General features: G+C 38.7%; 5 protein-coding genes across 10 annotated transcripts; 1 reads left to right on the plus strand and 4 right to left on the minus strand.

Moving 5' to 3' along the window:
* Positions 1–21,642: 21,642 nt before the first annotated feature.
* htra3a (HtrA serine peptidase 3a) lies at positions 21,643–34,547 on the minus strand. 2 transcript variants are annotated; one of them, XM_067442671.1, is made up of 10 exons: positions 33,914–34,547; positions 31,629–31,728; positions 28,998–29,220; positions 25,579–25,773; positions 25,442–25,474; positions 24,132–24,246; positions 23,845–23,904; positions 22,886–22,940; positions 22,636–22,731; positions 21,643–22,262 (listed from the first exon to the last, which is right to left on the minus strand). In XM_067442671.1, the coding sequence occupies exons 1-10, from the start codon at positions 34,317–34,319 to the stop codon at positions 22,094–22,096; spliced, it is 1,452 nt and encodes a 483-aa protein (XP_067298772.1). In that variant the 5' UTR covers positions 34,320–34,547; the 3' UTR covers positions 21,643–22,093. The 2 variants fall into 2 exon arrangements, with proteins under 2 accessions (XP_067298772.1, XP_067298773.1); XM_067442672.1 differs by having other exon boundaries at positions 31,629–31,733; positions 33,914–33,962.
* Positions 34,548–44,229: 9,682 nt separating this feature from the next.
* Positions 44,230–47,863, minus strand: LOC137073100 (ras-related protein Rab-33B). Its single transcript, XM_067441267.1, has 2 exons — positions 47,299–47,863; positions 44,230–45,684 (listed from the first exon to the last, which is right to left on the minus strand). Exons 1-2 carry the CDS (start codon positions 47,509–47,511, stop codon positions 45,211–45,213), a joined length of 687 nt encoding a protein of 228 aa, XP_067297368.1. The 5' UTR covers positions 47,512–47,863; the 3' UTR covers positions 44,230–45,210.
* A 133-nt stretch (positions 47,864–47,996) lies between these two features.
* naa15b (N-alpha-acetyltransferase 15, NatA auxiliary subunit b) lies at positions 47,997–73,032 on the minus strand. The gene is made up of 20 exons (XM_067441266.1): positions 72,795–73,032; positions 63,850–63,934; positions 63,418–63,522; positions 62,622–62,779; positions 61,671–61,805; positions 60,250–60,403; positions 59,928–60,047; positions 59,727–59,822; positions 59,536–59,642; positions 59,382–59,454; positions 55,959–56,128; positions 55,613–55,765; positions 55,393–55,521; positions 55,065–55,278; positions 53,730–53,923; positions 53,470–53,578; positions 52,266–52,364; positions 51,970–52,113; positions 51,781–51,878; positions 47,997–48,988 (listed from the first exon to the last, which is right to left on the minus strand). The coding sequence occupies exons 1-20, from the start codon at positions 72,846–72,848 to the stop codon at positions 48,788–48,790; spliced, it is 2,598 nt and encodes an 865-aa protein (XP_067297367.1). The 5' UTR covers positions 72,849–73,032; the 3' UTR covers positions 47,997–48,787.
* A 981-nt stretch (positions 73,033–74,013) lies between these two features.
* clgn (calmegin) lies at positions 74,014–96,690 on the plus strand. Of its 2 annotated transcripts, none has more exons than XM_067441268.1 (15): positions 74,014–74,289; positions 74,743–74,916; positions 75,020–75,093; positions 75,411–75,469; positions 76,878–77,019; positions 77,125–77,206; positions 77,969–78,161; positions 78,466–78,655; positions 79,091–79,204; positions 90,694–90,850; positions 91,333–91,548; positions 91,654–91,770; positions 93,161–93,332; positions 93,414–93,520; positions 95,631–96,690. In XM_067441268.1, exons 2-15 carry the CDS (start codon positions 74,743–74,745, stop codon positions 95,709–95,711), a joined length of 1,878 nt encoding a protein of 625 aa, XP_067297369.1. In that variant the 5' UTR covers positions 74,014–74,289; the 3' UTR covers positions 95,712–96,690. The 2 variants fall into 2 exon arrangements, with proteins under 2 accessions (XP_067297369.1, XP_067297370.1); XM_067441269.1 differs by having other exon boundaries at positions 74,014–74,181.
* On the minus strand, positions 96,406–104,650 carry scoca (short coiled-coil protein a). 4 transcript variants are annotated; one of them, XM_067441270.1, is made up of 4 exons: positions 104,422–104,650; positions 98,419–98,484; positions 98,229–98,309; positions 96,406–98,044 (listed from the first exon to the last, which is right to left on the minus strand). In XM_067441270.1, exons 1-4 carry the CDS (start codon positions 104,483–104,485, stop codon positions 97,902–97,904), a joined length of 354 nt encoding a protein of 117 aa, XP_067297371.1. In that variant the 5' UTR covers positions 104,486–104,650; the 3' UTR covers positions 96,406–97,901. The 4 variants fall into 4 exon arrangements, with proteins under 4 accessions (XP_067297371.1, XP_067297374.1, XP_067297372.1 ...); XM_067441273.1 differs by lacking the exon at positions 104,422–104,650 and adding an exon at positions 99,168–99,253; XM_067441271.1 differs by lacking the exon at positions 104,422–104,650 and adding an exon at positions 99,060–99,218.
* Positions 104,651–121,402: the final 16,752 nt, after the last annotated feature.

Below are 121,402 nucleotides of genomic sequence, written 5' to 3' on the forward strand. Positions count from 1 at the left end.
ATATTTTCATATACGACCCTATATACTACAGTGGACATAAAAAGTTTACACACCCCTGATAAAACATTTTATTTCTCGGAAATTAGTCACTTTGGGTTTAATTTGCACTGTATTTTTTTTACAATAAAGGTCCAAATGTTCTGCTATATCCTTGTTTAATTTTGTATATATAAAAACACTAGCTTTTAATAGGGGCATGTAGACCTTTTATATCCTTTGTATTACTGATATCTGACATATAATAAATAACAGGCCTGTCTTTTAGGTACAAGCCACTTAAATACAAGCTTTTTCCCTCCGCACTGCAGGCTTTAGTAAATAATTCACTAAAAACTCCTATGCTGCAAGTTCAGCTGAGTCTAGAACTGGGCTCATTGCGTGCAGTTCTTGCTGTTCCTCTGTGTGAGGTCGTGTGTAGGTTTCCTCAATCGTCTCAATGTGTAATTGTGTTTTAAAGATGAAATATCAATGATAAGTATTCGTTTAAATGAACTGCATGATTGTTCCCATGCAGTTTGGAAAAGTTTAAGGGAAGGATGGGAAATGTTTTCCTCTGCTCCTCTAAAGGGTTGAACCTGTGTTGTTTATCACGTGTCATATTTCCAGGACACAGACACAAGCTCTAAATTACTTCAAAAGACATGACATATCACAACAGTCAGGTAAAAATATCAGTTCATAAAATGTAAAGAAAGAGGCGATAAATCATTCCATAAATTATTCAGGTTCAGTACGAGACCATTATCTGTATCCTGTCACTAACTGATAGTGTAAGCATCTATATGTTGCATTATGTTTTTCTCAGGAAAACGGTCTTGTTTGCATTTCTTATCTGCTTACTATCTGCTAACTGTGTTGTGGGTTATGATGATTAGCATCTTGTGCTTTGTGTAACTATAGGGGCTAAAAACATGTCCAGATGGTTTATGTTTGAAAGTGGAGGTAGATGGGTATTGTCTCGGAGCACAGGTTTGTAAGAATAAAGTTGATAAAATCACATTGAGTGAAAGTGGACCCAGAGCCAGGCCAGTCTGTAGTGAACCCGAAGGCTGTTGTGAAATGCGCTACTCCTCCACAAAAATCCCATTAATTTTCGAGCCTGTCAAGCGCTCTGGGGTTTGGGGGAGTTCACTGCTGTGGGTAATAGTTCCTGTTTAATTCCTTTGTTAATGGAGCAACATGTTACACTAAAGCGACTGGAATTTCAGTTATGCACTGATCTTGTGTTCCCTTTTAAAGAGCTAGTTCACCCAAAAATGTAAATTACCCCTCAGATAATGCTTTCAGTTAAGAACAACTTCTGCAGTCATATTTATTTTTCTCAAGACAATCAAATGACATTGTGTATAGTGGACTTCAGTAATTCTGTAAATGGCTGTGGTGTATAATGTAATGGACATTGTGATGCAAACAGTGGACATAAAAAGTTTACACACCCCTGTTAAAATATCTTCTTTCTCTGAAATGAGGCAACTTTGGGTTTTATTTGCAGTGATTTAGTCACCCTTTCTTCTTTCAGACAAATACAATCAGAGATATATTTAAAAATGTCATGGTTCATCCAAGGTTTATAATGGCAGTGAATGGGGAGGAGATTTTGAAGCACAAGTGCATCCCTCATGCATGTACTATGATGATACGTTTGTGTAAGAAAATATTTAAAACGTTATAAACTAAAACAACTTGAGAGACAGCTGATTTACACCGAAAGAGTAACCCCTGACTTGACACACGACGTATTGACGTGGAACCGCAGAGGATAGAGCAGTGTGGAGTATTTTTATGATGGATGGATGCACTTTTTTGGGCCTCAAAAATGTATCCGCTATTCACTGCCATTGTAACGCTTAGAAGCACTTTTTAAAATATCTCTGATTGTATTCATCTGAAAGAAGAAAGTCATTCACCTATGGCTTGAGGGTGAGTAAATCATGGGGGAATTTTTATTTTGGGCCGAACTATCCCTTTAATTTAATGGGCTCTCCACTCAAGATTCAACACAATATGACTTATGAGTAGACCATAAAACATAGTGTACATCCCAAAGCCAAGAATTTCATCTGACATAACCATTGACATCATAAGACTTATGATTAGCACTTTATTATTTGTCAAGATTGCAGCACATAAAGATGATATTTAATATAAATGTACCTTTTTTTTCCCAGCAGAAAAGGTACTTTTTCATTTCACATTTTTCTTTAGTTACTTTTACAACCTGCAACAATTATAACAGCAAGCTGCAGTTCATTTTTATTTGCTCCTGATTTAATCTGTGTGACTAAGCCATTCTTACCCTGCCTGTAAACACTAACATCTCTCCTTTTGTTTTTACAAGCCACTTAGCTTCATTTTCCCTTGTTTATAATGAGATTGCACAAGCCCCCCAGTAATGTATTCGTTGCAAAACAGCACCTCTGTAATCAGCACTGGCTCCACAGGCTTATCACAGTCCTCCCCAATACATACAGTCCACAAACAATAAGACAGACACGGCTCACTGGCCTAAAGATTTTGCATAATAAAAGCAAAAAGCACAATAAACATATGATAAAGTAGTCCACGTGAACTGTGCTTATACTATTCCAAATCTTCAAAAACCATATGATGGTTGCAAGAATGAGATCAGTCCAGATTAGATCTGAATTGGATCAATTTCTTTAATAAAGATTCATTACAATCTTCTCCAAATGGTGATCATATGTTTTCACAAGACGTGAAATTTAATACGTCATCTGGACCAGTAGGTCCATCCTAATATTGTTTTTAGAGAATTTTGTAGGTTTTTGCAATCAGGTTTGGTTTACATTAGTTAAAGGTAGGGTAGGCAATTTTCACCCTATAGCAAGTTTTGAAAGCATATCCTTCAGAGCACCTTCTTTAAAACACATGAACACACAGTTTGCGAAGCGAAAGCGTTAAACTACCTCATCTCTCAAAACACATAACAATAATGAACATAAACAGCTTAAAGAGCACTGAAATTAAAGTTTTAGCATAAGTTCTGCGGGGACGACTCAATTACTGCCTCACTTATTGCCTTCCCTCTAATCCAATGATATTCTCATGCTCACTGTATAAAAGCTCTGTACTCGCACATGTTTGACTTTGCAGATGCTGAAGCGACGATTACCCCCATCCTCCCCACCACCACCAGGATGGCCCTGTCCATACCTCCCGGGGGGTCGGCTGCACCCCTGCCCTCGTCTTCAGGCAGAAATTGCAGATCCGATTACCTCGGATTATCACTACGGACGGGGCCTATGCCAAATGACTTAATACATTATCAGCTTGCTGAGCTATTAATAAATGCACTATTGTCGAAATATTAGAGGTGTTAGTGAGGCCAGCAGGGGGTGCTCACCCTGTGGTCTGTGTGGGTCCTAACACCCCAGTATAGTGATGGGGACACTGTACTGTCAAAGAGCGCCGTCTTTTCGGGTGACACTTTAAACCGAGGTCCTAACTCTCTGTGGTCGTTAAAAATCCCAGGATGTCCTTCGATAAAGAGTAGGGGTGTAACCCTGGCCAAATTTGCCCATTGGCCCCTGTCCATCGTGGCCTCCTAATAATCCCCATATACTGATTGGCTTAATCACTCGGTCTCCTCTCCACCATAAGCTGGTGTGTGATGAGCTTTCTGGTGCAATATGGCTGCCGTCGCATCATCCAGGTGGATGCTGCACATTGGTGGTGGTTGAGGAGAGACCCCCTTCTATGTAAAGCGCTTTGAGTGCCTAGAAAAAGCGCTATATAAATGTAACGAATTATTATATTTTTCCTGAGTCTTTCCTGTAGAACTGTACCACAAACTGTACTGAACCTGGACGGACATATTATGGTCCTATGCCTTCTACAGATGATATTAGTGCTGTTAAAATTAGCATTAACGTATATGATTACTTTTTCAGTTTAACATATTAAAAATACCCACACGACACACAGAAAGACACACGTCAGTAGTCAGCGTGTCACACCCGAATCATGTTCGGCAGCGACAGATCTTAAATTCACAGCTGCCTAATTAATAAACCAGTTGCGGTGATGTCTGTCCAGGACCAGCTCTAGCTCTTTGGTTGCCCTAGGCGAGATGGAGTTTTGCTCATTTTTGATGAACGCGCAAGATGAGCACTTGCCTGACCTAACACCTGAACTAACAAACAATAATCAACATTCAATTCAATCTAATAATCAGGTTGATAAGTAATTAAACATGTGGCTGAGGGGGCGCCCTATGATGATCATGTTTAATAAACATTATGTTGTATTTTGCTTGTTCCGATTCTATGCTTAATGGGAAGTAATGGGCGGCACTAGAGCGCATTCGCGCCCCTAACACAATTGTCGCCCTAGGCAACAGCCTAGCTCGCCTATAGCAAACGTCGGCCCTGTGTCTGTCATTAATGTTAATCAAGAAAAAAAACTTTAAAAAACTTTAAAGGTGTCACAAGCTGGCTTTTTTAAAAAAAAAAAATATATATATATATACTGTTGTCTGAGGTCAAGTAATGATGTTTGTGTGTTTTTTACATTCAAAAACATCATAACCAATACGTAATAGGCTATTTTCTACACTGGTTTTGAGGCTCTCTCCTAAACGCACAGTTTTGATGGGTGTGCTGCATTGGAGACTTACGCCCTTACTGAAGTTTACTTACTGAAGTAAACGCCCACGGCTAGAATTGGATAAGATTTGCATATTTAATGAGCCTCTGGTCCCCTGTCAGTTCATGTGATGGAGGGATTGTTTTGAAATCGGCCAGAATAATTTTCTCACAGGGCTCAGTCTCAAAACGTATTTATCAAACAAACACAGAGATTTCTCTCTCATCCACCCATGATTTTTTTTTACTTGGCCCCCCCCAATCGGTGGAAATAAGAGCGAACCCCCCCCCCCCCCCCCCACCCACCCACACACACACACACACACACACACACACACACATGCTCTTCAAACACAACGGAGATCAAGAAATTAATGTTATTTCACTATTTAAGATTCACCGGCCTGCCGACAGGCTTATGTTTTGGTAGCCCGTCTGGAAAACACAAAGCCCCGGGATGTTGAGCTTTGCGACCCCTGGAAGTCTGCAAATCCAATGTCGACCTGTATCTTGTTTACAAACGATTATCTTGCTATCTTCGGCATCTTTATTGCTCTGTAACGCGATCAGTTTAGCTCCACGAGTCGGTGGGCGGGGCTACAGAATCAGCGTACACATAGAGGCGGTGTTGTACCCTTCTAATACGTCATTGATTTGAGAGCCTCGTTTTCTGGGCCTGGTGTCTATAAACGCTTTTCTTTTACTAAGGAAGTTTTCAGCTCTGAAACTGATATGATTTTTAATATGATATTCTTACATTACCATGACCTTTTATATATCAAAGGCTCAAGGGAAAGTTGATTTCTAAATTCATCACCCTTTTAATAAGGATGAATCTATATTTAATGTAATGTTAATTTCTAATGTCTATCAATAATGTTAAAAATAACTTTTATAGAGACATCAGTAGCAGTATTAGTATTCATTCATAAAAACATGCCATTACAAAAAAATATTTAAAATATTCCGTCTTTAAGTTGTTTCTACATTAATTTGGAAATTATTAAAATATCAAATATTAAAAACTCCAATGTTTTAACTACATTAGTTAACATGAACTAAAGATAAACAATACAGCATTTATTAAACTTGGTTAAAAGTACATTTTTACGTTTTCTAATACATTAAAAGTTGTAACATTAATGCACTGTGAACTAACATGAGTATACAATGAACAGTTGTATGGAGGTCAATTGTATTTATTTATGAAAATAAATTGAATGATCCTGAATTAAGGTAATTAAACAATTTTTTTTAAAAATGATGTTTATTATTTGCTTTCATCTTTCTTTATACATGCATTACTCATGAACACACCCACACACACACTGCAGTGGTCTGACTATATTTAGCACTTCACAGCAGTCTGAATGTGGCAGGTGAGAGTGCTGTACCAGTTGACAGGTACTTCTTATCATCCACAAGCACCTGCTGCTCTGAGAGATGGTGTGTCTGTTAAACATAAATAGAAAACAAAGCAAATGCTCTCTTCCTCTTTCTATCCGCTGGCAGACAGTAAAATTAATTGAATGAATGTAAAGAACGTGGTTGGAAAAACATTCTTGGACATGGAGAGGAGATAATGAAGAAACAGAGAAAGACAGACAAAAATACATCAATAAAAAGCATTAGAGATAAAGTATGTGGGGAAAAGAATATATTAAAAAAAGTATAATTTTCTGAAAGGCCTTTAATCTTGGCGAGTGCTATTAGAGAAAATGTGTCTGAAATCTTCAAACACTGCCAATTTTTAGCTCGGGAAAATAAAACACACGCTGTTTGCTCGGTCTCATCATCTCCATCACCTTTGCTATTGCATTTCTCGTAATGGTTTTATATAATATATGTCCAGATCAGCTTAAAAGGTGATTTACCATGGCTTAGATGCTCCATTTGTAATAGTATTTAGTGTGTGTATCCGTGGAGCTTGGATTCGGTAAGTAATTGGCAGACTACAAATGTGCAAAAGCACTCTGCTGTTCCCTCTCCTTTATCAGTCTGTGTGCAAACTCTCCACCGCGGCGGGCTGCACAAATGGCCACATGTGCTTACTTCAGCCTCCAGAAATAGAACTCTGAAGGAGTGAGTGATTAAGTCTGTTCAGCGAGGTTATGAGGAAAATTCTTATTCCTCATAACCTTGTCTTATTCACTAAGCATTTTCACAATTGTGTGTGCAAAATGTGCATTTAAATGGTATATATGCATATCATTTTATATATAATTTGAACAGAAATCATTATTCATCATGTTCATGCATTCCAGGCAACCCGTAATCTGTGTTTTTCCAACTTTCAACCTGTGAAATTGCAATGGAATGGCAGTCAAACCTGTGACTTCCTACCCATGAACTTGCACTAGATCGATGTACTCCCACACTGTAAAAAATTATTTAGATAAAAAGTTACCTAGTTGCCTTAAAATTTTGGGTTCATAGAAATTAACATTTTGAGTTAATACAATGAAATTTTTTTTTTTAGTTTCTACAACCTTTATTAAAATATTAATAAAAGATTTTGTAAGCATATTGGGTAATTGTGTGTGTTTTATTTCTGATGATGCAGTGAAACATGCCAAATAGTGCTATTTTCATGATTTTTCATTTTTTATGTGGTTCAGATAAAATAATATTTTGAGTTTCTATTTATTAAACTAATTTCCTTCATTGTATCAACTCAAAGTTTTAAATTCAATAAACTCACAATTTTAAGGCAACCAAGTTACTTACTTTTTTAAGTTAAACCAACAAAAACCAACCAAAATTTTTTACAGTGCATGGGGTTCTGACATCACATAGCCCGCGAAACAACAATGGCAGCCCCTATGGATACAGTGTTTATGAAAATTGTACACAAGGTATTAATAGTAATAATAATAATATATTTTATTTATAACACACTTTTTATTCCAAAAAAATTCAAAGTGCTACATGGTAAAATGACAAAAATCTATTTTTTTAAAAAAAAGTAAAAACAGTCAACACATAAAAGCTTTTCTGATTAGAAAAGTCTTCAGTTCTGCTTTAAACTGGTCCAGGCTCTGTACTGCTCTCAGCTCACTGGTTCCAGAGCCGCGGTGCAGCCGGGCAGAAAGCTCGATCCCCAGAGTACGGAGTCTGGTGATGGGGACTTGAAGAAGCAGGTGGCCTGATGATCTGAGGGTGCAGGTGGAGGATTTCAGACTGATGAGTTCTTGTAGATATGGTGGTGCATGTCCAGTGATGCATTTGTGTGTACACAGGAGGATTTTGTAGTCGATGAGAGATGAAAAAGGGAGCCAGTGCAGTGAGTGTAGAATGGGATTATTGTGACCATATTTTTGGACTCTCATTAGGACTCTGGCAGCGCTGTTCTGGATGTATTGAAGCATCTGGATATTTCTGCCAGAACTCCCAATGAGGAGTCCATTGAAGTAGTCCAGCCTGGTGGAGACAAGGGCATAGAGACAAGTTTCTCTGCATCTGGAAAGTTTAGAAGGGGACAGAGTTTGGAGATGTTACAAAGGAGGTTTTGTAGATGTGTATAATGTGGTCATTGAAGGTGAGCTGGGGTCAAACTGAACCCCTAGGTTAGTGACTTAGGAGGAGAAAGTGATGACCTGGCCATCAAAGATGAGCTGGGATAAGGAAGAGGAGTGGATCTGATGAGGGGTGCCAACCTGTAGTGCCTTAGTTTTACTGCAGTTCAGCTGGAGGAAGTTACTTCTCATCCATGCCTTTATCTCCTCAAGAAGTGTGGTGAGTCGTAACTGAGCTGTGGAGGGTCTTGGGGCAGTTTTGATATAAAGCTACGTGTCATCAGCATAACAATGAAAGGATGACAAGACCGAGGGGAAGCATGTAGAGGATGAATACGATTGGGCCGAGAACTTACCCCTGCAGAACACCACACGTAACAGAAAGCAATCTGACTCGCATTCTCCCAATATAACACACTCAGTCCTGCCAGAAAGTAGGACTGAAACCACTGCAGTGCTGTTCTCAACAGTCCAACTGTTGTGAAGGCGGTGATGGTGATCCTGAATCAGCTGTCATAAGAAGGTCATTTGTCATCCTGAGCAGAGCTGTTTCAGTGCTTAGGGCCAAGCAAAAGCCTGATAGAAATATCTCAAATAGGTTATTGTTTTGTAGATGGCTGTGGAGTTGAGAGGCGGCTTCCTTCTCTAGAACCTTTGACAGGAAGGAAAGGTTGGAGATCAGCCTATAATTTGCAAGGACCTCCGGGTCTAGGGTTGGTTTCTTGAGTGTTGGACGGATGACAGCAGCTTTAAGGACAAGAGGGACGTGATCAGTTTTGACAAAGATTAACAAACTGGGTGATGATTGGGCTGACAATAGGAATGAACGACTTGAGCGGAACAGTCTGGATGGGATCCAAGGTGCAGGTGGACAGCTTAATTGTTTTGACGGTTTCCTTAACGTGGCTCTGTGACACTCCTCGTGAAGTGTGGAAGGGATAGCAATCTCCCGGGTGAGGGGTTGGAGGACGGGGGAGACAGGGAGGAAGAGCCAGATATTGAAGAGCTGATGTTAGCATGTCGGTCCAAGACGGGCTCTTGTAGAGGACGTTACCGATGCCCCTATAAGCCCTGTACAGTCCGCCATGTTTTGTTTACATCTAGCTACCACAATTTCTTGCGCTCAGGCAGTTTGGTGTGACTTTGCCTGGAATGCTACAAAAGTCGTGACTCAGGGTTTGAAATTGTAAATTATGGGCTCAAAAACCTGCCTGGAATGCAGCATAAATTACAATAAAATATAAAACCAAACTGAAACCACATGTACATAACAATCCCATGTATACTTACATGTGTGTTGCGTCTGTTTATCGGTTTCGGTTTTGTTTGGGTGCGTCTCAGCTCTGTATATCTGTAGTCAGGGCACTGTTCAGGGAGTCACCATTTTAAGGGCGGTCTCAATCACAAAATCCTTCCAGTGCATTGTTTGCTCCCTATAAAGTCCCACAATCCAGTATAAAAACAAGGCAGCATCAATGCTCACTATGCTCCCTCAACATAAGTTCTGAAGTGCAAAACGTGAGCTTACTCAGTGAAGTGTGTGCCAACTCACATAATGCCAACTCATCAAAAATTACTAAATGTTTTTTTTTTTTTGTTGCAAAATATTGAATTATATTTCAGCATAATCTAGCTAACATTTATAACCAATTCATGGCTGAAATGTTGGACGTATATGAAACAGGCAAAATATTATCATAATGTACTTTAAATAACATTAAATCATAATGTCAGAAAGATATCAGTTCTGATGTGGTTCTTCAATACCAGTAGTGATGTTGTACAATGAGGATGTTGAGTCATCAGTGTCCCAAAGTGTAGTGAACCAGAGTCCTTACTGTCCTTGCCAGTGACCGAATTTGTGTATACAATATTTTGATTCGCAACCTAGGGAAGCTATTGAGATGATTGGGTTGTTAGCCTGTTAGTTTTGCAATGTTCCGTGGTTAGTTTCCTTTGTTGAAGGACATTCCACAAGTACGTTGAGTAGATTTTACATCAGTGCGGGACTCCCTTCTCCAACTTTGAGAGTGAGGATGATCAAAACCCGTTAGCGATCAATCGCAGCACACGTCGCACCATCAGCAGAAGTCATGACGAGCCCATTACTATACAAAAGTCAAAGCCCAAAGAGAAGGTGAAGCTAGGCCCACCAGAGACCCAGTGCTAAGAATAGCCTAGTCTGACCAGGTGCTGGCTGTCATTTACACTATGGAGCAGACACCTGCCTTTCCTGTATCAGCCAGGGAGGCCATTTCATAAATTCTGCATTGGACTTCCTGTTTGCCAGCTCCACCATGGTATGTCGACCCCCTGGCTCTACCTTGAACCTCCAAGCCCATCACTCGACCTCGGCCTGTCAACCAGTCGGCTCCACACTGGCTCCCCGCTCCGCCTGGAACTGTTGTCCTTCCGATCCTCCACAGGACTTCCTTGTCCCTCTGGCTTTGCCTTTGTCTGTTGTTGCTCTGCCTTCTCCACGGAATTCCAGGCCATCATATGCACCTCGTCTCCCCCTTTATCTTCCCTAGTTCGGTGCTGTCCCATCTGCCAGATCTGTGTCCTCCTCTTAAACTCCCGCCTTCCGTCCCTCCCTCCTCTATTGGACTTTTGTTGATGTTTTAAGGCACTCCACAATTACTAGACTAGTCTTTTTGATTTGGGATTGGGATTTTAGAATTTTCTCTTTGTTTTAAAGTAATTAATATTTTTATTTGATCAGAAGTGACATTTAAGTCATTTTAAATGTTACAAACTATTTCAATCTCAAACAAAAGCCATCTTATTTAAATGTCTTATCAGCAAAGATTTGTGAAAAGAGAGGGAGAAAGAGCATGAATGAGTAGGAAAGAGAGAGGCGAGGTTGTACCAAAGCACTTTGGTTTGTGTTTTATGCAAATTACTAGCTGTGGACATACACCCCCTCTTTTAGAATAAACCAGAATCATCAACATTACAATGAGAATAAGAACAAATACACAGTATCTGTGTAGCATACACACCTGCTGTGTATTCATGTGAAATTAACAGCGAATAAGGCCCATTGTCTAAAATTTCATCAGAACACCACTGGGTGGCCTCAACTGTTGAAAACGAGTAACATCTGGAAATGGTGGGTAGTATTGAGTAAAAAAGAAAAACAAATCAAAACATGCAGGTATCAGTTTTAAAAGGAAGAAGCAAAAGATTCAGGGGGATAAAAGCTGTTTATATCAGGGGAATCAAACATTTTATTTGCATGATTGTACACCCCACAAGTGTTTAGTTTATCCTTAAACTCGGCTCTCAAATCAGTTTTCACTTCCTGCATTTTGGCCTTTAACAGTAGCCTAATATATAATTTTCTACATGGTTTATTACAGGCCTAAAACACAAATGTAAACTATCTGCAGCCTACATGAAGCCAAAAAGCATACATCAGTCAAAACTAAAAAAAAAACATGTTAATGTCAATTATTACAACTACAAATGACAATTGTAGACCTAAAAGAAGCATTAGTCAGCAATCCTACATATTTAGTATGAGATGTAGCTCATAGACACAAACACAAACTCATACTGTAGCACAGACTTTTTACGATTTAACTACATTACCATAGTTAGTCTTTCCATTCTGATTCTGCTTAGCAACAGCTGTAACTATAATTACTCAACTGTAAATGCCAGATATTAGGATAATTGTCTGTTTTGATTTGCAGATTATTCCAGATTTCTTTAGTTTATTGTCTCCTTGTGTGAGACCTTTGGCACATTCCGATTAAATGACCGACATGCATTACACATGGCAAGTTTCGGATTAATCAAGTATCACGGACAACAAAACGCCATCGCTGGCTAATGGGATTTTTGGGGGGTGACCAGGTCAACTCAGGACAAAAACAGAAATATAATTGATAAGTGGATGACTTTCTCTAACAGATGGGTCATTTACATATTAGTCATCAACCAGTATGATCAGCCAGTAGATTCAGTGTTGATTTTAACACAAAGTTTTAAAAAGAATAACTCATTTACAGTATAAGAATAAATCATTTCAACTGGCGTTTTGGTGAGCATTAAATGTCATGTAATTATATTTTAAATCACAGAGGTAGTTTCAAGCCACATCAAACTTGAAAACAAACATTTACTTTCTAACATAACGTTGATCTTTTTTGTTTCATATAAAGACAAAACCTTTCCAAGAGAATTGGCATTAAATAAACACTGCAGAGTTATCAATTGAAATAACACACACACACAAAAATCCACATGCTACAATACTGTGACTGTAGATGAGCTAGATAAGATGAAATATGTATGCTGGCTCTCAAAAAGGACATTCACTCATATTCAGAGTTTCTGAGAATGATATGCATTTGAACTATGTTTAATTATTATCCAAAAAAATACATTTTATTTATTATCCATAAACCAGATGTTATGACATGAGTATTAGCACAGCATGTGCAGGAAACAGATTATCCGTACTGGTGCTGCGACCGTCGAGCAGATGCCAGTGTGTCTGTGTTTAACTTCTTTTGTCTACTGTGTGTTCCAGAATACTCACTGCTCACTGCATATACACCAATCAAGCATAACATTATGGCCTAATATTGTGTTGGTCCCCCTTTTGCTTCCAAAACAGCCCTGACCCATCGAGGCATGGACTCTACTAGACCCCTGAAGGTGTGCTGTGGCACTAAGATGTTAGCATCAGATCATTTAAGTCCTGTAAGTTGCAAGGTGGGGCCTCCATGGATCAGATTTGTTAGTTCAGCACATCCCAAAGATGCTCAATTGGATTGAGATCTGGGGAAATTGGAGGCCAAGTCAACACCTCAAACTCATTGTGCTCCTCAAACCATTCCTGAACCATTTTTGCGTTGTGGGTGGCAGGGCACATTATTCTGCTGAAAGAGGACACAGCCATTAGGGTATACCGTGGTGGTATGTGTCAAAGTAACATCCACATGGAGGACAGGACCCAAGGTTTCCCAGCAGAACATTGCCCAAAGCATCACACTGTATTCGCTACCTTGCCTTCTTCCCATAGTGCATCTTGGTGCCACGTGTTCCCCAGGTAAGCGTTCACCACTGTTCTTTCCTTGGACCTTTTTGATAAATACTAACAACTGCAGACTGAGAACACCCCACAAGAGCTGCCGCTTTGGAGATGCTCGACCAAGTCATAGCCATCACAATTTGGCCCTTGTCATAATCGCTCAGTTTAATATAAACTTGTCAGTTTAATACAAAACATCTTTTAAATCTTAACAGTATACACAATTTTGCTCATTAAATTGTATCTCCTTTGAGGATCATTTAACTGTAAACAAGACAAAAAATATTGGTTATGAAAATGACATTTGCAGGGTGAAACAAACCTCTGATGGAAAACCAACCTGAGAAGGACAAGTACACTAGAATAAACACAAGAAAGTGGATGCAGGACTGTGCCACGTCTCTCAAAGAGCAGGATTTACCCGATGTCTAAACACACAGCATCATCTAGTGGTCAGTCAACAGTACTGACTGCAAAAACGAAGAAAACAACATGTGGAAGACAAAATATTTATAGGGATTGGCAGCTTGAGTAGATCAGCCACAGCTGGAACCAAGCAGTGTTTATAGGAGAATGAACTAAAAGGTAAACATGGCTGAAATTAAATCTCTCAAATAATCACTTGTTAAAACAAGCAGTAACATCAAACAAGTGCAGGCTACTCAAGCACTATACAGTACAGTTACAAGACAGACATGTAATGTAAAGCATGTGTATGAATTAGCACTCAATAAGGGTCAAAACATCCACTATGCTCTCCTTTATACAGTAGCTGTGTGGCATGAGCTGGTTTTTACAAACTTCTAATATACAGCAATTTAAATATGACTCCTTCATCACCTTAAGGGTTAGTTCACCCAAAAATGAAATTGAGTCTGACTCACCCCAATGTTGTTCCACACCCGTAAGATCTCCATTCGTCTACGGAACACAGTTTTGGATATTTTATATTTTAGTCCGACAGCTTTTCTGCTCCTCCAATGAAAGTGTATGCAGTGTCCATGTCCAGAAAGAGAATAAAAATATCATCAAAGTAGTCCCTATCTGACATTAGTTAGTTAATTAGAATCTCTTGAAGCATCGAAAATACATTTTGGTCCAAAAACAAAAAAACTACGACTTTATTCAGCATTGTCTTCTCTTCCGCGTTTGTTTTCAAACCTCAAATTAAGATTCAAACTGTCATGAATCAGCGGATTGATTCATGATTTGGATTACGTGTCAAACAGCTGAAATTACGTGACATTGGCGATCCGAATCATGAATCAATGGGCTGATTCATGACCGTTTGAATCTTTATTTGAGGATTGAAAACAAACGTGGAAGAGAAAACAATGCTGAATAAAGTCATAGTTTTTGTTATTTTTGGACTAAAATGTATGTTCGATGCTTCGAGAGATTCTATAACGGCATTAGGGTGAGTCATTAATGACATCAATTTAATTTTTGGGTGAACTAACCCTTTAAGCTTTATCCAAGATGGGAAATTGTAGGCAATGGACATGTCAAAAGACCTAATTTTAACTTTTGCCAAGAAAAGTTTATATCATGACAGGAAAGAGCAGGAGGGAGGAGGGGTGTGTGGGATTGGGAAATTTTGTGGTTTGGCCTCAGATTTGTCTTCACATTAAAAACATTTTATGTGTCATAAACACATGTACTACTGCTATGCTATGCCTCTGGTATTAACCTCCGAAGGTCAAAATCAGTCCACTATAGTTTAGATAATACAGCATGCCAAGAACCACTCCTAAAAAATCAACAACAACTACTCTTGAAGTCTCCCAAATCCACAATAATGCCACAATCCCACAGCTCTACCACAACATGAACCAAAATAACTAGACAAAAGTTTGCTGAAGTTCAGATCAAGTCCAAAGTGAAGGTCTTGAAGTTTCAGACTGCCTTGTCACAGCTTTAGTTGTGTACACGAAAAAGTGTGTCAGCAGCCAAAAAGAATACCTCATCATCTTTCTAACTATTCAGGTTCTGATTTGACTCTATTCTCTATTCTCACTAACAAATTGATTACATTAAATGTACACTAACTTAAAAAATATGAGTCTTTAAATGTCTCTTTATGGATGTATTATGTACTATATTATTAAATTGGACATACAATTCAGTCATGTCTGCAACTTGACAAACACATAGTCAGTGCCATTAAGATTAAAATTAAGTTTAAACTTAAAATAAAGTAAAATATCTAGCTTTCGCCAAACCACCTTCCATATTCAACTTACATAGAAAGTGTATCGCCTCTCGCAGTTCAAAACACTGACAGTACGTCCGACGTCAGACATCACGCTAGTTACATTTTCTTCATAAATTGAATATGGAAGACGATCTGACGGAAGCTAGATATTTCACTTTAAGTGTAAGGCCTATCCAATTTTTTTTACTACAAGAACATTTACAAGAACAAAAGGTATCATAAACTGGCTTTAAAAAAATATATATACTATTGTCTGAGGTCAACTAATGACGTTTGTGTAGTTTTTACATTAAAAAAAAATCATAATTACTAAGTAATAGGCTATTTTCTACACTGGTTTTGAGGCTCTCTTCTGAACTGGGTTTTAAAGGGCGTGCCGCACTGGAGACTTGGAAGTAGAAGCCCACGGCAAGGATTGGAGAAGATTTGCATATTTAATGAGCTTCAGCTCCACTATCAGTTCAGCTCACATGAGGGAGAGATTATTTTGAAAGCGGCAACCGGAATGATTCTCTCACAGGGCTCGTAAACATCTTCTAACAAACACAATGATTGAAATATCTCATCCACCTGCGACTGATTGGAATATTATTTCTGTATTACATGGCCCGCACAATCTGTGGATATAAGCGTGAACACATACACGCGCAAGAAAATATTATTTCTGCCAATGGCGAAGGTTTGGGTAGCCCGTCTGGAAAACACACAACCCCGGGACTACTACGTGATTTCAGCAGTTTGGCAGTTTGACGCGAACCGAACTGCTGAAAAACCGTGACATTGGCGACCCGAATCATTGATCGATTCACTGATTCATTAACCGTTTGATTCTTTTTGGAGGCACATGGAGGAGAAGACAATGCTGAATAAAATCGTAGTTTTTGATATTTTTGGACCAAAATGTATTTTCGATGCTTCAAGAGACTAATCAACCAACTGATGTCACATATGGACTACTTTGATGATGTTTTTATTAGCTTTCTGGACAGGGACAGTAAAGTGGGCATTGACGGCATTATGCTCTGGGACTAAAATATTAAATATCTTAAACTGTGTTCTGATGATGAACGAAGGTCTTACGGGTGTGGAACGACATTAGGGCATCAATTTCATTTTTGGGTGAACTAACCCTTTAAGCTTTTTTTCTGAGAAAAGAACAAAGAACGCCACTTAAGTCATTCTTAAAAAGACATGATGTGTTCGGAGTTTTGCCGACCAGATACAGCAAATGTTTAATCTATCAACGAGCTCCGCTTCACGTTGCTCTGGGTGGTTGTAGCGCTATCTATTTGCGTGCATGCTGTGCAGAGGAAGTTTTAAAGACAACCGTTTATCCCGCCTCTCGGATTGAGCCCTGTCAATGGGGAGTTTCCAGACCAAACATCTTAATGTGGGTCTGGCTTGTCAGGCTAGTGCAAAGGGAAAAACATCCAGTATGCTGCCTGTGGGCGAAAATGCCTTGTTAATGTTAAAGGTCAGAGGAGAATAAGCCGACTGATTCAAGTTGATAGAAAAGCAACTTTGACTGAAATAACCACTCGTTACAACTGAGGTATGCAGCAAAGGATATGCAAAGCCACAACATTCTCAACATTGAGGCGGATGGGCTACAAGAGCAGAAGACCCCACCGGGTACCACTCATCTCCACTACAAATAGGAAAAAGAGGCTATAATTTTTGAAGGCGAAAGGGGGTCAAACAAAGTATTAGTATGGTGTTCCTAATAATCCTTTAGGTGAGTGTATATTAATGTAATATATTGCAAAATATACAAATGATTGCTGCTTTCAATATATTGGAAAATATTAATATTAAATCCCATATACAGTGTGGCAAAAAAGTATTTAATCGGCCACCAATTGTGCAAGTTTTCCCAGAGAGCGGCCTGTAATATTCATTATAGGTACACTTTAACTGAGAGACAAAATTAAAAACCTGTTTAAAAACATTGTCTGATTTAAAAAATATATTATTTGCAAATTATGGTGGAAGGTTGCCTACAAATTTCAAGAGATTTCTGGCTCTCACAGACCCGTAACTTCTTTAAGAGGCTCATCTGTCCTCCACTAGTTACCCGTATTAATGGCACCTGTTTGAACTTATTATCAGTATAAAAGACACCTGTCCACAACCTCAAACAGTCAGGTCTCCGAACTCCACTTTGACCAAGACCAAAGAGCTGTCAAAGGACACCAGAAACAAAATTTTCGACCTGCACCAGGCTGGGAAGGCTGAATCTGCAATAGGTAAGCAACTTGGTGTAAAGAAATCATCTGTGGGAGAAATTATTAGAAAATGGAAGAATTACAAGACCACTGATAATCTCCCTCGATCTGGGGCTCCACGCAAGATCTCACCCTGTGTTGGTTAAAATGATCACAAGAACGGTGAGCAAAAATCCCAGAATCACACCGAGGGGAACCTAGTGAATGACCTGCAGAGAGCTGGGACCAAAGTACCCAAGACTACCATCAGTACACACTACACCAGGAACTCAAATCCTGCAGTGCCAATTGTGTCCTCCTGCTTAAGTCAGTACATGTTTGGGCCCGTCTGAAGTTTGCTGGAGAATATTTGGATGATCCAGAAGAAGATTGGGAGAATGTCAGATGAAACCAAAATATAACTTTTTGGTAAAAACTGTGTTTGGAGGAGAAAGAATGCAGAGTTGCACCAGTGAAGCATGGGGGTGGAAACATCAAGCTTTGGGGCTGTTTTTCTGCAAAGAGATCAGGATGACTGATCTGTGTAAAGGAAAAAATAAATGGGGCCATGTATCGTGAGAATTTGAGTAAAAACCTCCTTCCATCAGCAAGGGCATTGAAGATGAAACGTGGCTGGGTCTTTCAGCATGACATTGATTCAAAACACACCGCCTGGGCAACGAAGGAGTGGCTTCGTAAGAAGCATTTCAAGGTCCTGGCGTCTCCAGATCTTAACCCCATATAAAATCTTTGGAGGTAGATGAAAATCTGTGTTGCCCCAAACATCACTGCTCTAGAGAAGATCTGCACAAAGGAATTGGGCCAAACTACCAGCGACTGTGTGTAAAAACCTTGTGGTGACTTACAGAAAACGTTTGACCTCTGTCATTGCCAACAAAGGTGTATATAAAAACTATAGAGATTATCTTTTGTTATTGACCAAATACTTATTTTCCACCATAATTTGCAAATAAATTCTTTAAAAATCAGACAATCTGACAATCTCTCATAGTTGAAGTGTACCTGTGATGAAAATTAAAGGCCTCTCTCATCTTTTTAAGTGAGAGAACTTGCACAATTGGTGGCTGACTAAATACTTTTTTGCCCCACTGTATATTAATATATTGCCTGATGTATTACATGATATTATACTGCAATATATATTTTTGTTTTGTAAGGGTTAGCAATGTTAGAATATTTGTAGATGTTCAGCCAGAAATTCAGACACTGCCATTTGCAACATCATCTTAGCAATAATATTATTGCTGTGACGTGGGCTGTGTCCAAATGACTCTATAAACATAACCATAAAGGACTCCGTAACCGTAACCGTAAAGTGTAATAATATTTGCCAATATTTTCTCTCTAGTAAACAACATATTGACCAAGATACACAAACACTTTGCTTCTAAACGTCCTCAAAACAGAGGAGAGGAACTGGCATGCGAGTCAGAATGCGGACATGTGTTTAAAAGTTCCAGAAAAAGGTTGCCTGTGGACTTGAACTTGCATATAAATTATCTAGTCAAGACATGATGCATCAGATATTAGGCATACTTCCAGTCAGATTTTATATATATATATTTTTTTTTATTTCTTGTTTATTTTTTTATTAAAATAATAGATTTGCCCAATTTTGACAGTTACATGTTCGTAAAAAAAAAAAAAAAAAAAAAATCAGATTCCTATATTAGACAGCAACAATGTGTAACTCTATGCATCTAATATTATTCATTCATTTGTTTTGCACCAACTGATAATGTCTGGAGAAACAAAATCAAATGTGTTATATTTTGTTTGCACTTTTTGTGTAGATGAGATGTGTTTGTTTACACAGACCTGTCACATTCCACCACTGTGCAAATCACACCTACCTGTCTTCAGGACAGTGATGGAGTCACTGCAGGCTTTGCTAGTTGTTTTGGATTGTGCCTTGATGAAATAACATCAAGGCAAAACTGCTTTTGACTGTCTGAGATCACCTTAAAAGGAAAGGTTAGAATGTTTGTTGAGAACATCTAATCCAGCAACATTCTTCAAATTATATTTTGAGAGTGATTGGAAATGGAGTTCTGGATAGCAGCCTGCTATTTCATAACATCTGTCTGTGATGATTTAGGATGGTGACCGCTGACCAAAGAGAAAACAGTTCTAGGAAGTGAAGTATCCACTCATTCTCAACAGAGCCAAGATAAAAGTATTTATTTTCCCTATATTGCATATAATTTCTTTCTATTTCAACAAGCAAAAATATGAAACTGCACTTTTTTCCCCTTTTCAGTCTGCTAACCATGACAGGCAGAACACGTGCTCTAAATGCTGCACATGCTGGAAATATTGAGTAAATAAGCCATACAGAATTTAGTATCGTAGCTGAATGAATCTAGCCTGACAAGCCAGACCCACATCAAGATGTTTGGTCTGGAAACTCACCATTGACAGGGCTCAGTCCAAGGGGCGGGATAAACGGTTGTCTTTCAAATTCCCTTTGCACACAATTGGATAAGACTACAACCAACCAGAGCAACGTGAAGCAGGGCTAGTTGATAGATTAAAATTTTGCCATATCCGGCCAGCAAAACTCCTAATACATCTTCCTTTATTAAGAATGATTTCAGTGCCGTTCTTTGTGCTTTTCTCAAGGAAAAGCTCAACTCCAAGTCTTCCAGAGTCACGGCCAAAGCCGACACGGCCGATTCGAAAGACCCCCGTTCCCAGATTTTTGGTTTACAAGAAGCACGCAGAACCGTCGCAACTCATCATTAAGCCCGCCCACCAACTCTTTACAGTTTTTTCCAGATATGAAGTCTATTGAGAGTTGCTAGACTACACACGGCGCAGATTAGATTTGCTGCCGCTAGGGTGCGTCTAGATGTCTAGAATGAATCAGCAGTTTTGAACAAATCGGTTGAGTCAATGATTCAAATTAGTCATTCAGACTTTTACTTGTCATCAAATATTGGCTTAACTATCTAATCAACGCTCTAATAGATTCAATACCTACCAGATTTTTCAACACAAACAATAAAAATATAAGTAAATTTAAAGACAATACATTTAGCTATTTATTCCTCTGCAGGTAAGTATATTAGATGAGGGCATTGGCATTATTATATCAGTTTGACACTTTTTACTCACCAGCCATTGTGGTTTTCCAAAGTTACTAGCCTCTCAGCATTTTCACTGGCCACAATTTTGCTGTTTAGAAATTACATTTTATATGATTAAAGTTGACTTTGGCATGCTTAAATTACTTGATTTTGAGTCATTTTACTTGATTTAGGAGATTTAAAACCCAAATCAAAGCTACATTGTATATTGGCTCAGCTAATTGTGCAGGTGGGCTAGGGCTGGGCAATATGAGTGTAGGCTAAAATTTAATATGATAGGAGTTATTTTTGTTAGGCTATATAAAAGAACAAATAAGCAAATTACAAAAACAATAGCAAATAAAAAAATGTCAAGATACAGTAGGTTTTTTTTAAAAATATATACATTTAACATCTGTAGTTGTTTGATTAACATTAATGACAGACAAGTATAAGTGGGCTGCTGAATGCATGGACGTAAATTAATATTCTGACACATAGTTATTACCCACCTGTTTACACTTAAGCCATAATTAAGCCATAACTGACTGTGTTCATGCGAGATACTCCACACGATGGACATTTTGACATCCGTGTGTGCGTGTATTCACTATCCAGGCACAAGAAGAACTGATCATGCGTGCGACAGAGAGAGCGCGCATGTGAGAGAGTGCTTCTGTTTAATCATTCAACACGAATCCACTTAGCCTTCACTAAAACTGAATACTCAGTTAATAGATAAAGAACGCCCAGCAGTACTGTTGTTTTTCTAAGACAAGTTTAAAAAAGCTACTTAAGTGCCTTTGAACTAATCCAAGCTTAATCTAAGCCCTTTCTCTGAAACCAGGCCACAATGACATGTAAATGTTAAAACAGCGCTTAAATCAGCGTTGAAAATTAAAAACTATTCAAGAGTAATCAATAAATAATCATTCATCAAAATACATATTTATTGTGCAAATAGTTCGCATTTAATAAACTAATAAACAATCAGCAAAGTGCCTTTACAAAAGCTATGTTCAAAGAATACTGTGACTGGTGTATTTCCTGTAAGTAATTGTATCAAATCAAATGAAAAATTATACAATTTATGTGCTATAAGCATTCAATAGCGTATCTAATTGGCAAAATGCCTCTTTTTTTATTTCTAAATGATATTGATCTTTATTGTGAATATCACGTCAGTCCAGACAGAAAGGCACTGTATTACTTTCGAGTTAGAATGGCATTAATAACAATTAATACATTTATTAAAAATAATGCAAATGCTCTGAAGATCCAGTGGGCATACTAGGCAACTGCATTTGTCCTTTGAAGCCCAGATGCAATGTTAATTGTGCTTTACTTCCTTCACATTTTCATCCAGCTGTATAAACTTGATCTTGTTCTTTAGCTCACTCCTCTGGTTCCTCGTCTGCATTGTCACTGCATAAGGATATGAGGTTCAATGTTAAATAGTAGATCATCATTACCACGCCGAACTTCCAGAAGCAGGGGCATGTCTCCCTGAATCGCCTCTTGTAATTCTCCAGTGTTGACCAATGGATGGCCGTTTAGCTTCACTATAATATCACCTGTTTCAAGCCCACCCCTGTGAAGAGGAGAATGTCACGTGATTAGTTTTTGATAAATAAAAATGCAGTTGGTTGATGTTGCAACAACATATACTGCACGTAACAGCATGCAAAAAATATTACATGCTCAAACTCATTTTAAAATAATCTGGGGTGAAAATAAATAGTTATTGTTTGATTTAAGGCCAATTCACACTGCACCGACAGACGCAGACCAGCGTTGAGTCACCAGATCATCTTCTCAGACATTCTAAATCCGATTCATCGTGTTCAATCAGTGAAAACAAGCTCCGACAGTGGTAACACACTGATCCAATAAAACCCGACGAAGTGTCTGTTACCGTCTCTCGGAGTCTGTTGGTGCAGTGTGAATTGGCCTTTAGACATTACTTCTGAGCTGGGGAATCCGGGACAACTTCATGGACTAAAATTCCTCTGCCAATGTCTGGAAAGTCTGGATTGTGCCATTTTAACTCCTGGACAATGCTGAGGAAAAGAAGAGAAATATAAGAGATCTGAGGGAAAATGGATGCAGCTTTCTCCTTTCAGAAAGCTTACTGATGGTACCTGACACTAATAAACGTGAAGGGTCCTATTTAAAAAAAACAAAAAAACAATGTTGTTGATTGAAATAACATACTTCTCTGTTAAAGTGACCATTTTGATTCCAATAAACCTTTTGGGACCTTTTATATCTGAAAGAGAAATTATTAGTTATTAGTTTTAGATATTTGTACAATTTCATAGTGCATTCAGGTCAAGCCGGAAAGATTGGGTTTACGAGTAAATGTGATTGGGAAATTCAGGACTCTCTTAGAGCCCCGAGTTTCAGAGTTGGGGCATGCCAGTGCGAAAACAGGGCAAAATCCAGGAATGCAGGGCCTGGTATTGATGGTATTGATTTTTCATTTACAGTGAAACTGGTTAAGTTGAACTATTGCCAAATTGTACTATTGCAATAAAATATATAAAGATTCAGTTTACAGTACTTTCAATAGCAATAAAAAGCAAAGAAAGGACAACCTGATGTGTATTCTTTATTCATCATTTTAAGTAAAGTTACAAAATCTTGTAGATTTTTTGTAGAATAGGTACATTGCCATCAATTTTTTGAATGCACCTTCCGTCACAATAATGACTTCCCAACTCATAAATACAGACTTCCCAGGAGGACTTGAAAGCACCATAATATTACTGTAGTACTCCATACTGAGTGTTGTTCACAAACATGAGTTTAGCACAAATATTTGCATTGCAATGTAAAACTGAACAAAATAAGGCCTGTCTTTTTATATGTTAGGTATTTTTGTTAAACACAGAAGCAGAGTTATATTGAGTTGCAGTTAGCTAGCAGGTTACTTAAAGAAATCCATGCATAGCGGTTTTCCAGTATACGTTTGATAATCAATTAACAACCTAATTCAGCATTCCAGATCTACTACTGTATACATCTACTTGAGCTCCTCTCGCAAATTAATTTAATGTAATGATGGACCAGTTACAGTTCTTTTTTTTATAGCTTGCATGTTTGATGTCATCAGGCTGGTAAAATGACTAGCGGCTAGCTAGCAAAGTGAAATTTGCTAACAATTACCTCACCTGAGGCAGTCTTCACAGCCTGAGGCTGCGTGAAGTTTGTCCTGACTACCCTTTGTTTGACTGAAATCAAAGTAAATGACACCAAGGATGTAATGAACAGCCTTTTTCATGCATTGTGTTTGTGTTTTGTAGCCATTTTGTTACAGTTGGCAGAACATAACTTGATAGGTGGGATTCGCAAACACCTAATCTCAGATTAATCCATAGAGTTGAATGAAAATGAACATCTATTTGCAATTAAAATTTCTAAAATGTTCCTTTTGGAATTACCAAACTAATTGCATTACCTTTTTGCTGTTTATCATTGGATTCATCAAGGAATTTATTGATTCGGTCTGATGGTATGGCAAAAGAGATTCCTGCAGTAACTTTTAGTGTGTTTATTCCGATCACCTCGCCGTCCTAACATGACAGAAATATTATGTGAAAAGGTAGCAATATTAAATGTATCTAACCAGTGTCCTCTTAAAGGGATAGTTCATCCAAAAAATTTAATTAGCCCATGATTTATTCACCCTCAAGTCATCCTAGGTGTATATGACTTTCTTCTTTCAGACGAATACAATCGGAGATATTTTAAATAATGTTTTGGCTCTTCAAAGCTTTATAATGGCAGTGAATAGAGGATTCGATTTTGAAGCCTAAAAAAAGTGCATCCATCCATCATAAAATATATCCACACGGCTCCTGGAGGTTAAAGAAGGCCTTCTAAAGCAAAGCAATGTGTTTGTGTGAGAAAAATTTCCATATTTAAAACTTTAAAAAAAACTTTAAAAACTAGCTTACGGCAGACGGTCTAACACAAGACGATTTACACCAAATGAGTAACCACTGATGTGATGTAGGACTAGCGTAAGCTTTGATGCTTCTCATGGTTCAAACAAATAGGGCTGGGCAACAAACGCAAGCTCCTCTTCTCTTGTATTGAAATCCTCCCAAATGTCTTTTTAAAAATGTGTTGTTTTAAACTCTAATTCATGACCGGTGTTTTGTTTTGCTTTATCCACTGCGGTTCCGCGCTCGTCAATATATCATGCGTCAGGTCAGGGGTTACTCTTTCGCCATAAATCGATGCATACTGCTGTCTGTCGGAAGACAGTTATTGAGTTTATAACGTTTTAAATATGGATATTTTTCTCAAACAAATGCATCGCGTCACTTCAGAAGGCATTATTTATTATATATCAGGGCATTATTCAATATATCTCCGACTGTGTTTGTATGGAAAAAGAAAGTCATAGACATAAAGAATGGATTACGGGTAAGAACACTGTCAGAAAAAAAGGTACATTGTTGTCACTGGGCCGGTACCCTAAGGTATAAAACCGAAAAGGTACTAATATGTTAAGGTACTAATACGCACTCTTATATGTACGTTTAAGGTACTAATACATACTCTTAAAGTACTGATTTGTACCTTTTAAGGTACCATAGGGGTGAGTAAGGTACAGAGATGTACCTTTACCCTTTTGTATCTTAGGGTACCACCCCAGTGACAGCACTGTACCTTATTTCTGAGAGTGTAAATCATGGGGTCATTTTCATTTTTAGTTGAACCAACCCTTTAATCTAGACGTAAAACTCCATTCACACTCACCAGATTGACAAGTGGACCTCCTGAGTTTCCATACTTCCCATTGATGATAAAAGAGAGCGAAATAGTCAGTCAATGTCAGGCAAAACATCTATCAAATAATTGTTGTAGCCTGAAAACACCATTCTTTTTTGTCTTACATTGATGATAGCATCGGTCTGGATGTAGTCCATGTCAGAGTCACGGATGCCGAGCTCTTTTCCATCTCTCTGTGTTGTGCTGACGATGCCTGTTGTGACTGTGTTCTGAAGAGCAAATGGGCTGCCAATGGCAACCACAAACTCACCAGGCCTCAGGTCAGAAGACTGACCCAGTGATAACACTGGTAATTTTTTCTAGAGATAAACAGAACAATTCATGCTAATTAAATCAACTGAAATGTGATTCAGCCCATATGTTTTCTATTTGGTCAAAAACACAGATTACCTCAGGAATGAAACACCACTACATTACTCAATATTAACTTGTTGTATATCGCACTTGCACTCATCCTGTTGGTGTGAAAAGCAGCACGGCAGTGATTAGGTGCAAGCCTCGTGCCACAGCTATATCCAAGCCAGCATTTGCCTGGCATTCAATGTTGAAACGTAGTTCAAATGTCAGTTGTTGTTTCATTGGCACATTCTGATGAGTTATTTCCCAGTCAAAATGTGCTACTTACCTTTTTTAAACACTTCATGTTGTCCTACCACATCTGGCAGCTTCAATTTTTTGTGCCTCACGAAGCAGGCTACCAAACTGACTGTTTTAATGTCAGAACACCAACTGGGATGGTGATATCAGTCACTAACTAAGAGGTTCAGTTTGACCCCCACCTCACCTTCAATCACCACATAAAACACATCTACAAAACCTTTTTCCAACTTCTTCGAAACATCTCCAAACTCTGTCCCCTTCTAAATTTTCCAGATGCAGAGAAACTTGTCCATGCCTTTGTCTCCACCAGGCTGGACTACTGCAATGGACTCCTCATTGGGAGTTCTGGCAGAAATATCCAGTTGCTTCAATACATCCAGAACAGCGCTGTCAGAGTCCTAATTAGAGTCCGTAAATATGATCACATAACCATTCTACACTCACTGCACTTGCTCCCTTTTTCATCCCCCGTCGACTACGAAATCCTCCTGCTTACACACAAATGCATCACCGGACATGCACCACCATATCTACAAGAACTCATCAGTCTGAAATCCTCCACCTGCACCCTGAGATCATTAGGGATCAGGCCACCTGCTTCTTCAAGTCCCCATCACCAGACTCCGTACTCTGGGGATCGAGCTTTCTGCCCGGCTGCACCGCGGCTCTGGAACCAGTGAGCTGAGAGCAGTACAGACCCTGGACCAGTTTAAAGCAGAACTGAAGAATTTTCTAATCAGAAAGGCTTTTGTGTTGATTGTTTGTATTATTCTATATTTTTCCCTTTTCCATTGTTGCACTTTGAGATTCTTCGGAATAAAAAGTGCTTTATAAATAAAATCTATGATTATTTTATTATTATATGAACAACAGCACTCATGCTCACATATTATTTCTTAATTGATAACACTACCTGAAAAAACTGGTCCGATTTCATTACTTTCAAAGATCAAATTTGAAAAACGATTCAGAATTGGGTGCAGTGTGGAAAAAGTTGCAGAGCAAGAGATGGGGAAATGACAAACTACTATAAACAGAAAAAAAAACATCAGCAAGCATTCCAGACTCTCTGACATGGGAACATTCTTCAATTTTTGTTCCCAAAGCAGTCTCTAATATGAATAGTTTCTCTTTGATACTCTTAATCAAAAATGGGCTACAGAAATATTGCACTAGACAGTTTACAGCATCTCCGTAATCGGATCCATATGCATCAGAAAACAAAGCACCTCTTACAACACAAAAATTCCCTAAATTCTCATAATTTCCCACACATAAATGTAGGTCAGCATGGGCTAAGGCTATAGTTAACATGTCCAAGTGTGTCTAGATGAGGCTTGCGTGATATAAACCATCTGCCTCTGGAGCCATAAACATGGGATTTATGGGTCAAAGGTGTTGCCATTTATGGATGATTTGTGCTGAGTTTTTATACTTTGCAATGCTATGAAAGATTAACTCTTCTGGACTACTGGCTAATAGGCTTTGTGTCGGGAAATTTCGCCATTAAGAGAAATGTAGTGACAGCAAGAAAGGTTGAGGATTAAACATTTGTTTGCACATTTACTAAATGAAATAAAGGAGACCCGGGAAACACACTAAAATATAAAAAATAAGGGAAAACTAGAAATAACTGTTCTATTGTTCTGAACTGTCACCCCCTTTTTGAGCATGACTTGAAAATATATATATATATAAATATAAATATAAACAAACAAAAAAACAATAAAGGTTCTTAAATGGTTCTTTGGCAGGGTGTATAGTTATATAAAGAACCTTTAATATCCAAAGAACATTTCCATTGCAAAAAAGGTTATTTGTAATACAAAAAGGTTCTTTGGACTAAAAAATGGTTTAAAGAACATTTCACAAAACGGTTCTTTGGGGAACCAAAAATGATTCTTCTATGGCATCACAGGTGAAACCCCATTTTTGGTTCTTTCTGGCACCTTTATTTTTAAGGGTGTAGGTGATCCACCCTTACATTTGCTTATATCTTCTATATGTGAATTGTGTCACTGCTTTGGAGCACACCAGCTTATAGATAATAGCAAATCTGACATATACTAAAAGCCAAAAAACTGATTTCAGGGGACTTCAGGGGGCTTTAAAGTAACATTACCATGGTAACATCCATGGTATATCATTTTCATGGTATATCATTCCATGGTTTATAATTTTCACGATTCATTTCAAATTATAGCTGTGTCTCATTTCAGAAGGCTGCGTCCTCCGGAGGTCGCATTTGAAGGGTGCATACGTCATAAGGCCGTCTCATTTCAAAAAAGTGAGTAGGACACTCCAAATGCGACCTTCGAATGCGTCCTTCTTTCACAGGAATTCGGAGTGTGCATGAGGTGTAGCCTTCCCGGCTGGAGATAACCCACAATTCTTTGCGTCTCCGTTAACAACCGTCATATTTTTTTTTTATCGCCGCCAGATATACATGCGAGCGTAGGTGTGGTGTTTAAATTAAGTAGTTCAAGCTTTTTTTTTTTTCTTTTTTTAGCTCTATTACCTCAAACAGATAGTTGTGGTAAACAGGATTACAACTGTTTAGTGCATTTTAAACATTTAGAACAGTACATTGGTGTCAAGACAAGAAACATTTCATAGTCATTTTTAAGTTTGTAATGAAATAATTTTCATTCATATAACTGCCGTGAGAGCGCAACGAGGCTGAACTTGTTGGCATAGCAACGTGATACTTCCTGCCTGTGTGTCCTACGAAGGACGTCTCGTTTAATTCTGATTGAGGACACTCCGTATGCTGCATCCTACACAGGATGTGTCCTCCGGAGGACGCAGCCTTCGAAATTTAACGAAATGAGACACAGCTTATGTATCATTTATGAGTATTAATAAAATATGTGATGGGAGAAAGCAATAAAGAGCAGCAAGCGTCTTTCAAGCGCCATCTCACCTTTGCATTAATTTTGATAGTGGCGATGTCAGACTTCTTGTCGATGTCTCTGATGGAGGCTTCATAGGTGTGGCCATCGTGTAGCTGCACTTGTAGATGCTGGCGGCCCGTTACTGTTGCACTACTAGCTACCACATGAGCATTGGTCACAATCAGACCTGTCTGCGTCATTATGAATCCAGAACCGCTTGACAAAGGTACATGACGGCCAAAGAGTGGATGGCTGGACACAAACATTGAAAAAAGTGGTCATTGCATGACTAAATGTGAAAATATTACAATTATATTCTATATTGCTTGAAAACAAAAGTTTATATGACAGTAAAACTTGCTGATACATAATAGTTTGATGTAAACTGACAGTAATAGCATTGTTGCGCTGACCTATCACTCTTAAAAATAAAGGTTCTTTGGCGGGTTGTATGTTTCCATGAAGAACTTTAATATCCAAAGATCCTTTCGATTGCACAAAAAGGTTCGTTAGACTATAAAATAGTTCGTAAATATGGTTCTTTAAAGAACCTTTCACAAAACGTTTTTTCAGGGAACCTAAAATTGTTCTGCACTCTTAAAAATAAAGGTTATTAAATGGTTCTTTGGCAGGGTGTATGGTTCCATGAATAACCTTTAATATCCAAGGAACCTTTCCATTGCACAAAAGGTTTTTTTGTAGTCCAAAAAGGTTCTTTAGACTAAAAAATGGTTAAAAAAGTTTCTTTAAAGAACATTTCACAAAATGGATCTTTGGGGAACCAAAAGAATGATTCTTCTATGGCAGTGGTTCTCAAACCTGTCCTGGGGACCCCTCACCACTGCACATTTTGCATGTCTCCCTCATCAGACACCCAATTCAATGCTGTGTCCCAATTCGCCTACTTACACTATACCCTAAAAGTAAGTACTCTTTTTGTGAAGAAAAAGTACATACTTTTGAGTATGTAGCAAAAGAGTATGAAAGCTTTGGGACACACTAATTCGTCATCTTTAACGGACTCTGTCGCTATAGTTACGTGCATCCCGTCACCGTTTAAACTGCTCCGTCAATCATCGTCACAGTTCAAATCCTGCACATTCAGTTTAATCTTCTACCATAACAGAGAAATGTAGCCACACGTTGATCTGCCATTTGTGTGTCTTTAATGCAGAGACTCTCCTCGTGTGTTTGCAGTTTAAATATAATGAGGCATTTAAAAGTTAATGGCCAAACGTGTCATTGCAAAAGTTCATAATGCAGCTGCAGGTGAAATATAATGTGGACAACACTGAATAAATATCTTTTAGTCAGGTTAAATAGTGATAGTTGGTCACTCAAACCGCGTTTGTAGTTCTAATGGAATCCTCGTCCAACTCGCAATGGGTTGTAGGCAAGGGGGTAATCTAGCGCTCCGAAAGCGTTCCACCCCTAGGGGCTGCCATTGCTAACAAGCCATCACCTGCTGTTAGCATCCCATTGACTAACATTCATTTTTGAGTCACTTTGACAGTGAATAACTTTACATCTGAGGCGTTTAAAGACTCCATTTGTCTATTGTTTATTTCTTAAGAAACATGACAATGCATAAAAGGCTCCATTACCTTGTATCTTACACTATCGCCCCGCAGAAGCTGTTTTTGTAAAAATAGGCTTACTATTGCGTCATAACCAAAGCGACTCTGTCGCACAGTTGAGAAATTACCGTATCGACAGGAGGAGACGCTCGCAGGCAATCTTTTACTGTCTATGAGGCAGTCGGGGGGACGTGGAGACAAAGTCTGATAAAGTCAAGGGAGAAGAATGGGGAGAAGCCCATAGTGAGCCAAAAGCAACGGGAGAAAATATTTAAACAACGTGATTCAGATTTCACTTTCCACAACTACTAGAAGACCTACAGCTGTCCGACAGGTTGCTCACGTCACATCTACGTCGTCAAGCTCAGTCTGAGCCTGCGCAGTTCGCTCAGCCATCAGGAAATGAGTGCTCCTTTACTGAGAGTCACTTTCCGCCGTTGAAGTCAATGGGATAGCTCTGTCCATTTCTTTTACTGTCTATGGTTGTAGGCAATATCAGCCGTTAGACTGTGCATCGATCCGCACTTCGAATTCGGAATGGAAATAGTAAACCATCCGGGAATCTTTGGAATACTCTTTTCAAGATTCTACGATTTGGGAAATACTAATTCTATTTTCGAATACTAGCCTATTTAGTATGGATAGTATGCGAATCGGGACAAAGGGCAAGTCTTGCAGTCTCTACTAATGAGCTGATGATTTGAATCAGGTGTGTTAGATGAGGGAGAAATGCAAAATGGTGCACTGGTTGGGGGTTCCCAGGACATGTTTGAGAACCACTGTTCTACGGCATTACTGTGAAAACCCATTCTGGCAGCTTTATTTTTAAGGGTGTATGGCATTGCCGCGAAAACCCCCTTTTCTGTCACCTTTATTTTTAAGGGTGTACATTATGTGACTATGATCTCAACAGACTTAAAGTGATACCAAACCAACTGTGGACTATCAGTGAGGTGAAATTAGTAGATTACTAAATTATTATATTACATAAAAGCTCCTTTTTCCCTTTCTTTAGCCCTAACATTTTTCCCTAACATTACCAAAAAATTATCGGTAGACATAGAAGACCAGAATTGCATTTACTTGAGGAAGAGCTCGACGTGTACCACAGCAGGAGCAATCTTCTCCACAACATCAGCGATGAAGTTAAACTTATACCTTGGGCTGTTCAGATGTGCAGGACCTATACTAGCAGGAAAAAGCATTCATGTCAATGACATAATTTGCCAGATATGAAGACTATATAATACTTGCTTATATAAATCTTATGGTTTTAAATATCCTAGGTATATACATGTAAATGTGCACTAAATCCATATTGTTAAGCAAATCCTTATCAAAGAATTTATATTGTATTGGCAGAATAAGTGGCAACCAAAATTAGTGTAATTAATACACTACCGATCGAATATGTTTTTGAAAGAGGTCTCTTATGCTCACCAAGTAGGCCTATGCATTTATTTGATCAAAAATACAATAAAACAGTAATACAGTGAAATATGTATGCAATTAAAATAAAGGTTTTTGCTGCTTAATATTTTTGTGGAAACCATTTTTTTTTTTTGAAAGTTCAAAAGAACAAGATTTAATTGAAATTAAAATCTTTTATAACAATATCTAAATGTCTCTACCATCACTTTTGATTAATTTAATGCATCCATGCTAAATAAAAGTATTCATTAATTTTTTTCTTGTTTTAATACACTCAAACTTAGTGTATCATATAGTTTCCACAAAAATTATAAGCAGCACAACTTTAAATTATAATAATTCATATAAATAATAATATTAATCATCTAAAGATTTTAACTGTATTTTAATAATAATGCCGTCTTCTTTTAAAAATATTAAATTATTATAACTTAATTATTCCAAACTTTTGACCAGTAGTGTGTTTGTGTTATTACACAGGAATTTCCTCTGAATATACTGTATAGGGCCAGATCTATAGCAGACGGACATATGTATGCTTCGCTAACATAATCTCCTACTTAACTATCAGCAGCCTCCAAAGTGCTGCTCAGAACTAGCCCTTAGGTGAATGTGATTTCACCAAGTACAGCATGTGTCTGGATCATCATCTTTGTTGATCCTGGAAAAGCATCTCAAACAACAAATAGATTTGAGGGTTTGCAGTTTATGTCAAGTTTAGGCTTATAACCAGGGTTAGGTGATTCTACATTGGTGTAATTCATTGTTTCCCTTTGATTTAAGGGATGATTTATGGGTAGGATTAGGTTTAGGGGTAGGGAGGGTGTTTGTTCTAGATGTCCCCATATGCACATAAAAGAATAGACAGAAGACATCCATTGTACTAATTTAGATCACTGCTCATCTGTGACTAGGTGTGTCACATTTAATAATTCCCTCACATTCTGTAGGCTGGACACAGATGTTTTTTGGGTAACATCTATGAGCATTGTTCCATGTTTTAATTCGCACTTCAGTATAAGAGGGTTAACGCTGCATTGTTAATTTTCTCTGATTGAAATAACTAAAGACCACACTCGAACAGTAAGAGGAACTAAGAGCTGTTCGCTACATCTCACTAAACATCCAAAATCACACTTGTTTTCCCTGCTTAGTAGGCATTCCAAGAAGTCTCAATCAGACAAAATCAGACATCACACAGGAAGCCAAAATGAGTGGAGATATAACACCAGTCCTACAGCTGACTTACTATTAGCCTATGATTCACACACAAACAAGTCATTTTTGTTTGTTCCGCTAGTCAATACAATTGTACAAAGTTATTGACATGGATGAAGCATCAGGCAAAAGTTTTCAGTTACTGATGCCATTATGAAAATATTTCCAGGTGCTCCTATCCTTTGTTTTATTACCCTACATTAAAAAAGGTCCAATAACAAGGGTGTTTATACTATTTAGAAATAAGGGTACACTCAGAAAATTGGTACAGAAGCTGTTACTGTAGGTCATTGTATACATTTAGGTAGCTACTAATATGTACCTTTGAGGTAATACTTTATGTACGACGGTGTAGCGTTTAAAAGGGTATTGCCAGTTCTATCTTTTGTACCTTTTTTTCTGTAAGTGTAGAAAAGAGTAGGCTATTATCACGTAATATAATCTCAACATGGCGACCACCATGATAGAGAACCCTATTATATGCCATCATTTAAACTGCAACTTTAAGATAGGAAATACTGTCAAATGAAAGCAGCCATTTAAACTAACAGTTGCATATAAATAAACTTATAGTAGATAAATAGCACGTTAAGTGTCGTGCGTAAAAGAACATAATTGACACTAGCCCAGATACAGTCCAAAGCACCCATTTCATAGTATTTAACAAAAATAGAAACACCAAGAGGAAAAATAAATCACTGAACTTATCAGTGACTGACCTGCGCATGAACCCTTGTGCGTTTGGGTAATCACGGAGAGCCCTCGCTGTTGTGCTTTACGCCCGGCTGCCCTCATCTTGCACACATTGCTGTAGGTTTTTCCGTCGCTGCCACACACTTTGTGAGTTGTCCTACACTGACAAACGCCTTTGGAAAGCCGCTTGCCGGCTAGAAATTTACATTCTAGCCCGTCGCCACACGGAGCATCATCCTTCCGACCGCACGACGCACCTTCGCCCAGGCTGCACACTAGACAGCAGTTGCAGTGGTCGGGCACATACCCGCTCGGACAGCTCGGGGTCGGACATTTACTCACATCACACCTGGATGAACATTTCGTCTTCGGCTCGGCCACGGCGAGGTCCTGCGCCAAGAGCATTGTTGCTGCTAACAGAATGACCAGCATTCCCTCTTCAGGTTTCAGGTACACGGAGAGAAATTCACTCAGTGTATTAAGTTTGTTCAGTAAGTTATTTTAATTCTTTGTGATATTCATTCGAGGCCTATGATGTCCAAAACACAAAAAAGAGCCCCGCTGACTTTTCCATAGAGCACATAACACGCTGATATGAATTTAACGTGAAAATGTAGTTCCATACCCTATTAAAAGTTCAGTGTCAGATGCTCGTTCTGATGTTCCCTGTGCTATACCAATAAAATACAGTGCTGGATAAAACTCCCTGACGGATTCCCTCCCTCCACTTCACTGCTTTTGTATCATGCACACTCTCAAGTGTGAGTGAGGTGTGATGAAGAGGCAGGCATTACTAAATGCAATAATCAGCTAATTCATGTTATCAAATTATGTAAATTTCAAGAAGTGGAAGAAAAATGCTTTCAAGCTTGTACTAGTCTATATAAAATATCAGGATACAAAAAAATATAATCAAGATAATATTTAATAAACAGAACAATAAAAAAAATTAACAGAATTAACTCCACACCACACAGAAAAACAAACGTGTGGAAATGTTTTCTTTAACTGTATTATTTCTTCCTGTAACATTTCTTAGTTGTACAACATGCCTGAGAGCTTATCTCAACCGCTTCATACTTCACTGCTATCATGCCTCCTTGTGGCGTATGCAGAAAAACACATCTACTTAAAGGTGCACTATGTAGTATTTTTGCAGTAAAATATCTAAAAACCACCAGGCCAGTGTTATATATTTTGTTCAGTTGAGTTTACAGTGTATCATAGAAAATATATAGATTCCTCATCATTAGTGCCTGTGCAGATGGGTCGAAGGAGGCATCTACTTAATATATACTATGATCTCACCAGTTTGACCTTATGATATGGAAGTAATAACCAATGGGAAAACTTGATGAGACTCGTTGGCATATGAGGTAAAAAAATAACATAAATACTGTTCCTTTTTTTACAGAAACCGATTGGTTCGTGTTTTAAGACATCAATGTGTCGTCAGGAGCAGCAGGGTTTTTGTGCATATTGTCTAAACATGTTTTTTTGTTTGTTTGTTTTGCTTTCATAGAATATTTACCTATTCACACCATTATATGACTAGCATACAGCAACGGTTGGATTTAAAAATCTTAATTTGTGTTCTACTGAAGAAACAAACACACCTACATGTTGGAGGCACTAGGGCTAAGCAGATAAACATAAAATTAACCCATTAAATGTATCTAATATGATAAACAGAGCTGCGTTACCTCATACTCATGACTGGAAAAGAGGAAATAGCGCCGGCGACCGTGTCCCGTCATAATAAAAGTCCCTTTGCTCGCGAGCCGTGTACTCGGCAAGAATTGCTCCAGTGGCCTTGCTCAGCTCCCCAAATATTTGGTCTTGCTCTGCTTCATACTATAGTAATGTTAATAATCACATTCATGAACATGATTTCTGCCCGAGTCCTAGCCTGATTCTTTTCCACTGGCTGGCTGTGAGGTGAAAACCACATGTCCCAAGTTTCTGCGCTCAAACCTGGTGTCATCAAACTATGCCTTTGTTTTAAATAGGCACCCTCTAGCGGACAGAAAAGTTACATTAAACAGTGTAGCTTTAAAGGGTGGGTGAAACACTCAGTTTCAGTCACTCATGTCAATCTTGAGTACCTATAGAGTAGTATTGCATCCTTCATATCTCCGGAAAGTCTTTAGTTTTATTATACTTATAAAAGAAATATAGGCTGTACCGAGTCTTTCCGGAAAAAAACGAGCAGCTGGAGGCGTATCGTGTGGGCGGAGCTAAAAAATGACGAGCGCGCACAAAGCGGTGACGTCCTTAAGCGAGGAGAAGAAAACGTTACTCTAATAAACCATGGCTATCAATCAGATTCAACTAATACAGATATGATCCAGAATCAGATCCGGAGGCTGAAATAAATTGAACAGGAGAAACAGCAACAGCAGGACGTCCGTCTCTGTGGTATGTACTGTATTTAGTGGCCTGTCAACATTTGTGTGTGTTTACTCGCAGTTTATGAGGACATGATTCGGTTTATGGACTACTGTATGCGACTAAACATTAGCAGTAGCAAGCAAAACGGTTTTGCACGTCAGACTAGTGTAACGTTATACATAGAACAACAATGGAGTAATCATTAGCGCATTTGAATGACGAAGCACGCTTTGTGAGAAAGCTAGGTTTAAGTTTGGGTGGTTTCCCAATAAACAAACTGACACCTATATTGGTCAGCTAAACAAATGTATTTAAACACACGCCATAGATCGCATGCTCCATTGATAAATGAACTAACGTTATACACGATTGTGTTGTTTACTGATGTTTACTTACACGACGATAGCCAACAACACAGACATTTGAAGCAGTTTTACTCACCGCCTGTTTCCAAAGCACGAGTTTGAACCCTTATCGCTAGGACCGCTCCGTCAAAAACTTCTTTGGTAACATTGTTGATGTGGTGAAGTCCTGGGACAGCAGTGACCGTGGAGATCCACTTTTGTGATGCGACTGAAGCGATGTTGTGAAGCTTCTCGTCATTTCTGCGTTCAAATCGGTTCAAATGCAGCGCTGCCTTCCCAGAATGTAATGCGGGCGCGTTAAAGTCGCTTGATGTCATCCATAGGAATAAAGTGGAGCGCGCCGCGGCAGAAGTGTTGCACGGACGAGTGGATCTGCACCTTGAGAGCAGTGTTTATGGGCGTGCATTTCCTCTCTCGCTCTAGTCGCGAGCGCACACCTTTCCGGGAGAAGAGCCCGTGCGGCCCATACAAGGACCTTCCGCTCTGTCGACATCAAGCCGACCCATACTCAGTAAAAAAACTCTCCGAAACTTGTGAGAAACCAGAAGGAGTATTTTTGACACAGAAATAATCCATCAAACGTCCAACTTAGTTTTTGAAACTTTGTCTATGTTTAGGATGGGAATCCAAGTCTTTAACAGTGTAAAAAGCTCAGTATGCATGAAACAGCATTTCATCCCCCCTTTAATCATGAAAAGATGATGGGTTTTAGATTAAACCACGGATTAGGCCATAGTTAAAGTAAGACATGTAATCTTTTTAAACGTGCCAAGAAAAAAAAATTAGCCTACTTATGTGCATCTTGAGACAAAACAACAGCATACAGTCAGTGCAAGTTGCTTTCAGTTAAAACACCTCACACATTCATTTTAGTCCAGGAATAAGCTTGAGCCTTGTCTGTGAAACATTGCTTCACTGAGAGCTTTTAATGTTTTACACAACTGCAAGGATCTACACAGGCAGGCACACATAGGCCTGTCACGATAACAAATTTTACTTGACGATAAATTGGCCAAGAAATGATTGCGATAAACGATAATATTGTCGTTCTGAGACCATTTTCATCTAAAATAATGATAATGGCATAAATATAGCTGCAAGCAGCCATTATCGGGGCCAAGCGCAAAGAAGAAGACAAGACATGCCAGCATGGCTGGAAGTCTCAAGCCAACTGCAACAATGAGCCATTAAGGACCTATTAAGTTGATTTTAGGCAAAATAGCAGTCAAATTTTAAATACAGTCAATAATAATGGTTTAATGGTTTATCACTTTCGACCAATAGGTGTCACTGTTACGAAACTGATGTGGTTTAGTCAGATTGAGATGACAATGACACATGCAAAGTTTGGTGTCAATATGTCAAAGCATTGCAGAGATACAGCCTCAAGAGTAATTTTTGCATCATGGCTCAACTCTGTTGCAGTGGTATATGAAAACTGTTTTGTCTATCAATCCGAAATCCATAAGTATTTGTCAGCATGGTCTGAAGACGATACGGATCAATTTTGGTGAAAATCGGACAAACGGTCTAGGATGAGTTTGAAAAAGTAGATTTTTAACAAATAACAAGATGGAGCACAGATATGTTTGCAAAATATGGCAAAATTGGTATCTATCTTCTCGGCATGAGCCAATGAATGTATTATGACCAGTCTCATTACAATAGGCTAATTTAATCAAAAGTTATTAGCATTTTTGTACATTTTATTACAACTTTTGACCACAAGGTGGCGCTGCCCCGAAACTTTTTGAATATCTTCGGGACATAGAGCGGAAGACACATACCGAGTTTTGTAATGATACACTAGTGCATTCTTAAATTATAGCATTAGCATTTTAAACCGTAATACTGCATTGAAGTCAATGGGAATTTCATGTTTTGTTTTATTATAGCGCCACCAAGAGGCACAATCCCACCAATTTTTTTATGTGTCCTCGTAGTGAGCCCATACATATGTGTGTCAAGTTTGGTGAAAATATCTCATTTTGTTTTGGAGTTATAGACATTTATATGAAAAAACACGTAAAAAAGGACTGACACCTGACTTTGATTGGATTTTACTACCCCTTACTATCAATATTTTGAGATTTGGGCATTAGCGTATAGCTATCGACCTATGTTTCCGAACTTCTGAGGCTGGTTTCGTCTCGATCGGACTAGCGGTTTCGAAGATATCAGCAAATGTTTTTTAAGCACTAAATTACAACTCTGCGCAAACCATATGCCGAAACCTGGCAAGTCTGGTATCGTTGGAGTCGGCAAGGATTCAGGAGACCAAAAAACACACTCCCATCAAAATATGTCAACCACACCCAAAGTTATAAGCGTTTGAAAAAAAAAATTCTCCACTAGGTGGCGCTGTTTCGAAACTTCTCAGGCTACTTCAGGGCATCGTGGTGATGACCCATACCAAGTTTCATAACAATCTGTTCATGCGTTCATAAAATACAGCATTTTTGCACATAATTCAAAATGGCCGACATCCAAAATGGCCGACATGGTAAAATTGGATATCAGTCGACTCGGCATGACGCCCTGAATCTAATGAGACCAATTTTATGATTTTTGGATAAACGGTTCAGAAGTTATAAGCCAAAATAGGCATTTTTCGTATCTCCGGACAGGTAGGTGGCGCTGCGCCGAAACGCTGCATGTTGCTTCAAGTCATGCTTGTGATGACATGTACCAAGGTTGGTTTGAATACGATAAAGCGTTGCGGAGATATAGCCTTTAGTGTGTTTTTGCAACCTCCACGTAAAATTTGTTTGTGCGTTTATTGAAAACGATTGGACGAATCAACTTGAATTCCATAACTTTTTGTCAACATGCTCTGAAGATGATCTGTTTCAATTTTCGTGAAAATCGGAGCAACGGCCTAGGAGGAGTTCGAAAAAGAAGGTTTTTCAGAAAATTCAAAATGGCGGGAAAATTTGCATACCGGAAAATGACATCATAGGGTGAAATCGAATCGGCTTGAGCCAAGGAATCCGATGAAAAAAGAATTTTGTTTCTAGCCCTTAGGGGTCAAAAGTTATAAGCATAAATATGAGTGAAACTTTGGACAGGTGGTGGCGCTAGAGGGATTGAGTTAGAGGCACCAAATTTGCTATAGTGACAGCTCAGACTGGCCTCTATGAGTGTGCCAAATTTCACAACTTTTTACCATACGGTTCTATGGGCTGCCAGAGACTCCTATGGCGGAAAAAGAAGAAGAAGCAGAATAATAATAGGAACACTAACGATTTCAATAGGTGCCTCCGCACCTTCGGTGCTTGGCCCCTAAAAATGCAGGTACACCTATTCAAAGATCAATAAACTTTAATTTCTAAAGACTATTTAACACAAAAAATGGAAAACATTTTAAATAACCACAATAAATGAACAAAACAACCAAAAACAATCAAAGCATGACTCTCGGTCTGTTTAAAAAATGCATTTAAATAAGTACCAAAAACAATAAATAAAATGCATGAAAACTACAACGGATGATTGTGTTTTAGGAGCATATTAGGGGCGGCACGGTTCACAAAACCACAGTTCGGTTCGTATCACGGCTTTAGGGTCACGGTTTTCCGTTCTGTATGGTTCTTGTTGTTGTTTTTTAATTTTAATCCAGAAATGTATTTCAGCATATGATATATTAATTATCCACAATTTAGGATACAGTATTAATTTTTTTTGTTTTGTTATATCATAGCCTAATCATGCACAAACTGAACTTGACCATCTCTGAGGAAATTTATATTTTGATACAGCAAGAGAGAAGACATCGATATACTTTTCATTTATTTGTCAAAAAAAAAGGAGAATGTGTATTGCTATCTCTACAGAACTTATGTGCCTTTTTAGCAGACAAAGATTGAACTGAAGAATTAACTTGTGTTTATAAAACTTCAGTGTAGCTTTAAGCCTCGTTTATACACGACGCATCTGCTCGAGTGCGATTAATTGATTTATCGACTATCGAGACAGGTCACACATCACAGCTACATCACATTCACCCAATACCTAGGATCACGTGATGTTTTGGGAGGTCACATGACTAATCAGGAAGTGATATGTGTTTACTTTGCTAGCTGCAAGAGATTGTCTTTTGTGTTGATTCTAGGCACAGTTGTGTAAGTTGGGCTCCCTTTTCATGCAGGGTGATTCTAGAAGTAGCTTGTCTACTCTTCACGGAGGACACAGGCTTCTGAATGGAGGCTTAGCATTTATGCAGTCACCTCCAGTGTGACCCGAGCTGCTGGGCTGCACTGCAACGGAACATTCACCTTTTTTTGGGCTGTGGGACAGTGGAGCTTACTGAAAAGGAACCAGGCCAGCCACTGTTTGTTTTCTTTATTGTTTCCTGTTGTTTTTTTTTGGTTTGATTATTTGTTTGGTTATGACTTTGCCCTTGGGCCCATCACTCATTTGCCACCTTCATAGTATTATTGTATATCTTTTCATTTTGACTAATTGTGGCCATTAATGTGGGTGCTTCTTTTCCTTAACTATGTTTTTTGCGTAGGATATTCCTGTACAAGGCCGGCTCAACACTGATGCTTTGCCCCTTCCTGTCAGGGGGGACCACACTGGGAGAGGCACTGTATTGGTGTGCTTGTAGCTACAACACGGTGTGATATTTTGTAGTGGCTTCTAAAGATATTAAGTGTTTAGTGCTTGCTGTGTTGCATGTTTTGACTGGTGTGGAGTTGCTGTCTTCTGGTTCTGTCTCTCCAGGGGCCTCCTGAGCAGCGGTTTTGCACTGGCTGATCCGACCTTCCTAAATTGATGAAAACTCCACCAGTCATTTATTGCAGTATTTTTAAGATCCGTTCTTAATAACCTGTTACATCATTTTATACCAAAGTGTAATAAACTGTGACACATTTTCATATCTGCCTCTTGTTGACTGTACCTGTGTGGGTAAAAACTGAGTTAGCCACACTCTATTCACGGAAAGATCACAGCAAATCTAATCTGCCGCGAGTGTCGTCTAGCAACTCTCAATTCACTTCTGAGCTGTAAACGCATAACTCTGGTCGGGCCAATAATATTGTGTATAGAGTTGGTTGGCGGGGCTTAACATAATGACAGCTCTTGCGTGCTTCTAGTAAACACAAGAGGTGCATCTCAATAAGCTCCCTAGTTCAGTAGTCAGGGCAATGATCAGGGAGTCAGCCCATAGATTTGTCCTGATCAGTGCCCTGACTACTGAACTAGGGAGCTGATTGAGACGCAGGGAGGAACTAGCGAACGGCGGTCTTTCGAATCAGCTTTGACCTCGACTCTGGAAGACTTGGAGTTAAAGGGGTACTTTAGCACTGGAAAGATGAATCTGTATTTAAACTGGGTCATTAATGTAGTAGAAATGTGAAATTATTTTTGAATTTGGTGCCTTCTAGACTGAGAAAAGACAAAATGTATTTTTGTCTCATGGGGATTAAAGACCCTTTTCCGACTGCTCCCTTCAGGTTGGTGGAGAGTTCTCCTCAAGTGGAGGAGTTTAAGTATCTTGGGGTCTTGTTCACGAGTGAGGGAAGGATGGAACGGGATATTGACAGACGGATCGATGCAGCATCTGCAGTAATGCGGGCAATGTACCGGTCTGTCATGGTGAAAAAGGAGCTGAGCCGTAAGGCGAGGCTCTCGATTTACCGGTCAATCTACGTTCCTACTCTCACCTATGGTCATGAGCTGTGGGTCAAGACCGAAAGGACAAGATCCCGGATACAGGCGGCTGAAATGAGCTTTCTCCTCAGGGTGGCTGGGCGCTCCCTTAGAGATAGGGTGAGAAGCTCGGTCACTCGGGGGAGCTCAGAGTAGAGCCGTTGCTCCTTCACATCGAGAGGAGCCAGTTGAGGTGGCTCGGGCATCTATTTCGGATGCCTCCTGGACGCCTTCCCAGGGAGGTGTTCCGGGCACGTCCCACCGGGAGGAGGCCCCGGGGAAGACCCAGGACACGCTGGAGGGATTATGTCTCCCGGCTGGCCTGGGAACGCCTCGGGGTTCCCCTGGAGGAGCTGGAGGAAGTGGCTAGGGAGAAGGAAGTCTGGGCGTCTCTGCTTAGACTGTTGCCCCTGCGACCCGGCCCCGGATAAGCGGAAGATAATGGATGGATGGATGGGATTAAAGACTACAATTCCCAGAATGCTTTGCTGCCCTGAGAGGTCATTCCCAAAGCCACTGCTACTGGATTACTGTGACTGGATTACTGTGAGTTAGAGAACAGACACTATAATTAAATACTGAACGTGTCTGTTCAATATAACGATCTAGTTAACGCGTGAGTCTTACAGCACTAACTCAGATTAGGAGTCAGATTACATTTAACATCATAAATAAGCTAATGAGCTTTCCTGATTAGAGTTGAGGAAATCGCGACCACATTCGCGGCATACATGCACAACGCGTGTTCAGTCTGGCGCGTTTTCAGGTCATGCCTTTGGAAGCTTAACTTTCGTAGAAATTAAAGAGAAGTTAAAACACTTACATTGCTCAGCATAGCTCCGTTTAATGCCTGCAGCTGCAAGCTGTGCTGTGAGTGTGATTTCCCATCCCCCATGCGAGGGGGGGGGGGGGTGTAGCACAATCATTTGATTATACCATATACTAATCGCTGAAGTAACGCTTTAAGCTTTTCTCTGAGAAAAGATAGAACGGCACTGAAGTCATTCTTAAGAAGGGAAGATGTTCAGAGTTTTGACGACCGGATACGTAACGGCGAAAGTTTCAATCTGTCAACTAACGTTAGCTCTGCTTCACCTTCGTTGCTCTGGTTGGTTGTAGCGCTATTCAATTGCATGCACGCCGTGCAGAGGGAGTTTGAAAGACAACCGTTTATCCCGCCCCTCGAATTGAGCCCTGTCTATGGTGAGTTTCCAGACGTGTTTGATGTGGGTCTGGCTTGTCAGGCTACTAAATAAATAGCATGTTTGAAACAAATTGCACAAGTTAGTAAAAACCTTTTTTTTATATTTATTTAAATGTTTACATTTAGTACAGTAGCTGTTTCACAAAGACAGTCTCACAGACAAGACTTAAAGAGATGAAAAAAGAACAACGATTGTGTCATCATTTACTCACCCTAATGTTTTTCCAAACCTGTATGAGTTTGTTTCTGCTGTTGAACAGACGATATTTTAAAGAATATTATTTATCAAACAGTTGATGGTAGCCATTGACATCCAGAAGAAAAAAAATGATGTCAACTGCTACCTATAACAGTCTCTTTACCAACATTCTTTAAAATATCCTTTGTGTTAAACAGAAGAAAGAAATTTGGTAACACTATTTTAGGGTTCAGTTATTAACTATTTACTTATTAGCATGCATATTAATACGATAATGGCTGTTTATTAGTACTAAATAAGCACATATTAATGCCTTATTCTGCATGAGCTTATTCTACATCCCTTAATCCTACCCAATACCTAAACTTAAATGCTACAAAAACTACCTTAATAACTATTAATAAGCCTAAATTGGGAGTTTATTGAGGCAAAAGTCGTAGTTAATAGTGAATATGTGTTCCCCATACTAAAGTGTTACCAGAAATTCATACAGGTTTGGAAAAACTGAGTAAAATGACATTTTCCTTTTTGGGTGAACTATCCCTTTAAGAACGTCTCTAACTAAAATGGATGTTTGAGCTGTTTTAACTAAGAGTTGCAATGACATATCTTAAAATACGTCAGTACCATTGTTTTATCTCAAGGTGCACAACAGTTTTTCACCAATGTCCTAGTTGAGCTAAAGTCTAATAAAAGTCTAATCCTGGCTTAATCGAAAACCTGTCTGTGAAACCAGGCAATAAACACAAACATTATTTGCAATCTATACAGTGTACAATGATTAAATTACTATTTGGCAGCTGTTGCACTGCTAACATCCATAGTCCGATAATCAAACCAAACTATACTGTATAGCAAAAAAGAGCAAATTATGCAACCCCCTTCAGTTGTGCTTCCAGCTGCACGGTGGTGTCAATGAATCTTGTGTTCCTGCTTCAATTCCACAATATGTTCTTTTATAATGTCAAAGGATCAAGTAGGAAATGTAAACCTTTCAAATTCGGATAAAATTGTTACACAAATGTTCTTTTCTTGTTTATTGAATCATAAAAACATCTTTGCTGGTAAATATACTTAAATTGTGTTATATACGGTTACATGTATAGTAAGTAGTTAGCATTAAACCCACATATATAGGACAGGATAGCACAGAGCAGCAGGAAGATTTGGTTGTCTGAGACTACACAAACTTTTATACAGCCAAACGATATCTGACCTGTAAAGTAACAACTTGTCCTTTTAGCTCCATTAAGCCTTTTTTGAAATCTCCAGGTTAATAATGAAGTCATTAAGTCTAGCAGCGTTACACTTGACTGAGGAATTCCTTCATGCCTGAGGAATTCCTTCATGAATAGTCTTTCATATAATGGCCAACATAATTCTTGACAAGTTGCTTTGTCTGCAAGAAGTTTAAAGATCATTTCCTCTTTCTGACCACAGACTATTGTCCCCATCATTGGACAGACTGAAATAAGCTTGCCACTCTTGAGTTCCTCTGTCCGTTAGCTGTTAGCAGATGCAGGACCATTTCTTCTTAGTCTCTTGTGCCATTGTGACTTTAGCTGGGATTTGGAAACTCTCAGATCTGCACCGTAACACACCTTCATTCACACTCTGGCTTCTCTGGCACTTCAGACTCTTTGCCAATGTCTCAAAGATGCTGTCCACCTGGTCCCCTTTGCGACCTTTGGCTGAAGTCAGATAAAAAGACATTCCGTGGACTTCGGCCAAATGACGAGCCTGCTCTATTAACACTGATGTAATTGTCGAAGTGACCAGATCAGCCTTGTTGCAAACAAGGGCCCGGGGTATATCTGGACCAAGAGAGTGCTGCCGGCACTCGTCCATCCACAATGGCAGATTCCGGAAACTAATGGGGTTAGTGACATCAAACACAAAAACAATCCCATGCACATTGCGATAGTAGTGCTGTACCATGCTCTTGCGAAAACGCTCCTGACCAGCCGTGTCCCACAGCTGTACCTAAAGTGAGATGGAAAAGGAACAAGATTGTGTACATAATTACATATATTATTATTATGCGTTTTTGCAAACTGATTATATAACGGCACTGCTGCCATGCATGGCATTACAATTGAACTACAGAAACCTTAAAAACTGAAACTTGAGTCTCCACTGGGTCATATCTCTCTGACCTGTTGGTATTTTTGAAGTTCATTAGGTTTATTTTTTATTCAGTCACACCAATGTATTCAGACACATTCAACATTTGATCACATCATCAGAGAAAAACGTCCCCAAAACGTCTCTTCTTTCTTGCTGTATACATACTTTCTAGAACTGTATATGTTTGCTTTGTATCTTTCTAGTGTTTCACTCACTATAGCCCCCTTTTTCTTGTTCACTGGGATTTATCTAACAGTTTAAATATTTTTTCATACATTAAATGATATACGTGGATTTTAGGAAGGGGGTCCCCCTTCGCATTAGCAAGATCACATTAGCAATTTAACCAAAAAATAAATAAAATAAAAACACCAAAGCAAAACATGGTTAGGTCAAAGTGTCTGAATCATTTTGGTACCACATTTTTTATCAATTTTATTGGTATTCTTCACTGTATGAAGAATTTTTGGGTATCATAATATCATAGTTAATTTATTTTGCTATCCTCGCTAACAAATGAACTAGTGTCCTGCACTGACTAGTAAAAATGTATTATCTGGTGTCATTTTTGGTTTGACTGTAACTCTAAGTTACACGCTTGAAATAGAAAAAAGTGCCCCTGTTAAAAACTGAGTAGTATGTATTAACGTAATATTTAATCTTTAAAGCAATTGTTATTTTAAGTTTGTGGCGTGAGCTTCTCTTCTCAAACGTGAAGACTAATTCCTCATTTTGAAGTTAAAACGACACAGTGAAATCATTTTTCATAGCTGTTCTGTGACAGCATCCTACTCCACTTAAAAAAAATAAAGTAGTAAAGATTTACGTCTTGGTTATTTTATCCAATAAACAGATAATCCAAAATATTCTAGTCAATTCACAAATTATAACAATGAGGTGTCAACGTTGTCACAATATGTCCGACTCGTGAACTAGTCTCGAGTCGAACCTTTTCGATGAATCGGTTCCAAAACTGGTTCGTTCTTCGGTTCAAAAACTATTCGCTCATTTGGAGTCAGTGCGCTAGTACAAACACATCCGTGTCATAAGTGTCATAAGAGAAACGATGAAGAGTTGATAATCAGAACATTACATTTATGTAGGTTATTGAGGATTCAATTTATGTTAAAGTTAAAAGGGTGAGGGGAAATACATTTAATTCAAGAACGAATGTTACAAATACAATGTACCGTTTATAACTTCCTATCATTGATTGTAGTCTAGGCTACACGAAAGATTACACTTCACTAAAACTTGCAAAACTTTTCCAACTAAGGAATGTTGAGAGGATAGCCTGCATGAAGGAAAAGAATCGCTACTGACATTCGAGAAGGAAAAAAATGTGGAGGTCTTATTGCACTGCTGCCTAAATAAATTAGCTTTATTTACCCAGCCTACATTCTGTAATCTGCTCCAAAATAAACGTGCTTTAAAAATAAATCTAAAATACAGTAAAACTTAAATTCTTACTTTGACTTTCTCGCCTTCTATCTCAAGAAGTTTCTCACGAAAATCCACCCCGATGGTCGCCTCCGTTCTATTGGGAAACTGTCCGGTGCAGAAGCGGTGTGTCAGACAGGTCTTGCCGACTCCGGCATCTCCGATCACAATGATCTTACAGGTACGATAACAGCGCACCGGGATACCGTTTGATGAGCTAGAGCTCTCCCAGGACGAATCCATCTACGGTTCTCCCAGGGGCGAAAATAAACGTGAAGTTGTTGTTAAAAGTTCAGTGCTCCAGTGAGCACTCCTCACATGCCCATGACTGACGGTTGCTGATTAGAACTTCCCCTTAAAAAAAACAGAGAAACTCGGACTCGTTTTCTAAACCCACAGTCATAAGACGTCAAAGCAGGTAATTGAAGAAAACTTTTGTCTTTTTGCAATATAATACACACAATTATCCATTTTATTCACGAATTAATGTAAATTATGCATAAAAGAGGTGAGAACCGTTATTAAAAGGGAAGTCTGGCATTCAGCTTGGACAAAAACAGCCCACAGTTATTTCATATCCCTCACAGTAGCTTTTCAACATATAAGGAAAGGATTGTGTGTGGGAGAGTACATTTCATATCGTATGCATTATAGCTGTTAAGGATAATTAAATACTAATTTAAGGAACAGTGATGTGCATAGACTGGTGCCAAATGTGTGCTCTCACATTTAGATTTTTTTTTTTTATTAGAAAAAATCTATTTCATACAACAAACTCTTATTTGAACACTGTAACCCAATTGGATCAGACAGAGTGATAAAAATGAGGTAAGCTGGAACAGAGAACAGGGGGAAAGGGCTCTTGATAACGGTTTGCTGTCATGATCACGATTTTTCTCCATCGACACCTCCAAGAAATGCAACAAGAAACACATACACACTGCTTCCCTATTATGACATCACTTCCTGTCTACACCCCCACCTGCCCCAAACCCATGTCCAACGTCAGATGATTCAGCCACCTTTTCACAACACTTGAAACCAGATCTTCTGCACAAAAAGCCAATATCCTTTTTAAGCTTTTATTTTTTTTATATAAATTACTCTTTAAAACAGGGGAAAGATGGGTTTGAGTGTTTCTCTTGCTTGGTTTGTTGACTATGGGATTTGCTCTCGCCATTGCACAAAGTTTGCATTCAGACATACTGTATTTCAAAATGGGATGCATGTTTGACTAGTTTTCAGTTAGAGAGTAGTCATCAGCAAGGTTAAAAAAAGTAAAATGGGCATTTATTCTCGTCTCTCCCTCCACACCCCTCTCTTCTTCTTTCTCCACTCCAAAACACAGTCATTGTCTGTCAGTCCTAACTGCAATTTCTGGGGGCGTAGAAGATCACAGGAAGTTCCTCAAAGAACCGCAATAGTCAATGGCAACCGTCTTGGGTGTTCGACAGTGGCGGTGCCGCACCGCTTCTCATTCCACCTCCTTCTCCCTCAGTCCTTCACCCTCTTCGGATGTTCACATATCATTGGCCAGCTCCTCAGTTTCTGTGGAGACGTCTCCATTGACCGCAATCTTCATGTTTTCCTCGTAGCCTGGTGGCATGAAGGCCAGCGTATAGGGGTAGATCTTATGACACTCTGCTCGGTATAACTCAGCCGTTTCTTTAGCCTCTCCAAGGCTGCCATCACGTAGGCTTTCCAAAACCTCTGTACAGATCTGTAAGAAAAAGTAGTATGGCTATAATATAGAGCCTGTTTCCACCTGGTCACTTTATTGGTTTTTACTGAAAGGATATCCATCTAATTTGTTAAAGCGGTCCCATATACACTCGGCCACATATATGTATCTCTACAAAACGGATATTAGGGCTGCACGATTAAATCACAATTAACCTGAAAACGCAATTAATTTTTTTGTCAGTGAAGTACGGCTCTGCGATCAGTAATAATGCTGCTCCCGCTCAAAGCACCGAGTTTGACTCGCTCATAACGTGCATTTGAAAAAGCGTTAAACATCTTTCCAAACATCAGAACATTTATGAACCTCTTGTCCAACTAGACATTTAATAACATGTTTTTACTCAAAACTCACTTCATAACGACAGTTGAGCATCCTTCTGTGAGATGATGTGGTTTCTTGCACAGAAAAGGGCACACATTACATTATTTCATAGTATTCTATACAGTGATAAAGGCTATGCTGGTTAGCATTTAAGTATAAATATAATTTTATTATGGAAAAAAAAACAGAAATACTTTTATTATCTTAGATAAATCATATATTGTCGTAGTCATGTGTTTATTAGTCATGTTTAATCAAAGCGCTTCAATCTTCTGTTTATTCAGCTACAGTGTTACTATGAGGCCCGTAGGGGTTTCTTTGGAATGACGTGCGTTACAGAACGTCTGCCAGACATATTTGGAGTTTCTGCGCGAGAGCACTCTTTGGCTCTCAGATGGAGCAGCATTTACTGCTGATCACAGAGCTGAACCCCCCCAGAAAACACCATGCAGCCTTTGCCAAATTGTGTGCGGTTTACTTAATTGTACAGCCCTAATGTATATAAATCCGATCTTTAAATCCCATGCTATATGCAAATTTAAGAGTTCACGCCAGTGAACGCAACAGATATAAGGTGAAGTTAAGCCTCCTGAAGTGGTTTGAGTGATCGGATTTAAAACCATCTCAAGAGCATTTTTGAGGGCATTTAACACCTAGTCTTTTTAAAATTGGATAGCTAATTGATCAGAGAAAAAGCAAGAAAGACAAGGCGTAAACATGCCCACAGAAAAGGCTGGAGTACACCTACACAACGATTTTAAACACAAAGCGTTACGCCGGTTTCACACTGCATGCGTAAGCAGGGCGTAAGCAGCGCATATTTTTTTCGGCGCTCATGTTAACAGATGAGTGCATTCACACCGGCAGCAGAGGCAGCGTAGCGGGGCGCGTAGCAGGAGCAGAGCAGAAGCGTCAGTGCCGCGATCGTTTCGGCGCCAGCTCTATTTTTGACGCGCTGCTCACGATGAATTAAAGCCACAGTACATTGTTCTGATCAAAATTAACCTGGTTAACATGAAAAATAACACATTCAACCATGAAATAATTTAGTGAAGTGTTCCGTGTGTTTCTCAGTCACCATATGACATCCGGCACTGTGGAAAAAAAAAAAGTTCTACACAAAAACCGAAGTCAATGCCATAAGTTTTTGCCTGAACTACAAAACTAATTTTAAATAATGTATGCCAGTTTAGCTTAAAATAAATATGAATGAAATTATGTATATATTATAACTATATGCTGGCATAAAAACAGAAACGGTGGTGTCAGGCAGTGTTCTTCAGAGTGCACCTGGAAAGACAGCAATGGACGACACTTGTCTCATCGTGGAGGTTGAGAAGCACACAGTTCTCTATGAGCCACACAATTTGCTTTATAAAAACTTGCAAGTGAATGAAAGCATGGGAGGAAGTTGGTGAGCGTGAGCGGCTCTTGGTGCTGATGGTAAGTCATTTTAAAGTGTTTTTGACAATCTTTCGTTGTCTCACGAACGAACAACTAAATATGGATAGGTAAATAGAATATACACACATTAATATCGCACACATACAGTATAGACATGTAGATAGACTATGATGTGCGTTATTTTGTCATTTAAAAAAAACGTTTTTAGATAATTTGCTCATTTAGCCTACAGTATATCATTAAGAAGTTTCCTCTTAGTTATTACAGTCATTTATGAATTATCTTTAATAGGTTTATGATGGGTAATGCATGTAAATTTGATACCTATCCAATATTTCAAGACAATTTCCTGAAGTTTCTCTTTTTAGCAGTGTGCTTTTCATGGACATATAGTGCGATGGCCTTTCTTCTATCAAAAACTCGCACTAAACGAAATAAAAAAACATCAGAAACAAGTTAAACGATTTTTTAAAAATAAAATTAGCTTCATGATAAATCTTTGCTTTATTTCCATTTCAAATACAATAAAGAGAATCCATTATAGAGTACTCTGTATACAACTGCGCGCGAAAAACGCTGCCTGTGTGAAAGCAAAAAGTGCGCGCGCTGCTACTGCTTTACACACGCGCTGCTTCGGCGCTGCCTACGCCCTGCTTACGCGTGCAGTGTGAAGCCGGCGTTATACACTTGCAGACTATGTAAATGGTTAGAGAAAAATTGAACTACTGAGGATCACACAGCAGACTTTCAAGTAGTTCCGGACACAAACCCGTGCAGAAACATGCGCCTCTTTGCTAGGAGATGAATCAGTGAAAATATCTGAGAAAACGTTTTGTAATGTATGCCAGTCAACTGTTGTCTTACGACTGCCATGTTTTGCTGAACACAAGTTTTAATAATAAAAAAGAAAGCCAAAAAGCTATTTTCAATTCAATATTGTGAAGAAATCATTCTGAAATACAAAGCTGTGCCATGTTCTTCAAGGGTCAATGTGGATACATTCATCCTCTTAAACTCTTTCTTATGAGTATGTACCAATGTACCTGAATACTTCTGTTTTTCAGTGATTCATCAAGTGCTATAGCCAGTTCCATTGCTTTCTTCTGTGTTGAAGGGTCTAAGTAGAACATCATTTTGGCAGCTGTAAAGGAAGAAAATGGGTACAAATGCATTATGAAAAGGTAAACGTTTAAAAAAAACCTGAGCGCATATAAAGTGTTGAAAATGTGCACCTGCTACTCGGTGAGGGATGGAACTGGAGTGCTTGGTGAGGAAGGCCTGGTTGAAGCTCTTAGCATTACTTTCCCCAAACAGCCTGGTGATTTCCTGCTTGAGCACCATGCTGACTGATTCTGCTAGGTCTTTACTTTCGGACACTGTTTGCAAATCAATATGAACATATTACCGACCAAACTTGAAAACAACAACTAAAAACACAACACAGAGGTGAATATAGAGTCAAAACCTACAAATAAGACAACTGTGACCAATTGATAAGATGTAAAGAAAAAAGAACGGGTTCACCCACCTCCTTTAAAGAAGCGCACTAGACACTGGTGAAGCCAAGGGTGGTCTGGGTCTATTGCTAAGGCCCTCTTCACCGACTGCAGCATTAACAGGAACTTTTCTGTGAGGAAATTGATGACAATGTTAAAAATTACTTTTAAAGGGTTGTAAACTGAGAAATCCAAATGTCCTTTTTTTAATCGAAATTTTGATTTCTGCATTCATGCACTCAACTGTGATCGGCTACAATGTTCATCACTGCTACGATCTAAATATAATGCTATAATCAACACTTTTATGATTAGTTAACCTTGAGAGCTGTAATAGTAAAAAGGTGTTACAAGTTCCACATGTAATGAAACTGGTATGTTTATCTGCTTACCCCCAGTGCATCCAACATGTAGGTGTCTTTGTTTCTTCAGTAGAACACAAACATTTTTAACTCCAACCGTTGCCGTATAATGCATGTCAATGGGGTTTCTTATACGAGAGCCACTATGAGAGTAAAAAACACTCACGTACGAATCCATATTAAACCCTGCGGCTTGTGATGATACATTGATGTCTTAAAAGACGAAACTATCGGTTTCTGCGAGAATCCCGAACATTATGTTATTTTTTTAACTCGCGGAAAAATCTAATCTAGCTTTCCCATCGGTCAGTATTTCTGTCAAAACCTGGCACCATCATAGAAATATATACATAGATCCTCATTCGACCGATCCGCGCATGCACTAATGAGGCATCTATATATCTAATTTTGCTTCCTGCACTGAATCTTATTCAGATTCTCTACTTTAACATTAAAGTACTGACGGATGGGAACACTAGATAAGATTTGTCTGTTATGAGGTAAAAAAATAAATACTGTTCGGTTTCCAGCAGAAACCGATAGTTTCGTGTTTTAAGACATCAGTGTATCATTACAAGCCGCAGGGTTTAATATGGATTCGTATGAGAGTGTTTTTACTTTCATAGTGGCTCTTATATAAAAAAAAAAACATTGACATGCATTATACGGCAAGGGTTAAGTAAAAAATCTTAATTTGTGTTCCACTGAAGAAACAAACACACCTACATGTTGGATGCACTGGGGGTAAGCAGATAAATGACAAATTTTCATTTTTGGGTGAACTAACCCTTTAAATATTATGACCACAAAAGAGATGTATCAGATTGTTTAAATGGAGATGAGAATGTGGTTCAGATATATAAAAATCATATACCTTTCCTAAAGTAGATTTCAAAGGCCAGAAGGTGTGTGTCCATTTTATTCTTCGCCAGGTTTTTCAAAGGTGTCAGAAACTTTACAGCTTCATCTAATGGGTTCTCCACCTGGAAAACAAGTATATCTGTTTAAGCACAATAACAGCTTTTGAATTTCCCCTTGGGTTCCTACTAATGAATCATGAACTGTGTTTGTCTTTTATTTGCAGGTCTCATCAGAATTCCCCACTTTCACAAACATTTCTCTCAAAATACACACCCTGGCCAGTTTCTCTGGTATGAGTTCCTCTTTAGGTCCGCCGATCTCTTCGTCATCATCCTCTTTTTTCTTCTTCTGGTTTTTCAACTGTTTCTCTTTCTCTGCGTTCTTTTTTTCCTCCTCTAACTGTGCTTTTTTCTGTGCTCTTCGTTGCTTATTCCTTAACTTTTTCAGTTCTTTATCAGTCAGGTTCCCTGTTTGAAAAACAAGCAACGTTAAGCACACTTCCTTTTAAGAAAACACGTGAAACATATGGCTGTCAGACGGAAACTATTTCCAAAACCACTTTTCAGGAAATGGAAAAACACTATTTTTGTAAATAAACACGGTGTTGTCAGTTGATATTGTGGCCAGACACACCCACTTGTCATATTATAATGTTACCAAAATCAAGCTCAAATGGCGTTACAAGGCTTTTGGCCAGCAGATGTCTGGCATACAGTACCGGTCAAAAGTTTGGAAACATTACTATTTTTTATATTTTTTTTAAAAAAAATCTCTCATGCTTATCAAGCCTGCGTTTATTTGATAAAAAATACAAGTATAAAAAAAATACATTTTAAAATAACAGTTTTCATTTTTAATATACTTTAAAATATTTTTTATTTATTTGATGCAAAGCTGATTTCTCAGCAACCATTGCTCCAGTGTCTCATGATCCTTCAGAAATCCTTCTAATATGCTGATTTTATACTCAGTTATCATAAACGTTCAGGATTCATTCAGTGAAAGAAAACAGCATTCATTTAAAACATAGAAATCTTTTCTAATACAAGTCTTTACTATAACTTTTTATCAATTTAACACATCTTAGTGAAATATAAGAAGAAAAAAAAATCTTAAAAAGTCTCAAAACTTTTAAACACTAGTGTATATTGTTAAAAAAGATTTTAATTTTAAAGAAATGCTGTTCTTTTTTTTCTTTCTTTTTTAAAAAACTTTTTATTCATCAAAGAATCCTGAAAAAAAGCATTACAGGTTATTAAAAAATATTAAGCAGCACAACAGTTTTCAACATTGATAAATCAGCTTCTTCAGGCAGATTTCTGAAGGATCATTTGACACTGAAGACTGGAGTAATGGCTCATAAATTCAGCTTTGCCATCACAGGAATAAATAACAGTTTAAAGTATATTCAAATAGATAACCATTATTTTAAATTGTAGTAATATTTCGCACTATTTTTTCTGTATTTTTGATTACATAAACGAGATTTAGTCACAAGCTCTTTTTGACCAAAAGTCAGAATTTATGAGAAGAAGAAAAAAAACAAAATATGAAGATACAAGGTTTCTGCCGAATAGCAACGATATACAGGCTTGATTCCGTCATTACCAGTATCAGTCTGTAGCTCCTTGCTGTCATCGGCTAGCGGGTTGTCGTGCAGGTTGAGGTAGATTTGGATGGCGGTGTGTGAGGCTTTAAAGTAGAATGGGTGCATACGTAACACGTCCTCCAGTTTAAGCAGGTCCACGTAGGAACGCAGCGTCATCTTCCGCATGCAGTATGTATGGAAGTCAAACTGATCATCTGTTATCTCTACAAAGTGCTGTAAGGAATGAATGCGTGACAGAGAACCAAAATAGATGGAAACAATCAGGTGAGGAGGTAAAAATCGGCGCACAAAAACCGAGATGTAAATAAAAAAGCAGAAAGGACTGACCCTTTCAATCTCGTGGCATTTTTTGAGTGCTTCTCCACACTTCTTCATAGATTTATAGGCCAGAGCACATTCAGTCTGGAACCACATACACTGCATCTCATTCAGATTCTCTACTGCAGACGCTCCCTCCTGAGACAAAAGTTACACACAAAACAGATACAATTACCAGAGCGAAGCTGGCTTATGTACACAAATGAGCATGAGTGCAGGCTTCCCTTACCCTTGTGAATTTGGCGCACATTTCCTCAGCTTCTTTGACCAGACCTGCTTTAAGCAGGTACTTGGCGCATTTGGAGTTAATAAAACGGTCTGCTGTGTCCAGGGCCTGAGCTTCATCCATCCATCGAGCTGCTTCCCGGATGTTCCCAGCATGCTGAGAGAGGGAAATACAAAAGAAACAAATCAAATCACTGAACCCACCTAATTATTTAAATTTTCTTTTGATTAGTTGCACCTTTTAGTGAGAACAAAACAATTGATTGCCAATTGCATCAATTGGCATTCTGCAGATTGAATAACATGCATCTGCAAAATGGTAATGATGTGTAATGCGTTTTGAAAATTACCTTGTATATCTTGGCTTTAATTAGGAAGAGCTCTATCAGAGTAGGTGTGCTCTCAATGCCAGCGTTGATGTATTCGAGAGCCATGGAGTGCTGACCGATCTGATCATAGTGCTGAGCCAGAAAATACTGCACCCAAAGTAACGTGGTGGGCGGCTCCTCTTTGCCATCATCTACATGAAACCATCAAAAGAACCAATCAGTTAATACTTAGCAACCAATAAAAATCAGAAGGCTCACCACAGCATTAAAAGCATCATATCATAAATGTTTATGGTTTAATTTCACCATAATTTCCACTTGCTGCACGAGTAAGACATGCGCATGCGCAATTGCTTTTCTATGCTCTCCAAGACGAAACATAGGGCAGCACAGTGTCATTTACAAGACATTTACACTGAAGGATATAGAGATTATTTGTTTTATACTTGATTATATGTTGTCTATATCAGATTAATCTCATTTAGGACGGCGTTTGGTTGAGTTTAATAACCAGCTCAAAGCGCTGCCGTTATTTCGGCTGGTGTTCATTCTCTTCAGCTTCAGCTCAAATGCAAACAGCCCGACATTATCGACTCTGGGTTACTTGAGATGGTCATATTATTTTTAGATAGGCTATTTCTTTTTCAAAATCATTGATGATATTAATAATTAGGGCTGTCCTCGACTAAGGATTTAGACAGTCGAATCAGAATTGTCGATTCAGGTTGGGAGGGGCACGACACTGTCAGCAGAAGGGTAAAACTATTTTTATTTTCCTTTACACATTGCACACAGCAACAACTTTTAATAAAGCGACCAAAACTGCCTGCCAAATGACAGACGAACTGACAATGGCTTTCTTATTTAGGTTTAAATAGCCTAAAAGGTAATGTGGTGGATAAACATTAATAAACCGTTTTCTCATAACATGTTAAAGCCGCGATCGAAATACAGAACATATACACAAATATATAAAAGAATATTTTGATAAATAAACCTAAAAAAATACCTGCCTAGAGAGGAAAAGAACACTTTCAGTGCGTTTACATGCACGATCTGAAGCCAATTGTGCCTAAAGCGGGTGAAGACTTACGCAAAGCTCAGCCCCGCACGCCTCAGGATCTCACTCACACCGCCACCTGACACGCACATTATATACACGCAAGCTTAATTTTGAATTGACTGACAGATGAGCTGCACGAAAGCGCTCTGTGGTGCAGCAGGATTTTAAACAACTTCCTATGTGGCCGCGGACAGGCGCTGAATGCTGCCGCCGGTGTGTGTACTCTAGGGATGGCTCGATACCACAATTTTGGCTTCGGTACGGTACCACAATCTAATACCAAAGTACCGATATTAAATCGATACCACACGGTCTGATATTAGCGCGGGTATATTGCACGCGAATGAGAACAATTATGCAAGTTTTGAGTTTATAAAGTGGGAAATTACCTCAAATGTTTATTAGTAAATTAATCAGCAAAGCTTATCACATCAAATCAGTCATTTGAAAACTTTCTTGCGAGAAATAATTTTAGGAAAATATCTCTCAAAATGAGCAAATTGCTTCTGGTTTCAAAAGACGTTGCACTACACTAAAGCAATCTGCACAATCCGATTTAACATTTCACGCTCGTCTCGGGATGGAGAACGGAAATCATTTAAGCGATTTTATAGCATTTCGCAATAACAGTTACAGGAGTTATGAGCTCATTACAACGACACACACACACGCCTGTAACTTAAAGCTTGCACATTACACATTAAGTTTCCTTAAACAGTCAAATACAAAGAATTATGTACAAATGTCCATCTTTAGTGAGTATTCACATAAACACAGGCGGTTGTGTCTAACGCGGATGTAAATAGTGCAATAGTACGAATGCAAATATTATAAGATCTAAATGTCATTGGTTGAAACGAAAGCTGGAGATTGTGATATTCGATCTTATGTTAGGCTGTGTGTGTGTGTTTGTGTGTTGATCAGTGTTAAAAGAAAATAAATGTCTAAATGAGATGGTTTGAATGATCACTGACCTGTCGATCTCTTCAGAAGTCTTAAAGTCAGGATAGTGACATATGCTTGGCTAGGTTTGATGGCTCTTCATCAGTTTTATAAGCAAAGTAATTACACATTTCACTTCTACTCCTCTCTTTATTAATTCGTTTTGGGCATCTTTAGTGAGATTCGACTGCTTTATCCATTTTGATTGTCTGTTGTTGTCACATTTGCTGGTTGTTTCGGGTCAGTTTGTGTAGCGCGCTGCCATCTAGCGGTGAACTTTGGAACAGCAGCATATACCGAAATGTGCAAAATCATGATATCGTACCGTTTTAAATAAAATATATACCGGTATTTTTCCAGTACCGGTATACCGCACATCCCCAGTGTACTCTCATTGAACGTGTTCTAATTTTAAAGGCGCGGTGCGAAGCTCAGAGCCCTTAAAGGGGTCGCACACCGATGCTCAGCTCAGCTAAGCGCCGCGACACGTCTTTAAAATATTGAGCACCCCCATATTGCCAAGAAGGTATGATCCTTGTTTCATAACACCCGCGAAGATTCGACCGTGAGATCGGTGGTCGAATCAGGCTCCGCATATCGATGCATCGAATCTTCGACTATTCGGGGTCACCCCTAATGCAGCAGTGTTACTCATTTTTTTAACATTCGATCCATTTTAATGTTTCTCATGGATTCAAAAACGCAGTGACGCTGTTCTCACTTTGATCATGAAAAATAAAATTATGTGCAGCGCCAATCTGTCATGTAGGCTACATAGAATTATAATAAGAACACGATTAAAGTGTTGTAAATTATCTGTGGTTTCATTGCCCGTGTATTAGCGTTGAAGAGCGCATTCAAAATGAGTTTCGTTTTCAAGCCTGTTGGCCAAGTTCACATGCACATTTGCATTTGAGACCTATCGATGATCGAAATGAAAAATTGACAAAAATGCCCATCCCTAGAAGAAACTGAGTATCGTTTCATTTCAGATATTTCAGTATAGATAATTTTGACAACACTAGTTGCACTGTGCCGACCCATGCTTTTTAAAAGTGAAATCCACACTTTCGAGCACCGCTTACCGTGCTCCATGGCTGCAAGAACAAGCGGCGCGGCAAGCACTCGTTATTTTTTAAACAGTTCCAAGTTAGAACCGGTTCTCGATACCCAACCCTAGGTATCGATGATTGGATAGGCAGATACTGCTTTCTGTGATCGGCTCCAAAAATCCTGATCGGAGCACCGTTACATTTTAATATAGTATTTTTGCACTAGGGTGGAAGTTGTGCGCTCTGGAAGCTACAGCATGGGTTGACTTTTTTAAAGATCAAGCAATATTTGATTCCTCATGATATGATCCCTATAATATACATTGTATAATAATCAAGTTAAATAAAAAAGGACATATAAACAAATAAAGAAAAAAAAAATCATACCTTCTGGGCTGAACATTCGACAGCTCCGTAATGACGTTTCAAAACCAACAACTAATTCTTCAATTATTGACACCTGCAATTAAAATAACATGTGAAAAACCCATCTGGACATTAACACCAGTATGAATATTCTGTATGTGTGACATTTCCTCACCTTCTCTTTGTCCTGATAGAGAGATCTGAGTGTTGTGAAGACTGGAGGACAGCCTTTACTGAAGTTCATTCTTAAATATCTATCCAAACACTCTCGAAACTTGTCCCCTGAACAATATAGAAACATTTTATTAAACTAATGTACATTTATGGAAGAAGCTGGTGCATTATACTAGAAGAAGAGTTGCCTACCAGACAGAAAGCTGAGCGGTAATCTGCGAGGTACGAGACCTTTAGGGTATTTCACCCAAGCCTCCTCATAGATCTTTAGCTTCTCTTCTGTACTCACTAAAAAACACCAGACAGGCTGTGTTTTGTTAAAATGTTACCAATGTGCATGCATATTGTTATAGGATGAGAGATAAAAACGATGCTCAGTTTGTGTGTGTGTACCAGGCTTGAGGGCTTTCTCCAGGCCATGGTAATAAGACCAGTTTTCAGGATTTCTCTCCTGCAGTTGTCTGTATATATCTGCCGCCTCCTCAAACCGTTCCAGATTCAACAGAAGTTCCCCTACACACCCACAACAAGAACTCAGGAATGAAGTGAGAGAATTTTTCATAGGGCACCAAAAACAGGAAGTCAATCTGCTATACAAGCAAAATACGAATAGGAAAAAGTGCATTATGGACAAAATATCATAAGATGCAGAAGAAAAAAAAGGAAACAAAGGAAAAATTTGGAAGATGACAAAGAAAGTGGTGCACTGATGTACCTTTTGTTTCCTCCACAGCCAGTTTATCACAGATCTGTTTCTCGTAGGTGGTGAGATGCTCCAGAGCTTCTCTTAAGAGTCCCGCCTCCCTCAGGACCTGATTCTGATACAGCAGCAGTTCACTGTATTCGTAATCCACTTTGTCAGGGGACGTCTGAAAAAATAAATAAATTCATAAACCCTATAAAAACACATACACGATCTGTTGCATGAACTAATCCCTCCAAAATAATATATAATAGTTAAGAATCTTTTATTTTGCCTGCCAAGTTGTAGTTTCCTGTTAGGCTGGAAACCAATGAGAGGAAATAAGCGCCTTATCTTAGCAGCAACAATAATCGTGTGCCATTGTGTTGCCTGTTGACCTGGAGTGGCAGGTCAAAGTCTTCACAAAACCTTATTTAACACTCCTGTTACTCTGCCCCTGTTCTTTCAAATCTATTCCAAGTTAATGGGGATGTGAAAATTACAGGTCCTTTGGTATGCATGTTGATAGTAGTATATCATTTTTCTTTATAAAACGAACAAGAAAAAAGGTCTATATAACTGACAGGCACCAGTTTTTGAACATCTGAGAGGAGCGTTCATGATACAATGCATATGTTTGCATAAATCTTCACATAATAAACAACAAAAAAAGAAAATGTCTGTCCTAAATAATAGTCAAAAAACAATATTACTAATAAAATTATAACTTATTTTAAAACTTATTTTACTGGCTATGTATTTAATTATTTTAAAAACTTAAATGTGTTAAAGTGGGGGAAAAACTTGCTATTGTTATTTACAAATATTTTATTTCTATTTTGTCATTGAAACTCCCTTTTATGCTAAAGTTGAAGCAATTTAAAAAAAGAGATATTAAACAGAAAAAATATATAAGTGTGACAAAAGCAAATACATTTTAAATTATTAAAACCAACCAAAATGAAAACAAAAACCTAATTAAATAATTAATAAATAGTATACAAGCCAGTATCATTTTAGTATCATTGAGATACTATTGTAGTAGTATTATTATTATTAATGTTATACTTTTTTAGTACATCAAGTTAAATGATGTACTAAATGAAACTAGGAAATACAATTTTATTTTTATTTTATACTTTTATTATTTTATATTGGTTTCAATTAATGCACAGTAACAAAATGTTATGGTTTTAGTTATAATAACCTTGAAAAAAACTACATAAGAACTAATATAACAATTCTACACACACACACACACACACACGAGAGAAATAGATATAGATAGATATAAAAATAAAAAGATTATAAAATTCACAATCCATGTTGTTTCAAAGCATATTGATATATTAATATGATATGAAATATGTTCTTTAGTATACTAGCATTTTGGTAGTGACAAACCCTACAAGGGTAATTTTTTGGTAAAATCTGCCTGCCTTGTCTGTATCTACCTGTTGTGTTTTTCTAAACTCCTCAATGATTTTGGCGGCCATCTCGTAGTCCTCTAAGAGGTGATACGCAATGGCATAACCAATCCATGACGCTCGCTGGGCTGGCCGCAACTGCAGCAGCTGATACCGGGTCTCCTACAAGAGTCAAAACAGACAGAACAAATGTGTTAGCCTCTAAAAAGCTTTTAAAAGGTTTAAGCTCTTGCTGAATACAGAGGAGAAATTGGATCTCTTTCAAAACAAATGCAACAAAGTACCATCTAAAACTACAGAAACAACAGTGGAGCCATAAAGCATGAAACCCAAATCTGAAAGGCTTTCATTTCAGTGGTAAAAGCAGGTATCAGAGTAGCCTGAGGGTATAAAACATTAAACACCCACTTTATCATACCACAAAAGACAAAAAAACAAAGACACAAGAGAAGCGGAGAGAGAGAAACAAGCTCAAGAGACAGGAAATGGACATTGCTGAGTACTGGCCCAACACGCATGCATCCATTGTTTCTCACAACAACACTGTGGAAAAATAAGGGTCTTTTTAATTAATAAGAGCAGATTATACATATTCAAAAAGTAATATTATAGTGCATATTCTACAATAAATTAAATGCACACTACTGTTCAAAGGTTTGGGGTAATTAACATGTTTTAATGTTTTTGAAAGAAGTCTCTTATGCTCAACAAGAGTGAATTTGATCAAATAATATAAAATAAAAACAATATTGTGAAATATTACAATTTATAGTAACTTCACCGTGATTGAACATGCTGAATTTTCAGCATTATTACTTTGATGCTAAAGAAACATTTATCGTCATCAATGTTAAAAATAGTTGTGCAGCTTAATAATTTGTCAGGATTCTTTGATGAATAGAAAGATCAAAAGAACTGATTGAAATTGAAATGTCTTTACTGTCACTTTTGATTAATTTAATGAGAGCACACACTCACCCTGTAACCCTCCAGGTCTCTCATCTGGATCTGCAGCAGGGAGAGATCTCGAAGGATCTGCAAATTGTCTTTGTCCCATTTCAGAGCGTTTCTGTAGCACTTAATAGCCTCGTCATACTTCTTGTCAGACCTCTGGAGCAGACCGTACACGTGCCAGCCTGAAAATGTCACGTTAAGGACAGCAGGCAAAGCTATTTGCAAAGAAAAACAAGACTAGAGAGCTGATGACAGTCAGTAGTAAAATCCACAAAGCCCATGACAAAAAGAATCGATAGCTGCAGCCCTAGGATGGATGCACTTTTTTGGCCTTCAAATTTTAGGCTGCCCTTTAAGCGGAGTCTAGTGTCTATCCACTATTAAACGTTTGCAACTAAATTCAAATACATTGAAGCATTTTTGGTATAATTGTGAAAGTTTTAGCCAACCAATAAAATAGTCTATTATATTCCAAAAACATGAACCTCTAGAATGTAAAGCATTTGACTGGCAGCAAGGAAACACTGCACAGTGTATTTGGCTGTCTAAACAGTTCACAGTCATTACTGCACATCATGGTCAGACACACGGCAGGAATTTTGGCTGTGCTCCATCACCCCCACCGGCAGCGACAGGCTTCAAATTGAGACAAATACTGGAGTGTTAATTCTGCCGCTGTGAACATGAGGAAACAAACTCATTCCAACTGCTTCAACACATGGACCATTACCGTACTATACTCTGCATGCTGGAGGTTAATACATATAAATGTTAAATTGATAGCTTTTAAACGTGTTTTGGTCACTAACTCCAAGGATACAGACGTGGCTCTTCAGGTCGTTTCGGAGACCTCTGCGGACAAGTTCGTAGGCTTCTTCTTTCTTTCCCAGGCAGTTCAGGGTCAGGCCTTTCATCGCCAGCGTCTCTGCAAAGATCATAACATTTAACTCATTAAGCTTTACATGGGATTAGGAAGCAAAACCTTTCATTCAGGAATGTTTTATGTTAAAGACAATAAAATACAAATTCTCAGCTGCAATCTGTATGCAGTCAATATGTTTTATGCAATAAGTCAAAGTGATATGTAGTGTTATTAATAAAGGTGCCCAATTGTTCATTCTGCCAAGTCACTAAATGTCCTGTTTTGTCAAGACATATGTTAAAGTAAATATTGTTTAGAATATGTTAATTTCAATTAGATTGGTGTCCATGCTATTCACATTAAATTGTATAAGCCAAGTATGGTTCTTACCTCCATGTTCTGAAAACTTGGTATTGGAGAGAATCTGTTTGCAGAATTTCAGTCCATTTCTGTACTGCTTGTGTTCATAACATCGCTGATGACATAAGGAGAGGGGGAGAAAACAATTAATACAATACAATAGAAATTCATTAAATTGTAAAGGCTGGTGTCATTGTAAATCAAACTATTCAAAATAACCGGCTTAAATTGAAATAATGCAGAAAGTAATTAAAAAAAAAGGGTGAAAAAGAAGAAGGAAAAAAAAGCCCTGGTCTTGGCAATTAACTGAAAATTTACTATAAATAAATAAATAAATAAATAAATACAAAAAAATGTTTGTGCCTCTCAGCTTTTTCACTGGCCCAAATGTAGTTGCTGGGAAATTTGTTTTTGGCTATATGTAAATGAGCACTGTACACACCAACTCTACATGATCTACAAATTTATAACACGAAAAGCCATCAAATAGGTCTATTTAGGTCTGATACAGTTGTACAGAGCTCCTAAATCTAGACAGAGAAAACAGGTGCTTTTTGAAAAATATAAAATTTTCTGGGTGTAAATATAATTTACTATATATATATATATATATATATTCTCTTAAGTGTTATATTAGCTATGACATAGGGCTATTTAATACTTTGTGTGTGTATATATATATATATATATATATATATATATATATATATATATATATATATATATATATACATACATACACAATATATTGTGTGTGTGTGTATATGTGTGTGTGCGTGTATGCGTGCGTGCATTAGGGATGGGACGATACACTTAAACTCACGATACGATGCACCTCGATATGCCAGGGTTACGATACGATACGTCACGAAACGATATATAAAAAAAAAAGACTTTCCAAATCTGTGATTTTTTTTTTTTTACCACCAAAGTAATGTACTAAAACGAAAGGTAGGATTTTTCTTTTATTTTGCATTTTGGTTCTATGTTGTTTAAAAAAAAAGGAGAATTTTTAGAAGTCCGCGACCACATCTTAAACAGGGGTGCCAATAATTGTGGAGGGCACTGTAGGGATGTCAACCGATTAAAATATTGAATCGCGATTAATCACAATTTAATCGCACCTTTTTAGCAATTGTAAATGTATCTTAAATTAAGTTTAAATTACGTTTTTAATATTCTAATCAACATAGGTATTGGACAAATATGCATGCTTTATGCAAATGTACATTTATTATTAGTGAAACCATACTTATTCAATAATAATCAATATAGCATGAAGACTAGACATATCAAAGGTCATAGATATGTTTATCTAAGAAATTGTTCATGTCTCTTAAGCCTAAACTTAAAAATAATGAGTAAGTAGTGGTTTCTCTCATTTTAATAATATAAAGGGAGTTTTTACACTGGCAGTTTAATTCAGAACAGGGAAAAGTTCGTATGAAAAATTGTTAATGTGTACCAGTGAGCGCACCAGATCCACACCATACCTGGAGGAGGTCCATATTCCATGAGTAGGAATATAGTGCGGCCCCTTTAAGAGATCCGCATTCCCTATTGAACTGCCGGTATTTTGCGTGTGTGCGCCGAACTGGGCCGTGATTCACGTGGACAGTGTGAAGAACACGGACAACTCGGGAGCGCGCTTGTTCAGGAAAGTAACCTGTGCATTAGTTTTAGCCGATTGTAATGTATTTAGCTCAATAAAACACGTGTACTGTAAGGGGTTATGGTGTTAATGATTTACCTCAGACATGAGAGAGTGAGCTGCAGTGCATCGCGCTCAGACTGCAGAGAATGTGCTCAGTGAAAAAATTCGGAAAAAAAGGAAGAAAAAAAACTGCATCCACCGACACCATTTCCTTAATGCTGGGTTATTTGGGAAGCTTAACCAGGTTATCTTTCCCCTCACAAAAACACACTTCTTTAATGACATTGTTGATTTTGTGGTCTAAAAACTAAATGACAGCCCTGCTGACGGCTTCCAAATAAAGCACATTGATTATCGCAATCTTGCTCTCGCTCTAGTTGATGTGCACACGTGTCCATCCAGGAGAAGTGACTATACAAGCAAATCCGCTCTTTATGACGTCATATAGGGCCATACTATGGAAAAAAACACTTTATTTGAATCCTGAAAGAGTGTATTTGGCAAAGAAATACTCTTTTAGTAAGAAGAAAGAAATTTATTTTTTTTGGCCATGTTTAGCATGAATATCTAACTCTTTAACAGTGTAAATAAGTTGGAATGCATGAAATATCATTAGCGGTTATAAGCCACAATCAGCTCATTTTACAGAAATCTTGTGATAATTTTACTGAAAGTCACAAAGTGCAACACAATGTGGTAATGAAATAGACCTAACTGAAAAATAAACTTTAAAATTACTTTGAATACATAAAATGATACTGAGGTAAAAAAAACCAAGTAATCATAGATTTATTGAACAACACTGTAAAATACATAATGTAATACACTATAAACAAAAAAATAACTTCTGTATTACAACAAATGCCTACAGAGGGCGCCAACTGGCGATTAGTCATTTTACAATATGATCAAACCCTTGTTTAATATTGGCCTAACAACATTTAATACAAACATTAATCTTTAAATTCTACTTGTGTACGATAGAAATTCTACAGCCACTGTGATTTCTTGAACAAGAACATGTGGATATCAAAACATTTATACACTCAGACTAACATGTAAATGACAATAGCACTAGGACTGGGCAAAAAAAATATATATATTTTTTTTTTTCTTTTCTTTTTTTCCCGATGAATCGTTTTTTTAAAAGGTGGTCGAATCAAAATCGATTCACAAAGGTAGGGCTGGGACGGTATGGATTTTTTCTTACCACGGTTGAAAAGAAAGAAATTCCCACGGTTCAGGTAAACCGATTTTAAACCGGTGATATTTTAAAAAAAAGATTAGTGTGTGTCGCACTCACAACAAGACGCGCAACAGGCTGTGGCGCCACGCCCCCTGTTGCACGTATTGTTGTGAGTGCGACACACACTAATCTTTTTCTTCCACAGGGTCAAGACATTTAGGCTATGTTTGATTATGCACTGCTAGTGAAAACAAAAGTAAAACCGCTGCATTTGAACTGCGCTATTCAAATAAACTTGATGCGCCTCAAGTCTAACAACAAGCACAAACTGTTAAATAAAAGTAAGCAAAGCTTGTGCTTCACCCCTGTGGTAAAAATCACGTAAAACAACATTCACATACAAAACACTGGGTCAATATTATAGTTCGAAATTATAGTGGAGTAGAAAATATGAAAGGAGATATTAAAATAAAAAGTGCACTACTCCTAAGTGGAAGCAAGCTACTTTTTTCCCCCTCACGTGCAACCTAGAGCGGATGAGTCCATTTGGGTTAGTGAAATAAGAACATTTAGTTTAAGAGGAAAATAGTATTTATATAAAGAGATAAAGTACAGAGTAGCCTATAGTAAATTATATATTTTTATACAAATAAAAAAATCACAATAAAGTGAACATGCTAGTTTTTCTAGAAAAAATATGAAGGCTGGAATGTAAACCTTTTTTTTTTTTGGTGATGGCGGTGACAATCTCAGACCCGCAGTAGGCATCACGTGACCGCAGTATTGCGGTAAAACGGTAACCATCCCTGTCCTACTCAAAGGCCACAAATAGTTTTTTCCCCATATTTATTTCAGCAAACGTTTAACATAAGATTAACATAAATCTAATTACTAGTCTTCTCCACTAGATGTCACCCTCTTATTTGCCTTGCACGATGTTACAAAGTTCGATGTTCACGATGTTCTTTCATTCATTCAGTGCTTAAAGGGTTACTTCAATGATTAGCATATGGCTTTCTATCAGTACAAACCCTGGAGTATATTCAAATGATCGTTTTACATTAAAGGGGTGGTTGCATGCCATTTCACTTTTTTAACAATAGTAAGTGTGTAATGTTGCTGCTTGAGCATAAACAGTATCTGCAAAATTACAGCACTGAAAGTTTAATGCAAATGGAGATATTGTCTTTTAAAGTTATGGCAGTTTATTGCCTACAAAAACGACCGGCAACGAGCTTCTTACCGGGTTGATGACATCATAAACCCTTACTCGTCACCACAGATGTGACTTGTGTCCGTAATGGTAAGGGGCGTGGTGTTTCCAGAAAACCTGTGCTTGGCACTTCAGCTAATAAAAATACATGAAACCACATTTGGCCATCTAACCAATCTAAGTCAATTGCGTTTTTCGGAGGGATGGGCTTCATAGAAGCAGGAAGCAAACGAGCGGTTCATTTGAAATATAGATATGGGTTCTGTTTTAATGCACCCAAGTGTACAAAAAAAAGGATTAATATACAGGTTTATAGATCATTACGTTTTAATAACCCATTTGTAAACTTTTGTTCACTGTTCTTTTTATATAAATAAAGTATTTTTATAAAATCTATATTCACAGAGTTGAATCAAGAATCCAAATTGAAAATCGAGTCGATTTGAGAGCTTGCGAATCGAAATTGAATCGGAACATCTGAATCGATACCAAGCCCTTAATTGCACTATGCTTTATAATTTCTAAACGGTTTTAATATGCCATTCACACAGCCTTAGAAAACGGTCTAAAAATGCAGTATATGGATTCTTGTCCATGGAATGCACCACTTCGACACAGGTAAATTGCAATCAAATATTTATTTATTTTTTAATTTAGCACTCAAATTTAAATTGAGAAATTGTGACAGATTCGGATCAGCTATTTCAATTAAAATTTAATTTAACTAGGGCCGGGACTTTAACGCGTTAATTAAGATTAATTAATTACGTGACTTTAACGCGTTAATTAATTACGCAAAAAAAAAAAAAAAAAAAAAATATTTTTAAATTTAACCACACTTATTTTTGCACCGCGGAACGTTTTTCAATGAATGAGTTGACGGACCGATTATACTGGAACACCAACTAGCGCTCGCTTCGGAGTCACGACAACAACAAACCATGGGTGCGTCTCAATCAGCTCCCTTGTTCAGTAGTCAGGGCACTGATCAGGGAGTCAGCCCATTGACTTATGTCCTGATCAGTGCCCTGACTACTGAACTAGGGAGCTGATTGAGACACAGGGCATGAGTGAACATGAACGAAGAAACTGATGAGACCGCTTTGCTTGGCCCCGTGGATGGGAAATTTTGTTTTAAAAAACGAAAGAATGGAAGCGTCGTCAAGAGCAGGGTTGTGTGCAAGATATACAACAAGGAATTTGCGTATCACCGCAGCACATCGAGCCTCAAATATCACAAATATGCCTTTGCTATACTTAATGGCAAACATTGCGCTGGTCTGCTGGACTGAAATAAATAAACAATATTTTGTTGATTAAGCTTATGTATTCAGTCATTATTCAATGGTATACTAAAAATACATGTGAAAAATTACTTCTCATTGTTCTCAGGTCAAATATTTATATGCAATTAAAATGCGATTAATTAATTACAAAGCCTCTAATTAATTAGATAAAAATTTTTAATCGAGTCCTAAATTTAACAGATTTAGTCATGTCAATGCCATTTCATAATCTTCATAACCACTCTCAGGTGTGTTTACTAGCTGATCGATCTCAGTCACGTGACCTCTAAACAGCGCTGTGAGATCCAGGGAGAACACAAACGTCTCAGTGATTTAAACTAATTTAAAGCCAGATTAAACAGCTCTGACAAACAGGAGAAACACTGTGTGCAACAATAGTCAAAAAGCTCTTAAATCTACAAATCACCATCATTTACCATGGATTTACTGTAGTAACACCAACTGTCTGCACCTAGGTATTGTGGCAGAAATGTGGGAAATTTTTTATTAAATTATTAATGTAGACATGAATTAAAAGTATTAAAGGAGTATTGGAATATAATTACAGTGATTAAGCTATATGCCTAGCATTTGTGCATTTAGACTAAATGTATTTAGGCTACCATTTTTCATACAAATACGACAGAAACCAGTTACATTTTAGAAGAGTATTGAGGTATGCGTGCGTGGTTTTAGTTATCTTTATTATGATCTAAATGTATGAATACTATGGAAGACCAATGGTTAATTGTAATAAAACTCAGAACTTAAATTTACATCTGCATCCTAACTCAAGATACTACTACTGTCAACTCAAGCTAATGTCAAACGTAAATGTCTAAGAGACAAAAACATGCAATAATATCCCAGCTTGCACTGCAAACTGTGCTGAAGACACACACGTTTGGATGATGATCTTGAGTCGCTCAGACAGACCTAACCGAGGGGTCAAGATTTAGCCCTGCTGGTAGACACTACACACTTTGACAGTTAATTTGAATGATTGGCTTAAAACAATCTGGCAGGAGAGCAGAGCGCCCCTCCATTAGCAAAACTGGTATAACTTCCAGGGAATCTGTCCTCAGGCTTTATCAGCATGAAACAATTATTATACCACCTATTATAGCCATGGCAAGAGTGTTTTCTCAGACTCCAAACCAAACAAATACAACATATCAAAAATCAGCTGCCAGGATAAACACTAGGAAGTTACACACATGAGATTGAAGAATACACTTATGGGGGCTACAACATTTTAAGATTCAGTAATGTTTTAGAGTTGAAATCACTACATCATGTAGTTCAAGTTCTGGACTGATTAATTTTCTAATTCTTTATATCTAATTATTTTAGTAAATGTTTTATTAAATATCTTTACATTTAAATTAAATTGCCTAAATTCTTATGCATCACTTATCTTAAAGGTGCACTATACAACTTTCCGTCCACTAGAGGTCGCCTAATCAAAACCAAGGTGTAGTTTGATGACAGCAAGTTTGAGCGCAGCATCTTGGTACCTGTGGTCTTCACCTCATAGCCGGTGGAAAATAGGACTCGGGCAGAAATCACGTTCATGAATGCGGTTATTAACGTTACTGTAGTGTGAAGCAGAGCAGGACCGAGTGTTGTGGAGCTGAGCACGGCTACTGGAGCGATTGTTACTCAAGCACACGGCTCGCGATACCGGGACTTTTATCATGACGGGACACAGTCGCAGGGCGCATGCACTATTTCCGCTTTTCTGGTCATGAGTATAAGGTAATGCAGCTCTGTTTATCATATTAGATACATTTAAGTGTGTTTAAAATGATGTTATGACGTTACTCTGTGCATTTGCTCGGTGGCTGCTGTGACACTTGTTCACACTGCTAAGAGAAAAGCGCTTCTGCCAAATAAAACCAGAAACCGAGGGTAACGCAGATATGACACAATTGACAGGCGACTCCCTCAGACACTATGCTCAGACGTCCCGGGTCATTGGTTAAAATAGCAATTCTCACAATTTAAAAATAGTTTGAAACATTTGTTGTGATATTGTACGTACTCAACTGAACAAAATATAACAATGGCCTTATATATTGGCCTTAAATATCTTTTGGATATTTTACTGCAAAAATATTACATATTGCACCTTTAAATCAAATAATGTGATATGATAAAGGCATCGGCAATCAAATAAAAAGTCCACAACGTTCCAAAGCTACATCCTAATTCGGCTAAACCAGTCAGTGGATTCATGATGACAAAGTGATCAATTATGATCTGACAGACTAAGAGCTCACATATAGTATTTACAAGATAAAACTTTTACATAATGTTTTGCATTTTGCTTTGCAGAAAGATGATCAAAAAAACACAAAAATGCTCTTTAAATCATCAGTACATCACATCAACTGAGAGGCAACCAAGTTTTTGTAGACTTGCCTTGCTTGTTATGATTATAGTAAACATCCTCATGAAATAGCCTGAGCATATTTTATCTAGCATATATATCTAAGCCAAAACACAAAACCAGAATATGCACTGATGCATAAAGGGTAAAAAGGACTGCATATCAGTTTCACCAAAAATAGCAGTGAAAAGTTAATAGTTTTGGATAAAAGTGAATACTTGAGGGGGAAAACATTATATGCATGCTCAAAAATAAAGTTCGATTTTTTTTTTACACTTTTAAATGATGGAATGATAGTATGCCAACACTGAGTTTTAATTGAGGTTATGTAAGCACATCATGCTGTCAGATTCAATTCTCAAGAAGTCCATTATCAAATGATTCCCCTTTTAAATGAATGCTCACTACCAACTCTAATAAATGTGAAGGTCTACAAACTACCCAGAAAATAAATAATATATAAAAATTGACAAAGCCTTTCAAATTGGTTTAATAAAGCATAAGATACGTTATTATAGCCAAGATGCAGCTAACAGTACCAAAGTATTTATCAAGAGGCCTGGCTGCAAAAATCTAAATCTAAGCTTAATTCATTACATACCAGTGGAGGGAAAATAAAGTACGCTATGACAGTGAATTGCACGTGTATAAACACGTCAAGTGTTTGTAGCTCTGAAGTTGAGCATCACTTAACTTTCAGGTTTTCCTTCAACGGCAAACAACGAAACACTGCAAACATGTTGATCTCTTCCCATCTTGAACAGCTCTGCAAAACTCGCCAAGTCGAAACACCTCCAAGCATGTCATTTTCAGAGAAATATCCTGAGGACCTTTAAAAGTGGTCTGCTGGATGAACAGGCCATGAGACTGACTTCAGCCATTGACATGCAACATTTAGCCTCACAGCAGAGCACTTGAGTGTGTAAACGTAATTCTAATGCCGTTTAAAATCTAATTAAAGGAGACTAAACTCGCCATGCGCTTTTATTCCTCCAATGACAGACTCTTTCCATCGGCATTGTGTCTGTATGTTAAGCTACATTAGCACACTGACAGCTAGCAGCTAACAGGCTAAAAGCTAACCTCCATTTGACAGAGAGACTCTTGATAGTTCAGTTTTGCACATACTAAAGAGTGCTGGATCTGCCTGAGCATTAACTTCAGCCCTAAATCACACTCATGGCAGTTGCCCAAAGGCTTTATTTGTCGGATGGATGTTTTTGTACTGGAGCATTAGCACTCACCAGGATCCTCTTGAACAGAGCGTTTTCTTTGGGAGGCAGAGTGACTGTCGGCATCCTTTACACTCTCTATATCAGCACATGTGAAATGAGTGCGGGTGTGTGAGGCAGCGTCTTTCCCGTTTTTTACCCCCTTGTTCTCTGAGTCCTCGCTCGGCTCGATTTAGTGCCCGTGTCAGACTTACTAACCCAGCCCTCACGTGGTGACAGAAAAGCCCCCTTTGAGCCCAAAATGGCCGATGCAGCGCTTCTCCTCCGGGTCAAGCTGCTTGACTGCACGTCGCCTCACGGGCAGCAGGGGGCGCAACATTTGTAGGTCAATTTTGTTTTGTTTACGATGAATACAAACACTATCCATATCTCTACATCTTTTACAAGGAACTGTCATTATTTCTTATCATTGAACTTTAGGATATGCAGTAAAATAGAGGACAGCCCTATATTTGTTTGTACCTTTTCTTGTCTTGTTTTGGTTAACAGACATTTTCAATATTGTTCCATGTATGTTTAACTTTCAATTTAGTTTACAGTGTATAATTGGTTAAATTATTCAAGTAATACATTAGAAAAAATAGTTAATATCTGTAATTTTATTCTTTAAATCTTAAATTGTTTCCTTAATAATTTACACTCAATTTACATCCAATATCGAAGGATAACTCCTATGCTTTTTTTTTTACGATTTTTATTTTATTGTTGATAAAAAAAATATTAAAAAATCCGATGCGATGGTTTATGGTATTGGCTATGGGTAGTTTGGGAACACTAATTGATGATTTCTTACATCATTGTATATAAAATGTCATATAAAATGATGTAAGAAATCATCAATTATATATATATATATATATATATATATATATATATATATATATATATATATATATATATATATATATATATATATATATATATATATATATCCTTTAATTATTAGCCTCAAAAGTCTTTTAGCTCCTAACATTAGGACCAGAATCCTAAAACAGTCCAGTTTTTGCTAGGTGTTTTTTAGACAGCTGAGATGTGGCATATAAAATTGTGAAATTGTGTTGGACAAGTAACTCGGTACTTTTCCCATTTTGACTGAAACATTTTTTACGGGACTTTTATTTTGGCGTGAGCTGTTAAAGTCGGTTAAAGTGGATTTTATCGTACCGTGCGGTGGCAAATGAATATAGTTATTATACGGGACTTTTATTTTGATAGGTGTTGCGGAAGTGTTTTTTATCGCAGAGGGCGGTTGTCAGTGGCATCCTGCGCTTCCTTCTGATAACACTGGCTATCTCTCTCATTCATAACGGAATCTTCGCGCCGAAACACTGGATGACAAATCCATCCGCTTAAGCTACAGTTATCCGACACATTGCCAATATTAATTCAGCTCGAGGAGGTTAGTGAAGATAGACATTTTTTCTGCTAAACACTACAAACCTTGATCACGCAGACAGGCATCATCATCATCTTCTTCATCATCGTCATCGTCATCACCCAGCTAACGGTACCGCAGCCAGAATACGTTATAATATTGTTATAAATAATATATCAATAACAAAATTAGGCAATTTTATAAAAGCAATAATATACTATTTTGAGAAATCTATTACACCGAAAAGCTGGAGGTAAATGTGATTAAATTGTAAAATATGCCATTAACATATGTTGTCGATTACGTTACCTGTTTCTCTTGTTCTTTTATTATTATTATTATTATGTTCTGTTATAAAGCGTGAAGTATTACAGTAAAATTGAAACAATAAGCTAATCTCTGATGGCAGATGTGTTGATCAATATCGGGGTCAAAGTAGCATGGAATAAGACATCAGAAAGAAAAAAAAAAGTTTAAAAAAAACGCCTCAGAAAAAGAAGTTTATTTTTTATTTTTATTACTGTTATTTATTTACTTATTTATTTCCCATTCATTGGTCATGGTCTATTTTGCATGTTTTTGTAGATGAAGTTGCGGTGGGGCTGGACATGTCTCTTGTTACTCTCCATCTCCATGGTAACATGGGCCCATGAAGAAGACCTAGAGGATGAAGAGGAGGCTCAAGTGGAAGATGGAGATGTGGACATGGAGACAGACAGTGGTGAAAGCATTGACGTAGATGCCAATGTCTCTTTTCAGGTAAGATACCACTCAATAAAAAAATATCCATAACACTACTCACCTAAAAAAAATTATATCAAATGTTGACACTGATAAACTTTGACTCTAATCTTTTTCACAGGTGACGTACAAGACCCCAGTTCCGACAGGAGAGGTGTTCTTTACTGAGACATTTGATGATGGATCTTTGAGCAGGTTTGTTATCATGATATTGCACATGCATGAAGTCAAAATGAAAGTTTTGTGGCTTGTAATCCATGTATGTTTGTTTTGAGATCATATATATATATTCAACTATTATAAATGTGGACAACATTTACATTTATTTTCTGTCTGCAAACTGACTAAAAATCGTGATAACAGATTATTGTCAAAACGATGAAGATTTAATGATCAAAAATTTCACAAAATCAATACATTTTGAATATGACACTTGTCACTTATTGCTGAATTATTTCAGCATACTTATTAATACATACTTATTGCTTTTCATGTTTTATTATTTTCTGCAGTTGGCAGGTGTCTAAAACAATGAAGGAGGATGCTGATGAAGATATTGCAAAATATGATGGTTAGTTTTCCAGCTGAGAGGATTTTGAGTGTGATTTTTATTAGCTTATTAATTAATAAAACTGATAAGATATTTTCACATATCAATATTTCACTTCAATTAAAATTTCATGATCATTTTCTCACCCCCCACATCATTCAAGATGTTCAAGTCTTTCTACAGCCAAAAAGAAATTACGTTTTTTTTTAGGAAAACATTCCATGATTTTTCTTCTTATAGTAGACATCAATCGGGTACAATGGTTTGAAGGTCCAAATTGCAGCTTCAAAGGGCTCTACACGATCCCAGACGAGGAATAAGGGTCTTATTTAACGAAACGATCAGTCATTTTCTAAATAAAAAAAATAAAAAAATGTATATACCTTTTACCACAAATGCTCTTCTTGCTCTGATCTATGATGCTCCGTCATCACGTTAGAAAGGTCACACAAAAGTACCAATCAAGTGTTTACAAAGAGAATGTGCAAAGTCCCTTCACAAAACAAGTTAAGCAACGATGTCGGACGATTTTGAAATTGGAGGAGAAGACGACATGGAGTTTTCTGCCCTACCGTGGTACTTTCGCATATGTCACGCGTGAGCTTACCAGTGTGATGACGTAATGCGTGGCTCATCACAGATCAGAGCAAGAGCATTTGTAGTGAAAAAGTATATACATTTTTATATATTTAAAAAAAAAGACAATCGTTTTGTTAAAAAAGACCCTTATTCCGCGTCTGGGATTGTTTAGAGCTCTTTAAAGCTGCAATTTGAACCTTCAAACTGTTGCACCCCATTAAAGTCCACTATATGGAGAAAAATCATGGAATGTTTTCCTCAAAAACCTTAATTTCTTTCGGACTGAAGAAAGAAAGATATGTTCATGGATGATCTTGGATGGTGTGGGGGTGAATAAATAATCAGGAAATTTTCATTCTGAAGTGAACTAATCCTTAAAGCTACACTGTGTGATATTTTCCCCATCTAGCGGTGAAAAGGTATATGACAATCCAGTGAATATTAGTTTCTGTTCCTCTCAATTCCGATTTCGTTTTAACTCCTACGGTGGCAAATATAGTCCAAGATTAACATGGCTTCCAGTTCGACCTCGTTCATCACTGCCATCGAGTGTTAAAACGCGAAAAGCGAAGCTTGAATTTACGGGTATATCCCTCTTTGGCTAATGTACGTTCAAGATGGAGGGGCAACATGGCGTCCAGCATTCGAACCCCTCACCCGTATGTATTTTCAGTGGCGTATTATAAGCTTACGAATATACTTTACTACTTGAAAGAAGTAAATATACATTAATGAGCACATACATTTTTGAAAGAACTAAGTGTTTTTAGCTAAGAATAGACTAAAAAAGTTACACAGTGTAGCTTTAAAAAAATCCTTTCCCAAATTGTTATGTCTTGTATGTCTGTAGGTAAATGGGAGGTTGAGCCCTTGAAGGAAAACAAGGTGCCTGGTGATTTGGGCTTGGTGCTGAAATCTCGTGCTAAGCATCATGCCATTGCAGCTCTGCTTAACAAACCCTTCGTGTTTAAGGACAAGCCCCTCATTGTCCAGTGAGTGCTGTTTTTACTTACATCCTGACATCACACAGAACCCTGGATTTCTATGGTGCTTGACAAATAAAACTTTCGCATTCTAACAAAATCTGATCTATGTAGGTATGAGGTCAATTTTCAGGATGGGATCGACTGTGGCGGCGCTTACATCAAGCTATTGTCAGACTCAAAAGACTTAGACCTGGTATGTTTATTGACTGCTTCATATGTTTGGAACAAATTAAGGGTATGTTCACATTTGGCAAATTTGGTTTGATAAACAAACTGGTGCAATTGCTATGTTAGTTCGGTTCATTTGAATACATTTAAAGGGATACTTCACTGCCTTTTCATATTAAACTATGTTATTCCCTTAACTTAAACGAGTTGATACATACCTCTCTCGTCTCAGTTTATGCACTTAATCTCTCTGACGTGTGGTGACGATCTGATAGCATTTAGCTTAGCCCACTAAGCCCAGTTCATTCACTATGGAACCAAACAGAGATCAAGTTAGAAGTACGAACACCTCCACTTTTTCCCTATTTAAATAAAGTTACACAAATAGCTGAACGATCAAGTATGGTGACAAAATAAAACGTGGCGCGTTTCTAATCGGATTAAAAAGGAGAACTATAATGTATGGCGGAATAGCACTTCTGAGAGTACTTCGGCTCGGCGCAGTAAAAAGTCCCGGTCGAAACATCTTCCCTCACATCTCCCTATTGACAGAAATGAGAGAGTGAGGGGGAGGTGTGAGGAAAGATGTTTTGTATAATGTTGTATCTTTAGGTTTGATCTTCAAAAGATCCAGACCATAAAAGAGAAGTGAACACACCCTAGAAAACCTGCCCTGGATTTGTTATAAAATAGGCATTTTATAAAAAGTTGAATTGTGAGATACTGGATTTGAACATGATATAAAGTTGCCATTTTAAGAGTGATGTATACGTCTTTTGACTCACAGGAACAGTTTCATGACCGAACACCGTACACAATCATGTTTGGGCCAGACAAATGTGGAGAGGACTACAAACTACACTTCATCTTCAGACATAAAAACCCCCTTAATGGAGATGTGGAAGAAAAACATGCCAAACGGCCTGACGTTGATCTTAAAAAAATCTATACTGATAAAAAGACTCATCTCTTCACCCTTGGTGCGTACACACACTTGTGTTCTTGTAATGATAAGCTCTGACAACATTTTAAAAACATATAATATCATTACTATTATATAGATTTAATAAATGTTATAATAAGTAATTGAATGGATCAATAGTGATAATTGAAGATTAAATCTGAAAAGTATTTCACCATATTACAAATGTATGTTTTTTTTTTTTTTTTTTTTTGTTCAAATTTAAAGCAATTTAGCATGCGTGGAATGATTTATATTATATCATTTAGTGGGTAATGAATTCATTAGAAATTATGTTTGCTCTCTTCTTCTCCTTTTCTCAGTTTTGAATCCAGACAATAGCTATGAGATCTTTATTGACCAGTCCAGTGTTAGCAGGGGAAGCATGTTGACAGACGTTGTTCCACCTGTGAACCCTCCAAAAGAGATCGACGATCCCAAAGACTCCAAGCCAGAGGACTGGGATGAGAAGGCCAAAATCCCAGACCCAGAGGCAGTCAAACCTGACGACTGGTGAGGTCTATGAATATGAAGCAAAGTCAAATGCAAAAAATTTTTTGTGTGTTTATGCCAAAGTCACTTATTTAAAACAGTACACTTTTGTGACTACCTTCACAGTTTTTATTTACATTTTAATAGTCATACTGGCAGTCATGGCAGTCATATGAGGGACCATGTAAAATACTTATGATTAAGTTGTGTTATGTTATCAAGAGAATAGCAACAGTGGTATTGTATTTCAAGACCTGGTTTCTTTCCTTCATCTATCTATCTATCTATCTATCTATCTATCTATCTATCTATCTATCTATCTATCTATCTATCTATCTATCTATCTATCTATCTATCTATCTATCTATCTATCTATCTATCTATCTATCTATCTATCTATCTCTCTCTCTCTCTCTCTCTCTCTCTCTCTCTCTCTATCTCTATCTCTCTTTATAGGGATGAGGATGCCCCTGCAAAGGTCCCGGATCCTGATGCAGTGAAGCCTGATGGTTGGCTGGATGATGAGCCAGAGTTTGTGTCTGACCCCACTGCAGAAAAGCCAGATGACTGGTGAGAGGAAAAGTATTTTGTGTAATCCAGTGGCTTTTGTTAGTGCTCAATAAGGAGCTTCAGTATTAGAACCAATTTATTTGCCACTGTAAATTTGTCAGTATCGCTCACCCCTGGGAAGAGGGCATGTTGAAAGACCCTAGACCCCAGTCATGCGACATTGTGCATCAAATCAATGTGTCTTACACACCACTGTAAATTTTCACACCAATATGACTTCGGTGCAAAAGTGCCCTTTCACACTGGACGCGATTTTGACGTGCGAATAATTCGCACAATGTTTTTTTTTTCCGATCAGCTGTTTGTGTAATGAGCGCTTCCACACCAAACGCGAATGTGCTGAGGCGGAAAAACAAGATTTATTTTTTCCGTTTCAATGTCGTTTTTTTTTTTTTACTCTAGCAGCGACAAAAACGGCTTCAACCAATCACAAAAGGAAACAAAGGTGACGAAATGTCCAGTTGTTGTCACGAGCTATTCAATCAACTTTAACCTTTGCCAGGCATGGCATTTTTCATGAGATTATAACTAAGCTCTACAGCTGCAGCTGTGTTTGCCCACTGCATGATACAGACAGCAATAACTTTTAACATTTTATCAATAGTTGATTTTTTTTTTCTAAGCATTGTGTCCGCGATTATGGAAATTGAAAGTGTTGCCATCAGTAGGCACTGAAATGTTTACATTGTGACTCGACTGGAAACATCTGCTCGGATCGATTGATTCCCTGAAGTGCGCGGTTTGTCTTGTCAGGTGCTCTGCCGTCTCAGGAGGAGATCCTCAAATTGTCCCACAGACTTTAGAAAGTAAGTGCTGAACCGGCCATGATAAAATTTTAGCTCCTGTACAAGATTAGCATCCTCCCCTTCAGACTCTCTGTTCTATAAGACTGGCTGTGGCTGCACCCAAAACCTTCTTCTCGGTCCTTTAAATAAAATGAAAAGCTTGTCTTCACTGAATGATAAAGTCCCAGTGTTTTCTCAGCTGTCGCCGTGAATGTTTTGGAATGTTGGAATTCTGAAACGTCGCAAATTCGTGTCGCGGCTGATGTGAATGGTTTTGACGTGTAATATTCGCATGCGAAATATTCGCTTATTCGTGTCGCCTTTCAACATCGTCATATCTGCGCTACCCTTGAGTTCCGTAGAAACCATGGAAACACCAATGACACTTTAATATAGTATTTTATAGGGGTGACCCTGAATAGTCTAAGATGTATCGATATGCGGAGCCTGATTCGACCACCGATCTCACGGTCGAATCTTCGCTGGTGTTATGAAATGAGGATCATACCATTTTGGTAATATGGGAGTGCTCAGTGCTAAAAATTTTAAAGACGTGGCGTGGCGCTGTCTAGAGACGCTGCATGAGCTGAGCTTCACGTCCTGTTTTTGCCTTTAAAATTCGAACACATTCAATGAGTGCCTGTCCACGGCCACTCAGGAAATTGTTTAAAATCCTGCTGGGCCACAGAGCGCCATTTCAAGGTTTTATATTAAATTTATATTATATTTCCCTCAAATCGTCAATGTGCATACTGATTTAACCCTGTGCTACAAGATACAATCATAGTGCAGCTCTTCTGTCAGTCAATTCAAAATTGAGCTTGCGCGTCAGGTGGCGGTGTGAGATACCTGAGGCACGGCGCTGAGCTTCGCGTCCGGTGTGCAACCCCCTTAGGCACTATGCACTATGCAACTTTCCGTCCACTGGAGGGCGTCTATTCAAAACAAATGTGTAGTTTGATGACGCAAAGTGTGAGCGCAGCATCTTGGGAGATGTGGTCTTCACATCACAGCCAGTGGAAAATAGGACTCGGGCAGAAATCACGTTCATGCATGCGGTTATTAACGTTACTGTAGTCTAAAGCAGAGCAGGACCGAGTGTTGTGATCCTGAGCACAGCAGCTCTGTTTATCATATTAGATACATTTAAGTGTGTTTAAAATGATGTTATGACGTTACTCCGTGCGTTCACTTGTTCAAACTGCTAAGAGTAAAGCGCTCCTGCCAAATAAAAGCCTAAACCGAGGGTAGCGCAGATATGATGCAATTGACAGGCGACTCCCTCAAATGCAATGCTGAAATGTCCCTGTCCTTAGTTAAAATAGCAATTTTCTCACAATTTACAAATAGTTGGAAACATCTGGGATATTGTAGGTACTCAACTGAACAAAATATATAACACTGGCCTAGTGGTTTTTGGATATTTTACTGCAAAAATACTACATAGTGCACCTTTAAGAACGTGCATGTAAACACACTCAGTGTTCTTTTCCTCTCTAGGCAGGTATTTTTTATCAAAATGTTCTTTTATATATTTGTGTGATGTTCTGTATTTCGATCGTGGCATTAACATGTTATAAGAAAATGGTTTACGAATGTTTATCCACCACATTACCTTTTATTTAAGCCTAAATTAAAAAAAGCCATTGTCAGTTTGTCTGTCAGTTGGCAGGCAGTTTTGGTCGCTTTATTAAAAGTTGTTGCTGTGTGCAATGTGTAAAGGAAAATAAAAATAGTTTTACCCTTCTGCTGACAAGTGTCGTGCCCCTCCCAACCCATTCACGCACACATAGATTATTCGACTATCGGACGACCATAGAAAGATTCAACAATTCTGATTCAAATGTCTAAATCCTTAGTCGGGGACACCCCTAGTATTTTATTAGACATGCAAGCAACTGTTTAGATATACATTTATCAACAGAAAACAAATCATTGTTATACAGTGCAACACAGTTAGCCTAATTGTTTGAATCGCTTGTTTTCTTGACTGGTGATTTGTGCAGGTCTCTCTTATTAGCATTATTTCCCAAGGGCACATGGCGCGTCCTTGTTCATACCACCGTAAATTAATATAGCCGCTCATTCATGTACATAATTTCTGCTCGAGTCCGTCGGATTACTTTCCATCGGCTGTGGAGTTGTGAAGACTACATATCCCATGACTTCAAACTCATTCACTGTGTCATCAAGCTACGTCTTTGTTTTGAATAAGTGACTTCTAGCGGCAAAACTTACCTACTGTGCTCTTAAAAAACTCTTTCTTTAAGAGGCAACCTTGAATTCCTTTCCAAGGACATTTTTTCCTTAGCTTATTTGATGATATGCATCATCTTTTATGCAAATTCTTACATTAACTCAAATTCTTACTATAGGCTGTTACCAAACAACTGAAATTTGTAGCACTGCATTTGTTGCACTGCAAAAGTGACATTTAGATGTAGGGCTGTCACAATTCCTCAATTAAATTTGAGTACTCGATTATTAAAAAATATATATTTTATAATAGACCTTATAGATAGTGTCGACAGACCGTAAACCTCAAAATACTAGAAGTGGTGCATCTCATGGACAAGAATCCAGGAACGACATTATTAAAAAAAAAAAAAAATCTAAGGCTGCAAGATGTATTAAAACCCCTTAAAGGGTTAGTTCACCCAAAAAATATAATTTTGTCATTAATTACTTACCCTCACGTAAGACCTTTGTTTATCTTTAGACACAAATGAAGATATTTTTGTTGAAATCCGATGGCTCAGAAAGGCCTTCATTGACACCAATGTCATTTCCTCTCTCAAGACCCATAAAAGGCACTAAAGATGTCATTACAATGCTCATCTCACTACAGTGGCTCTACAATAATTTTATGAAGTGACGAGAATAGTTTTTGTGCACAAAAAAACTAACAACATAGGGATGGGCCGATTTCAAAACAAAGCCTCGAACCTTTACGAATCAGCGTGCTGATTTATGATTCGAATCGCTTGTCAAACCGGCAAAATGCTGAAATCACGTGACTTTGGTGATCCGAATCATGAATCAATGCGCTGATTCATAACGGTGCAAAGCTTTGTTTTGAAATTGGCCCATTGCTATATATGACTATATAGTCATTATTTTTTTTTGTTTTTTTTTTTGTTTGTTTGCTTTGTATATTTTTGCGCACAAACTATTCTCTGCGCTACATAAAATTATTTTAAAGCCACTGTAGTGAGATGGACTTTTTTAATGATGTCTTTAGTGCCTTTTATGTGTCTTGAGAGAGGAAATAACATTGGTGTCAATGAAGGCCTTTCTGACCCATCGGATTTCAATAAAAATATCTTCATTTGTGTTCCGAAGTCACACAAAAGGGTGATTTTGAAGTTTACGGGTGTCGAAAGCCATGAGGGTGAGGAATTAATGACATAATTCTAATGCACTTTAATTATTCACATGCGTGTAGGTTACGTGCATTGCAGAGCGGCTCCGTTCTGCTCCACATGAACTGCTATAATGTTCATCTGGGAACGCAATGTGCCATTTTATCAAATTTAAGGTAAATCATTTATAAACCCATGCCAATACAGGAGAATGCATCAATATAGTTCTCATTATGCAAACTGTTCATCGTGATTTCAAAAGAAAAGGTTAACCCTCCGCTCTGAGTTTGTGCGTCTTGATGTCCACATATTCTTGTTCAGGAAATTACACTGGCTGTAGCATTACTATTGTAAAGAAGTAGACAAATATAAAAGATTAAATTAACATTTGAATTAAATGTTGTTTGGCCAATATTAAAGGGTTACTTCAAGGAATAGCATTAAGCTTTATATCAGTAGAAACCTGGTGGTATATTAGATTGATTGTCATTTTGCGTCATCTGAGGCTTTTTTGGCCAGAGGCTACAGCAATAGTAGGAGCAAGTTCCGCATGTTTTCAACTCCCACTCATCTCACTCAAAGAATGTAAATGTGCAGGGCCACTCAGCTCGGGCATTTATAACGGAGCGGTGCGGAGCAAAGCGAGTTTTTTAACTTTTCAATGCATTCCTATGAAAGTTAAGCTTCCATAGGCATGATCTGAAAACACTCTAAACACGCACTGTGAATGACTGCCGTGCTTAGCTTTTCGCTCTCGTGATGAATGTAGTCTGACTCCTGCTGCGTTTTTGCCGTGACTCTCCTTCGGCTCACTCACACTTTATTGAACAGACACATTCAGTTTTTAATTTTAGAGTCTATTCTCTAAATAAACAAAATTATTTTATTACTATACAAATTAAAATGATGTGTGGGGCGGTGCCACGGTGGGCAAGTGATAACCGGTTGCCATGGCTTGGGAGTGGCCTCATAGGGCAGCGAAGCAAGTGCATTCTGGAAGTTGTTGTCTTTCATCCATATGAGCCACAAAAAAAATTTCTGGATTGTCTCAGTCTAGAAGGCACACTTCTAAAATAAATTCACATTTCTACTACATAAATGACCCAATTTAAAGGGTCATGAAACCCCCCTGCTGCAGCGGTGTTTTTTCACACCTTCGATTTGAAAAGGCTTGTTAAAAGGGGTGTGGTCGACTGTGAAAAGGTGGGATGGTATTGTGTGGAAAGAGGGAATGGTTTGCATAAATAGGGGAGTGTCAGTAGGTGCATTAAGATTAGCGATCCCAATAGCAGCAGCAGACAGCGGTTCTGAGACATGTTCTTGGGTAACGTTGGCATAGTTTAGGCTACCACAGTGAGATTAAATGAAGGATGAGTACAGCGAATGAGAGAGTTATGAGATGCGTGCAGCAGAGATCGCAAATCATTCAGCTCTTCAAAGTTCAAACCAGCATAATTCAGTGAGAAATGAAAATAAATGTTATTCTGCATGACGAAATATTATGCAAACGTGATAAAACTATATTTGTCCAAATATGCATGCTGTTTGGCAAGATGAACAACGCGCCGACGTGATAAGAGAACGTGAACCACCCAACATGCGATGTGACAGAGATGTGTAATTCTAGATCGGGGTAAAAGCGAAGGGGTTTGAGGCAAGTCTCGACTGCGCATCTGAAGCACAGAGCGACGCGCGCTGGGTTGCCGTGACGATCCGCGCTGTCTATCACTCGGCACCTAAATCTATATTTGTCCAAATATGCAGCACACTGTTTCACTAAGAGCCCGAACACATGCGGTTTAGTGCATGGCAGTGACCACAAATAAAACGGAGAGGACGTGGCTTTTGTTCATTAGCCTACAGATTACAGATGGGTTATTTTGCACTCCTGACATAAATTAGATAGTCAACGCTTGCAGGTTCGGCGTGCGATTCCTCAGGTGAATTTTACTTTACCGAGCCTTTGTAGCAAATGCTTCCACAGACTGCGCCCGCTTACAGCTCGCTCGGCGCCCTTACGTTACTTCGTATCAGCACAACGCATAGCTTTCCTCCGTGACTTTTCCGCACGCTGCTTCCAAAACTTCCCCACCATATCTCTACAATAATGATGGAAGATGATGAGCCTGACAGAAGTGACTGTCTCATGCATATTAAAGTAAATTATCTTGTATGCATACTACAGCGCAGGGATTGGACTGAATGAGCTTTATGTCATGAATATATATCGAGAAACGCTCGGAGCGGTCGACGTCAGCATGTGCCCAGCAGCCCATACTTGGGCCGAAAAGCCCGAGCTGACGTCAGCATTTGTGACGTTGCTCCGACTAAGCTTTTCAAACCGGAAGACAGAAATCGCTCTGAAAAATGCAAAAATAACTATTTTCACATATGAATACCATTAATGAGTACCCTTAGTGTTTTCAATTATGTGCAGCCTATACATATCTGTTTACATCTCAAAAAAAGTGTTTTGGGGTTTCATGACCCCCAATACACATTTATCTTCCCAGCTGTAAAGTACCCCTTTAAACATTAAAGGACAACTCCGGTGAAAAATTACCCTAGGGGTAATTAACAGAAGGTTACAGAGTAGATCGTTCTCTGGAATGCGTTTTCATGAAAATCGAATGTAAAGAATTTTATCTCTAAAAACAGATTAGCTCATAAAGTTTGTCTATGGGGCAAAGGGTAAGTGAAATTAAAGCGCTAGTTAATACCACTAACAAAGCTCAAAATAGCCTCACACTAACACGGTAGCATAATGAGGGTCCCTACATGCAAACCGAAGCATTGAGAACTTTGTAAGTGTATAAACAGTTTAATAAGAAGATACTTTATAAAGACAGTGCATTAAGCGTTTACGGTCAGGCGCCATCTTGGAAAGCATCTCGACTAGTCGAGCGACGAGCGCTGTTCTAAGTGAGCTGGTCGATAGGAATTAAGGTTGTGAAATCTAATTACATGGACATTTTTATTTTTATTTATTTATTTTCTCTGTTGCGTTCAGTGTTTTCTTCCGGAAACAACGGACCATATGAGATTCCAAGTCACAGTCCATCACTTAGCACAGCGTTTGTCGCTCGACTAGTCAAGACTGTTTTCCAAGATGGCGCCTGTCCGTGAACGCGTAATGCAGTGTCTTTATAAAGTATCTTCTTATTATACTGTTTGTACAGTTCTCAATGCTTCAGTTTGCATGTAGGGACCCTCATTATGCTACTGTGTTAGTGTGAGGCTATTTTTAGCCTTGTTAGTGGTATTAACTAGCGATTTAATTGCACTACCCTGTGCCGCATAGACTAGTGTTATAAGCTAATCTATTTTAAGAGATAAAACTCTTTACATTCAATTTTCATGAAAGTGCATCCCAGAGAACGATCTACTCGGTAACCATCTGTTTATTACCCCTAGGTTCATTTCTTACCGGAGTTGTCCTTTAACAAGGATTTGATCATGCTGTAAAGTGTGACAACACCAGGCTGTTGGTGCCCTCTGCAGGCATCTGTTATACAATGTATGTACACAAGTTCAATGTTTATATTATGTAATGTATTATGTATTTTAACAGTGTTGTTCTATAAAACCATGTGATTACTTGCTTTTGATATTTTATTTAAACCAAAAACTACTGCCTCATGGTTATTACATATGTAGTTTAAGTCATTTTAAAGGCTATTGCTTGCTTAGGTCTTATTACCCAAGACGGATTACTTTGATTACCAAAATAATAGCAATTGCATTAATGCTGCTATAATGTTTTATAAATATTAGTATTTGAAAAATTCATTAAGGCATTCAGTCAAGTCAGCTGGTTTGTTTAGTCGGCTGATTCATTCAGGAACAAAGCAAGTGACTGTCTTTATGAATGTGTCATTGAATCATTGACACCGATTCATTCAGCTATGAAACACTACTGTGTGTTACTGAATGAGACACACAACGGTTCTTTTGCAGGTTTGCTTTTATTTTTATTTTTTTCCGAAATAGAGCAAAAACAGAATATTACCAACATCATGTCAAATTTTGCTCTCAATATTAACTTATTGTTTATTGAACTGTTGTATAGAATTGATATCACATTTGCAAAATTGGATGACAAAAGCTTTAAAACGTCAGTCTTTTTAATTTTCGTCTGTGTCAGTGAAGAAAGTAAACACAAAATAGTATTTGGATTTGGAATAACATCAGCGTTAGTGAATGATAACGTCAAATATCCCTTTGATGTACAGACCAAACATGGATAACTACATAGACAAATACAAAGTTGCAGACACTGTCAAAAGGAGAAACAAATATTTGAAACATATTTGAAAAAAGTTTTTTTTTTTTTTTTTTTTTTTTTTATGTGCCCGATTGTGCTTTTTGGAAAAATACCTTTCATGCAGTGTGTAATATAGCTGTTTGTGAATGTAAAAGGTCTGCGAAGTTTCAAAGAATCTCTCCTAAAAGAAAGATTCCATTTCTGAACTGCCAAAACAAGTCAACAACAAATCCAGTCGCACTTCCTGTTACATCTCTATGTAACAAATTTGCATTATGTCAGCCTATGTTTTCATTGGCTGCCCGCAAACAATGTCTACTTTGACCCGCCCTCAAACACTGTCGCTGCGTCCCAATTCGCCTACTTCTACTACGTGCTAAAAGTATGTACTCGTTTTGTGAAGAAAAAGTATATACTTTTGAGTGTGTTGCAGAAAATTATGCAAGCTTAGGGACATACTACTTTGTCATCTTTAACGGACTCTGTCGCTTAGTTACGAGCATATCGACACCGTTTAACTGCCCTGTAAGGCATCGTCAGATGCAGAGATGCAGAGACTCTCCTTGTGTGTTTGCAGTTTAAATATAATGAGGCATTTAAAAGTGTCAAACGTGTCATTACAAAAGTTCACAATGCTGCTGCAGGTGAAATATAATTTGGACAACACTGTATAAATATAAATTAAAATATAAAAAGTATAAATATACTTTTGTCAGGTTAAATATTGGTCACTCAAACCCCTTTATCTAAACTTCTCTACTTAACCGTCGGACTCGCACATCCGCCATGTTTGTAGTTTTTTAACGCTTTTTATCCGTGTTTGTAGTTCTAATCGAATCCTCGTCCAACTCGCAATGGGTTGTGGGCAATATCAGCCGTCAGAGTGTGCATCAATACATACTTCGAATTCTGACCGGAAATGAGGTGATGTGCATTGTATACTATTAGAAAATTAAAGTGTTTTTTACCTTTAATGCATGTAAACCTATTGTAGGAGATCTCCAAAACAAAAATAGTTTGTCTGCTGAACACAAAGGAAGGTATTTGGAAGGATGTTTGTAACCAAGCAGATCTCGGCAGCCATTGACTACCATAATATTTTTTCCTCTCACTATTCAATGGCTGCCGAGATCTGCTTGATTACAAACATTCTTCCGAATATCTGTCTTTGTGTTTTTTAATTTTTGGGTGAACTATCCCTTTAAAATAGCATGATGGGGCAATTTAATAGCATAAATTACTCTCCTAACCACATCCTATAAACACATTAAGGTCAACGCCACATGTTTTACCATATTTATATGTAGGTCAGAGAACTTTTAACACTCCCATTTTAATTTTATACATCTTTTTATTAGTGAATTTAAAAGTGAATTTTCACAAGTTGAACATTTACAATGTGCACACGTTCTTAATCGTATGCGTAATATGCTGAAAACGGCTTTATTAATGTTTCTTGTTTTGTCACATTCAGTTGGGAATTACATTACATGTATCATATTTTAATTAAAACTGCTGAAATTCAACAAATGCTGAGTAGCTTGCATCCCTGGATATTACTAATGGTAGTTTATTACATATTTAGCTAAGCTATATATAGCTTGCATTTTACCTCACTTTTTTACCGTTAAAACAGAAACGTTGAGCTGAAATTCATGTTCTGTAAAGGTTTTTTTTTTTTCAAAAGGAGAAATTCTAACGAATAAATATTTGCAAATAATGTATTTATGTTAATAGGCTAATGACTCTCCTAACCACAACCCACACTTGAGTCAAGGATGGTAACTGAGGGTTATGAATCTCTCAGAAATGAATGTTTGTTTGTTTTTTTTGGGGGGGGTTTGAATTTATTTATTTTTATTAACAAAATTAACAATATACCTAATATGCTGAAAACGGCTCTTTTAAAGTTCCTTGTCTCGTCGCATTCAGTTAGAAATTACATTAATCGATTCAAAATAGAGAAATTTGACCAATGTTGAGTAGTTTGCATTCCTAGATATTCCTGTTTGTCTATTGTAGCAGTTGTAAAATATGACATTTAGCTTCATGCACTTAATCTCAAGACTCTTTTACATTTAAAATTAAAGCATGACCTCTGTGAACTGTAAAGTCCTGCCCTCTTTGATTTGATTGGCCATCTCAATCATTGTCACTTGTTGTCATTGACATGGTGTTTTGTGATAGCCTGACAAGCCAGACCCACATCAAGATGTTTGGTCTGGAAACTCACCATTGACAGGGCTCAATCTGAGGGGCGGGATAAACGGTTGTCTTTCAAACTCCCTCTGCACGCGATAGGATAGCGCTACACCAACCAGAGCAACGAAGGTGAAACAGAGCTTGTTGATAGATTAAACGTTCGCCGTATCCGGTCGGCAAAACTCCGAAGACATCTTCCCTTCTTAAGAATGACTTCAGTGCAGTTCTTTGTACTTTTCTAAGAGAAAAGCTTAACTCCAAGTCTTCCGGAGTCGCGGTCAAAGCTGATTTGAATGACCGCCGTTCGCCAGTTCCTGTGTTTACTAGTAGCACGCAAGCGCAACTCTGGCGTCATTATGGTCCCCACCCACCGACTCAATGTGATTGGCCCGTCAAGAGCTTGGCGTTTAAAGCTCAGATGGGTATTGAGAGTTGCTAGACGACCACTCACGGGCAGATTAGATTAGCTGCCGCTAGGGTGCGTCCAGATTTCTAGGCTAGTTTTGTGCAGCACCCAAGTAAATTATTATTATTATTAGGTAATTATTTCACACATTTTATTATATATCACACAAAAAATGCTCACTTTCTCTGATAGAATTGGCCAGACAGCCATCTGTAGTATTTATTACACTATACAAATAAGCAAAACTGTCATTTTAGCTGTATTTCTTCCTTATATAGCAAGTTGTCAGTAGCGCTCTCTCTCTCTCTCTCTCTCTCTCTCTCTCTCTCTCTCTCTCTCTCTCTCTCTCTCTCTCTCTCTCTCTCTCTCTCTTCTCTCTCTCTCTCTCTCTCTCTCTCTCTCTCTCTCTCTCTCTCTCTCTCTCTCCTCTCTCCTCTCTCTCTCTCTCTCTCTCTCTCTCTCTCTCTCAGGGATGAGGAAATGGATGGAGAATGGGAAGCTTCTCAGGTTCCAAATCCAGCATGTGCAGCTGCCCCTGGATGTGGTGAATGGAAGTCGCCCATGGTCAATAATCCTCAGTATAAGGGCAAATGGAAAGCTCCTCTCATAGACAACCCTAACTTCCAGGTACTAACATCTGGAGTCTGGAAACGTTGCTGAAACTCCCAGATTTTATTCAGCACAAGCAAATTTGACACACAGCCTGTCGTTTAAAATTCTGTTAAACCTATTGCATATTACTGTAGTTTTATTTATTTTTAAATCAATGAGTTACAATACAATAGAGTGTAACAGTCAGATGCCGTAAGTAAAAACTACATTTTTAAATTTGATTTGAAATTCTGGAAATTGATTTTAACGACAAACACATATCAACCTTTCAACACAGCCCCTATTGTGAGCTTGATTGTTGATTTATATAGTTCTTTCTGCTGGTTGGCTTGGTTCAGGGTTCATAACAAAAAAATGTTAATACCTATGGGAAAAATGTATGGAAAAATACTTCTGGAACCAATGGCACTGAAAAGTGTCTGTGCGCTGAATAACCACTGATCTTTAGTAGTAAAAATGTTAATTTATATTCAACGACTTTGTGTATTTGTTAACAGGGTGTGTGGAGTCCACGGAAGATTGCAAACCCTGACTACTTTGAAGATCTTCACCCGTTTAGGATGGAACCATTCAGAGCTGTAGGTCTGGAGCTGTGGTCTATGACTTCTGACATTTACTTTGACAATTTCATTGTCACCGCAGAGAAGGAAGTGGCAGATCGCTGGGCTGCAGACAGCTGGGGACTCAAAAAACTGGTGGCTAGTGCCAATGAGGTATGCATCTGCCTCTCCCATAAGCTTTGCTCTGGTAATTATTGCTCATTGGGCTTGAGTTTGGTTGACGTTCTCACTGTGTTGTCCGCCTTTTTTCTGTCTTAGCCTGGAGTGTTGAGTCAGTTGGCACTGGCTGCAGAAGAGAGGCCCTGGCTGTGGGTGGTTTACATCCTTACAGTTGGTTTGCCTATTGGACTGGCTGTTCTTTTCTGTTGGCCAAAGGTAAGGCCTAACCTCAGAGGCGATCCTACTGAATGCAAAAGGAAGCACTTGATATAGCAGACACAGTCAGTGTTGTGTGTGCGTGCGTGCGTGCGTGTGTGCGTGCGTGCGTGCGTGTGTGTATAACATAATTCATTACATAACCTGTTTTGATCACAATGACAGGATTATGTCTCATACTACTATATGTAAAGCAGATAACGCAGGGCTCCAGACTGCGACCCGGTACAAAATTTTGTTAGAGGTCGCAATGGTTCTACCACCTAGTTGCCCAACTGAGCTGAGCTGCCTATTGTGTTGTTTATGAGAAACTGCAAACAAAAACAAAACTACTTGTTTGAGATGTGTGGGCCTAGACAGATTTACTCGCAGGCCAATCTTAAACACATGACAGTGTTACTACACAGCGCTAGGACATTCAGTGAAAAAGTGTTTGAATTTGCCACTGCATTAATAACATTGCAGCTTCTAGTGGGAAGCATTTAAATTCGGCACAGAAGTCTGCTATAAACCACAGATATCAGAACAAACAGCAATGACATTAAAACCAGGAGAAACATTGTGCCATTAACGTACAAGTTATAGAAGGCTTTTCAATTCACAAATGACCAACATTCAGCATGGATTTAATGTAGCAATGCTAACTGTAACCATGGTATTGTGGCACAAAATTAATTAAAAAAATTATACAATTCTAAATATATTAATGCTATTTTTAAAGTGATGATTTGTAAATCTAATAGTTTTTGGCCTAACAAACACTTTTATTTTAAAAACATCTGACATTACCACTATAACCAGTAGATGGTGGCAGAGGAACTCTTATTATTAGCCATTTCTACTCCATAATGTATGGAAAAAAGTAGGAAGCCCTAAAGTCAAGTAAAGATCGATTCTTTTATAATCATTGAAGCTGTCAGTCAGTTCAGTATGATAATAGTATACATATATATGGCTTTACTGTCATACTCAAGTTCACATATAGGTCCTTCTGAGAAACTTAACTCAAATTCGTCATTTTTTGTGTGTTTGCCATGTGACGAGATCCACATAAACCACTTGAAACATAAACAATACAGCTGAATCTGGTTTACTACACTAACTCAATTGATATATTGCTAAAGAGTATGGCGTTTAGGATTAGTTTGCGAGCACAAAATCCTCTTAATGAGTATTTATCATTGGTAGCATAGCAACAAACTACCAGTGACCAGCCCTGGTGCGTTCTACAGGTTTGTCAACAGATATGTTTGATGACAGACAGGATGGTGCATGTCTTCTTCCTGCCTCTTTTAGTGTGAGCACATTGAGCGTGCCTTTCGTGGTGAAGAGGACTTGGCCAACTGCTTCTTGAATATTCTCAACTTCCACATTTATATGTATATTGCAGAAGTCGGATGATGACTATGTATACAAGAAAATTGATCAGCCCAAAGCAGAACCGGAGGAGGTAGAAGAAGAAGAAGAAGAAGAAGAAGAGGAGGAGGAGGAAGAGGAGGAAGAAAAGGAGGAGGCAAAAGGGAAAGATGAAGATAAAGTAGAGGAGGCTACTAAAGCCAATGGTTTGTGAAATGTATCCTTGTTTACCATTTAAATACTTTTCCTGTGTAGCTGTTATTCATAATTTGTTATTTCCTTACCAGTGGGTGAGAATGGGGACAGGATGGATAAGGACATTGGAGAAGATGGCGGGGATACAGAGGATGAGGAAGAGGCCAGTAAGCCAAATGACACCGCCTCAGAGGATGAAGTAAGCAAGTTTGCATTGTCGTTCAGTCTTCTGTAGCCAGACTTATGATCCTCCCATTCTTACCAAAAGAGTAGGGTCCTATGAAAATGTTCTGTTCCATCTTTTTACTGGTAAGATACCATTCACACATCAATACCAAAATACCGGTCAACTCTGTGATGTCAATCGTCTGAAATGAACTTTGAACACTGAGCCGTTTTCTTCATCCACCTGGGTGAGACGCGCTTTAGTTTGACTATCTGTCTACTACATTGATTCACCTCTGAGTGACAGACGTAAAGGGATGATCACACAGAACACAGATTTGCTCTTGAAAACATGATGCGTATAAGAGTTATTATAGTATGCTTGCTTATGAATGGAAATGAAGGCAAATGGATTCTTGTGCATGAGTCAACTCTGCTTTACCAGTTATTTAAAGTAATGACTTAGGGCTGGGTATTGTTTGAGTTTTAGCGATTCCGATTCTGCTAATTGACAGATTCTCTCATTCTTATAATTTGCCATTTGGGTTAAAACATTAAAGGAACTGTATGTGAGCTGGATTATAGCTGGATATTGCGTTTCGTCTGTTTTCCGCATCATGAATATCAATAGTATGCAGACTGTTTGACTGATAAAGTAAATTGGTCAATCATAGTTTGTTTTATGTGACATTTAAAAGCGTGCAAATCTGAAATCAATAACATGGTTAGAAAGAAACTGCTGGAAACATTATGGTCACATTGATTCTATTATACTAACTTTAAAGGTATAGTTCACCCAAAAATGAAAATTGTCATTAATTACTTACCTTCATGTCATTCGACACCCGTAAGACCTTTGTTCATCTTCAGACACAAATGAAGATATTTTTGTTGAAATCCAATGGCTCAGAAAAGCCTTCATTGACACCAATGTCACATCCTCTCTCATGACCCATAAAAGGCACTAAAGATGTGACAAAGTCCATCTCACTACAGTGGCTCTAAAATAATTTTATGAAGAGACAAGAATAGTTTTTGTGAGCAAAAAAAAATAACGACATATAGTGATGGGCCGATTTCAAAACAATTCATTTTATGATTTGGATTGCCAAAGTCATGTGATTCATCAGTTTTGCGGTTTGACACTAGCCTGACAAGCCAGACCCACATCAAGATGTTTGGTCTGCAAACTCACCATAGACAGGGCTCAATCCGAGGGGTGGGATAAATGGTTGTCTTTCAAACTCCCTCTGCAAGCGATAGGATAGCGCTACAACCAACCAGAGCAACGAAGGTGAAGCAGAGATCGCTGACTGATTAAACATTCGCCGTATCCGGTCGGCTAAACTACGAACACATCTTCCCTTTTTAAGAATGACTTCAGTGCCGCTCTTTGTTCTTTTCTCAGAGAAAAGCTTAACTCCAAGTCTTCCAGAGTCGCGGTCAAAGCTGATTCGAAAGACCGCAGTTCGCCAGTTTCTGTGTTTACTAGAAGCACGCAAGTGCAACTCGGCCGTCGTCATTACAGCCCCGCCCGCCGACTCTATACATGATGTGATTGGGCCGTCCAGATTTTGAGGAACACAGCTCAGAATGGTATTGAGAGTTCCTAGACGAAACTTGCGGGCAAATTAAATTTGCTGCCGCTAGGGTGCGTCTAGATTTCTAGGCTAGTTTGACACATGATCCGAATCATGAATCGATACACTGATTCAAAACAGTTCGAAGCTTTGTTTTGAAATCGGCACATCACTATCGTTATGTCGTTATTTTGTGTTTTTTTTTGCACACAAAAACTATTCTTGTTGCTTCAATTATTGTGAGCCACTGTAGTGATAGACTTTGTAACGACGTCTTTAGTGCCTTTTATGGGTCTTGAGAGAGGAAATGACATTGGTGTCAATGAAGGCCTTTCTGACCCATCGGATTTCAACAAAAATATCTTCATTTGTGTCTGAAAATAAACAAAGTCCTTATGAGTGTCGAACAACATTAGGGTAAGTAATTAATCACAGAATTTTCTTTTTTGGGTGAACTAACCCTTTAATCATTGTGCCTTTTTTTGTTGTTGAGGTTTTTAAGTCAGTGTGTACTGATAATCTAGATCCACTGATTGTTAGACTGACCATTTTGGGTCTTTGCAGATGAAGGACGCCGATGAGGAACTTCAGAGCACAGGAGAAGAACCTAAAGCTGTGAGAAAGAGAAGAGTACGGAAGGACTGAAGAACAACATTATCCCCACAATTCTTCCTCCCTTCTCTCAGTCCTTTGCCTCTTTTTGCTGCATGCTTTCGGCTTAAGCCCTTTAGCATGCAAAAAAACGGCAAACCTAGCCGCTCTCCCGAAGAGGTCATCCTTCATCCGACTAAACCTCGCCTCACCTCTTTCAGTCTTCCGCTTAGTTCTTATCAGTTACCATTGGGATTTGGATTTAGATACAAAAAGTCAGACCTGCTGAGTTTTATCTCCAAGTTTTTTTTCCTATTTTTTCTTTATAGATTAGAATTCAAGACGTTTTACTGGGCCAGTGTTTCCCTGCTAGTGATGAAGGTCTGAATACTGTGAAGGGAAATGTACAATGGAGATCTTAGAAAGATTAATTCGTTTATGATCACCTCAATGTTTCAGTTTGTTAAGTTATTAAAAAAGGGGTCGGTTCTTTGTGAGTTTTTAAGTTATGAGCTTTTTAACATGATCAAAACGCTGATCGTATTTATTGTTTGTATCTGATGCGTTTGAACTTAGGCATAGAACTTTTTAATCTCGCATTCTACTGTCATTACCTTAGTTTGCAGGCTATGGGGAAGAGCTCCACGAGACCAAGGGCCGTCTCCACTAAACAGCTAGGTCATCAGAGTGCTATAGGAACAAAGATCAGTATTGCTATTTTGGCATCAAAGAAAGTCATTGAGCACAGTTGTTGTCACTGACACTCTTTAATCGCAGAGCCAGTCATAAGCACACTGAAAACACTCCCACTGACATCAGACTGACCGCCGTCTATGAAACCATAGAGCTTTGGAAACTGACAGGTTGTTTTTCAAGTGATGAACAGTTTTTGGGTTTTTTTTGTTGCTTTTTTTTTAGGTTGTGTGTTCAGCCTTACAAGGACAGCCTTTTGTTTACATGTTTGCAAACTGTTCATTGCTCTTGGAAATAAATATTTACTATAAACATCTGCACACTATTGCCATGACTTCAACCTGGAAGCGTGTACTCGTTTGTGCAAAGGCAAATAATTTTATTAAAGGCATAAGTTACAAAATAAAATGTACACTTTAAGAACAGGCAGGTATAAATTACATAAATGAACATTTTCACAAAAGAAATATTAAACAGAGTGAGTATGTAGTGTTGTGGCAGATCCTTCAGTGTCATGTCAATAATTCATACCAGGAGAACTTTCACATCAGTAAACTCTGAGCAAAGAGCAGAGCATCCAGACTTATAAATGTCGCTCGCGCAAGCAATCGGATCAATATCACTCAGCAACCTCACTTCAGCCTCTGAAAGCAGTAAAAGCTAAAATCCATCTATTTCATCCATTTTCAGTTGATCCAAAGGACGTAACCATGAAGAGTGAATTCTACAAAATGCTGCAGTTAACATTGATCTATTGATCCTACTCAAAAGATGTCAGGTCTGAGTACTACTCAGATCTTTTAAGATAAATCAAAGCATGAAATGAGTAAATGTTATTCAGTGACTCAAGGCCTGTAACTTTACTTTATTGTCCTCGAGAGTATGGTTCAGGGACCAGATTTTATATATGGCAGAATTCAAATTGCATATGTTCTGTACAAACTGAGCAACTATCATTAAAATGATGTGGGAATGTAGACCTTGATTTAAGAAAAATAACTTGAGGGAGGACTGGTTTTGGATATCCATTTCCAGCCTTTTAAATCATGCAATTTAGTTTAGAGTTATGCGATGTCATGCACTTTCCATTTAACATATCTTTACAGTCAACTTGCTTTTAATATGCATTGTGTAAATGGCTATGTTAGTAGTGAAAAGCCAAAACTGCTCAAAAGATATTTTCAAAAGACCTCAACACCAGACTTTGGCTTTATTGTACTTAAAAGGGTGAAGTCAAAAAGAGGGTCTTAGATTGGTTGTGTACCTGCTAAGTGAATTATACAGAAGAGGTGGTATTACACCAGCTCTGTACTTATCAGATCACTAAATGCATCGTGCATCCTTTTAGGTATTTTAACACAGTTAGCTGACAGGAAGAGGCAGCAGCTCAGTCTATTCAAGTATTACCCAATCAATTCATGCTGAGAGATGCATCAGTATATTTTATACAACAAAATAAATATAAAACAAACAATGGCTTATGTACGGGCTAGTTGTTTGAATGCTGGGAAGAGAGGAGCTGAATTAAGCTGACGTGATCAACATGGTCACTTATTTTCGTTTGCTTTTGGTTTCGGTGGTCTGAAACACGCTGGAGGCGGACATGAGGTTCTCTATGTACTGCCCAAGAACCTGGTTCTCCGATTTTAGCTTAAGGTTCTCCTCCTTTACGGCGTCCACACGTGCAGAGAGATCTAATGAAGACATACAGAAAGCATTAGAGTGCATCACTTAGCTTTTTTTTCTGGCAGCCTATAAGTGCCTGAGTGGATCAGTGGAGTCTGGTTAAACTAGAGGAAAAACAGCAACATGAAGGGTGTATATTGAGTAACAAAACAAAACGGCGGCAAGATACAGGAACAAAATATGCTTTTATACCTTCAAGTGTGTGCTGAAGCTCCAACACTTGGTTTATGAGTCTCGTCTTCTCCTCCTGTTCAACCTGATTCTCCATATCTCCTGAAAAGGTGCACACAAACATCTGAAACAATTTAAACTGAAGCGGACATGCATTTTAACAACACAATATAAAATAATTATAATAAATTCTGGGTGATATTTACGTTACCATCAATCTCACAGTTCATGGTGCTGTCCTCCGGTATGAAGCGCTGGATTTTAGGTTCTCCGTCAGCTGTAAGAGATATATCGATGTGAAATAAAATATACTAATATAAATACAAACGTGTGCTGATGTTTTGGGACATGTTTAAGAGTAATTTTATGGTATTCTTTAAAAATCAAGTGAACAATACAAACTGAGCGGTGTCAAAATCCAAGCGCATCAATAAACAGTTGGCTAAAGTTAGCTTTTGGCTAACAACATAACAATCCATCGCTTGACATAAATAAATTGTTCACAGAAAGCGAAGATCACTGAAATTTACATGGCATGCTTAGTGTAAGTGTAGTTATTAGTACTCGAGACATAATATTATTACTCTGGTTTTATAAAGTTTTAACTCATGCCACGTCTAAAACTCTCCACTCTCCGTCTCTCCAGTCGTTATCATAACGTTACATTAAAGGCCTCTGCACCCTGGGTGCTAAAAGACTCGTGAGGAAAAACGGCTTTAAAAGGCCAGTAACCAAATTCATTTAAAATAATTAGCAATAAATAAACTTGGTAAAAGAGCCTTTAGAATATGAAACTATGCTCAGACGTAATAAGCGTGATCGCATGTGATAGTGAAGCCCTTACAGTCCTACCTGATATAAGACTAAAACACGCAGCGTTAAGAAAGATGATGAAAAATAATCGCCTCCAAATCAGATGTCAAGATAATGGTTCAGAGTCAGACCGTCCGTTAACGTTACCTCATCACTCCTGTCTTTTTCCTTTTCACATTCAGAGAAATACCGACAGAGGGAGACAACTCAACGAGGCTGTGCAACGCCAGCATGCAACTCACTGCGTATACTGCACTCTATTATTATTATTAATAGTATTTGAATGCATTATGCACCAGAGTAAACATTTGGTCTCATTAGAACAATTTTCAATAGTTAGAACTGTGTTCTCCCTTGGCAAGTGAACACAGTAAAACCACTGCTCCATTGTTTAATGACAGATTCCATAACTTACCCCAGTTTGACAATTTGCTCTGCTATTGGGACATTTTGTCACAAAAGGATACGTTAGGCCTACATTAAATCTGTATGAGAAACGGGAAATTAAAATGTTCAAAAGCTTAAACAGACAACGTGACAACTTTAGTCTCATCTTCCCAACATCTCCTTTTAATTGTGTAAGCTACCACAGAAGAAGAAGAAAAAATATAGGTTTTGAACGACGAGTGTGAGTAAGGACCTTTCTTTTTTGGTCAGCCATCCCTTTTAAAAATTATCACTAAGAGTAGACGAGTCATCTGTAATATGCAGCCTTGGTTCTTAATGCTCTGACAATCGCTTCATTCACATGCTCACTGTATGTGTTAGCCAGCCTCTACACACACATGCACTGTACTGCCCCTTATGGCAAGTGAGGTTTCTGACGTCTTGACTCAAGGCCTCGCCATTCATTCCTGTATTTGGACAAGAAAACTATATGCTGCACAGCACTAAAGCATTAAAACGCCGAATTATTTATATTACTGCAATAATAAAGCATCACTTAAGTTCAATCATTCAGGTCACACTTTGTCTTTAACTATAGGCCTGTATACTTACATCAGAAATATCACTTCTACCTATACTTATTGCATTCATCATGTTATCATGTTATACTGCAAAACCTTTTGCTGCTATTGAGATGGAATGAAAGGTTAGTGACCGGTTTGATGTTATGGTATGGTTAGGTTTAAGGGTGGGTAAGGGGTAGGATAAATAGTCTAATTATAGATGTAACTACAGAAATTAATTGCATGCATATGTTTTTGCCATTGGTTGACTTGTATGATCATTCCACAGACAATGCGAAACGCAGAATGAACAATAAGTTGAAAGAATGAACACATAGTGAAATCATAGCCTACTACACAAGCCAAATGTAACCTTAACACATTATGAAGAACAGAGAAGAAGACTTAAATACACAGAGAATTAAGGTAATCAACGGAACAGGGGACATGCGTGATTAATCAGGGATTATGGCAAGAAATTAATGACTAGAACTAAGACAAAGAACATGATCGTGGCAGTTTAGAACATTCACTACTGGGGGAAAAAGTAGTTTAGAATCATGAATTTTTTTTAAATGTTTTTGAAATTAGTCACCTATGCTCTATATTTTTACTTGTTATTCATTTTTTGTTGTCCCCCAACCCCCCCCCCCCCCCCCCCCCCCTTGTTGCACTTTGAGATTCTTCGGAATGAAAAGTGCATTATAAATAAAATCTATTATTATTATTATTATGAAGGCTGTATTTATTTGATAAGAAATTCAGTAAAAAAAAAAGTTTAAAACAAGTAAAATTGTGAAAAATTATTGCTATTTAAAATGACTGATTTCTATTTTAAAATGTAATTTATTCCAGTGATGGTAAAGCTGTATTTTCAGCATTACTTTACTTCAGTCTTCAGTGTCAAATGGTCCATCAGAAATCATTCTGATATGCTTATATTTGTCATGCGACTCATGCCTGCCAGCTGGAGTGCGTATGAGAGCCACCAGTGGACACTACTCCGGTCTCTTTTACTGCTTCATGAACTACATTTACCATTATCATTTCATGGCCTTTTCATGTTCTGATTACTACCAGCTGTTTATCATCTTATTCGCCTATTTAAACCCTGTGTGTTCATTCACTCCTCCTGGCAAAGTCTTGTTTATGTTTCTGGGTTTTTTTTGTCATTGTCTTGATCTTCTGCCTGTCTCCCTGGATTTCTTTGTACCTTAGACTATTGTTATTATCTGGATGGTTTCCTTGTGCTTTTGACCTTATGTCTGTTTTATGGATTATGATTATGGATTACACTCAAAGGCAGTACATAATATTATTGGTGCTCAATTATCAATTATGATTCTTATTAATGTTGAAAACTGTTTCTCAATGTTTCTTAATGTTTTGTGGAAATGTTTCATTTATTTTTTTTAGTTAAGTGCTCACAGAAGAGATGAGTTTTCAGTTCTGAATGTTGACAGAGATTCTGCATTCCGGATGAAGGAAGATCATTCCACTAGCAAGGAACAGTGAATGAAAATGTTCTGAAGAGAAGTGTTGCGCCTCTCTGTGATGGTACCTCTCTGTGATGGTACCTCTAGCCATCACTGATGTACAGATAGGCTGCTGGTAGGGATGTAAACTTGTAAAGCTTGGGACATACTCTGCAAGAACAAAGAAATTTGTTCGTTTTCTTAAGGTGGCAAGAACAAGAGCAAAGTTTATTCAGGCCATTACATTCAATACTTCATGAGAAAAGTAGGTGCCGAACATCTGCGTTTCTCTGCATTAACCCCGCCCACTTTAAATGTATGACGAATCACACAATATTCTCGAACACCCACAAGAAAAAAGTTCTGCTCAGGCGATGTGTTGAGAACAAGCTACGAGAACTCCTAAACCAGGGCTGCGAGAACAAAATTACATAATTTTGTTCTCGCAGCCCTGGGAGCGAGAACTTTTTTCTCTGTTCTTGCGGAGTATGTTGTAGCCTTAAGAGCGAGTGGAAGTAGTATTTTCAGTGCTGAGCCTGTGGTAGATCTGTAAGCAAGCATCAATGGTGTAGAGTGCAGAGAAATTAAGAGACGTGTGTCATGGGCCCTTTTGGCCATATTGAAGACTTTCAGAATTTTTTTGTAGGGGTTTGAATGCACACAATGAAAGACCTGCCAGAAGAGCATTACAGTAATCCAGCCTAGAAATAAACAGGGCCTGGACAAAAGTGGTGTTGCATGCTCAGGTAGGAAAGGCCAGATCTTCTTGATGTGTAGCGTAAACCTGCATGACTGAGAAATCTTTGCAAATTTGGTTTTCGAAGGTTAGTTGGTCCTTGAAGATTATTTCAAGGTTTCTAGCTGACCTTGATTGGGTTATTGTGCTGTAGAGACGGATTGGCAGTTAAGACAAGAAGCTCAGTCTTTGCCAGGCTGAGCAGCAGGTGAGGTTTTTTACATTCATGCCGAGATGTCCGCCAAACAGCTTGAGATTCGTGCAGCTATTGTGGGATCATCTAAGGAAATGAAAGGCAGAGCGGTTTGTCATAAGCATAGCAATGGTAAGAGAAACCATGCACCTCCATAATGGGTCCCAGTGATGTAGTGTATATGGAGAAGAGGAGGGGTCCAAGAACTAAACCCTGAGGAACCCCTGTGATTAGTTGATGAGCTTTGGATACCTCCCCACTACATGCAACCATAAGACCTGTGAGATTCAAACCAGTGAAGTGGCATGATGCCTGCAATGGTGAAAGGGTGGACAGAAAGATCTGATCTGATTCACAGTGTCAACGGCAGCAGATCGCTCCAGGAGAATGAGAACTGATAATTTGGAATCCGCTTTTTTTGCAGGGCTTCAATGACTGACAGTAATGCAGTTTCGGTTGAATGGCCTTTCTTGAAGCCAGACTGGTTTATGTCCAGTTGGCTATTCTGTGAGAGGAAAGATGATGCCTGTTTGAAAACAACTAGTTCAAGGTGGATCCATAAGGGGCGATGGTCCCAGGTGGAGCCCATATAGGGCGGAGCCAACAGGTCGGCGATCAGAGGTGGAGTGACGGGATCAACAGCTGGAGGTGAAGCCAGGGCAGATCCTCTTGACAAGGCAGAGCTGGAGACAGGAAGACCTGAGGCATTTCCACACAGAAGAATGGAGGCCGAGGAACTGGCTGTTATAGGAAGAGGGGGAGAGGGAGGCTGGAGGGGGGGTCATTGGAGACACAGGAGACTAGGAGCTGGACGAGGCCAGCAAAGACAAGAGATTTTGATCTGAATGTGGCCAGCGGAGACAGGAGACAGGAGACAGGGCAATATTAACTTCCAATTTCTCATAAAATGCAGAGGCCAGCTGCAGCTCACCCTCAGTGAAAGGAGCATGGCCATGGCTCCACTCCATGCCTTAAAACTCCACAAGACCACCCACAGTGACCGATAGTTTAGCTAGCTCATGCACCTGGTCAGATATACTATTGGGCTCAGGCTCTGGGGCGATGATTGGCACAGTCTTAGTTATAACCAATTCAACTCTGCGCCCCACCCTTAGGTCCAATATTACATTATCATAATCATTCAAAATATGCAGCAGAGCTGAAGTGTGTCTGTGGTGGCCTCTAGTGTATGCTCCATGTAGAATTTGGAGGCGGCTGACTGGGCTCTAGATGCAGAGACAGGCTGGTGATGTCCTCCTCATTGGGGCAGGTAGTGAAAGCTGAACTGTTGTTCACCAGCACCCACTCCAAAAATTTGCAAAATTTCCCCAAGGACTATGACCATGCAGGCGTGCCTTTGTGTGCTTTTTTAGGCTGGTCCTGAAAAACACACACAGAGTGCTGTCTGGAAAGTTAGTAAGGCACGCCATGACTAATAATTCCTTGGTGTGGTCCTCAAGTTACGTTGTTCCTGCTGAGAGCATTTGGAACTGGAAAAAGAAATCTCAGGAGATATAATAGACAACCACATTAAACGCTAACAAAACGGAACAATGATCAGACAGAACTAAGGGTTTAAATACACAGAGTAATCCACTTCATTATCAACCAAGGAGACCAACACATGAGCAGGCGGACAGGAAAAACCAAACACATTGACAATAAAAACTGAACATAACCGGTACATGGTATTATGATTTCCACAAACATATTAAGCAGCAAAAACTGTACAACAGAAGAAATGTTTCTTGAGTACCAAATCATCATCATGTGATGACTGAAGACTGGGTAAGAGTGGAATAAATCACATTTAAAAATATTAAAAGTGAAAAATGATTATACAATATGTCAATATTACTTGCAATGTAAAGCATGTATTTACACAATAAGTGCATTGTATCAATGATTGATTTAAATGTTAGTACATAGCAAAGACATTTAATATAAAGTGCACCTGTGCATATAGTTCCATAACTGATTTGGCTCCTCAAAGAAAAAAAGAAAAAAAGTTTCAGATCAGGGTTGAATACAAGACATGGAGTCTTACCTGAATCATCTTCTAGTGAGATGTTAGTGAAAGTCCAATTCGCTTCATCTACGTCGTCCTCCATGACTCAATGTGAGTGCTAATGTGGGTGTAGCCAATTATCAACAACTATTCAATATGTTAAGCAATTTAGTGTAAATGTAAATGTCTCTGGAAAGGTATTTTCTCTCTATCCATTTGTCTCTCTTCCTGAAACACTGTGTGTTTGTCTGGTCTTACCCTCTCAATTATTCACCATCACCACGGTTACTAACCAGACCTGTATGGCAACTCAGGTGACAATACTAAAGCAGACTTATAGGGCAACGCCTGAGAGATCCAAAGTTCACTCGTTCACGTTCTCAGATTACAGTGAGACGAGATGCCCCCCAAACATTCTCACCCAGCAGCACAAACCTTTTACTTTCTTTTGCCAGTTGTCCTATTTCATCTGTGCTGTAGTGACACATTAACTAAAGGAAGTGTCTGATGGTCTCACACATACAAAACCACATGACAGGGCCCAACTACGCTGTCTAAATTGTTTTGCACTTTGATCCGTGTTGTAAAAAATCCCAGAGTAGACTACAACAAGCTACTGAAAGGTTTCACCTCGATGCACTGATTGAACTCCAGGTGCTTTTATTCTTGCTGCAGACATAATAATATGTTGTTAGGCTAGTGTCTGATTTTAACAGTACAGCAAATACCTCTTATGCATAGTCTGCATTACTATAATAGCATGACTTTTTTTTTACTTGTATGCAAATTCAAAGATATATATCTTACTATTATTATCTTCATAAGATATCAAAGCTAACAGACATTGAAGATGATGAGCTTTACTGAGAATGTAAATGATTTAAGTGCTAACAAAACTCACATCCGTATGGCCAGTGGAGAATTTTGTAATCTCCAAACAGTGCTTTTGATGGCTGCGACAGGTTTCAGTTATCTATATTTCTTTTGATGGTAACTTTATAACTGCAAGTATTAGTAAATAATATATTTTGAATGTATGCAGGACCATGGATGAAAGTGTAGCGGTTGGATCAAATATAAAATATTGTAATATTTATATATCTTGGTAAAGATAATCTGTGCAGAATCACCTTTTCTGGCTTAGTGAAGTATATCTGTTGCCAACAAAGCTTTGAAAATCATCTGACAAGTATGTGTGAAGTGCCTCCTAGTGGTTATGGCGTGCCAAAAATGAAAGGAGAAACTGACAGTTCCCTTCCGAGAGAGGTTCCTCGTATTACGTATGGGAAAAACTCCTTTTCTCGAGAATGTGAAGCAAAACTTTTAATAAAGGTATCTATGTAAAGCGCAGTGAGCTGCACGGCCATAGCCCAGCGCGAGGAGCGCTCTGATTGGCCGGGCTGCGGCAACTGCAGGAACCTATGGTGAGGCGGCTGAGAGGAACGAACCAATGGGGGGCGTTCCAGAAGCCCGCCGAAAAAGGTGCTTATATTTGCATACAGGAGGCTATATAAGACCCTAATTCGCCATAGGTGTCAGATTTTATCTCCTTCAGCGATACCTTCGCTGGTCTCCGGAAGAAGCACCGCCGTTGAAAAGGCACCAGCGGAACCTGCAGCTGAGGACGACGGACTCCCTCTCCGCCTTCTCTGCCGTTCCAGCTACGCCATCCGGCGTTATATATCCTTTAAACTGTGTCTATGTTGAGTGTTATATGTGTTTGTGTGTGTGTTGCCGCTGCAACGCCACTTCTAGAGCTTACAGGCTTGTTCTACTCGAGGACTCTCTCGTTCCGCCGCGGCGCTTCTCACTCTCCCTCTGCTCTCGTCCCGTCGCGCTGAATAGCGCCGCGGAAAGAGAGAATGTTAGAGGACATGAGCACACTCAAGCCGAAGCTCTCTTCACTCTGCCGCCGCCGCGGCTCTTCTTCCGCCGCTGCCACAGAGTTGTTCCCACTCTTCTCTCATTCCGTCGCGCTACAGCCGCGGACAGAGAATACTAGAGTGAATAGGCGAACTCGAGCCGAAGCTCTCGCCGTGCTAGAAGCGCCGCGGACAGAGTTTTACCTCACGCTTCCAATTCTCTCGTCCTGTCGCTCTATCGCCGCGGACAGAGAATACTAGAGTGAATAAACAAACTCGAGCCGAAGCTCTCGCCGTGCTAGAAGCGCCGCGGACAGAGTTTTACCTCACGCTTCCAATTCTCTCGTCCTGTCGCTCTATCGCCGCGGACATAGAATACTAGAGTGAATAAACAAACTCGAGCCGAAGCTCTCGCCGTGCTCATTCTACCGCCGCCGTGCTGAAGCGCTGCGGACAGAGAATACTAGAGTAAGTTAGACGAGCGAGCTCGGGGTGTTGGGTATGTCAAGAACAATGTCGCTGCAGCGCGCGCTTACTGCCAAGGAAGTTGTAATGGCTGCCTTGTCATGATAGCGCGCGCCCCTTCCACAGCACGTTGCTGACTAGAGCGCGGCTTACGTCATAGCACGCGCTCACTGTCAGAGCATAAGGGCGTCGGAAAATGGCTGCCAAGCTAAGCCCTTTTTTCACTCTATCACTTCCAGTCCCCTTTATTCAGGCGGCTGGAAAGGTTTTTACACTGTAGACAAAGTGTCCACTACACAGTGTGCACCCCTACATAAGCACTGTTAATTCAGCCTCACAAAATCACAAATAAATCCCGCCGCGGCCGGATTACACCATATAAAGTCAACTAGCCTTATTGCAGTCAACTAGCCTGTGGTCAAACACGCTTGTCTGCATGCGCGCTTTCAGTCTAGACTAGAGCATAACGGCATTGTGGAATGGCTCACATACCACCCGCACTTCCTTACATTCTCCCAGTTCCCTTAAGTTAAGTGACTGGAGATGAAATATTGCAGTCAACTAGCCTGTGTTAAACACGCTCGTCTGCACACTATGCTGTGTGCGTTTACCCCTGTGGATTTGCTCACTGGTTTGCACCGTGGGTATTCTACGTAGGTTGTGCGCCACTGCACATTGTTTACACTACACACAAAAGAGCTTTCTATGTAGGAAATGTGCCCACTTTACAGTCTGCACTCCTGCACCCAAGCACTTTTCACAAAGTTCACTCTCGCACACACAATATAAATGTGAGGCGTGCGCCCACTGCAAAGCCTGCACCGCCAAAACTAACACTATCCCCACAGTGTTACAAGCAGTGTTACAGCACAAGCAACCCGGCTAACAGGCCCCTATTACTAAGCGGCCAGCCCCCGAATCTAATTCAACCCCTGGCTTTACGAGCCCAGGCCTGGCAGGCCATTCCTGGTATATAATATTGGGTGTTGAACATATAAAACGAGGTTCTCGCTACAGTTTTGTTCGCAGACCCCGCGATTCAAGCCGTGGTCGAGCCCTCTGTAAGAAGCAGTGTCAGTCACGTGCTTCTCGCTGAGGCATTGAGACTGTTAAAGGAGAGAGCGGCGAAAACAGTACACCCGACGCTAGCGAGTCAGGTTTTTACTGTCGCTAATTCCTCATGCCAAAAATGGGTGGCGGTCTCAGGCCCATTTTCCAGGCATCTGAACAAAGCACTTATGACACGCTCGTTTCAAGGTGCTGACGGTGAAACAAATCCTCGCGCACATTCGCCCCGGGGATTGGGTTTTCTCAATAGATCTGAAAAACGCATACTTCACGTTACGATAACCCCCCACCCCCACTACAGGCCATTCTAGAGATTCGCCTTCGAGGGGCAGGCTTATCAGTACAGTCATTGTCATAGACTCAAGACTTACGGCATAAGAACCGTGCATGGCTAAGCATCTCCTTTTATGGGCAGAGCACAATCTGAGCTCCCTAAGGGCGGCTTACGTGCCAGGTATTCTGAATCAGGGTCCGGACATGTTATCCAGAGGACCCATGTCCCCAGGGGGATGGTCCCTTTACCCGCAAACAATTCAGCTCGCACAGCACACGCTGCCCAATATTTTTTCTGCAAACGCAGGGATGCCCTGGCCCAGGTTGGCCCAGACTCCCTCTATATGTTCCCTCCGATCGCGATCCAGCTGCAGCCTGTGCTTTTTAATAGCCCCACTTTGGAAGAACCGCACATGGTTCTCCATACTGTTTCAGCTGTCAGACACAGCCCCATGCCTATTCTGCCAATGAAAGGGAAGGTCTGGCATCCCAATCCCGAGCTGTGGGCCCTCCACGTATGGCCCATCAACGGTATCCGGGAACCTCTCTGACAAGTTATGAACACTATTTCGGAAGCTAGAGCCCCTGCTATCTGGCAGCTCTGCTTTGAAGTGGTCAGTGGTTTTCTAACCAATGTGCTACGCGAAACATCGACGCACACTCATGCGAACTGGCGGAACCGCTCGCTTTCTCCAAGAGCTAATGGATGCGGGTCGTCCCCCCTCCATACTCGGGGTGTGTGTCTCCGCCATAGCAGCTAGCCACGCTCCGATCGCGGCACATTCACTAGGGAAAAGTGATCTTATTGTGTGTTTTCTTAAAGGGGCCAGGAGATTCAGCCCGCCTTGCCCCTACCTCGGTCCCTATTTGGGACCTCGCCATGGTTTTGGAGGCCGTGAAGGGTTCCCCCTCCTAACCACTTCAGAACACGAGCTTGAAGCACATATCACTCAAAACCGTTTTTCTGCTGGCTGTGGCCTCGGTTAACCGAGTGGGTGGCTTACCTGCACTCTCCGTGAGCCCTTCCTGTCTTGAGTTTGGGTCCAGCAACTTCAAGGTTGTGCTCAAACCGAGGCATGGTTTTATGCTGAAAGTGCTATCAACCCCTTCAGTATGCAGGTCTTTGCACTGCTTAACCCGCGTCTCAGAGAGAATAAGACGCAAACCTATTCTGCCCAGTCAGAGCATTGAGATTGTATCTAGAGCGCTCCGCCCCCTTCAGGCAGTCGGATCAGCTCTTCATTGCTTCGGTGGCCGCACTAAAGTTTGTGCTGTCATGAAACAGTCTCTCACACTGGATAGTGGATGCAGTCCCACTAGCATATAGGTCCAGGACCTAACCTGTCCTACAGGCATTTAAGCCCACTCCTCTAGAGGCATGGCCTCATCTTGGGCTTGGTCGTGTGACATTTCTTTGGAAGATATCTGTGCGGCGGCAGGCTGGGCCTCTCCGTCCACTTTTATCAGATTCTACAAGTTGGAGGTTCCAGCTCTACAAGCAGGGCTTCTCTCCATCTAGGCTCTATCTTGACCCTGGCAAACAGATTGCCTTACATTTTGGCCTGTACACATTAGTCCTTAAGCACTATTCATTCATCATAAGATCCGACTATGTCCGATCAGCTGTTCAAACGAACCGACTCTTCCGGTTCTTCATTCCCCTTATAAGCCGCCTCTGTCGGTGTCTCGGGGGTTTATAACATGTGCTTTGGGTATACTGGGTCAGTCAGCACACACGGCGCTTTACATTGTGTTCCCATACGTAATACGAGGAACCTCTCTCGAAAGGGAACGTACTCGGTTACTTTCGTAACCTCGGTTCCCTGAGAGAGAGGAACGAGTATTACGTTCCGTGCCGTGTTTATGCTTCTCAGGTATCGCTTCAGTCGATCTTAAAACTTGACACCTATGGCGAATTAGGGTCTTATATAGCCTCCTGTATGCAAATATAAGCACCTTTTTCGGCGGGCTTCTGGAACGCCCCCCATTGGTTCGTTCCTCTCAGCCGCCTCACCATAGGTTCCTGCAGTTGCCGCAGCCCGGCCAATCAGAGCGCTCCTCGCGCTGGGCTATGGCCGTGCAGCTCACTGCGCTTTACATAGATACCTTTATTAAAAGTTTTGCTTCACATTCTCGAGAAAAGGAGTTTTTCCCATACGTAATACTCGTTCCTCTCTCTCAGGGAACCGAGGTTACGAAAGTAACCGAGTACGTTTTATGTTCTGTCCTGAAATAAATAAATACATAATATGCAGCACATCTAGATTGCCTGTTCATTAGGTGAAATGTTTGTTTGCACTTTTAAAGGGTTAGTTCACCCAAAAATGAAATTTCTTTCATTAATGACTCACCCCAATGTCGTTCCACAACCATAATGCGTCTGTTCATCCTCGGAACATAGTTTAAGATATTTTAGATTTAGTCCGAGGCCTTTCTGTCCTTTGAATGCGCACTTGCTGTCCACGTCCAGAAGGTAATGAAAACATCATCAAAGTAGTCCATATGTGACATCAGTTGGTCAGTTATACTCTTTTGAAGCGTCTACAATACATTTTGGTCCAAAAATAACAAAAAAAAATACGACTTTATTTAGCACTGTCTTCTCTTCCCTTCCCTGTTCCTTAAATAAAGAATCAAACGGTCGATTAGAATCGCGTGTCAAACTGGCAAACTGCTGAAATCACGTGACATTGGCGATGTGAATCAATCTGCTGATTCGCGACCGTTTGATTTTTGGGTATGAAAACAAACGCGGAAGAGAAGACAGTGCTGAATAAAGTCGTATTTTTTGTTATTTGTGGACCAAAATGTTAGCCTGACAAGTCAGACCCACATCAAGATGTTTGGTCTGGAAACTCACCATAGACAGGGCTCAATCCGAGGGGCGGATAAACGGTTGTCTTTCAAACTCCCTCTGCACGCGATTTCTAGGCTACCAAAATGTATCATCGACGCTTCAAAAGAGTCTAACTAACCAACTGATGTCACATATGGACTACTTTGATGATGTTTTCATTACCTTCTGGATGTGGACAGCAAGTGGACATAAGTTATACACTTACATTCAAAGGACAGAAAGGCCTCGGACTATTAAATCTAAAATATCTTAAACTGTGTTCCGAGGATGAACAAAAGCATTACGGGTGTGGAACGACATTAGGGTGAGTCATTAATGAAAGAAATTTCATGTTTGGGTGAACTAACACTTTAAATCTGTCAATTAAATATTTTATATGTATTAATTTTAGCTATTAAATGTCTAGCAATGTTAATTAATAAATCGATTTCATAGCACAAAAAGGATTTACATTGACTAAAATAGTCAAAGCTTAAATGGTCAGTAAAAAGGCTAATGTTTGCAGCTTTAATTGCTGAAACTGGTTTTGATCCTATCAACACAATTAATATCACTCCCATAAGCCTGACCTTTAGTGATTGCACCTCATTTTTATGAATAACAACAAAACTAACTCATGTGGTTCAGGATCATACCTTTGATTATATTCAAGGTAATTAAACAATATGCTATTTCTGCAAATAAAAATACACTGGTGCCATTCATATTTCATTTACCGGTAATCTTTTTTTTTTTTTATTGCAAAATCTATGAGCCAGTGTATTTTTCGGGTCGGGGTTTTGGACAGGATGTTCACACTTCCGTGGAACCATGAGCATTTACAAGATAGTGATTACATGGCAGAGAAACACGGTAATGCAAGATTAACAAGCCTAATCAAAACAGCCACACACAGTCTACACTCAGACAAAGTTAAATATGGCTAAACATAAACATAAAAGTAATCATGCTTAACCATACTTATTTGACTCAAAGAGTCCATGTCTTTCTCTGTGAAAGTATCGTTCACTGCAATCCAAAAACATTTAGCCCAAACTGTGTCTTTCAAATTGTTAAGTACATACAAACTGTTTAACCCTAAAATGAAAATTCTGTCATCATTTACTCTCCTTCAAACTTGTTCAAAATCTGTATGAGTTTCTTTTTTCTTTTAAACACAAAGGAAGATATTTAGAAGAATGTTGTTAACCAAACAGCTGATGGTCCCTATTGACTTCCATAGTATTTTAGGACCATATAATGTCTGGTTACAGACATTCTTTAAAAAAAAAAAATCTTCTTTTGAGTTCAGCAGAAGAAAGGAGCGCATACAGGTTTTGAACAAGAGTAAATGATGACAAGATTTTCATTTTGGGGTGAACTATTTCTTTAAGTAAAGTTAACTAGTTGCAAGTAGACTTTACTGTTTGTAATTGAAGTATATAGTATAATGTTTTCACTCAATGATATAAATAGAATTGCTTTAAACATTAAAACATTTGTGTCATATGCAGGGAATTATGACTGCACTCTGTGGAGAGTTATTTTAGTATCATTCAAATACTATTAGTTATATTAAAGATGGACTTTGTAACAACATCTTTAGTGCCTTTAATGGGTCTTGAGAGAGGAAATGACATTGGTGTCAATGGAGGCCTTTCTGAGCATCGGATTTCAACAAAAATATCTTCATTTGTGTTCCGAAGATGAACGGAGGTCTTACGGGTGTCGAACGAAATTAGGGTAAGTGATTATTTTTGGGTGAACTAACCCTTTATAATCATAAATGCATTCACTCATCCATAAACATTATTAGATCCATCAGGATATTGACAAACTCCATGATTCCCCGCATATTCAATGCGCCATCAATCTACGCCTTTGTTATTGTTTTAAAGAGGTAAGCGATCCCTATAGCAGTGAAAAAAATACATTGTGTAGCTATGACTATAATACCAACAATACGGCGAATGTAGTTGTCACAATTCGCCAGTGTGAGTGCCTGTGATCACCACCAGAGGGCACTCCAACCCGGACTGTCATCCTATCATAGACTACATTACCCATAATACTTTGCCTGGACTAATTAGCACTCACTGTTTACACCTGTGTCTCATTACCTCATTACCTCTGCCTATATAGACAACGTTCACTGATGTCATTCACTGCGAAGTCTTGTTTGTTGTATACTGCATTTCTAAGCATTTCCCTGGTTTCTTTAGCCTGACGTGGTCATACTCAATTCTAGTCAGAATATGAGTCTGAAACTGCTCCATTGGGCTGTGATTATGGGGGGTGTTTCAACTGAACCAGGAAAGACCTCAATTGGATAGACCTACAACCAATCAGAGCAACGAAGCGATGCATTGTCAAATGTCAACATAGTTCAACTGCACTGTGTTGCCAAGTCCGCGTTTTCCCCCCCGCGGGTTGTTTTCTATGTCCGCGGGTTGAGCGACTATTATGTGATATATAGACCCATGAGTGCGAATTTTAGCAGGCAACCTTGCCAAAATAACACATTTTACCCCCAAATGCCATTTTTCCCCCGGAGAACCCCCGAGAAGCTATTGTTTAGGGCTAGTAGTTGGCGGGTTTTGTTGTAAAAACTTGGCAACCCTGTCTGCACATGCGCTGGTATCAGGCTGGAATACACAATCTTTGCCGATGTTGTAAAAAAATAACATAATTTAATGATACACAGAGTACTTACCCAACATGATCATCATTTCTGAGAGAAATTGTGATGGTGAATGCATATAGAAACAAGCTCTCCGTTTAGGATTCGAAAAAATATAATCCAAGCCCCTTTAATGACGTGCATGATTACGTTACTGTTGATCATCTGTCCATCATCGTCTAAAGCCCGCCCTGATGATTTCATTGGTCCGAACTGTTTCTGTTTGGGAATAATTACTCGTCTATGGAGCAAGGCCAGACCGAACTGCCCGACCTAAAAAATTTGTGGGCGGGGCTGAGTTTGGCTGGCATCCAGGCTAGGTTTCTTGTCTCTTGGTCTTTGATTACTTGCCCGTTCCCGTTCCTTGGATTAACCGTTTGCCTGTCTCACCTGTCTTGTTTGCCTTTTTGGACTGCTTTCCTGTGTATAAACTTTTGCCGGCTTTTGACCATGTTTGTGGATTACCCTCTTAATAAATACTGCGTTTGGATCTCCAACCCAAAGTCTCAGAGCGGTACGTCACCATAGGAGGCCTATGTCCCGAACCGGATTACATACTACACAAAATCATACTATGCATTATACTTCTTTAGCTGTCCTTAAGTGATTATTACCGTATTCAAAATAAATATTAAAGGTAGGGAGGGCAGGTAAGAACTATCTAAAACACCTTAGTCCAAATTTGTTTAAACTTTCTTTATATGTCAATACATAATTAAAATGTAATTACTTAGACTATAAAAATCAAGTGACTCTAGACTTTTTAATCTGTAATAAACACCGCTCATTATTTTCGTCCGAGACAAAACAAGTGATTGGCTTAGGCGAATATAACGCTCTCTTGCTACCATGGCTACCACCCCATTTGCTAAAGGATCTGCCCACATGCGAGTGCCCGTTTGATTTGAGGAGTTCAAGCATAGATATGTTAGCCTGACAAGCCAGACCCACATCAAGATGTTTGGTCTGGAAACTCACCATTGACAGGGCTCAATCCGAGGGGCGGGATAAACGGTTGTCTTTCAAACTCCCTCTGCATGGCGTGCACGCAATTAGATAGAGCTATACAACCAACCAGAGCTAGTTGAAAGATTAAACTTCCGCCGTATCTGGTCGGCAAAACTCAGAACACATCTTCCCTTTGAATGACTTCAGTGCCGTTCTTTTCTCAGAGAAAAGCTTAACTCCAAGTCTTCCAGAGTCGCGGTCAAAGCTAATTCGAAAGACCCCCAGATCGCCAGTTTCTGTGTTTACTAGAAGCACACAAACCACTCAGCTGTCGTCATTATGGCCACGCCCACCGACTCTATACACAATGTGATTGGCCTGACCAGAGTTTGGTGTTTACAGCTCAGAAGTGTATTGAGAGTTGCTAGACGACACTCGCGGGCAGATTAGATTTGCTGCCACTAGGTTTCTAGGGTTGCCACTATGTTTCTAGATTTCTAGGCTATCGATATGTGCATATATAGATGGAAAATGTAAGAGTATTTAAAGAAGAGAAACCAACATATTTCTGCTGTTCTATAAATAAGCATGCCCTTCTGTCAGCGAGTCTGTTGTCTATTTTTGTTAAGCTGCTCGCGCTGAATTAAAGCCACAGTGCATAGTTCTTGATCAACTTGACCTGATTAACAAAATCTTTTCACTCTTGAAACGTTAATTTTCATGTTAATTTTCACTCAATGAAAGACTGAAAATTAACGTGAAATCGGTTCTCTTCAAAAGAGAACCGATTTCACCATAAAATAATGTAGTGCAGTGTTCCGTGTGTTTCACAATCACCACATAACACCCAGCGCTGTGAAATAAATAATAAAATACACGAAAACACATCACTGCCAGAAGATTTTGCCCAAACTTCCAAGGCCTGTTTAAACGATTAAACTAAGCGTATCTTAACTTTAATGTAACATTTATCAAGTGAACAATGTGTAGGCTACAGCACATTATATCCATGTGTGTTTGGGAATGGCATTTGCAGCAGATATATGCTGCCCGTCATAAATCAAAGCACATCTCGGAGGAGCACACCGGCAAATGTGACAGAATGGACGATATTATAGTCTGTATTTGCAATACACAGTTCAGCTGTGAGTGATCATCAGCGAGACAAATGCTGCCAGAATGCACAACGGACGGGCGTCGGGCGCGTGCGGCTCCCGCTCTCCATATGCACTGCTTCTGCCCTGTCAACCATAGATATGCTGTCATTTAATTTTATTGTTTTGTGAATGCGCATTGGAGATTTTTATTTTAGGCCTAAATCAACACATTTGACATGACATTTTTTTTTTTAAATCACTCCTGAAATCACATGGAGGTTAAACAACTGGAGTCACTCGAATTACTTTAATGATGTCTTTACTTTCTGGGGCTTCAAAATGGTAGTTGTGTAGCTTATCAATGGATGGACTTTCAGATTTCATTAAAAATATCTACATTTGCATTTCGAAGAGGAACGAATGTCTTGCGGGTTTGGAACGACATTAATGATGAACTAAGCCTTTAAAACTAGCAAAATAACTAAACTTATGCCTAAATCAACAAGTTTAATTTGAGATCGCTGTTATAGCATCAATGTATCTTTAGATGTAAAGCATGACCGAATGAATGAAAAGGTAGGAATAAGGAAATTATAGAGAGAGGATGATAACGGTTGAGATGGTAAGGATGAGATGAAGACTGGAAAATCAGAGAGATGCAGGAACAAAATGATACATTGACAGGAGATAAAGAGTTTGACAGATAGAAAATGGCAGAATAAATGACAGAGGGGCAGACTGAAGAATAAACACTAATGGAGATGTATAGGCAATCTCTCATTCTATCTCTCTTTCCTTTCAGACTGCAGAGTTAACAGATGCCCACGGCTGGCAGTGGCTCTCTTGATGCTTGTAAAGGAGGCTCAACCCATCTGCACTGTGCATAAGCACCAGCAACAATCAGCCCTGTACAGACCCCAAATCAGCTTTGGGTTTAGAAACACCAGCAGAGCTATGAGAATTAATGTTATTTTTTTGACTGGTGCAAGGATAGTAATTAACCATGTTACCAAGCACATACTGCAACAGGATCTCTCCCTGTGCCGCCAGAAATAATGTAATGCTATGAACAAAGAAGTTCATATCGGGTAAGTTTCATTTCAGAATCAATCAGGTAATCACAGCCATGCAATTGCCAGTTAGTTTGTGTATTACTGCTCCGCTATTGAAAATAGTTCCAAATGAAGCCGTGTAGAATGTCTCTAAGCAGATGGTTAGTGGTTTTTCACTCCTGAATCACTGTTTTGAAAAAATCAGATGCTCGAATGATTCAATGACTTTGTGTCTTTGAAGTTTGTGTTTACATAATATGTGTATATACTGTGTATCATTTTAGAACACATTTTAAAGTGGACTTTTATTGTGCCAATAATCATGGTGTCTAATCAGCTTCTTGATATGCCACACCTGTGAGGTGGATGGATTATCTCGGCAAAGGAGAAGTGCTCACTAACACAGATTTCTAAACAATATTTGAGAGAAATAAGCATTTGGTGTACATAGAAAAAGTCCTAGATCTTTGAGTTCAGCTCATGAAAAATGGGGGCAAAGCAACTGTTGTGTTTATAATTTTGTGTAAAAACTTGTGTAATAACTGTTGTGTAAAACATTTTTCATAAATAATTACCTGCATGGTCATGTATTTATATATACATAATTATTTTAATATATTCCTTACGAAAAATAGTTTGTGAAAATAGTATGTCTGAATTAAGTTTCATAAAACAGTAAACAAAACAGTACGCAGATGACCTACTACTTTTAGCAAGATTCAAAAGTGCACGTCCAGTGGACCCTTTACTCTCCCATGAAACCATGGGAGTGGATTGTGAATGACACTAGCTGCGTTTCCATTACAGATTTGCACAAAACCAATGTTATGTGACAAAAACATTTTTTTTTCTCTCGTGATAAGTAATTCCAAAAATCATGCCAAGGGATGATGGCAGGTTTACGCATATTGCAGTCACCGCACTAGCCATTATTTTTAATCATGGAGCCATAGGCGTTATCTTAGCATTAATGGAAAGGAAAGCCCCTGCATCAAGGTCTTGATAAATTGTGGCATTTTTTGTTATTTAGAATACAGTATACCTGCAATTCTTTTGTCTTTTATGAATTTGATAAAGAACTCTGTCTCGTCTTGTGTCCAAACATACCGCACAATCATTAAAGAATGATTGGCTTTTATGTACTCCAGGTTACAATTTCCATTCCAGTTTTGCTGAATATACATTTTTCAAATTGCATTAAACCACCCTTATTAAAAAACATTTCTGTAATATAAGGGAGTTTTTGCAAAACGTATTTCCATTCGCAATTTCAATTTGCACATTTTGAAGGGCAATGGAAAAGTGGCTAATGACATGACAAATGGACATCCAGATTACATTCATACTATATAAAACATACTTTTCTTTAATGTTCGCAAAGTAAGACCATGTTTAAAAGAAGTACCTACTCTGAGAACGTGATTTCAGATGTATCCAGTTCCTGAATGCATCAGTTGAGTGTAATTCAATGACTCACTCATAAAAACCCATGTTCCATGTTGCCACCTACTGGCAGAACGATATATGTACACACCAACAACCAAACTAAAAATGACAGCAGTATAATATACTAGGCCTATTTGCTATTTTAATAATATGCAGTACAGTACACACCTGCTTGTTTCAACCCAGTTTTATCTTACTTTTTTCACTAGACTTGCAGAACTGTCCTCTCCATCATGGGAAATGTCATCGCCGTCCACCATACAACTGATATATGCTAACATAGGGTGTCCAGACCGTAGGACACACCAGGGAGTGAAGGTGCCCCTGTGCCCACGTTTTGGTCAGCCAAGCCAGGGCAAGTGGAGGCGGCACTGAACCTGGCTCCAGTGCTTTGAGGCGTGACATCCAGCCGAGGTTCAATCTGCCTGCACTGCAAAATGGTGCACTAAAACTGAACCCTAGGCACAGAATGTGTGTTCCAAATCACTTCCTTCTGTGTAGAGCATGAAATCCCTTAAGATACCTAACAAGATCTCAAGAAAGGAATCTCAAAATGGTCCTGCTTTCTTAGCAATGATACAGACACACATGCTTGCAGTCGCACATGTAACAAAGCCAAACTAAATACAGAAGTCAAAAGATCGGAAGAAGTGGCATGCTCACCGAGGCTGGATTTATTTAAATAAAAGCACAGGAAAAACAATAATATGGCAAGACCTATTTTTAGTTACCGCCAATCCTACTGTAGAAATGCAGAAGTCAACAATAATTATTGATTCCATGAGCAAAAGTTTATGATAAGTGTATATCTTTCATAAGATGTGAAAAGTATATTAAAGTTCATGTGATTTGAACATGTCGGCCCCCATGAGGCAACCAATTTCAACTTTTCAGTTTCATTTCAACCAACTGTCAGGTTTGTTAATATTAAAAAATGTTTCTAAAGCTCCAAATCAGAGTAATTTCTGTATAACGTGACACTGAAAGCATCACCTAATTTCCCAGTATAATGTACTGATGTTATCAGTTCATTTGAATTTTATATGCAGTGTGTGAGAGAGAATTTGGGAGGGTTGGCCCTGGAAAGGCTTCAGGAAAGGGGAGTGTGAGGCATTGTAGCGGTGACACGACAGGAAGAAGCTGTCATCGTGGTGGAGTGCCAGGGCCATCTCTGCAGATGGTCTCTATGACATTATGACGTCATCTTCCTCTCCTGACAGGACCTCCACCTGTAAATTCACATGCAAATACTATTAAACACACTGTTTTTAAGATCCAGTGTACTCATGGTCATTCTTATTATCGGCGGTTTGTAATTTCAGATACTCATTCTGAAACATCAGCCATCACAGACTAGAATGCAATATAACTTTTGCTCATATGGAAAACCAAAAATGTGTGAATCAAACTTTCATATTTATAATTTTTTTTGTTATTATGGTCAATATTGTGCTCACTGCAATTAGACAAGAACAAAGAGGTGGTTCTCAACCAGGTGTCTAGGGCAAACTAGGGGGCATCAGCGAACTTCCAAGGGGACCTCAAGGTGATTTAAAGGGTTAGTTCACCCAAATAAAAATTCTTCAGAACACAAATTAAGATTTTTTTTAATGAGCTTTCTCTATTCAGCAACGTCACTGCAACTTTCAAGGCACAGAAAGGTAGTAAAGACATTGTTACAAAATGTCTACGAAAGTATAATACAAAAATGAAAATATAATAAACCCACGAAGATAAACGAATAAATCAAGATATTTCTTATTTTATTTTAAGTGTTTTTTTTTTCTTAAAGGGAGGGCTTAATATAACAAATTATGTCTCTGAAATATGTAGTAGAAAACCTATGAAAAATATATAAGGCCATTATAGCCTATATTTAGACAATGGGTGGCGCCATTTTGTTTGGGTTCTATATGTCAATGATGTAGAATCATAGCATAGAATGGGTGAATTCGGCAATCAACTGGCGCTAACGTCACCCGTATCTATTTTTACCACAACACAACTCGGAAAAAAATATAAACTTATAAGATGCCACATCATTTATTGCTTTGTAATTACATCATTTGCATGTAAAACACACATTTGCTGTAAGGAGATGCAATTTCTCACTGGATCTGTTCAAGGTAAGTGTACCCTTACAAAAAAACACATGAACTTCAGATGTGCAAAAACACATGTGGCCACATGTGACCAAATGTACATGTGAATTTTCACATGTGAAATTTAACATGTAAAAACATGTTAGAAGCACATGTGGATCACATGTGAACACATGCACATGTGGAATTTAACATGTTAAAATATATTCGATTATTTAAAGCATTTTATTCGATATATCAAACTAATGTTGTACTGCTGCCTACGATTTGATAAGTTACGATTGATATGTAAAAAAAAAAAAATCGCCTGATACCCGAATGTAATGCTGCCTTCACGGAATTTTCGTAAATAAGAGGTAAGAAATTGCACATGAACACCCTCTGATGTCATGTTTACCACTGGGAAGTTCGGAAATAATTTTGATACCCAAGTTCCCCAGATGGGCGTGGTATAACCGTTCAAAATGGCGGATGGGAGACTGTTAAACACCTGCTGTGGCAGGTGTTTTATTAGGGTCTCATTCAGCTCCCTAGTTCAGTACTAGGGAACTGATTGAGACGTACACTTAGTTTTTTTCCGCAACAGTTTCATTCATTGTCTTGTCGTTAAAGTAGCCTAGTACATATTTACATAAATTAATAATCAAAACACATCGAAAATCGCATGTAGTTGACCATCATTCCAGAATAGTGAGCAAGCTGACTATTTGTGGTAAAAGTAGCTAGGCTGTACAATCGGATGAAAACTATTACCATTTTAGTCTTTAAGCAGCCTTTATTGTGTCTACATTCAGGGCCGTTTCTAGCCTTTCTGGCACCCTAGGCGAGATTCATATGTTGCACCCCCCCCCCCCCTTTTTTTTTTTAAACTACAACTTATTAAGTAAATATGACTTCCTTGTTTCATGGGCATATTGTACATGCATTAATCGAATAATGTAGCTAGGTTTATTAACACTGAGATCACAGATGTTGGGGGGTTCGGGGGCATGCTCCCCCGAGAAAATTTTGATTTCTATGATCTACATATGTGTATTTTAAGATGTTCTGAAGGCCAAAAAATTAGATAACAATAGCTTGAAAACCATGTCACTCGGCTCCGCTGCGGATTGAAGAACACAGTGACACAAAGACTAACGCTAAAAGACGGGACAAAGCCGTAGCCGAAGCCTCACGCCAGTTTCCTATGTT

This window comes from Pseudorasbora parva, chromosome 4 (assembly GCF_024679245.1).
Source record: "Pseudorasbora parva isolate DD20220531a chromosome 4, ASM2467924v1, whole genome shotgun sequence".
NCBI lineage: Eukaryota > Metazoa > Chordata > Actinopteri > Cypriniformes > Gobionidae > Pseudorasbora > Pseudorasbora parva.

What these genes read in the sequence shown, in the direction of transcription:
- scoca (XM_067441270.1), bottom strand. Translation starts at nt 104,485, where the DNA reads ATGGAGGACGACGTAGATGAAGCGAATTGGACTTTCACTAACATCTCA. An exon ending in CTCACTAGAAGATGATTCAG is followed by an intron (nt 98,485 to 104,421) that starts GTAAGACTCCAT and finishes TATCTCTTACAG; the next exon opens with CTGACGGAGAACCTAAAATC. An exon ending in GCTTCAGCACACACTTGAAG is followed by an intron (nt 98,045 to 98,228) that starts GTATAAAAGCAT and finishes TGTCTTCATTAG; the next exon opens with ATCTCTCTGCACGTGTGGAC.
- LOC137073100 (XM_067441267.1), bottom strand. Translation starts at nt 47,511, where the DNA reads ATGGATTCGTCCTGGGAGAGCTCTAGCTCATCAAACGGTATCCCGGTG. An exon ending in TAGAAGGCGAGAAAGTCAAA is followed by an intron (nt 45,685 to 47,298) that starts GTAAGAATTTAA and finishes ATCTCACTTTAG; the next exon opens with GTACAGCTGTGGGACACGGC.
- clgn (XM_067441268.1), top strand. Translation starts at nt 74,743, where the DNA reads ATGAAGTTGCGGTGGGGCTGGACATGTCTCTTGTTACTCTCCATCTCC. An exon ending in AGATATTGCAAAATATGATG is followed by an intron (nt 75,470 to 76,877) that starts GTTAGTTTTCCA and finishes GTATGTCTGTAG; the next exon opens with GTAAATGGGAGGTTGAGCCC. An exon ending in ACTCAAAAGACTTAGACCTG is followed by an intron (nt 77,207 to 77,968) that starts GTATGTTTATTG and finishes TTTGACTCACAG; the next exon opens with GAACAGTTTCATGACCGAAC.
- naa15b (XM_067441266.1), bottom strand. Translation starts at nt 72,848, where the DNA reads ATGCCGACAGTCACTCTGCCTCCCAAAGAAAACGCTCTGTTCAAGAGG. An exon ending in GGCTGTGGAGGAAACAAAAG is followed by an intron (nt 60,048 to 60,249) that starts GTACATCAGTGC and finishes GTGGGTGTGTAG; the next exon opens with GGGAACTTCTGTTGAATCTG. An exon ending in TACCAGAGAAACTGGCCAGG is followed by an intron (nt 53,579 to 53,729) that starts GTGTGTATTTTG and finishes CTTGTTTTCCAG; the next exon opens with GTGGAGAACCCATTAGATGA.
- htra3a (XM_067442671.1), bottom strand. Translation starts at nt 34,319, where the DNA reads ATGCTGGTCATTCTGTTAGCAGCAACAATGCTCTTGGCGCAGGACCTC. An exon ending in CTATCAAAATTAATGCAAAG is followed by an intron (nt 25,774 to 28,997) that starts GTGAGATGGCGC and finishes GTTTATCTCTAG; the next exon opens with AAAAAATTACCAGTGTTATC. An exon ending in CCGGATTCCCCAGCTCAGAA is followed by an intron (nt 22,263 to 22,635) that starts GTAATGTCTAAA and finishes TCCTCTTCACAG; the next exon opens with GGGTGGGCTTGAAACAGGTG.